Raw genomic sequence first — 132,826 nt, forward strand, 5'->3', positions numbered from 1 at the left:
CAGGCTGGGGCCACTGGGGCTGTCATCTTGTCCCGTCCTATGCAGGGGAGCCTCAGAGACCCCAACAGGCAGCTGTACTACCAGTGAGTGCTGGAGGTTTTTTGTTTTTGCTTTTTTTTATATATATTGTGGGGATGCTGGGGTGTGGGGGGCAGCGCTTGGGGGGCTGGGAGGGCTGGGGCAGGGATCAGGGACTTGATGGGCCCAGGCAGGGAAGGGATCGGGGGAACTCAGGGGACAGGTGAGGGGTGGGGCCGGGCAGGGCAGGGATCTGGGGGAGCAGGCAGCAGTCTCCCCATGGTCCCTTTCCCCTTCCTCCAGCCCCCCCAGTGCCCTACTTACCTGTACTGGAGCCCAGGTCCAGCTCCCTGCAGGCAATGTGCTTCAGCACCAGGGCAAGGGCCAACCACAGAGATGCTCTGGCTGCTACCAGAGCATCTCTGTGGAGGACCCAGCCTCCAGTTGCCTAAGGACATGGTCCGGGACCATGCCATCCCCCACTTTTTTTCCCTTTGTTGTTTTTTTTTTTTTTAACCCAGGGGTCTTATTTTGCTCTGGTGCTGCAAACTTGCAGCGGGGGGAACCTTTTCTCATTCCCGTACGTGCCTCTTGCAGCATCTGAAAGGGGTTTGAGATGCTGCAAGAGGCACATGTGGGCTCATCTGGACATGCCCTTGGTGTCTACATATGCACCCTTATTAGGACTCATAAAATCAATTCTGCAGCAGGGTAGGAAAATACAAGTACTACCCTGCTGCAGAGTTTTTTCATGTGCAGTAGTGCACATATAGATGCTGCCCTGGTTGGCTGGGGCACAGGATGCTTCAGCACAGGGCTAGCCAGCAGGCAGCTCCCATGCAGAAGTAGTGAGTGCCCCAACCAACTGCTGTGCAGCATATGGTGCCCCATCGGAGCAGCCAGCCCAGCTAGACCTGCACTAAAGTATCCTCATGTCTCAGTCAGCCCCTCCACCTCCTGAGGATCCCCATCACAGCAGCCCTGGGCTGCTCCAACCCGGCTCCATATGCTGTGCATGAATTAACTCCAGAGCAGTATGTTCTGGAATTTTTGCTCTCAGACACACATTTAAACAGCATGCCCAGGAACAAAAACTCCAGAGCAATAGGCTCCAGAATTTATTTGCGAGCATTAATCGTGTGTGTAGACATGCCCACAGTAAAGCTGCATCAGTAAGAACCTGTGAGGGAAGTCTCTTGTAAAACTACTGTAGAAGGAAACCCACACGTAGCCAGGTCCATACCACCTCAGTCTTGAAAAATCCATAGGACCAGTTATGTCAATGCCACTCTAAAGGCAACCACTGTTGAAAAATCAATGGGGAGTGAATAGGATCAGTCAGTCAAACCAATATAGAAATCAGTGGCTGCACTCCAAGCATATGGCAAGCTAAGGAAATGCTCTGCTATAAGCCCTGCAAAGAAGGAATTCAGTTTACTGAGCCATAGGGGGTCATATGAGCATGTACAGCTGTGACAAGGTCATTATGTGATATATAAAGCACAACCTAAGAAGACCATAGAACCAAAATAGTAGTTTTGCACCACACTTGGATTCCTTTGGAGAAGGATTCCCAAGTGAATCACCTCAACAGGCAAAAGACAAAAAGCAACCTTCCCATTCATGCTCGTGGCTTATAACCAGCAGCTAAACTTCCATTTCCTCAGACTTAAGGACAAAATAGCACAGGTGCATCCAGCCAACACTATAGCAATGCTGCAGGACATGGACCAAATTTTCAGGTTGAATGGGCAAGAGATGCACAGCTGGGTCTCCTCTGTGCACAAATACTACTCTGCCCTGTGTTTAAAAGTAGTCTCACCAAGCAGCTTATCACTCTACCTTCCAGCACATGGGAAATAGAAAGGATGCTTACAGGATCTTGCATTTCAGATAGTCATTCATCATTTGTTCATCACCACTGAGAGCCTCCCATCATCTACACCAGAGCGGAACAACTGCCAAGCAGTTCTAGACTCCCCTGCAATGTTCCTTGATTCCCAAATCAAAGAATCCCTAATGCATTAGTATTAGCATTTATTTTTAAGTAAATTGCAATCACAATTTTTTAACAAGTGAGCACATTACTCTACCAAAGCTACTCTGTCAGTAACAGACAAAAATAGCAGTGAAGAGAAGAGGCTTATTCTGCACTGAAAGTTGTAAGAGAAACAGGAGGACCTTGCCTGCTGCTGTCAAACACATTACGTGCGTGTGTCCACGTGCACAGAGTTTCTAATATCTATTAGATTCACCAAAATTAAAGTTGTGGTAGATAGGATAAAAAACTTAAAATGCAAACAATGGTAGATAATTAGAATTGACTTTGTGGCGAGTATCAGTGAGATGGCAGCTGTCACTGGGAAACAACTAAGGCTCTAATGACAACGGGGAGGTATTTAAGCAATGGACAGTAGCCATCTAAAAAGTCTCCTTGCTGGAGCCAGTCCTGGAGCTGTTGTGCAGCTGGAATTTCCATCAGGGTCTAGCAGAGCCGCCTCTTCTGAGAACCAGAATTTATCACATATCACATACTAAGTAAGGGAATACACACGGGAGCGAAGACAGTGGCAGAAGCTGGGCTTCACTAAGGTGTTAAAACTAATCACTTCAGCTTTCCTTTGATTTTTAAAGGGTGGATGGAAGGGGAACAATGAGATTGTGTATCAAATACTGAGCCAAATCCTATCCTGTGCTGCACAAGCGTGCAAGAGTTGCATGGGGCGTGGTCCCTTTCTTAGCATCCCCTGCAAAAAAGTTAAGAATAAACTTCTGCTTCGTATTTAGAAGAGCTCTAGTAGCAAGGATCAGCTCCTGCACCAGAGCCTCTACAGAGTCTGGCCCAGAGGTGCGAGTGGGCAGCTCTGTACCCTGAACAGCAGCACTGCACGGGGCGGCAGCTGCAATCAGGCTGCTGCTGGTGGCATGGAGGCTGGAAAGCAGCAGTGGCTACTATTTTTGCATTCCCCCTAAGTCAACAACCAGGGCTGATACCCCAGTCTCTCTGCTTAGTTACACTGCTGGTGCGGTCTCCCTGGTGGGATAGCCACATCTCAGCCCGACAGAAAGGAGACCACAGCTTTTTACTGAAGTAATAGTTTATTTGGCACAGAAACTCTCAGAAGCTTTCTGCCCATTTGCCTGGCTTTTCAATCAACTATTTGACTAAAGCGGCTGCCCTCTCCTCATAAGCCCCTCACATTTCCATCACAAGCTGCGATGGTCCAGGCAGGGAATATGTGAGAAGTCAGGTGTGTTTGGCAATATCTTTCACTGGACCAGCTTTACAACTGGGAGATATCAGACAAGCTTTCAGACACAAGGTGCCCATCCTCAGGCCTGTAAAAGCAGCAGATACAGCCTAAACTAAACACTGTATTTACTTGAATCTAAGATGACCTCCCCACCCACTTGCAGCATGAAGAAACAAGCCCCTGATGTTAGATTTGTGTACAAAGTGTGCATGTGGGAGGAGAGGGGCAGTAGCTGCTGCAACTCTGAGACTGGCCCTGAGCCCAGATCAGTCAGAGGCACAGTAGCCTCCTGCCCCCCGCCCCCCTTGAACTCTGCGGCTGCACGGCCAAGAAAGGGCTGAGCTTCCAGGAGGAAACATCCTGAGAAGCGTCTGGCAGTAAGCAGGGGCAGAGGTAGAGACTGAGGAGCAGCAGGGCAGTGGCAAGAGGCAGAGATGAGGGGAGAGGAGGGAAGGGCAGAGGATCTGGGGGTAGGGGTGTTCACGTGACAGGGAGGCAGGAAGGCTGCAGAGGGAAGAAGTAGGGGGGCAAGGAGCCACCTGACCTCCCCAGCCGCTGCTTTCCCTGCTGTAGTAGTTGGGGGCAGGGGATGGCAAATTCAAGACAACCCTCAAATAGTTAGATTCAATACTTTGGAAAATTATAACAAAGTTATACTTTTTCCATGCATAGAATCTAATTAATGAGAGGGTTGTCTTAAACTCAGGGTTGTCTTAGATACAAATCAATATGGTATCAATCAGGAAGAAAAAATCTTTTAACTTTTTATTATTATTTATTCAGGGTAGAGAAACAAGACTCCAAAACCTTGGAGTGACAAATAGAGACTTCGTGAGGTTCAAGTTATTACATATTTACAAAAGAAATAATATACTACTCATAACTTTCCATCTGTACTATCAATATAATGTTATGTTTTTCCTTGTCGAATTCATAGAGCCATAGAGAAGTACGGCTGGAAGGGACCTTCATAGGTCATCTAGTTCAACCCCTTGCCCATTCCCCCTTCCATTTTTATTTGCATCTCCCTCATACTGTTATTCAGTCCTACTCAAATCTTCTTGAATACTCCTAGCTTTGTGACTTCTCTCAGGCTCCTTGTCCTTGTTTTTGGCATCTTCTTGGCCATGGGATTAAGAGTCTGCCATTCCCCATTATGGTGTTGCTTCTTGCTTTGTATCAGCATCAGTCTCAGGCTGAGAATCCAGGATGGTTTCCATTAAGTTTGATTTCTCAAGCATTTTAAGACCCTTTTTACTAAGAACAATTACTTTTAACCATATCCTGTAAATGAAAGCAATCATATTTAAAAAGGGAAATGGACAATAAACCTCTCGAACAAAGAAATTATCAGAAGCACTATAGGCCAACGAAATACCAATTGAAATAGCCAAGGACTGAGCCAGGAACCCTGGAGTTGTTAGCCTATCCCTGACCTACCTCCCTCTGTGCTTTTTGACAAGTTATGTTGTCTTGATTCAAAGTATTTTAGCATACACACTCAGGCTCTCTCATCGTCATGCAGCTCTGTATAAACAGGACACTGAGGCTCATACCAACATCACCAGCAAGGCACTTACGTGCTTAACAAGCAATGCTGTGCATACGCTCAATATTAAGTGTGTGCTTAAGCACTTTTCCTGAATTGGGGCCTTACATATGTGCCTTGGCTTCTCCATTCATAACAGGGGGTGAGGATATTTACCTCCCTGGCAAAGGTATAGTGAGCTTCAATTAGGTAACGCTCATAATTTGCTTTGAAGATGAAAGTGCCATTAGTTTCCAAAAGTCTGAATTTCCTCACTTTAATTTTAATTGGTTTAGATCATAACCTCCAATGTTCTTTCCCTGGAGACGGAGAGCGCCTGCGTGGCGTGCGTGTAATTTCTTTGTAGGTGAAATCAAAACGCATCACGAAAGTTCATGAATAACAAAACGCACCACTCCAGCCTCCCCAGCCGAGTGCAGCTTAATTAAATTCCCATGCCCACTCCTGCTTCAGTGACGCTTCTCGAGGCTCCCACTCACAGCTGCAGCTAAGTGGGCATAGCATAAGGTGACAGATTGAAAAATATATAGCTCTGCGTTTCTCCTTTATTTTCCCCCTCCCACTCACTGATGTAAAAAATTCACACATTTGCTCCCCACATGAAATCCTGATAAACATGGAGACGTTATTTAAAACAAAAATATTGATCTCCTCTGTCATCCTCTCACTTACAGAGCCCACATTCAACAGCTCTTCCCCCTCCAGGTCACGATCTGACAAAATATTGGTTTAATTATAGCAATTGTTTCCTTTTGACCATTCCTTTGTGTCCCTCCCCCACCCAAACAATAGCGGTCACTGTACAGCTGTTTTCAGAGCCAGGTCTCGGCTAACTTGCCTGCTGAACCGAAATCCTCAAGATGCAAATGACAGAACGTCCTAGCAATTCTTCTTCTGCAGTACTGAGCAGAAACTATTTTGCCTAATCCATTTTTACCCAAGACATTTACTGTTGTCCCTGGCTTTAAACCACGGACATTCAGAGCAGCAGAAGTGGAACCACCATCAAGCAAAATCCAACACCAAATTTCCTCAGCTATTGATTTGAGTGTTCAAAGGTGCCTGCCTCAAGCATGTGTGCGCTTTGTGTTCACATTCAAGGAGCATTTGTTACTTAAAATGCATACTCACAGAAAGGGATTCTCAAAGTTGCACGTATATTTGCAGAAACTGGATTTTATAGTTGTCACAAATACTAAATACCAAAAGTAAATTATTTTTGATCCATCCAGAGATATTTTTCAATTGCACAAAAAACTGAATGCTCTTGAGCTATAATCCAAGGAAATCCCCACTTGATCATAGGGGTTTTTTGTGGGGTGATGCTGAACTCCTTAGGCAAATTATGCATTGCTAAGTATTTGCCTAGGTGTGGAAAAAACTTACGATCTTCCTGCTCCAAAAGCCCCAAGTCTTGGACTAAGTGAGAGGTTTCCTTTAGATGCTGGCTACATGCAAACTATCACACAGGTGAGCAGATATGGTCTGATACAGAAGAGATTATACATTTGTATACAGGCTGGTTAATTAAAATGTCAGTACAAAGTCTAATAAAAGATTATTAATGAGACCTAAGCAGCTGAACAGAAAGTGTATGGTTTTTGTTTTGGTTTTTTGTTTTGGCTGGGGGGGGAGAAAAGGGGGAATCTTTGTGCTTTTGAACTGTTCACTTTATTATAGTTCAAACACAGGTTTTGTTTTTTAAAAGCCTGTTGATCAATATAAAGGTAGAAAATTCCACTCTAAAAATACTGAGATATTCAGACCCTTAAAATATCTCCCTTTTGAGTTTGCTTCTTATAGTTCTTAGTTTAAAATGGAACTGCACAGTTTTGTGACCTGGCTCTCTGCAGTCAATGAAAAGACTCCCATTGATTTCCGTGGGAGTTAGAATGAGCTTTTTCTTTGGGCTCTATTTAAGCTCAAGTCCTGTACTACGTGACATTATTGGTTAAGTCATCTCCTATAGAAATAGATTACTTTCTAAAATATAAATCCTAAGAAAACGCTAGATGAAATAAATGCAGGTGGACATTTTTTACAAATACCTACAAAAACTAACAGCAGTATTTTAACATCGGCTTGCAGCTCTCAAGGTGATACACGTTCAAGCCTTCGAACTGAAGGCTTGCATTTGGGTTTTGTTGTTGCTTTGGCTCAGCTGGGGAAGGCATCACGGAGCTGGGGGTTTTGTTTTTGTTTCTTGTTTGGGAGGAATTTTAGAACGCTCCAAATGTTTGAATAAAATGCTATTTACACAACCGGCCTAAACAAAAATGGGTTAGCATTCATGCGCTCTTTTTTCTTCTCTTGCGTGACTTGACCAATAAAATGATAATTCTCATCTGAAAGTGCACGAATGCCATTTTAATCATTCTTTGAGCAACTAACGGAATATAAGGGAAAAAAGAGATAGATGAAATGGACTTTTTGTGGCTGCAGAGACCGATATCATTATTCAAAGGTAGAAGCATGTGAAAGGGTGAGGGAGGGGTTTAAAGAGATACGCTTTTGTTGTACTTAACACTGATAAATGACATACAAGTCATGATAACGGGGCAGAGCTCCCGTCATGGAGACAATGATAAATGCGGAGGCTGGGACAGAAAGGTCCACTAAACAGAAATCTGTTTATGACACCTTGCTCAGCTGATAGACTCATCTGCATGCTCTGACTAATTCACAAAGCTTTCCCCCTTCTATCGACTTCTGGCTCTCGAGTCCATCATGCAGTTATTCGGTGCAAGTTTGTTTCTCTGTTTGCACATGGCAGATCAGATCTATTCCCTTTCATAGGTGCAACACATAAGGCTAAAACCAGTGAAAAACTGTCCCTGTGCAAACATAACTGAGCTCTATTTCAAGTGAATTGCCATCTAAAATGAAACAAAAACTAGCTAGCCCTTACTTATTATTACTGCTAGCTGAAAAATCTTTCTGAAAATAACCTACCCCAGCCTGTTGCTCAATTTAACAGAAAAATCCCCAATTATACTTTCCTCATGAACAAAACAGAGCATCTGTGATTTGTGCATTAAAACTGCATACATTCCATGCTCTTGCCCACCATGACCTATGCTTCTTAGACACTCTCAACCCAAAAGAGGAAGAAGGAGGAATGGAGACAGCCATAAAAGGCATTCCCCTCTTCAAGGAGCAAATTATAGCAGTTCACAAAGAAAAAATTTCTAAGAATACACTCATGTAACATTTGCTGAACCCTCTTAACAGATGACTAACTCTTGTACTTTCAATAGGGGAAATGTGTCTGAAAGGATAAGTGTGATATCAGGTATGAGCATAAAGGAAGATTGAATCAAAGTAGCTCTACAAGATTGGAGGGACATTAGAGGCTGATGATCAGTCCAGTTTGGAGGCATTAAGATTTCGTTTAAAGATCCCATACTGCTCTTTTTAAAATGTAAAGGCGCTGTTATTTTATAGACTTCCAGTCCCACCAAGTCAGGGCTTAAAACCCATTGCATGGAATTCTTACATTATTTGTACAAGTGCTTTAGGCATTAAGTAGCTGTGCACTTCCTAGTGTATCAGTGTAATCTTTGAGGTTAAAACATTGTTCAAGGGTGCACTCTGTGGCTTGTGGTATAGAGGAAAGAGGGGCCTTAGTCTTGTGGATCTAACAGCCAAACCCAGGACCAGATCCAGGTCAATGCCTGTGACTGCAGGGGGCTGGAGTCACTGACCCAAGGCTTCCTTACAGTCCAGCGTTCCTGTCGGACAATAGCTAGCGCGTGCACCGAGCATAATGACGGATGAGTCCAAGGTACAAGACCAAGCTGAGAGGAAATCAGGCGAATTGGAGCTGCGTCTTCCTGCATCAGCCTGATGAGTGTAGCGACAGAAAACATACATGCTGACTATGTATAAACTTTCTGTTGAAAACTCCTTCGTCACAAGGTTAGTGGAAAGTGTCAGAAATGGCAAGCGGTGGGACTGCCAAAAGCTGAAGCTGGTTGAAACACAGGGCCTCCATACATTTGTCTCTGGCTTCCCTCCATACCCACCATACGTGGGAATAGGTCTCAAACTCCTCACAACAAATGAAGAGGTTCTGCACAAGGGGGTTACTAGTGACCTGCACCCTCTCCGGTAAGGAGGACCCAAGTGAATGGATTTTAATGCAATGATGGCCCTGTGCTGCATATGTTTAAGTTGTGAGCTTAGCCATTGGCATACGCCAGGTAGGTTGATGTCTGTAGGCTGTAATGCAAGTTGCAGACTCTACAGAGGAACTCCCACATGTTTTTAAAAGGATCTTAGCATCTTATAATGTAGAGCTCTCTACGTGTATTCAAGGATTCCTGGACCCACTCTTTCGTGCTTGCAATTTTTAACATTACAATGACAGCTTATAATATGAGCCTAACACAATAGTCACATACTATACATTCATCTCCTTGTGTCCCCTTGGTTCTGATATGTACCCAGTATATTAGAAACAGTAGGAAAAATTATCAGCACTTACATTTAATGTGACAGTCTTCGTATATGAAGCAACTTTCCTACTACAGTTCACTAGCAAAAGCTTCTATAAAGAAAAAAGCAGGTTGGTTGAATTGTGTTTGTATATATGCCCCCGGCAGATACCAGCACAGCAATAAGCAATGCATACCTTCACCAGATAGCTTACAAAATGCCCAAGCCATAGATACAGGACACCCATTTCTCTAATGTTGGGAAAAGTACTGTAACCCTGAGGTAAAACTACTATAAACAGACTGAGCAGGAAGAAAAGAGTAAGTTATCCCAATTGTACAGGTTTCTGATTAATATGTTTTTTTTCTCTGTGTCTGAATAGTAAAATGATTCTCTTAGTATCAAACGGCTCATTAAAAGAATACAGAATTCTCGATATGGGAATTTTTTTTGTCTGATGCTAGTTTCCCATATTAATAATATCCTTCTCTGACTGAGATCAGCAGGAGTTTTGACACTGATTTTAATCAAAGCAGGATCTGGCCCTGTAGAACACCAGGAATGAGAAATATGTTGAAAAAGATGAAACCATGTAGCATTTCTGTTTCGTAGTGCTAGTAAATTAATAAAAAGGAATATCATTTGTTAAACAATAGCTCATTGTTATTTTTATGTTGGTTTATCTTAGCTTCTTCCTGTAATTGTCACCAAAAAATGAAGCACTGAAATAAACCCTAGAGGGATTTTTCTTAAAGAAAAATCTATTCAAGTAGTAATGTAAAATGCAGATTAAATATTTGTTCAGTCTTTTAGTCATTCCTCAGAGATTAAAAAAATTTCTTCATCATGACCTCTGCGTTGACATTCACATCAAATTAGAAACTTTTAGCTCTTAAGTGGAACCATGTGCACTGTCCCTAAAAGCAATTGTAAAGCAGAAATTAATATTTTACAGCAATTACAATTTGGTTCAAGGATCTGTATTCATTTTGTGAAATATCTGCTCACTGAAGACTACAGTTTACCTTTGTACAATTTCATTTAATGATCTGACATTTGAGACATTTCCTAATTAATTCTGTCTCTGCCTAAACCAGCTGTGATAAATATAACATGTGCATACCAGATTACAATATCGGTTTTGGAAAATATATCTAATAGGAAAAGGTGAGACTCACATGAAAGGAAGTTCAAATCAACCATGTTGTAAAGTATAAAACCCTATATTGTTGATAACAGACAGCTTCTTTACCAAGTACGGAGAGTGAAATGCTGTACCATCTAGCAGTTTTGTTTAAAATACGTTCTGCTGAATATTAAATACAAAATGTTTCCTACTACTAACAATAGTTGCCTCAGTTGATGAATCAATTCTTATCTTTTTTTGTCAGAGATACAACTATAATTAGGCCTCCTCCAGCATATCTAGCTAGTAAACAAGAGAAAAGAAAAGTGTATTAAAACAGGAGAGAAGCTAAAACTTTCTTAAAACAGGTATTGCTTTGGTTGCTATTTCAAGGATGCTTATTAGTAGAAAGTATGCTAATAAAATATTTTGGATATCAAACATTTCAAATTCAAGAGGTCAGTTCTAAGGAAGTCTGGCAGGAAGGAATGAAATATTTATCACCTCCTTTGTAAATCAGAATTTGCAGTATTGGACAAAAGCAGAGTAGGGGTCATACCGTGCCACTGGTTCAAATGGGGAATCTAGATAAAAGTGACTGCAGAAAAAATGATCCTCTGTGATTTAAAGAGTTCTGTCAAAAACACAGACACTTAAAAAAAAAAAAATACTGGCTGAGACAGCAATCGGATGGAGTGAGTTTGGGCTCATGAAAGCTTATGCTATGCATCTGATTTAGTTAATCTAGAAGGTGCGTATCTACCCTGCTTCCAAGACAATCAATTGTCACTTGTGATGAATATAGATCAGGGCAATAAATGCCCTTAACATAAGCATCTACATTAGCAGGTACACTAAAATTAGGATCTTATAAACAAACAGAAAAACTATTAAAAAAAACTCTAAAAAAAAACCTTTTCCTGTTGCTGCCCCAAGTTATAATGCACAATGAAACATGTTCGGTATTTAATATTTTCCCCTGTATTTTTGTTTTCATGCAACTATCATAAGCTGAGTTGGCTGTTCCAGAAAAAAAAGTTAAGCATGGGAAGGGACAGGAGGCTGAGTAAGGCATGCTTTCATACTACAAGAGATGTGTTATCTTTTGCCTCTTAAAAAATAAAAACATTTAGAGAAAATCTAATGTCTTCAGGTAGTCATTAGTTGATATATTACCAAGCGCATGCTGGAAGAAATGTTAAGTGTTCAAAAAACAAAAACAAACAAACAAAAAAAAAGCAGCTGCACAGTTTCCAAATTCTGTGGGTGACTTGTACAAACATTAATTTTCATACAGATTCTGCTACTCGAAACATGGCAATTTTCAGCATCTGTTTCAAGGAGCAATAGAACCATCTTTGCTCTGGGATATGTTTTAGATGCACTTGGTGTGTTGTCTTCATGTTACCAGTTCTGGGGTGATCACGGTGTTTGAACTGCAAGGCACTTGAAACCATGCCAAGGAATATCATTGTCTCTGTTTGGGTAGGAAAGTCATAATTTGTCGAATGTGGTCCTGCAACGATGTGAGCAGGGTTGATGGTGGAGAAGGCGGTGAGATTCTGTGGCAAGGAATGAATGGTAACATGTGACACTTTCTGCTTTGCTGGTGGCGCCTCTTACCTTCTGCCAGACCAACATATATCAGTGTGAAAAGCAGCCTGGTTATCAAAGCTGACATGTTTGCCTAACTGTATCCCTTTACTGTAAACTACATGTCTCTAGTTGCTGAACACCCAATCTCACAATCTTTACTCAGGTGAGCAGTGCTTTCACGTGCATATACTAGTGTAGCAAGTAATAATTCTTGATTAGAGTCTCCAGCGTCAGTCATATAACACTGCTCCAATCACAAGCAACGAGGAAGCCCTCCTTTTGCTTCTTTCTTCCCCGCCTGTGGATATTGGACTAATGACGTTGGGTCATGTTGGGCCCGTGATGTTTTAACTACGACTCATTTGTATAAAGCCTTCCATTTGCATGCGTGTCTGTGTGCATCTGTCTTGCATTGGATGCAACTGCTTTTAGTTTTGTAGTGAAGGTGTCCCTCCAGTGGCTTCTTAAAAAATTGCATCATAAAAAATGCAGCTGATATTTTATCTTATTGAATGAAATAAAGTGCAAGGCTAATCAAATTCATTGTTGCTTTAAAGAAATTAACAGCAGCAGGATGAATGTAGAAGCAAAGAGGTGTAAACATTCACTTTTGCTAATGAAATTCTAAAACCAAAGGCCGAGGAGAAATGTAGGCACATTGCTCTATTTTTTTAAGTGAAAAGTAATATCCCCCTCCTTTATTATTACATTATTTGTTCTCATTACTGTACTTCATGGAAGCTGTCATCATAGACTGAATGCAATTTGTGCTAGGGACTATATACAAAAAAGAACAGAGGCCGGTTGTAACCTTGTTGGGGCAGAAACTGAGACAAGAATCAGCAGATGGATACGGGCTGGGGAGAAGGACAGAGAAACAGTGAGATTGGTATCAGTCAGTATGATGTGCACAACGACCGCCTAAGCGTGGTCAATTAGTTTTGCTGTGTTAAGGAGAGGAGGGTGATGAGGTAGTTTTGAGGTAGGGACTATAGGAGGAGGCACAAAGGTACTTCCTTGAAAAGTTAACAAGTGGGCAATGAGGTTGGCTTTACTGACTGGTCAGAAGCAGAAGCGGACCTCCAGAAGAAACTGCATGGTGGGACTAGGCTGTGAAGGACCTTGAACATTAAGATTTTCACAGTTTGTATGATGCATTAGGAAGAGGAAACCAGAACAGGAATGGAAAGACAGGGTTGACACTGTGAGAACAACAAGCTGGGAGAAATGAGCTCTGGTTCAGCATTGTGGATGGCCACAAGAAGGACAAGATTGCATCGACTGACCCAGGAGAAAGGAATGAAGTAGTTAGTAGGACATGGGGTGACAAGAACCTGGGGGAGAGTTTTAACTGTGGGGTGAACAGGAAAGGCCACAACTTAGAGACATTACACAGGAGGAGTCTGTAAGATATAGACACAGTCTGATATGAAGGCTTAGGAAAAAAGTCCAAATCAAAGATAACACCCAGGTCATGGGTCTGAATGACAGGCCATATGCTGGTGGTCCAAAATGATCAAGGAATATGGCAGGACAGCTTGTAAAGAAGGATGTCACATCCTGCTTTAGCCAGTTGAGCTAGCGTTCATGGCATCCACAAGAAGACGGCACAGAGACAAGCCGAGATTTTCATTTGGGCTACAGGAATCGGATAACTCTGAGCTGCCAGCAGATAGTGCTAGATTGGTTTCTCTGGAAAATAGCATGTTTGTTTATCCTTAGATTAATCCAAGTATAGGTGGGTGAAAGATGAGCTTCTTCACGTCCCTACCATCACACCTCTAAAAGAGGAGGGAATTTCTGGCCCAGCTTTGCAAAGTACATATATGTAGCTTCCAGGAAGTGAGTAGCCCCATTAGTGTCCAGGAAACTGTTCACACTCTCATATGCACTTAAACCCTTTGCACCAATATGAGCCAAAGTTACATACTTTGAGGAAATCGGAGCAAAAAGGCTCCCAGTCACTCTTCTTTACTCAAATAAAATATAAATTTAACATTAAATACTACAGGATATATTTTTGCCTGTGCTTTTACTTTCCCGTATTCAGTTGCTCAAGATAAAGCAGGGGATTAAGTGTCACTTACCCTGAATATGAGCCAACGAATCTGAGAAACTTTTTGGGTCCGGTCTTCCTTCCCGCTCTGAAGTTCAGACCACAACACGTCACAATAGTCCATGTTCCTACTGTTGCTGGGCTAACAGGAACTTTTCTTTTTCCCCTCACATATGAAGAGGATTTGGTGTATCTCGTAGTCGCGTTTGAGAAATTCTTTAAATACCTGAGAGGTTACTTAAGAGAAACGTTTGTTTTTCAGTTCACAATCAAGGTCAGTTGGCTACATTCACATCCCACTGGCTTCACTGGGAAGTGGCCAGGCCTAGCATGATCCAAGTAGTGCATAAATGACTGCAAAAAGCTTGACTATGAGGATTCAAGGCATGGTATGACTCACTAATAAAATATTAGCTTGTCTGCGGAATGAGAAAGGGAGGAGGTGCAGACTGATGTAGGAAACTGATTTAAAGCTCAGCATAAGCCTGGGCACTTGTAGAGCCAGCGAACTGTGGAACACCGAACACGATGGAGAGAGTCCCTTCCAGCCATTTCCCTGGACGCGGGACTTCACACTGAAAACCCAAGCAAAATAAGCAACCAGGTGACTTGGCATCACCTCAAAATACAAAAGCATTTAAAAAGAAGGAATTCAAACATTTTTAGCTAGACAAAACATTTTGTGTATTAGCTACAATCCAAAACATAATCCAAGAATTGCTTTACGTTGGGTCAAATATGCCATTAAAAGTATTGAGCGAGTCTTTTTTCCCAAAAGCATTTGCTAAAAATAGGCACAACATAATTCTCTCGCCCAATGCAGTAACAGCATAGCAAGGAGCTTAATGATGGCAAACATGGGTAAAAATGATTGGCAAGGCTGTATATTTTAACACTGGTTATCACTGCATGATACAATATAAAAGCATAACCAAGGAAAAAGGGGCACAAATCTAAACCAAAAGCGTGTTTACTGAAATATTCACACAAAGACAAATAAGCATTACACCCTCATTTAAAAAAAAACAATCCTCTTCCCCCCACCCCGCAAATCAAGCATCACTTAATAAGCTTCCAAATAGAAAGTGCAGATATGTCTAAATTAGTACAAAAACCTGAATTGCGAAAACTATGGCTAAAATAGATTTGCTGTAAATGCCTCAGAATCCTCATATGGTGACAACAGATAGAGCAGAAAAAAATTGTAAATATGCTCCAACACCTAGGGTATCTGTTAGGAGAATACCATATTAAGACAGTAATTAATCAACACCAGTGGCATAACAGAGCTGGCACCTGGGGCAAACCCTACAGGAGAGCAGGGAGAGAGGAGGATTGGCACACAGCTCTGAGAGCAGGGCCCAGAAGGCAGCAGGGAGCCCACAGCCTGACTCACGCTGGGATTCCTACACAGTCCCGCCTGAACTGCTGCTGCTGCTGTGCATGCTCTGCCCATACTGGCTGTTGCTGCTTTAAAAGCAGTAGCAGCTGGGAGCTGTTGGAGAGTTTTTGGCATGGCAATCCTGCCAGGGTGCAGACTCCACAGGAGTGGGGGGCAATTCTGGCACCCCTACCTTGCCGTGCATCTACTACTGGTCAACCTCAATGGTAATTCCACCATTATAGTTTCATAGCTGGTAGGGTTGGAAGGGACCTGAGCAGGTCATCAAGTCGGACCCCCTGCCATGGCAGGAAAAAGTACTGAGGTCAAATGACCCCAGCAAAGTGATTGTCTAGCCATTTAAATATCCTATTTTCCTTAAAGTCCATTTTTCTTAAGTTCTGAATATATAAAATTGGGAGTCATTACAAAAGGGGTGTGTCGACATGAGGCTGTAATTGCACAGTAGCCTAATAACACAGCCCAGTAGTGTGCCAAGCAAAAACCACGCTAATACACTACTGTACAGTAGTATTAGTCTACTGCACAGTAAGTGTCACTAAAAACCTGTGCGTTGGTGTTACCGTGCAGCAGTGTGAGTTACTACCCATTGATTCAGTCCTTTGTTAACCAAGTACTAAACTTAATGCGCATTAATGAACATTTAGACTCGCTCAAGAAGAACCTAAATCCAACAGATGGGCATTGACTTGTCCACCCTCTTGTGGCTTCAGCCAGCGCATCTCCTTCAGGCATTAGGTCACCTTCCTCTGTCTGTCCTGAGGGGGAATTCCCCCAAGTCCCTAATTTTTAAGCCAGACTCCAATGGGTACATCTCCCTACATATGAATCACTATCACTCACCAAGCCTCAACTGGGTTAGGCTTCAAGTGTTCTCTTTGATTGTGGTTCAACCAAGTGACCTAAATCTGTGGTTTCAAAATAAATCACTGCGCAATCTTAACAGCTGGAACACAGCAGTGAAAAGTATTTTCACACAATAGAAGGGCGACATACACATCTATTTTACCCATAAAATCAACATTTTAGCCTAGACCTAAATCAATCATACCATCCTCATATTCCAATCTCTGGAGTCAGTTTTCACTTTAGCTGAAAACCCCTGTCCCCACCATTTCAGGAACACTTCTTTATAAATCTAGCTAAAATCTTTGTTCTGGCCTGTGTTTCTAGAGCCTGGATAAACTAATTTTGGGTTTGTCCCTGTGAGAAAATTATTGCAAAACAAGGTAAAGCATGAAAGTAAAGAACTAAACGCACCTGTTAGACATGTTTGTGGTGAATCTTAATCCTAATCTAGATTAAGCGTAGTGGATAATGTTATAGATAAAATGCACAAAGGCACTCCTAGTGAAGACTAAGCACATCCACATGGACCATTAATGGACAGTGGTTATTCACAAAACTATTCTAGGCTATTCCCTGGTGTAGGTGACTCACCACAGAATCAGAGGCAGATTTCAAAGGAATTGGTTTTCTATACTGCCTCTCTGTCTACAGAGCAGCTGTTGTCAGGATCCTTTGTCTACTCCTTACCCCTGTTGAATTAAGCCCTTGTGCATATATAGTAAGTAGAACAACAAATAGATGGAAGACATAATATTCATAAAACAACACAGTAAGCCCCACGTCCTTTGCAACTGGGTTAATTAAGTCTATAGCTTTTAATGAGCGATCAGAGTATGGGCATGCATTGTTCCAGGTTAATTAAATTGAGCTATAAAACAATATTCTCCAGTACAATTAAGAGCACAAAAGCTAAATTCCCCACTAAGCAAATTTTTTTCTCTATCACAAGGACACATTTTGGAAAGTGAAGTCATATGACTTGGACTGTGAGCCAGTAACTTCAAATAAAAGTTGCAGTAAACAAATGGTTTAAATGAATGTCATTTGCAATCAGTTCTGCTCCTGAAATACTTCAACTAGCGATGGAAGAACTCTCGAGGGAGCGGAAGAAACCGTAGGAGATTTGGTAGTTTCCAAGAAGCAGCGTAGCTCAAAGATGACATTCGAGTCAGGAATTTTAGCAACCTCATCTGGTGTAACTACTGAGTGAAGCATGAAGTCTAGATCAATAACAGCCATGCATAAGACTTGAATTCATGGTCTATGGCAGTGGGGGCCAACCTTTTTGGCAGGCATACCACAAATTAAGCCCTGCACCCCCCCTGAGTGCTAGTCCAACGCCCTCCCTCTCTCCCATCTGCTTTCTGCTCCCTGATCTTCTGTTCTGCTTTCTGGCCCCTATCCTGTGCTCCCTGCCTGATCTAATCTTCTGCCTTCTGCCCCCTGCAATATCTGCAGATGTTTTCCTTGCTCTCTTCCCAGTCTGCCACATACCCAACACAGAGGCTGCCCATGCTACAGGTTGGGCAACCTTGGTCTATACTTTTCTGTTCACTGCACATTTTGTCTGTGTCTCATTGAGAACGATATGACAGGTCGATACAAACCATACAGGCAGCACTGACAGACTGCTGACAGTTTGGGGTAGCATCCAAGGACCCAGCCATATAGAACAATTGGGAAATGGCAGTTTTCAGTAGGTTGTAATCCCCAAAACTACGAATGGGTTTTAATGAAGCCAATGTTCCTGACCTTAGGAACGTTCTGCTAAATCTCACATTTGGCTGCAAACCAGGGAGTTACAACCTCTCTTCGAAGCCACAGCTGGGGAAAAATATTATAACAGCTAGTGTTAGGCAACTTGAATAGAGAGGTTACTCTCACCTGCATTATTAAGAAAACACACATATATATTTACAAAATGATTACAAACCACTTGAAAGTTCATTTCAAAACTTGTCTTTAGTATCAGCCAGAATCAAACATACAAAACCGAATCTGAAAAGCTATGACTCAGTATGGAAAATAAACTAAATATGGTACTACACCTTACAGTCATCCTCCGTTGCACAAAGTAGATCAGCATGGCCATTGCATAACACCTAAAAACATGAACTGCACATGCTGAAGCCAATTCACTTAGGTAGAAGGCCAGTATTGAGGTTAAGGCACTGGCCCAGCACCCTAAGGAGCTGGGTAAATTGCTGGTTCTGGTACTTATTACCTGTGTGTTACTTAGATTTACAGAGACCATTGGTACCCTGCTACCTAAAGGAAGGCACAGGCCCAACTCAGGAACTAAGAGTCACAATATGGCACAAGGGGAGAGGCAGGCACCTAAAAAATGAGGTCCACAAAAGCCAGAAAGTGATCTTAAGTAGGTCCTTAGTCAGCCAGTAGGAAATGGCAAGGAGAGGGACCAAAGTACCCCTCCCACTGGGGCTTCAGATGATCAGGAATAAACTCTCTTCTGGTTAGTTCTCCTTCAAGCCCAACTTTTACCCATTAGCCAAATCAGAGACCTCAGCAAGGGGTTCAGGATCCCCCCTGGGAATTCTGAGGACGTTGTTTCAATCACGTCTGTTGAAGTCGTGCCACATTGCGATTCACCTGAGCAGGGACCAGAACTGAAATCTTTCTTTGAGTGAGTGAGTGCCCAGGACCTTCTCAAATGCTTTTCTTGCATCTCTTTGGATAAATTAGTATTTCATCATTCCATGGAAAGTAGGCCATTTTCACTGGAGACATCGAGTGCCACACTCCATAGATACTTTATAACCTAGAGCTTAGGGCATCATTTTAGAGGTGACTAAGGTGAATCTCAAGAAGGCTTACCCATGAGTGAGGTTGCTCTGTACTTTGTTGAATATACGCACTTCAGTTTTTCTACCTTATGTACTCTAGGTGGCAGAAACTTAGGAGCCTAGGGAATTTAGGCACCTTCATCATGGGGAGACTATGTTAGGAGTGGTTGGAAGAGCTAGGTTTTTGATTTACGGACCTAATGTGGCACAACGGTGCCAGATTTCCATTGTGGATCTGGCCTGTAATTTATGCCACGCTTATAAAATAGGAATAAAATATGTCCTTACTCATAAAAGACGTGCAAGAATAAGTCCATAAAAATAGAGAGGCAATTATAGCTTGGTGATCAAAGATGGACAGATTGTATTACTTCAAAATCAGCAGAATCTGAAACTGTAGCACAGGGAGGGCTTATTTTAATAGACTGAAATTAACAATTTTACAAGGGTGGCCGCAAAAAGACGTAGGAGACCGACATTGAGATAATGCTAGCTATACAGGGAGAAAAGTCTGATGCAGGGCTGGGAATTCACAGACTCAGCCTGGAAATGCTCTGTGGTGCTAATTTGAATTTGATCAAGATTTATCTACCCCAACCCAATCATGAACTGACCTGCTGCAATTTATTAATTGGCCTTTTGAAATAGAATCTTGCTCTGGGTAGGATTAAACCAGAAAAATTGCTGGAATGGGAGAAGGAATCTCTGGATGGATATACTTTCCTAGCATACAACTATGTTTATGTAATGTATGCACATAGATTTACATGACATACATGTGACAATGCTCTCATGGCTATGCTTAGATACACTTATTATGCCCTAAAGCTTCTGGAAATTCAAAAAACAGTCTTCAACTATTTTGAAAAGAGAATCTTTGGTCAGAGGCAATGAAGGTGGAGCGCACAATGAAGCAGAGTAACAGGCTGCAGCCTGCACCTCCTTGCAATTCCATTGCCTTTCTTTGGAGGAAGATTACTCGATACAAGGCATCACATGAAGTTTTATTTGAGTTATGCCCAAATTCAGTATCAGGCATCTCCTATATGGCATTCCCAAGCCTAGTGATAGCCTTGATAAGTAAAGATGGCCAGCAGGGAGAAAAAATATAGGCCTTCTCTAGTTGACTCTCATAGCAAATGCAGGCACAAGAGTTCTTCAGAGTGGAACCAAGGCCATGCGTTTCTGAGGTCAGTTTTCTGTTCTGCTTGGGGTGCTCCTAGCAAAAGATTTTATCGTGATAAACCACTGAACCACTGTCTTCAGTGACAGTGGTTGCCATGCCAAGCACCTGCCCTTGGCCAATTAAATCCAGTAATTGTTAGATATTCAGTAAGTCACATGAAGTAGAGGAAATCTGCAGCTGTTCTGCTTAATATGGAGGAGATGACATGCATCAGCATGCAATGCTCCATTTTATAGGGAGAAGAATGTGTAGAAAGTATAAAATAAGGTATAACCCCTAAATTAAGTGGTACTATAGGCAGTAGTTGCTCTGTTGTGCTTCCAAATTCAGAGGTGCTGTCTTCTAAGTCTGTCTTCACAGACATCTAGTGCAGACTTCCATTTAGGTTATCATATTAAAGAGAGCAGACCTATAACCGACAACGCTGGTGGTCCCAAAACAGAGCTTGGTCCCATCTGGAAGCTCTTACCTTAGGGATTGCACATACATATATCTTTTTTTCCTTCCAATCTTTATTGCACCTGGAAATGAAAAACACTTTCTGTGCAACTCGCTGTAACAAACTGGTACACATATGTTCCAGTAGGAGATTGCCTAATCCTCTTCTTGCTTGAGTGGTCTCTCCAATTTCTGCTGTATAGCTGACAAGTCCCTTTGGTTTCATGGAGAGTTTTTTTGCTTTACTGATTTCTTCTCAAGGGAAATCACCGAGATCAGCCTTTTCCACAAGACATAACTTTTTCTTACTTATTTAGATAAGCTAAGTAATTCCATTAAACGTTGCTGCCGTTAGGTTCCTTCTACTCAAGATTTCTTTTATCATCTTTACAGCACAAGTTGGCTTGATCAGCTTGGGCTGTATTAGGTTCGAACCTAAATAGGTAAAGTAAACTGATCTTATATGGGAGGGTTATGGAGTCCCAGCAACATACAGTGTTTATTAGGTGCAGCTAGAAAGGCCTATAAGAATGCTATTTATAGTGCCCCAGGCTAGCTCCTGAAAAAGTTCAGCTTCAAACCTATTTCAAATCATCATGCTAGAAGCTAAGAATTCTTGAAAGACATCAGCACCCCAGCACCAGGACTCGTCCCCCACGACCTGACTGAAGGGGAACGATCTGTGCCAAACACAGCATTTAGCACACGTGGGGATATCACCAGCTGCTTGGTTCCACCAGCTTTACAGTCCTCTTCTCTGCCACTGCATCACAGGAGTGAATCTAGCCCAACACGTGTGACAGACACATACGTGTTTCAGCTTCTGTTGACTGAATGATGGATACAGCAGAGAGACAAGCAAGGAGAGACCAAAGAGGTATTGGTGGAAAGATGGAAGCATTTCAGAAGTCTTTCTTCTCTTCGTACATGCTGTGCTTTTAAAGGCGTCTGTACTCGCCTTAAGTAGGTTACAGCACCGCTGAGTGCTCCCATAGTCAAGAGGGGGAAAAATTCTGTTTCTGTCATGGGTGAACAAAAGATTCAGCACTATCCTATAGGACAAAATCCTACGGCCGTGACCTCCAGACTGAATTATTGAAACACAGCATTGAGGCAACACAGATTAAGAAAGCTCCAACTGGTAGGTCTCTGATGTAGCTTGAATATCAGCTCTCCCTTTAAAACTGTAACTTCTTAGAACAGCTACTGAACCAAAATTAGAAACAAAATTGTCAATGAGCAAGGGCAAGCTTATGAGCGCAGGCAACGTGCCTTTCACAGGAGCTGGGCTTCATTCCTTGCAAGGGTTGTGGAGCAAAGGCGACTGGTAGGGGGGGCACATGCCCTCCCCCCGACAGGGACATCTCTGCTGCCAACACCGCCAGCAGCTTCTGCAGGTGCTCACCAGCCCCATCCCTGCTGCTAGCAGCTTCTGTGGGTGCCCCCGCAGACTCAGGAGACACCAGTCGCCCATGTTGTGGAGGATTCTCCATAACTAGATGGAGACTGGATATCCTCCTAAAAACCAATGCTATTTCCTCCCAAAAGTGTGGCTTTGGTGTAGAAATTGTTAAGTAAAGTCTTTGGCCATGCTGTGCAGAAGTGCAGAGCAAAGAAAGGTTAATTTCAGGCTTTAAAGCTAAGTTGAATATTTCATACTATACACTAATTAAGCTGTCCCCTTAGCAGCTTCACTGCCTAATTTCTGAGGAAGAGCAGGTGGAAAGGGCTGTGCTTCTCAGGGGTGCATTTAGGATACAATAGAAACATCTCCCAAGTGACCTAAAGCTCACAAGGTCAGGGCAGAGCTAGAAATGAAACCAAATTCTTTTATGTCCTGATCCAATCTTTAAGATGACCCTTGAAAATTGTAAACTTCTGTTTAAGAATGCATTCCTTAACATGGCACTAAAGCCATCACAGGAAACCACTTAATGCCTCCAAACTGCTCAAAGTTCAATACATGTCTTACTTTGAACTTCAGGTCTATGAAGGGCTGATCCCTTGAGCAAAAACTGCACTCTAGAATAATAAGTTCCACAGCGCTAAACCATTAGAAAATGCAGAAGACTCAAAGTTCAAAAAAAAAAAGAAAAAAAGAACGACCCTATTCTGACAGATGCATTAGCAAGGCTGATATGTGAGGGCTAAAGCAACAACAGTATTATGCACCCATATCACAATTAGAGTCCCAGGTATCACTGAACCTGACAAGTTCTTGGCTGGTGCCAAGAAGAAAGTTTCAGCCTCCATAACAATATAACCTGGAATATGGTGCCATCTTCCTGAAGGCAAAGCAGAGTGCTGCTTTACTTATGATCTCAAAAATCCTAATGGAAGTACATTAAATTCAGTGGAGCAAACAAAGCTCTTTCTAGGCTCATGGCAGCAGGACTCTTGCTTTTACTAAGTCAGTGTTTTAGTTAACTAAACACGGTAATAAGATCTACATTTTGAGGCAATACAAATTGGTTTGAGAAGCCTGGTTTAACTTAATGTGGGCTGACAGGATTTCTTAACCACTGCACTTTGAAGGAAGTTCATGATTTAATTTACTGGATACGACTACATAATGGCAGAAGTAGCACAGGGACTGTCAGATTGGAATTAGGATCTGGCTAGTTTCACTGCCAAAAAGCACTGTTATTTAAAATGGAAGATTTTAGTAAGATCTTTCACGTTGGCTGTACCCATAACATAACCAGGGCATGCTCAGAGGCTTTGACATGATCTTGGTACGGTAATACAATATCTTTGTTACCTAGGAGTACTGTTTACTCTGTCAGATGAAAACACCACCACCACCAATGTCATCTGTTCACATTACGCATGAGATCTTGAATATAAACAACAATTGTACCTCTAATGAACTAGACAGTGGCTAACAGGGCAGCTCTGTGCCCTGGACAGTGCTGGCAGCCATGCCACCAGCTGTGTTGGCAGCTAATTTTTTTGTCCTGTCCCCTGCCCAAAGGAGGCATCTGGAGATGCTGCCCCAGTCACCTACCTTCAGTTATGCTACTGCTGTTATAGTTAAAGCATTACAGCTGCATCTATACATGGGTTACACTATAAATAGGCTTATACTCAGGAGTATAAAGCTGAATTTTAAAGCAGCAGGGCACTATACCAGCAGCAGGCTGAGCACACAGAAATACGTCAGTGATGTTACCTAAGCAACCTAGCTGTGAACACCACCCTTAATGGAAATGCATTGTGCATACAGTGTAAAATCCTGCATGTAAGAAATGCCTGATCTGGAATATTTTTATTATTATTTCTATTTCTGAATTATTATTATTTCTATTTCATGCTGAACTGAAGCCCCATCCTGGATTTCAAGTGAGGGAGAAACACTCCAGGACCCTTCAGCAGCGCTAAATTCCTGCTTATACAACAATATAGCCTATTCCTGTAAATTTAGGGGAATAAGTTATACTAGTACCATCCCCTTCATTATGGTATAACTGCACCAACGGAGTTGCACCAATTGATCTACACTGGTTACAACAAAATCACACAAACAGATATGGTTTTTATACCAATGTAACTATGTATAGGCCAGAACAGAGACTACTTCACCAGCCTCCTGCATGCTGACCCTGCTCTTGATGTGAAAAAGAACAGAGACTATAAAGGCTAGCTAGCCAGATCAGCCACAAGAAACTTCCCACCCCCAGCGCTAGATCACACTGGGGATGGAAGGCAGCCCAGCTGGGCTGCCTCCCACCCCCAGTGCAATGTAGCATGGAGGGGGGAACAGAGAAGTAGCCCAGCTGGGCTGCCTCACTGTCCCCTTCCGATTCTCGCGCAGGGGATGAGACGTCAGCCCAGCTGGAATGAGTTCCCATCCCCAGCCTATGGTCAAAACGTTTAGACTTTCAAAACATTTTGACCAGCCTCATTTTATTTCAAAGCTATTTCAAGGGCCTTTGTTTCATTCTGATTTTGCTGTTTCCACCTCAAAATTAGTCAAAACAGTGTCGGAACAAAACGGCTGGTGAAATTTTACACAGCCCTAATACACACAGACACACCACCTAGCCCTAGAAGGGATTTTCATTGTAGAGAGAATGGCTGATCCAATGGTTAGGACACTAGTCTGGAATTAGAACAATGAGAATAATTGATTAGTTCATTTAATGGGGGAAACTGAAAAATAAAATTAGAAAAGGTACAATTAAAAAGGTTTCTTTGCACTTAGTTAATACAAGCACAGAAGGAAGAAATGTTTTCATGATTCACTTAATCTTTGCACTCTACAGAGGTAAGGCCTTCATTTAAAAACTGAGAAGCCAGGGTTCAAAACCCCTTTCTGCCCCTTTTGGAACACAGAATTTAACCTAGGTCTCATAACCCTAAGGAGACTAGCCCGACTGGAGGGTTACTGAGTATTCTGGGTTAAGTTTCTTGTTCTCCTGATTTTTTCCCCCCATTTTGCGTGAAGTAAAATACTCAGTGGAAGAGGAACTATACCCTGGGGTCTCACCTCCCACATAAGTCCCCAGACTACTAAGCTAAAGAATCAGTCAGTCTGACTCACACGAGCACAAACCTATAATTTATGCTTTACCTATGACACACCCCAGAATAGTTTAAAACCCAGTGGTTAGGGAACTCCCATCAGGCAGGAGGACCTGCTGTAATAACTGGGGCCTGGCAAGGCTACTTCAGTTGTAAACACAAGCAATTAAAAACTTAGATGTTCTGGTCACTTGTACCAACAAACATTGACTGGGTCCCAAAGAGTATCAAAGCTTGAATCAACCCAAATAAATACCTACTAATGTAGTTGTGGGGCAGTGGCAAGACTGTGTCAAGTAAACAAGAAATAATATAGGACTAAAAAAAATAATAATCAACAGACCAAAAATTGATGCACTGGGAATTAAGTCTAACTGATGAATGAATTGAGAGGATATGTTGTTCTGTCCATTGCTCACCTCTAAAAAGAGAGACACTGTAGGTGAGAAATTACAAGCTGGAGAAAGCTTGAAAAGAAGAAAAAGGCCATCAGCCTCTACCTCACACCAGGGATGTTCTCTTTTAGTTGCAAGCCTCAATGATCTCCCTTCTTCATTGCACTAACCTCAGCACACCATTGGGAATGCCTATCATACCTAAACCAGCAAGGACCCCAGCCCAAGACATACAAGACCCTGCTTAGTCTTTCTTTTCTCCTGTGCAGTCCTTTCTGTGCTCTATTACCTTCCCCTCCCACCCCCTTTTTTTTTAATATTTTCCTCTAACCCAAGGCCAACTATTCAGCACTAGAAAGATGCGAAGAGGCAACCTATGCAACTTCTCTCTGCTCAAGAGAGAAGTAAAGGAGAGGGATCTGACCACAACATCTAACATGACTGGGGAAGCGAGTTGAGCCCAAGGAACAACAATTGTGGCCAACCTGCAAGCCCTGTGTATCACTGAGAGCCACTTCGCACAGGCCTAGTATTCACTTTGGATTCCAGCGATTCGAGTCCCTCGAAGCCCCAAGGCCACTGTAGGAGCAATGAGTCCTGGGGTTTTTCTCATTTTTTTTCTTTAAGGGCCAGAGCTAGGGTGGGTGGGGTAGCCATGAGAGGGCTGGTGGAATGAGGAGGGGCGGTCGGGGGGCTCGATTGCCCCTCACCCAGCAGCACTTGGTGAGCCTAGGCTATTTTTAAAGCACCAGGAGCTGGGGTGGGCGGAGCAGCCATTGCGGGGGTTGGGGGAGCAGGCAGGAGTCCCCCCATAGTCCCCTTCCCCCCTCCAGCCCTCCCTCCCCCATCCCTATTTACCTGCTCCAAGTCCAGCTCCAGCTCTCTGCTGCAGCCACTGGGGACCGTCCAAATCACTGAAGATCTCCAAATCTTTTCCAAAGATTCGGACAGCTTCAAATCACTTCAGACCTTTTCATTGGTCCCCTGATTCAATTCAGATTCAGAGATTTGGCCACTGAATTGGGCTGAATCTCCTCTGAATTGAATCACCACCCAGAGCTTTGCACAGCCCTAATAACTGACTAGCCAGCTTGCTTCCTGAGAACATGATGAGACCAGTATATTTTTTCTACCACTACCACACTTGCTTTTCACCACCTTGCATCTCTTTTCTGACCAAGGCAGGGGAAAGGACTATCATTTACAACTGACCAGAATGAGTCTTTACTCCACACTAAGAAGATGGAATAAGATAAGGATAAAAAAGATGGTTTAGCAGAAAATGAGACTTGAACATATATCTTGTTTCCAAATAAAGGATTTGGATAACTCTCAAGGTCCATTTATTTCATCACCATTAACACAACAGCCATGGGATCAAGTCCTCCTCCAAAATAGGCCAAGGAGTAGTTTGAACCTGTATCTTCCATTTTGTAGGTGAGCACCGTGAATGCTTCTTGGCAACTGTCAATTTTCTGGAGCATGGTGGATGCATTTACAAAAGACATCTACTGCAGATCTAACTGATTAGCTCCACAGTAAATGTCTCAGCATAAATACAAGTACTACCCTGCTGTGGAGTTTTTTCACATGCAGCAGTGCACATGTCAACACTGAGCTGGTTGGCTGGGGCATGACAGCGCTTCAGTGTGGGGGCTGCCTGCTGGCTAGTCCTATGCTGAAGTATCCTCATGCCCCAGCCAGCCTCTCCGCAGCACATTGAGCCTGGTCAGAGCAGCCCTACGCAGCAGGCTGACTCTCAGGGCTGCTCCGACTGGGCTCCATGTGCTGCACAGGAATAAACTCCAGACATGATTGCTCTGGATTTAATTGCTCCCAGGCACACTTTCAAATGGTATGCTCAGGAGCCATCTCAGCTTTAGTAGACCCTTATTTATAGGAGTTACCCCGCCACAAGTAGCCCCACCACATTGCCACCAAGCCCTCCAGGCTGTTGCAGTTTCCGGTCATACCCAGGTGGGCAGCATTCAAGAAGCCTACTCATAGCACCAGTACTACCTTCTCCACTTCAACCCAAGTCCCCCTGTGATGGGGGATGCCATTCACAAAAATCAAACCCTTTTATTTTGCAACCAAATAATGAACCATTCTGACATTTCCTTTTTGTTTTGGCCAAAGTTTTTTGCCAAATTTGGCCAAATGTGCAAATTTCAGCCAACCCCATTTTGGGTAGAAGGGACAGGCCCCAAACTATTTGCTCAGTTCTGCAGAGAAGAACTAGATTTAATTCCCTGATCAGTCATAGACCTCCAGCCTGATTCTGGCCATTCTTTAGGCCTCGGTTTCTTATCCATGAAATGGGGGAAGACAACACTATCCTCCTCACAGGAGTGTTGAGAATTCAAAAATGGATTGAGCAGCTCTGGGAAAGTAGCTGCAAAATAACAGAGATACATCCCAAAGCTCTTTGCAAAAGGAGTCAAGATATCATTGTCCCCATTTTACAGGTGAACTGACCTACCCCAAGGTCATCAGGAGGACCTTGACAAAGCTGGAAAAAGAATTCATATCACCAGAGTCCTAGGGCAATGATTCAGCAGTATTGACCTCAGCAGTATTCAGGGCCAAATCTGAGCATTATTCCACAGGCCAGGGAAGATCTGTGAGAGACTTCTCAAGGGCAGACCCAAACAGTGCCCTTTCAGCCCTGTCATTTTTTTTTAACCTTCATTGAAATCATTGTATTAAGTTAGCCCTCAACCCTACAGTGTACAGTATATAATATATGGGCTCCAGGATTTTCTACTCTGAGCATTCAAAAAGTCATAAGTCAGGGATCAAAGCATCATAAAATTAGTGGATAGATGACATGACACTTCACAGTTTTATTTGCCCACTGGGTTTTAAATTGTTACAATTCATGTGTTTTAACTTTTTTACTTTAACCAGGAGGGCTAGAAATTTGCTTCAAATGAAAGCTGGGAATCTCATCAAAAATCACTCACAACAGCTTTAAGATAAAAATAGAAAGAGTTAGCAATGCCTCAGCTTTGGTTTTTTGTTTTTTGATTGGAAAAATTCAGATTTCTGGCACCTACATCCTCTCACCAGGGATTTTAAAAGCTTGTGGACCAAACCCATAGCTGGTGTGAATTAGCAATACTCCACTGATGCCAAGGGAGTTATGCTGATTTACAGCAGCTTTTAGAGGTACTCTGGGGACACGCGCTTTAATTAGAGCAGCTCCGAGAGCTGCTCTAAGTAAAGCACTACCGTGTCTTTTGCATCAGCCTTCTCCATACTTAACATATCTCAGTGGGTGCGCTTAAACTAAAGCTCATTTGATGAGCTTCAGTTCAAGTGACCCTGTTGCCATTTTTAAGTGCGGGGCCACTGATACACGAGATACCGGAGGCTGCTGGAGCGCAGCAATTGCCATGCTCCAGCCGAGTCAAGTAATAAAGTCTGCTCCAACACGCTGGATTTGCAGCACATTGGAGCAGCCTCTGCACTCATGTGTAAGCACCCACAAGTTTTAGAGAAGTGGCTTGTGCAGTGGGTGCTGCAAGCAGATAGATTTGAGGAACTGCCTTTCTTTGTTCACCAATGGGCATGACCCCTTCCTGCCACAGGACTGGAATTTCGTTCTCACACAAAACTCATGGGGTCCTTTATCTTCACATCTGGCAGACACTGGTCTGTAATCTCTCGGAAAGGATGTCATTCCTGCTACAACTTCTACCCCAAGAATTGGGAAGATCCATACCAATTCAGGCAGTTTAATTTACAAGCACGTGGACACATCTCCCACACCTCAGGCTTAACTCCGGCCATTAGAGAAGTCTCAAAGCTGTTCAGAGTCTCCTGCCTTTATATCAAACTATTGTGTCTTGTGCTCTCCTTCTTGCACTTTGCTTCACCACAGAACTAACCACACTCCATTCAGGACCAAGCCCTTAACTCTACAGGTGTATGTTTTTATTTCAATCATTTAAAAACTGGTTAATCAAAACCAGCCACGATACAAAAATGTTATTTTTCTACTGTGCTCAACAACCGTGTCTCTATCTTCAAAGGTAAACCCCTCATTTCAGGGAAGCCTGTACTGTGACTGAGACACAGATGACCACTGATCATGGCTCTCATCAATCAGGTTTACTTTCTGAAAAATAGGAAGGTTCATCGTTTTCTACCAAACAGTGTCAATGGGTAAAAGGCTCCAATTAAAGCAACAGAAATTTTTGTAACATAAAAGCAGAATCAAGTTTGTTCACTGGGTGGGATTAATGCTATCGATCAGTGGAAAAACCTGTAAAAGCAAGAGCCAAAAGCAAAAGGAATTAAGCAACAATGTATACAATGTCAACATTTCCATTATTCAGCCTCCTCTTAGTAGCTTGCACAGGGATGTATACCTTGCTGTAAACCCTCTCCTTCCACAGGGCTACAAAGAGTTAATGGACTAAACTTTTCATTTTTGAGGAGGGAAGTTGAAACTATAGCATGAAAGCCACCTACAAGGTCCCATCCTGATCTTTATGTATTGATGCTGGAGCATTTGGCTCAACTGGCAGTTCCTGCTTCAAGAAGCTCAGCTGTAAAGTTTAAGCAGGGAAGGGAAGAAAATCTCCTGTAAGGTTAGTGATAGTGTTGAGGAAGGAGAAGCTTACATTACAGGTACCTGCATTTCATCCATCTTGAGGCGTTTCTGATTCCTTTACAGCATTCACCCACCATTCAGAATAATAAAGACGGTAACAAGGACCTGTTGGCTGAATTTCACCACCTTCCTAAATCATCAGTTTAATATCTGACATATATCCCCATATATTCAATACAACAGTGTGCCTGCATCCTTCTTTTTCACCGCCGTCCCTCTGAGCACTACAGCCAGCAGCAATAAAATGCAAAACATACTTACGAAGTTGTTCTTTTGCCTGAGCTCCTATTGCTTTCTGAACCAGAACACAAGATACTGGCCCAGCTTCAATTTTTGTGTAGCTCCTTTGATGCCATGAATTTAACCAAATATTTCAAAGGTCTTTAAAAATTTAGGCACACAGAAAGACATGCATGTATGGAGTTGTGTGTGGGACATGACATTTGGAACAGAACAGTAAGAATGTGCATTTTTTCTTAGGGACAAATTCTGCTCGTTTTAATCTATACTATAGCAGGATTGCTTTCTGCCACTTCCACTGGCAATAAAACTGAGGTAATCTTACCAACTGAGGTAATCTTACCAACTGCAAGTGGACACAGTTTTAACTTGCATCCAAGGAAAGATGAATTCTTGCTGGCTAGTACCCTAGACCAGAGATGGGCGAAATGGCAGATCACGCTGATGGCTGGACTCCATTTCCCAGCATCCCCTGCCTGCATCACTGTGGCCAGTTCCAACGGAGACCTCAAGAGCCGTGGCACCATGACAGTGCGGGGCCAGGGTTTCCATGGAGACCAGCCCCAGCAGTGCTGGCAGGGGGAGGAGCTGCTCTGGGGCCAGGGCTGGGATTCTGAAGTGGTGACAGCATGGTCCAGAGCCGAGGCAGAACCACAATCTACTTCCTGCATGCCCCTGCCTGAGGCATGAGGGCAGCAGATCATAGCCCTGCCCTGGCCCCAGACCACACTGTCACCACTGCAAGATCCCACTCCCGGAGCAGACCCCCCATCAGCACTGCTGGGGCTGGTCTCCATGGAAACCCTGGCCACGTTATGGTCCCATGGCTCCTGGGATCTCCATGGAAACCAGCTGCAGCCATATGGGCAGGGACTGCTGGGAAACGGAGTCCGCCATGGGTCCAATCTGGCCCACGGGCCAGATTTTGCCCACCTCTGCTTTAGACTTACACATCTGGGAAAAGGATACGTGGCAGAACCTTGCTCACAGCTTATTCAAAAGATTGCTTAAGCAGAAAACAAAGAGATTCTCTCAACAACATAGGAAATACCAAGTAATCTTCACATAAACCAGCATTTGGTGCCTAACTCCAGTTGGCAGAAATACTGGCATTTATTCGACTTTCTCAGCTGATGCACCATAATAAAACATGATACCAAATGACTCATTAGCATCATGTTCTATCCCATCCCACCCTTTAATGCAACATGACAGGCACATTCTACTCCAGCTGAATAATACTTTCCTAAATAGTCCTGTTCAAGGGAGCCATTGTTTTAAGAACATCATTTTGCTGATTTAAAAATGAACAATCTTGAGATCATTTAGAGAGACAGAGCTTGGGTTTAGGTAAAAATTAATAAAACTTCATCCCAGGTGCTCAATTTCACCATCCTACATATTGTAAAACAGTATTTACAGTAGAACATGCATTATAAAAAGAACCCTGCGGCATCAGCCTACACCAGAATTGAAGCCCCATTAGCCAAAACTATGGATGAACCAGAGATAGAGATGAATCACGTCAGAGTCAAATATCCGCTGAACTTCGCTGAACCCTGAAATCATTTTGTAAGCAAAATCAAAACCAAGCTTGTCAAGCTTGATTCTGTGATTCAAGAATGGATGTCAGATTCAGGGCTAGGGTACATCCCTTTCCCTCTTGAAGATTCTTCTCATTTCTAAGGCTAGGGACAGACATTCAGAAAGCCTAAGCTTGAATTGATTCAATCTTTGCAGGTTAGTCTAACCTGGCTACGTTACATCACTTTGTAACAGCACAGACATCTCAGACATGCAGGCACATGCCTGCAGTGGCTCAGGCTAGCAGCTCTGGGGTGCTAGAGCAGCCCTTCTTCCCTTGCACAGCACTGAGCTGAGGAGGGTGGATGGTGGCCAGGCCCTGGCAAGATGCTCTGATTATCCAAGCAGGGAATTAATAATATTATCACCCCCATTAAGAAAGCAGAGGGACATTACCAGCTACCTGTCGATTCAGCACAGCACATAGTCTGCTAGCTAATAGCAAACACCTCTCAGCAAAGCAGAGGGGAGGGGAGGAATTCCATCTTAGCAGTGCGTGGGGGGAGCTCCATGCTCTTCCAGGGAAGGACATTAAGCTACCTGTTGATTAGCTCCACATGCTGTGCCTGCAAGTCTCTGCCGAGCTGCAGCCAGGGATGAGAGAGGAGGGGCCAGCCCTGCTGTGGAGCAGAGAGCCCCATCCGTCCCAGAGAGCATGACAAGATGCTGGGGGTGGTTTATCTTAAACCAGCAAGGGGTCTGGGACAGACATTGCATAAACTGGTTTAGGCCAATTCAGTTAAGTTGGATACTATATTCAACCAGGTTTCTCTCAAACCTATTTCAGCCAAGTTCAAACTGGCACCGAACATCTGTTCAGTTACAGGTTTAAACGAGTTTCTGATCACTTAAACTGTTTTGTGTGTAATGTCTGTCCCTAGGCTAAGAGACTAGCTCTGCCGTATTGCTACTCCAACCACATGCTGTTCAGGAGCTGCCAGGCTAAGCTGGCCATATTGACAAATCAGCAAGGTAATAGCAAACACAAAACCTCCCCTTCAATCAAAAACTCTCAAACTAGTGAAGCAAGGAACAGCAAAGTCTAAAAAGTAACTAGGAGTTACCAACAGCCATGTGTGCACCTGATAAAAGAAGCTGGGTTGCTTTGATATTCCTTGAAAAGATGACACTGGCCTTAGCTCAGCAGAAATGTGGACAGCAGTGGAAGGCCGACTAGCAGACGTTGCTAAGTGTCTCCTGCATCTGTGTCAGCTCTCAAGGTAAACAAGGAGATGCCGGATCATGATTTGGATGAGAGATATTTAAGGTCCATTAGACACACAAGGAAATGGTGAGTCAGATCGACTCTGAATCCTTCCACAAGAAACATCCTACAAGCAAGTTTGGGGAGTAGGGGAGCCATGGGGTGTCCTTTCGTACATAGTCTTTGCAGAACCCAGGGCACCACAAGAGTCTAGGCTCCATTTTGTAGCTTCATTCTTTTTCTCCTGAGCCTTACTATTTCAGTTAGACACAGCAGTCTCCTTTTCCCATCCTAAATTGATATGTAATATTTGTGTGCTGTTAAAAAACGTTGCTTGCAGTCACTTGGACAGCCTCTTAAATGTCAGCTATTGGAGTGATGAATACTATGCAACAAGCGTACCAAAATGGCACAAATAGCTTGCAATGACAATAAATGGTTTGGTGCTGGTAACATTCCTGGTTTGGCGCTGGACTTGCCAACAGCTAACATGGACAATACAAGACTCCAGTAAGCCTGCTTTTACTGCCAGATTTCCCGATCTCTATACCTGGCTCACAGCCAGATCCAGGTATTTGCACATTTTGGAGCATCTACATAAGACCTTTACAGTGAATTAGTTGCCTAATTAGCTGTACAGGAAATGTCTCAGTGTCTACACATGTAGCCCTATTAAGCCACAGTAAACTACTAAACTCTGCAGCAGGTTCGTATTTGAAAATACTAGTACTATCCTACTTCAGAGTTTGGGGGGTTTTTTTGGGTTTTTTTTATGTGCAGCAACACATGTAGATGCTGACCCAGATGGCTGGGGCAGAAGGATGCTTCAGCGCGGAGGCTTCCTGCCAGCTAGCCCTGCACTGAAGCACCCTTGTGCCTGAGCCAGCCCCTCTGCTGCACGTGGAGCTGGGTTGTAGCAGCCCCAGACTGACAGGCTGACCCCTGGGACTGACAGGCCCTGCCAGCCAGGGCTGCTCCAACCTGGCTCAACATGCTGCAGTTCAAACAGCACTCCCAGAAACTATCAACTCTGGTGCAATAAGTTCTGGAGTTCACTGCCTCATGCTAATAGCATGTGTAGATGAGCCCAGTGACTACCAGATCCCTGATAGTCCTCTACTGCACTGTGATTTCCACCCTCTCTGAGCTATGTGAGCTGACCATGAATGGAGCTATAAATTTAACTATGCAATACATTTTGGTATGCTGCCAGCAATGCCAACCTTAAAGCATTCAAGAAATAGGTGTCAAGACCCTCAGCGCTCATTAGATTATTTAAAACCAGACTCCACACTCCACTTAAGTTTTAATTCAATAAATTTGAGACTCATGTAACCATGCCCCTAGGAGCAGAAGCGACATCTCCCCCACACATGACTTTCAACAAAACTTGCAGTAATAGTCAATACTATGCTACCTTAAACTTCAACCCAGCACAACTTCAAAAGTGGCTGATGCTGTAACTAAAGTGTGAAGGTTAATCAAAATGGGGCATGAGGGATTCATGCCATAGGGATTCATGCCATTGTTCTTGTAGAAATGGGCATGTGTTTTGTTTAAGGCAACAAAAGATTCAGAGCACTGCTGTCTAGTCAGGGCTCTCTTACAGGCTGGTACGCGTTACAAGTCATATACACATGTACAAATAATCTCCTTTACACACACGTGCAACCCTCCAAATTCTGGCAGAGTACGTATACAAGTGCCACCCTGGGTCAGAGCTCTGGTCCACCTAGCCAAGTATCCTGTTAAAGGGAAAAGTATTTATGCAGAGCCTATCCAGACTGATCTGAACCCAGTCCTTCCTCCCATACTCAGAGACCTGTGTCTTAACTATTTTGAACTGCACCAAACATCTGATAAAAACTAGCTGCTTATCAAGAACTGCTAAATTAAAGGTCTACACCTTGCTGAAAAGTACCATGTGGAGGACAGCTTACACTAGTCCTACATACTCCCCTTAGACTGGGGCTGGCAAAATACAGCCTGCCAGGCCATTCTATCTGGCCCACGAGGCCCCCCCCTAAAAAACAATTACCAAACTGCAGGTGCCCCTCTGAAAGCCAGTGGGAGGCGGGCTTTCAGAAGTTGCATGCCTTGGGACCAGGCAGCCACAGTACCTCCACTTCCGTGGGGCTCCTGGTACTCCAGCTGGGAGCCCCACGTGGAGGTACGGAGCATAATGGCATGCGACTAGACAGCTGGTGAGCAGGGAGGGGAGCTCCTGCCTGCAGCACTGAAGCTGCACACGGTGGCACAGAACTCACCCAGCCCACTGGCGCGTATGCGGGTGGGTGTTGGGAGTATTTGTCCATGCACAGTATGTGTGGGTGACTGTGATGTTTGTGGAGTGGCCCCCCCCACCCTCCCCATAGCACACAGCCCCTGCTGCCAGCCTCAGCAGCAGGCGGCTGGGCTCTTGGGGCGCTCATGGCCTGCAGCAGGCAGAGCACCCCAGCAGTGCGCGACTGTGGCCGAGTCCCAGGAGCTGCACATGACACAGAGTTGGCTTGGCCCAGCCCATTGGCACACACCTTCAAAATAAATCGGTCTGGCTCTGTGCCAGCATGTGGGACTCCTGGCACTGCAGGCAGAAGCTGTGCACCAACAGGCCAGGTAAGGCCAGATTTGTGCCTCCACATGGGGCTTCCAGCACTCCAGTGGGGAGCTGAATGTAGAGGCGTGGATCCAGTCTGGCCCAGCTCAGTGATGCAAACTCCCAGCCGCACTGCTGACAGCCCCACATGCTGGCACAGAGCCTGTCTGGTTGGGCTGCTGGCATGCACTCCTGGCTATAACACCAGAAGTCGCACGTCAGAGCATGAAGCCTGGCCAGTGCAATGGTGCATGTACCAGGAGCCATGCACCATCAGGCCAGGCCACCAAGTGCAGCTTTCTGCTGGAGTGCCGGAAGACCCACATGCTGGCATGGGGCCAGCCTGGTTTGAGGTGAGGGTGGGTGCCAGTGGCCTGGCCCAGGCAGGCTCTATACTGCCACATGCAGCTTTCAGGACTCAGCTGGAGGTCCGCACCACCAGGAGACTCTGCCTGTCATGGGCATGACACCCTGAGGGCTGCTGCTGTCACCACTGGCAGAGGCTGTGTACCATGGAGGGGGGGGTGGAGTGGACGGGCCCAAACCCAACCCACACTCCTACACCCACGCAAAGGCTTCCCACAGCCCCACACACCCCTTTACAAACCCCTCCGGACTCCACACTCCTTCACAAACCCCCCCCCCCCAGCCACACCCCCCACATGCAATATACAAAAGAAAGATTTATTTTGAGCTATTATGAAATCACTTCTATGCAAATGCATGTAAATCAGGACAATTTTTAAAAGAAATAAAACTGAATATTTATACTAAAAATCAAACACCTACTATACGATTGGTTTTTTTCCAAGTTCTAAGATGGCAAACCCCCCTCCCAAAAGGAGAACTTCCAAGGGCAGGGGGAAGGGACCTCCAGTGGCAAAAGTCAGGGGTTAGTAGGACTTCCAGTCCAAAGATGGCAATTGGGGGTGGGGGGCGGACTACCCTTGCAGCCCTAGACAGCTCACCAAGAGTCATTAAGTGGCCTTCCAGCTGAAATAATTGCCCACCCCTGCCCTAGACTATGTAGCAAGGTCCTCATTTCCATTGCTATGGCAGCCTGAAACGTCAGCATTATCTTCATTTAAGGATTAAGGCTGTTTTTGAACTGAATAGAATAAACACACTCAGAATAGGAGCCCACAGATGTGTTTGTTTTATTTTAGCCACATTTTCAGTTTTGGGCACAGTCCAATTTTTGTACAGACTGGCTGCACCCCCAGCATAGAAGTTAGCTTGAAGGAAGTGGAATGGGTCAAAGGTTGGTAGCTGCTTAGGACGGCTGAAGCTCTTGGCAGCCAGAAAGATGTAAGAGGCAGTTTGGGATGAGCATAACGGGTAGGGAACTCTACGCAAGGATCATCAGTGAGAACAGGAAGTCTTGTGATTAGCCAAGTTCCACTCAAGGCAATTTACAAATACTTTTAGGCTGTCAATATTAAGTGTAGAGCCCATCATAAAAGAAACTGAGGACCAGGGGGTACCTTACACATTTGCTATTTACAAACAAAACAGACATGCCATGGAGCAAAGGCTAGATCAGGTAAGAAAAAAAAAAGGTTCACACAGGACAACTGCATTTACTACACTTTCCAATTTGGGTGCCTGTTTGTAAGGCAGTCAAATACAAAGCTAAGGTAAGGAAAGGAAACTTTCAACAGTGATCCCAAAAATTACATAGCCAGGAAGCATACTGCAATCCTCAGGGCACTGGAATAAGAGCGAGACTCGAGCTCTGCCATTAAAGCAGTGAGAAGCTTAGACCGTCACACAATCATATCTCTCTCACCTTGTTAGTAATGAGATAGCTAGAATGATCCAATCCTGTACATTGTTTTTTCCTGCCCCAAGAGCAGAAATGGGCAGGGCCCATTTTCCCTCCATACAGGGTAAGTGGCAGGAAATAAGGAGGAGTGGAAAGGGGAGATAGAAGTTGCATGTGGAACAAAGGAAAGGAACCAAGATTTGAAATGCAGCAATGGAACAGATAGAAACAGCATCATACTGGGGAATGACTATGGCATTAGACATGCAAAAAGATATTGAGGGACAGTAAAACACTGAAATAAATAATGCAAGTCTAACCACTAGGTATCCTAAAATCCATGCTGGAAGGCAGGTGAGTCTCAGAAGAGATGGATTTAAGACAGCTTGTAAAACAATCCCGTTTCAACCAGTAAGGTGTGCAACCAGTTGGAACAGGTTTGTTGTATGCTTTCCAGGCATTTGATTATTCCCCAAAGACGGTCTTTCAGATGAAAAGAAGTGCAAGTGGCATTTCTACAGACACACACAGTACATGCTAAATTTGTGTAAAAGGTCAAACACTTCCTGCAAGAGGAAAGCCTCTGCAGGGGTTTTAAAGGTGACAAAATACTTTTGACTTTGAACTTCAGCACAAGTCTGAGACTGCTGAGCCACTTCAAACAGAGCTCAGTGCTGAGCTACAGACAGCAGCCACTGATCACCGAACGCTGGAAGTTAGTTTGAGAAATGTATCCTCCCTCAACCCAACTCCACCCCAGCTGGTGGAGGTTTTCAAAGGGCTGCAGTGGTTGCAGTGAGTTTCTTCTATTGTATTCACCATAAGTTTCCACCTGGCACTCAGGTCATCTATAACCAATTTTACACAGGTATTGAATTAAACCACCCCGTAGTTTAGCTGCAGCGTTACCATTTTGCACTTATTCAGACTGCAACATGTTTTCTGCCCAGCTATTAGGCCAGACTTCAAGCATGGCTATAATCAGATCCAAGAAGGTGATTTACCAGAAGTCTTTAGTTGAAAGCTAAGTGTACATATCTCACTTCAAACAAAAGAACAATCGTGACTGTGCAGTGGTGGAAGCAGTAATATTATAAAAGCTCTCTACATCTGTAGGGTTTGCCCCAAGGCCGTGAGAAGTACGACTACCCTTATTCTTCTGAGGCATTGTGGAGATGAGCTAATTTTGGCCAGCCCAAAATAGTGGAACCCAGGTGTGCCAAGACACACGCTCAGACCAGAATGCAGCTGCAGAGGAAGGAGGTGGCAACTCCTACTGAGGGTGAACACCACATTCGGTACACATTTTCCCAAAAAAGAAAAATTGAAAATTGAAGGAAAACTCAATTGGGCAAGACTTGGAAAGTTAAATTCTAGATGAAAGAAATCCACAAAGAGGAAAGTCTGCAGTGTGGAAAGAAAAGGCAATGGCTGTGAATCAGGAGACTTTAAAGTGGCCTCCCTTTAACAAAAGGGAGAGAACCAAAACAGAAAAGTCCTGGAAGATGCCTCCTGGGTTACTATGCCTGCCCCAGGATAGCCCAGGAACAATAAGCAGCACATCCTGCCACCAGCACCAGAGCCTCAAAAACAGACTGCATGGCTTGGCTTGGCTCCAAGCCTTGAGGTCACACCAAAGCAGAGAGCCTAAAACGAGCTCTGGACACCGGCTACATTTTTGGGCACCAGAAGACAGGATTTGCCCCTCAGCAATGCTCTAGGGCTTGCCATGAAGGCCGTGTAGTGACAGTTCTAGGGCATTGGAAGCAACCACTTAATATAATCCCTTCCAGTAACCAACCACACTGCCATGAGAACACTCGGTTGGTTTCTGACCCATACTCCTCTTAGTGGGAAGGCATTCCAGACCTTCACTCTTCTGATAGAAACTTTCCAACTTCCAGCCTAACTTTATGAAGCAACACATTGTTGTGGTACCAGTATTGCCTTTAGTTGAATAACTCTGCTAGTGTTTGCTTCCCTAATTTATAAATAAAGCTAAATGACATACCTTCTCCTAGCCTTCTTTATATCCATTGTCTGAGCTCCTTTACGGTCCTTTTCTAAGATTGGATGAAGAATCCATCACCGACCTAAGCCCTCTTCTGCACTTGTTGCCTTTTCATTCATTTTTATTTAATATGGGTGATCATTCCACTCCACTCAGCAGGATCATACATGCAACTAGGCAGTAATTACTACAGTATTAAAGTCATGACAGAAATGTGGATTCAATGGAGAGAAATGTTTCCCAGAAATGTTCCACAATTCCATCCTGAAAGGGGTTAAGCAAGAATGACCTTTATTTAAAAAAAGGAATATTAATTAGTTCAAGTGGTAAAAATGGTAACATGGAAGTTTATACTACTGGCAAACTGAAACCGTAGTATATGTAAGAGATGGGATACCTGTAAATTCACCCTTCATGGTGTAGACTTCCATAAATTCCAGGATACCAATAGGAAGGGAATACAGGGCAGAAACCCACAACGTGTGATGCTTCCATGCAGATTATAAAACAAAGAGCAAAGTAACCTTAGCCAACTAAGCAGCAGCATCTCTGATGCAAGCTAATATTGAGGCAGAAGTGAAAATATTCAGACACTACAATGATGCTTGGCTCAGTTTAGAATACAAATTAACTTGAACTGGTATCTAAGAAATGAGTAAGTTTAGTCTGACTGGAGGACAGATCAAAAAAAGTGCCCCTATATTACTCACTAGTTCTAGTTTGCTATTGTAAAATGGCCAGCATGGATTGGGACAGTTTTATAGCCTGTTTAGACCATGCTTTGCATGATTATGCACCTGAAGTTAGGACACAAAAATCTAATTTAAGACATGCCAGGTTCAACCACTGCAAAACAGCTCCTTTTCTCTAAACAATGTTTAGGATTGAATTCAAAAGCTTCTTGCTTCTATGCACAGGCACTGGTTTTTCAAGAAATCTGGTACCTTCAAAAATGTCAATCACCTTTACAGTTTGCTTGTACAAGGAGCCACATTTTCTGATTAATTTACTTAGCTAAAAGAATAATTAAAAGTATTTGTGAATGTATTATGAACGCAGAACCTGCATTTGCTTTAGTCCAATTTAGGCAGGAACAGCTGGTGCAGGCAACCAGTCCATTTTACAGTCAAAAAATGACAAAAGTATACAGGAGAACTCTCTTTATTTTTAATTAACAACACTGCGCAATTAAATAGTACTTGAATGACAGAAAAAAATACTGGGTTTTATTTGAGATAAACCATCATTTAAATACCTTAACATACGTTGCATAATGTTATGCTTGCGTAAGGTTACATTTTCATAGAGTAAGCATTAGAAACTAAACCAATCCAAATACTGTAGACACCACAATTCTCAGAGTATTCTACAACAGCAAGTTTTATTTTTCGGTTTAGCTTCTTCATGTCATTGTGTTCATTGCTACATTTTTGCATTTAAAAGATGAGTGAAATTCTCCAGGAAACTTGGGTTTCCAACATTGCCAGGTTTAAGTCCTGTTATATCAACATGTTGGCAAAAGGAAAAACAAAAGAACAAAAACAAAACAGCCGATTATTCCTATATGTAGGTTAAAGAGAAAAAGCAACATACCGACAAGGAACATGCAGGAAGTAGTTACAGGGATAGAGAGATTCTATTTAGTAATCAATACCAATTAAGAGGTTAAGAGAAGCAATTTATCATGCAAATTAAGCTATTATGGGAAGCAAGGAAGTAATCTTGCCAGACTCAAAAATATTTCTTTTAAAGTAAAGACACTTTTTTTCCAAGCTAAAAAATGTGTCCTGAAATAAAACAGGTGTAAGTATACTTTCCTCACGTAGAAGTGACATCCTATATGTAAATGCTCTGCAGAAAAAAAAAAAAAAAAAAAAGTCTTAGCAGAATCTTCTATGGATATTGAAACAAAGTCATGATCTATAATCCACTCAGCAGAAACTGCCCAAATTTCAAAGTAGCATTTAGATCATTTGTCTCTAGGCTATAAAAAGATAAAAACACAAGGAATGATTTCACCAAATGATTCATAGGGAGTCTATGATGAATCTGTATGAATGCGCACAGGAGACCAGAATCTTACAGACTTTCTTAAAAATGAAAGAAAGTTACTCCTTCATGATACAATCTAGATTACCTCATTATGGCATTAGGAACAAACATTTTCTTCCCAAGTTTGGAAAAAAGAAAGAGCGCAGAAGGGAATTATAAGTTTACATAAACTGCTATATCCAAGAGTTTCAATATCCTACTCCCAGTGAAATCAAAGGGGAATAGAAGCAAGGTTTAACCTCTTATTTCAACATGCCCGATTATTCTAGAACATAAACAGACATTGTTACAACCCCTTAAATCCTAGAAGAACACACTAGACTACTACAGTAGTTTTAGCCCCAAGGAAGGTAGAGGTAAGAGATTCTGTAACATTTTCCCAATCTTCAAATAAAATGCACTTCTAACCACATCAGCCTACTTTGAAGTCTTTAACCCGACTAGCAAGAAAGCCATCCTGTGATGATGAAAAGTAACATAGTGCAATTTTAGTATAGTTTAAAACATGAGACATCTTCACAAAGTGTGCACAAACAAAATGTATTCACAAATGTGTGCTCAAAAAAAGAATATGTTGCCATCATTATAAAGGTATGAGAGTATCGGAGGAGTCCGTTTTAAAAATTCCCTTTGGTTGACTTCTTCTTCTTCTGCTCATCTCTCTGCTTCTGCTTCCTCCTCTTGCTGCCTTCTTTGTATCCTGAGGAGACATGGCTTGTAAAACACTATTCATAATATTAAACTGACTTTTCCTTTATAAAAATGAATGTGTTCTCCAAATGGGGTGGGGTGGGGGGAAATGAGACATCTTTGAAGTTTTGGATGTCTTGAACCTTCCCAAGCACCTCAAAGCCATTCAAGGAGAGCATCAAAACAGCTTATAAAAATGGAAGTAATAAATAAGTCCATAACATATACAGCAAGTGCCATTTAAATACTGCTTACAGTAGTTGAAGTTACCACAGTATTTACAGTTTGTATGCCCATTCTAAGGATAAGGCATATTATGATTCCTGAGTAAATAAAGCAGCTAAATATTGACATTTAATGGTGTCCATTTTGTTCTTAAATAACATAATAGAACATGAATAGAACATAAATAGAACATAAGCTTGCTCATGCTCAACTAGCAAAGGCGATTTAACTTTTTATTGAAGTCTTATGCTACACACATTTTTACAAAGCTAAGCTACTTTAAACGCTAGCAATTATTTATCTTCACTGGAAAGAAAATAGGCAATTAAGCTACTGCCTCCGCACCTCATATCCATTCCCCTTGGTTTTTCTAAAGCGCATGCAATCCCCTTAGCAAACTGTCCCATGCATTAACCACCAGGCACAAATGAAAGCCAGATAACATATCCATTCCATCTCTTACAAACTTTGAGGAAAATGGAACATGCCAGTAGGCTTTGTATTGTAAAAATCAGCCATGCAAAACCAAAAAAGAAGAAAAACTCTGCTCAGAATTTAAATCTGAAATTAAGCCAGAAAAAAAATTAGATCTCAATAATCGATACTGTATCCTCAAAGACGAGTCATACAAGGCTTTAAAAAACAGGACATGCTCTTAAGCTCAGCAATACTTGGTCAGAAGACATGGCAGAACCAAAGCTAATAGTTTTCTACAGCATCTCTCAAGTTCTCAGTTGAGGACAGCGCCGACCTCGGAGGCTCGAAAAGGATTCTGTTCCCAATTCTATCAGTAACCGCCCATATGAACTTGGGCAGGTTAACTTAGTGCCTGTTCCTCCTTCCATGCAATGTCCATAGTGGTTCTTCCCCATCTTTACATGCTTTGAAATCTATGTAGTAAGGAATTATTTAAGGGCTAAATATTCACCATGGTGTCATAACTGTGTCCTCCAACAAACTGAATTCCTCCGTAAAACATGAATTAAACAAAATGTTTTGCAAAAATCTTGTTGGTCTAATAAAAGACATCACCCCTACCATGAACCCAGATTGCTTTTTCCTCTAGGCCAATACGGCTACAACCTGGATACCTACCTAAAACATTGGGAGTTTCACCTGCATTGGAATTACAGCATTTAACTTTCTCTATGAGGTCAGAAGAACCATAAGATTCGAGAAACAAGTTCACTTCTGCATAAGCAAACAACCTTTGTACTTGTCCGAATGCTTCCATTTGTGACAGCAGTGAATTTGTTCCTGGATGCCTGCCAGCTATTCCGCTGGATTAGCAGCATTAATTCATACTATATAATGAGTTACCACAGGATTTAAGATATTGGACTACTTATTAGTTCTGCCATGTGCTATTAGTATCTGAAAAGTTAGCTTGGAAACTAGCTTATAATGCTTAAGGAAAAATATATGGTGTTATTCTGACACTAATTTGTAGAACTGCTGACAGAGCTTTTCCTCCTGAACACTTCATACCACCCTGGGATTCAGAGATGCACTTCCTACCAGGACTGAAGTATTTCCCCATTATAAGATTTCACTCCATGTATCTGAGAAGTTCACCCTGAAGGGGAACCCCCTGGGCCACTTGCACTTAACCAACACAGGGAAATACCCCTTGGTCTGCCGTGTACCCAGAAGAGGCTGGAGGAAACTAGCAAGGTGATTTAACTTTTTATTGTAGTCTTGTGCTACACACGTTTTTACAGAGCTAAGCTACTTTAAACTCTAGCAATTATTTGTCTTCACTGGAAAGAAAATAGGCAAATAAGCTACTGTCTCTGTATCTATAGCATATGGGTCCCTTGAAAAAGCAGAGAGAAAACGTTCCCCAGAAGAAGGCTGGGTGGAACATCACCTAGAAATAAGATACGAAAGCTAGAAATTCTCTAAATTTGAAGGATTTGCCCCTTTAGCAAGAAATTTGACCATACACAGTCAAAATGGGTCAATTTAACAACAATATAAAACATTAATAAGGATGTTCCTAAAGGAACTTGTAGAGGCCACTAATTTGCACCTCTGTAACTTCCTAAATTTGTCTTCTTAAAACACTAAGTTTTGAAGGGCTTTTGATGGCATAGTGCTTTTTAAAATCAAGTATCCAAAAAAAAAAAACTCTATACCATTTAAAAGGGCCTTAAAAAGTCTAAAATAAACTAACATGAATGTGAACCCACCATATTTCATTGCAAAAATAACGCAAAATATTTTAATAAGGAGGGACTAAGGTAGAGACATCCGATAGCAAGATCCCTTCCCAGCCTCTGGAATGGTCAAGGGACAAAATGGAAACCCAGCAATAGGCAGACTGGCCAAAACATGAGTGAATATACAGTTATGAACATTCCTGTATAATCCACTGACATTGGTTTCATTATATTGACTGGTGCTAGCAGACAGCCTGACTGGCAGCTCCACCGCGGTGCTTGCCACTTGGAGTGCTTGTGCAGGCTGCAGAGGAGCCTGCACGGGGAGTAGCAGAGAGACACTCCCCACCTCCCTGGAAGGATTTTAAGGGGGAGTTGTGTGGCACCACACCTGTGGGTGCTTGCCACTTCAAGGGCCTAAGCAGCCTGCAGGTGACTGCAGAGCTGATCAGGCAGTCACATGACAGCCAGCAGGCTGCCTGATTGGAGCAGGGCTGCACAACCGCAGCATAAGAACAGGCCCTGAGGAGCAGAGCCAGCAGGGGTTGCTGGGACACAGTGGCAACCCCAGTGCACCCCTGATGGCCATAGTCACTGCTTAGGCGACAGGCGGGGGGGGGCAGGCAGGAGCACCAGCGCTCCCCTTGCAAGTGCCGGCTGGGGAGCAGGGCTGCCAGGTGAAGCGGCTGCGCTCTGAGGTGGTGCATGAGTGCCAGCTGGGGAACGGGGCCACCAGCAAAAGTGGCCATGGCCACTTCAAAAAGCACCTGCGGTGAGATCAGCTATGGGGGTTTCCCCTTCAGTCATTGATTGGTCACTGGGGGGCAGGGCAGGGCACATGCCCCGCCCCCGAGGCACCAATCGCCCATGCTGGGACCCTGCCAGAGCAGAATTTCCTGGCTAGAGTAGTGCTTCTCCCAGGAACATTCTGGAGGTCTAGGGTAGGAATTATGGGGGTGGAGGTTTTTAGGGACATGGGGGGGGGGGGGGTCCCAAGCCCTGAGGAAAAGGCTTTGGACCTAGGGAAGAGTGAGTGAAGCCAGCCTTGCAAAAGGGGCTCAGAGCTGTGGGCCTACACAGGGGCTAGGCAAGCCCCTCATTAGAACTGGCAGGGGTGAGGCCAGGGGCTCGAGTGAGCCCAGTTAAGTGAAGGGCTGCCTCACATAAGATCTCAGAGGCTCTAAGCCAGCCCAGCTTGTGGTGATGGTATTATGGTAGGACCCAGGGAGACCCCTCTGGAGCAGGAAGGTCAGCCGTTGCCAGGCTGATTTTCTGACCCCTCAACTGGTCACTGCAAGGTGGCTAGGGCTGAAAGGCTGATGAGCAATCGAGCCTACCACAAGCTGTGGCCAGAGCTGTGTAGAGCTACCAGACTGGCCTGGAGGCAGGGCCAGAGCCTAGAAGAGGCTGAATGTCCCCTCTTAGGAGGTGACATCACAGGCAAAAAACAGGTAGGAGTCAGCCAACATGCAGGCTGCTATGAAGGAGGCTGAAGCTCAGCCTCTGGATGGGAGTCATCCTTGACTTGAAACCTCCTGAGCGAGTTGGGCAAGGGACTGACAACGAGTGTTGAGATGGAGGCTGCAACAGTGTGTCCAGGAGTAGCTCAGTAGGGAGAAGGACCAGGGCAGGTAGGCCTGTGCTGGTCCTAGGGAATGCCCTAAAAACTACACTCTGCTGGGAAGCATGGCGTGGTGGGGTTGCCAGTGGCAGGGCAGTCCTCAGGAAGTGCCACACCAGTGCCTCTGTAGCAAACAGCAAAAATGTGGTGCTGGAAAGCCTCAGCCCTGGCTGCCTTGTGTGCGACCCTGTGGAAGGAAAATGCCAGGGCAACAACATGGAAGCCCAGAGGGCCTGTTGTCCAAGGTCTTTAGAGCAAGACTTGGGCAACAATGCAGGTGCCAGAAGGATCTGAGGCCTGAGGGAGAGTGCTGAAAAACACCTCCCTCACATGAGGATCAAAGGGAGCAGGAGAGCACACAAGCCTCCACGGCTCACCAAAAGCATCCGGGAATGTCTCCTTGCTAAAAAGAAGGTGTATACCCAATGGAAAGAAGGGGTCATCACCTGGGATGACTATTCTGCAGTCGCTCGGGGATGTAGGGAGGCACTTAGGAAGGCCAAAGCAAAGATGGAATTAGGACTAGCTTCTCAGATTAAAGACAATAAGAAGTCCTTTTTTAAATACATAAGGGGCAAAAAGAAGGTCCCGGGTAACGTGGGGCCCTTGCAGGACGTGTTGGGAAATTTGGTCGTCACACCAGACGACAAAGCTAACATGTTTAACGATTTCTTTGCCTCTGTCTTCCTAAGTAGGGACCAGACCAGCCACCTCCCTGCTGGCCCCCGCCTCGGGCCCCAGGGGAGGCACACCTGGGTCAAAGGTTAGTGAGGAACTAGTTAGGGAGCTTCTGGAGGGGCTGGACATATTCAAGTCAGCTGGCCCAGACGTTCTCCACCCTAGAGTCCTAAAGGAATTGGCCGAGGTCATTGCAGGACTCCTGGCATGGCTTTATGAGCACTCGTGGTGCTCTGGTGTGGTCCCAGAGGACTGGAAGAGAGCCAGCGTGGTTCCCATCTTCAAAAAGGGGAGGAAGGAGGAACCAGGAAACTATAGGCCAGTTAGTCTTACCTCAATCCTAGGCAAGCTGTTTGAGAAAATTATGCTGGCACACATCCATGAGGGGCCAGCAGGGGACTGCATGCTTAGGGGCAACCAACATGGGTTCATCAGTGGAAGGTCCTGTCAGACCAACCTGGTGGCCTTTTACGATCAGATCACCAGATCATTAGATGCAGGGGTAGCAGTGGATATAGTCTTCCTGGACTTCCGGAAGGCTTTCAACACTGTCTCACCCCATTCTCATTAAGAAACTGGGGGGCTGTGGTGTTGACACCCACACAGTCAAATGGGTCGCCAACTGGCTGGAGGGCCGCACCCAGAAGGTGGTAGTGGATGGGTCCTTCTCAACCTGGAAGGACGTGGGCAGTGGGGTTCCACAGGGCTCGGTCCTCGGGCCCGAACTGTTCAACATCTTCATCAGCGATTTGGATGTGGGGGTAAAAAGCACCCTGTTCAAATTTGCTGATGACACTAAGATGTGGGGGGATGTGGGCACACTAGAAGGAAGCATCAGGCTACAATCAGACCTAGACAGGCTACAAGGGAGGGCGGATGTGAATAGGATGGGATTCAACACAGACAAGTACAAGGTGATGCACCTGGGGAGGAACAACCAGCACCATACCTATAGGTTGGGGAACTCCCCTCTTGTCAGCATGGAGGCGGAAATAATTGACTCCAAGATGAACACGGGGATGCAGTCACAAGGCCAACCGTACCTTGTCATGCATCCGCAGATGCATCTCAAGCAGGTCCAAAGAAGTGATCCTCCCTCTCTGTGCAGCGCTGGTCAGGCCGCAGCTGGAGTACTACGTCCAGTTCTGGGCGCCGCACTTCAAGAGGGATGTGGACAGCATCGAGAGGGTCCAGAGGAGGCCACTCGCTTGATCAGGGGACAGCAGGGCAGGCCCTGAGGGGAGTCTATGGGACCTGAACCTGTTCAGCCTCCACAAGAGAAGGCTGAGGGGGGATCTAGTGGCCTGTTATAAACTAGTCAGGAGTCGCTATTCCCCCATGCACTGCCAGGAGTGACCAGGAATAACGGTCATAAGCTGGCAGAAGACAGCTTTAGGCTAGATATCAGGAAGCTCTACTTCACGGCCAGGGCAGCTAGGATCTGGAACCAACTTCCAAGAGAAGTGGTGTTGGCTCCTACCCTGGGGGGTTTTAAGAGGAGGTTGGATGAATATCTTGCTGGGGTCGTTTGACCCCAGTATTATTTCCTGCCATGGCGGGGGGTCAGACTAGATGATCTACTCAGGTCCCTTCCAACCCTAGAAACTATGAAACTAGGAAACCTGAGGCCTGAGCAGGTCATAGGCCAAGAGTGGGGTCCAGGCATGTCAACAGACAACTGAGGCCCATGGGATGTAGGCCCCCATAGCCCCAGGGAGGGGGTGGAGTAGTGACCCCAGTAAAGAGGTAGAGTGAGATGGACTAGAAGCCTAATGAGAAGCAGGAAGCTCCAGTGAGGAGACATGTGACCAAGGTAAGTCTCCAGATGCCAGAGGCCGAGTATGGCCCAGCAATGGGGCTAGGGGAGTAACAGTGGATAGTTTGGACCAGTGGCCTAGTGTGGGCCAGCAATAGGGCTGGGGGAGTTAGAAGCGATTTGGATGCCATCTGCAAGGCATGGGACACATTAAAAGGGAAGCTGGAGCCATAGGCCTAGGCACCGGGGCATTAAATAAGCAGTGTCCTGCATTTCTACATCCAGTTTTAATACATCATAGCGTGGTGAGCAAATCAGGGAGGACTGCCCTATACAGGTAGGCGAGCTGATACTGCGTCTGGCCCTAGGATGGCCCCCATCACACTGAATTGATTAAGTTGCATGATTTCTTAAAAGGTGCCCAGTCCTCCAGCTCTTTCTTTATCTGAGCAGCTGCTTAAATTTGAAGTGTACGATCTGTCTTCAAGATTGTCCCCAAGGTCACTGGAGAACCAGATCTGAATTGCCAAGCAGCTGCTCCACTAGAATTAACTTTAAATGAATTTGCAATAGCTCTTCTCTGGAGAGTCAGTGGTGCAGTCCATGGTCAACAATGTGAGGCAGCTAGCTGAGAAATCACATAGTCAAGTTTTGGTGAAACTGGCTCTGGGTTTGCTTGTGGGAAGGGTTATTCAAATGTTCACATTCATCAGAGACTGACACTTTCTGTGTGTTGAATATTCCAACTCAACTTCCAGGTTTTTGCTTTTGTCAACTATCATGAACAGGAATGGGTGACGCAGTACAGAAAAACAGCCATCTGTAGTAATTCACCATTCCTAGAACCAAGATAATCTTTGTATATATTATATACTACTAACTCCCCACCAGCCCTTGGCTTCTAGCTCATAAGAAACCTAAAAACCATTCTCTCCTTAAAGTAATTTTAAAACTGAAGCAAACGCCATCAAACAGCACTCATCAGTACAGCAAGAACAAGTCTGGAAACCTCCTTCCTAGGATTTAAGCCATCTTCAATTTAGTCCTTACAACGCTCCTGATAATCCATAATCGAGTTCCAAAGTATTTTGCATGTTCTTGAGTCTTCAGAGATAAGAGATGTATTCAGCCTAGAGCTTCAGAGCAAACCAATGCCTCCGGAAGCAACTGAAGGAGTATATATGCAAAGATAGTAGCACTCTGCAGGAAACGCTACTCTCCATCCCTTTCATCCTCTTGATAGGGCTTTCTCCTTTGCTTGAAGTTGGAGTTACTAAACTCTCCATGCTGCCAGGATGGTGAGAACAGTCTTGTTCCCTTACTTCTTCTTTTGACTGGCAGAGAAGAATAGGAAGAAGCAGGCTGGCAGACAGGAGTGGGGAACAAATGAACCAGTTCAACAGACTGGTTTCACTGCTTTTAATTAGCACACAGCATCCTTCTCTGCTCCCCTCTGGACCTGCTTTCCAACCCAACAGAGTCAGTAGCAGAAGCCAGATGCTGATCTTTTAACTCAGAGGACTGCAGAGAAGTAGGGAAGAAATGGATGCATCTTCTTCCCACTCCGGGTCAGAAAGCTTTGCTCTTTGGCTGCTACTACTGCCTTCATGTGGTATGGCAGCAGGTGCACTTTAAACATGGTGGGGGCATTGAAACTGGCAACAGATTCATGGTCATTGGCACATTGCCTTCTGGGTCTCATCTCAGAGAAGGCTGTGTTTAAGCTCCATTTGCTGACTGTCTAGACTGTAGCTATTCCTTGCACAGTAGTCCTTAAAAAGCAGAAGCAACGGTTCAGTTCTGCACACAGGGCTTCCCAGCAACAGTGGGAAGGCAGGAGTTTGTCCTGCAGAAAACGGTATGTGCTACCCTGTCTGGTTTAACATGCATCTGATTATATTATGTCCAAACATTAACAGCTATATGAAACTTGAAATTAAAAATCTCCCTTCTAAATAATACATGCAGTTATACAACTAAGATCATTCATAGCTTCCTAAATCCTACACTGAAATAACTATTTCACAATAAGATTTATTCAGTCATACATTTTAAGATCAGGAGATTATCACATTGTGATAATATAGCCTGATTTGTAGCATGCCACAATTCCAGAGCTTCTGCTTGAGCTCTAACATGCCCCACAAGGCCAACCAGCCTTAGATTTTAAAACCTTAAACTATGAAAAATCCACCTCTCTTCTAGGCAGGTTGTTTCCACTGTTAACTGGCCTCACTGTTACATTCAGATCAGATAAAAGGAGCATAATTTTATCAGCTCCACTTGCCTACCCTATATAAAAAGCACCTTCACTTCAATTAACTTAGAACAGATTTTTATGGAACAGAATAACTTTGGCAAGCTTTCCCCTTTAGCTTGCACACCAAGCTATTTCTATAGCTACCTGCTTTGACAACCTAGCAGAGGTGTTAAAAAAAAGTAAACCAACCCAGACAATCTACTTACCTGCCCTTAAACATGATAACTAAACAATTAGCAAGTTTTTTAGGCCCCTTGGTCAAGCAAAAGCTCATAAGTCTATGCAGCTCAGAAAGCCCTGCCACTGTAACTGAGCCATCACTGTTGCCATTTGTGAGAGAACAATCTTCTGCAAGGGGATGCCACCCTCATGAGAGGCTAAGCCAGGAGGCAGCAAGCCAGACTAACTCCCACCCTCTGCCCAGAAAGTGATGCAGCTTCTACCGTATCCCACCCAAGCCAGGCCAGTGGTGATCTGGAGTACAATTAGGATTTATTCATGTCCATTCCTCCTTATACTGTTTCTTGCCTATTAATCTACATTAGAAAAAAATCCAGCACTGCTTTAAATTTTGCCAACCAAATATGAATTGAAATGTGTGTGTAAGGTATAGGGTAATAAATTAAAGATAAGCAACAGTGATTTTACTAAGGTTAGTAAATGTTCAACTCATGAAGCCATGTATTTGTAAAGAAAAGACCGCATCCCAGATATGATACACTTCTAGTGTCATGACTTCCTAATGGAGTAGTCCATGGCAGAAACAGATCAAGATTAGTTAAACTAGATGTTCAGATGATTTCCTTTTTCAATGATGCCAGCAAATGAAAATGTACCAAGTAACAAATGAATTATTAGTATTAAGTTACAGGTTAATACAGGGTAATACTTGATATCATTCAAGGGGGAAAACAAACCTTGTAGTTCAAACTTCTGACAAACCTACAGTCTGTCTACAGCCCAAGTAACAAGTGATCTTGGGCTGGTTACAAAACTGCTTGAGGTTAAGTGTGGTTTCAGAACACACAAAGGGATCTTTAAATATTCTTGAAGACCATTAAGGCTACTAAAAATTATCAGTAAAAAAAGCCTGCTAAAGTATAAGTAACAGGAGACTATACAGTTTCTATGGGAAGGCAACAAAAAACTGAAGATGTTGAAACAAACACCTGTATCTATACTGAATTGTATATGGTTTGTGTAACAAATTTTCCCTCACTGAACCAGAAACCACACTTAATCCAGAATTTACAAAATTTCTTGTAGACAATCTTGCACAATAACCACACATTTACACTAACTTTTTAATATAAATATTAAAAAGTTTTAATATTTACATGTCTATGATGTAAATATTTAGAACAGCCTATTTTACAATGGGTAATTTAATTAGATAGTTTACTTCACTGATTCCATTTTAGGTGTTTGGCTAGAAGAGGAACTCAAAATAGCATGCATATATTACTGGCGGCCCATGGGCATGTACTGATGACAGAGATAGCTTCTCCTTATATCCATCTACAGTTTATTCTTTATTGCTATAAGGGGCTCTCTAGAGAAATTATTGCTACATCCTATTTTTCTTAGTAAAGGCTTAATCCTACAGTCCCAATTCAGGCAAAATGTCTCCCACTTGTGCCCTATTCTAGTTCTCTTCCTCTTTTCTCTGGCAGTTGGCTAGCTTCAGCACTGCTGTGAAGGGCCCTTTATTTTGAACACTAGCTCTGCCAGCTTTCTTGGATAAGACCCCAGTTGGCTTATAAGGCGGTTTGGCACATTTCAGGACTGCTGGACCGGGGTTTCTGAATGACCATAGATACTGGGTTCAAACTAATTGAAGCTAAGAAGTTTGTTACCCAAGTACATTGCAAGCAGGGAGAACATAAAGGGAACTAGTCACTGAGCTTGAAATGATTTTGACCATTTACCTGAGTCATGAAGTGACCATAATAATGGTTGAACTTCTTTGTTTACCTCCAGGCTTTTAAACAGACTAAAGAAAACCATACCAAATGATCATGCAAAATCCATGCAAAGCACAATAGTGCTCAAGAAATTCCAGCTTCCAGAAAACTGTATTAAAATTTCTGGAGATTGGGCTTATGCTCACTTGGGTCAGGAAAGCCAAGCGCTGTTTTGATAAATGAATGTGCAAAAGCATCATTACTAGTTAAGGACTTAGAATTCTTTAAAAGGCCTTCAAATTTTAGATGCAAAAGACACTTTAACTGCATTCTTGTTTTTAGTCTTACTGGGTCTCACACAACTTTTGAGTACATGCCCAGGACATCTGTGAATCAAGATGAAGTTGCACAGCACAGCTAATTAAGACAAAGCACACAAGTTGGATTACTGCTTGTATGCCAGCATTAAGTCAGTATACAACAATGTTTTCCTGTTCGGGATTTGGGGTTCTTTGGGGGACTGTCTGGAGAGTCAGCTTTGACATATGCCTCATTAATATTTCTGTGCACACCTGATGAATGAAAAGGGGTCTCCAAGCTGCTTGTAACCCGAGTTCTATCTTGCTCTTCCACCTCATCACTATTATAATGATAGGCATATTTGGGGGAACTGGCAGGCCTGTGGGACTTCGGAAGGCGGGGATTGGCAGGCTGGGAAGGTAGGGCATGTTGTCCTCTACGTCTGCACTCCTCAGCAAATGCTTCTTCATCTGCCACACCTGAAAAAGCAGACAATTCAAAAGAAAAAAAAAAAAAAAAGTGAGCAGGACACAAAATGCTTTTGTTTAACCTGCAACAACTGGAACCTGGGCTGGAAGCTGGGAACCACCAAGTTACAGCCCTAATACTAGCAGGTTTTTTGTTTTTTTTGTTTATATCCATTACCTTAAACAAATCACTTAAAAATTGTGCCTCAGTTTCTCCATTTGTAAGCCCATTAAACTACCAACCAGACATGCATACTTCTGCCCTCACATGAGACCTGGGACTAACACCAACTGTTAAAATGCATGCACAGGCAGGTGCTTTGAGCAGCTTCTCACTACTCCATTGCAGCAGCTGAGCTGCAAGATCATGAAGTGCATTCCTACTTGGTGGAAATGCAGTAGCTGTCAGCAGAAGAAAGGGTTCTGCCACCAGAGAGGTTTGAATGTCCACACATGCATCCCAGATCCGTCAGAACTCTGCATGTAGAAGAAAACCGAATCTATCCCGAAAACCACCACCCCAGATTCCACCATGATGGTAAGGCTCCTGGTGCCCAGTTTCATCTTCCCAACAGACAGAGTGAGAGGGCTCAGCTCTGCACAACTGATCAAGTATTTCCCAATTTCCCCAGCTGCTGCTGACAACCAAAGCAATGGTGAGATGGCTGAAGACTTCTTGCTGAAGTCACTCCTGCTGTAAGGGGGAACATGCCTAGTGGCAAAAGGGAAAGTCCCTTGAAAGCTGAAGGAGGTTTGGAGATCATGAACCTGGTTTTAAGGAGGCAAAGCAGAAATTGGAGAAGCCTAAAATGGGGCATGCCAGTGTGGGGGAAGATTTAAAAGGAAACAGGTGAGGGGAGAAAGCAGGATTTGAGAAGTCAAAAAATGGAATATGCAGCACACAAGAGAAGAGAGTGAAAAATCAAATTAAATGTTGGGAAAAGCTGTATTAAATAGTACAATCTCTATGCACATTCAGAGAAATTGCCTAGCTGTAGCAATAGCAAGGTGCTAACGGGGAGAACACAGGTACCAAAACATGGCAAAGCACACTGAAAGGGAAACAGTCTTGGGGAGAAGAAAGAACTTGAACAAGGGACAAGTGGAGGAGGAAGGCACAGGAGCCAACATCTAAACCAGGAACATAAAAAAGCAGCTACTCACTGGGAAAATGTTGAAGGAAAAGGAAGATAAAGATAGGTCACAAAAGGTGCTTTTCAAAGAGTCTTAGTAATGCAATTACTTAACCACTTTTAATTGAGCTCATGACACACAGCATCATTTTATATGCATCAGAAGTTGGCATGTCACATGTTGGAATTTTTTTCCACAGTGCATCAGGCATCAGCTGAGTTGGGATGGGTGTGTTACACTGGCTAATGTCTGAAAAGTGCTTTGCAGATGGAAGAGCACTATGCGTGCATGAAGTAATGACAGAAGCAACAGAAGGCCAATTGTTATCCAGTGACCTAAGCAAGTCTCATGTGGTTTCAATTCCTTTGATGCTATCATACAAAGATTTTTACTAGTTGCTGGGTAGTAAGCATTTCCCTGAAGTCCCCAAAATGTGTTCTATTTTACTGAACAATTCCACACAGTCATGTAAAGTTATTAATAAATACAAATGGCATACCTGTTTATCCTGCTTACATTTAAGTGAATTCAGCTTGAAAAGCAATTCTGAACACAGATCACTGGCAGGCACATTACAGAAGTAAAAGAACCAGCGTACATGCTGCACTAAGATGCAATTAGGCCTATGTTACCTGCATATGTTTTTTCAGTCCATTCCAAAAGCACAAGCAACAAGGGAAAGACAGGCAGAGGGCAAAAAACCCAAACAAACAAACAAAAAAATCATGAAAAAAAAAATCAAAGACAATTTCTGCATTAGGTGCAACCTGCCTATGTGATAATTGTATCAACTCTGAGAAAGCAATGGGTGAGCTGTCGTCTAAGCATTAGTATGCTGTCCACAGCAGAGAGCCTGCAGCATGGCTGCATCTGACAAACTCAATAACCTTGATCTGATGAGGAGAGCATGTTCAGCTGCTACTAATACCAAAGGCACCACAAGGAGCTCAGCACACTGCAGGATTGGGACCAATGAACATCATTTAAATCTCAACTTGCTGCAAGTGAATCAAGTCCTTAAGGATTAAATAACCTCATTATCATTCAAGATGCTGTGAGCACAGAACAAATAGCACAAGGGGTGCTTATTACAGGTCTAATTATACCAAGCCTATTATGAGCCCCCCTTTAAAATAGTAAGAACAAAAATCACTCAGGAAGGAAGTGAAGTGTGCCAATTAAGCAGACATGGGAGGGGGGCTTATTTCCCTACCAGTTAATTTGCAAGGGTAGGAGGAGATTCTTCTCTAGGACACAGGCAGCACAGCTCTCCTTTAAATGTACAGGTTCTATCTTCCCCATGCACACTTGAATTCATACTGGCAAGCAGATGCACATATTGGAAACTTTAGCTATTACTGAAACATTGGGATTTTTCTATGTATTCCCTACAGAAAGCTGAACCTACCTATACTCCACACAGATACACACAGATTTCAACTAAGTTCTTTCCATCTATGTCAGATGAAGAACCCTTCTTTTATTCAGTCAACAGGAACAGAGCAGTTTCAAATGCAAGGAATTCAGAGAAATTGTATCACGAAGCTGGCACCACACATTGGCACCGCCCTTACTGTAGATGTTCCTCTTGCACCTAACCCCAGCCAACCCCTCTAAGCAGACATTCATATAGATAAGCTGCTTTTGACTAGGTCCAGATATTCAAATGGACCCAAAGAAAAACAGATCCAATCTATGCGGGCTTCTCTAAGCTGCATATATTAGATCAGGAGTGAATGAAGCACATTTGCACTTTTGGGAGAGGGGTGGGGAACATAGATGTCTCCCCTGGCTGAAGCCAAAAGGGGTGGGGGGGGTGCTTCCACATGACTCGGCCTCTCCCTAGCCACCGCCCCTCCCAGCAGTCAGCTGGCAGCGGGCAAGCAGGACAGGGGAGCAGAAATTGAATAAATCAGATTAACCTAAACCAATTAAGTCTGATACTACATCCATTCAGGCCTAATTTAGACCAGGTTCTGCCATTTTTAAACTGGTCTAGACAGAACTTCTGTCCTGTTACAGGTTTAGATCAGTTTCCAATCGCACCTGGGTTTAATTCCTGGCTGTCACAGACTTTTGTCTCACAAAACATTTTCTCTGTATTACCATTTTTCATCTGTAAATAAAAATAATATTCTTCTCACTCTTCAGCTGTTTCATCCAAACAAGTTAAGGCAAAGGCTGACTGATTTAAAAAAAAAAAAAAAAAAAAATACCCTACCTAGACTAGGAGCCCATATTTTGATTAATTCCTCAAAGGTGTTACTCTGACAGGAAAGCAAACAGGCAATTCTTCTATCACCAGATTTAGACCAATGAAAGCTTACTTCTACTGCAGTTTAAAAAAAAATGTGGAATCAACATTTGGAGGTAAGCCTCTGGCTACCTGGTCATGCCAAAGGTATGCAAGTGGACTTACACAAGCTATGCCTTTACTTCTGTCCTATTTCTGGGAAACTCCAGCACTCCTCACCTTCCCCCGCAGCAAGATTACCTCAAGTTTCATGAGAAGTCAACCCATTAGACATTTTCCTTCCTTGGTTCTAATAAGATACTTGAATCCAATTGACCATTAGTTCCCTCACAATTAGTTATATGCAATACCATCTCTGCAGAACTTCAGGTACTAATTATGCTTCTACACTATGGTGTACTGGATTATCAATACTTATTATTGATAGTCTTGGTTGGCAGGGCTAACCACACCTTGTCGTGCATCCACAGGTGCATCTCAAGTAGAGCCAAAGAGGTGATCCTCCCCCTCTATGTGACGCTGGTCAGGCCACAGCTGGAGTACTGCGTCCAGTTCTGTGCGCCGCACTTTAAGAGGGATGTGGACAACATTGAAAGGGTCCAGAGGAGGCCACCTGCATGACCCGAGGACTACAGGGCAGACCCTACATTGAAAGACTGCAGGACCTAAACCTGTTCAGCCTTCACAAGAGAAGGCTGAGGGGGGACCTGGTGACTGTCTATAAACTCACTAGGGGGGACCAGAAGGGTTTAGGGGAGACACTGTTTCCCCTAGCATGACAAGGAACAATGGACACAAGTTATTAGAGAGTAGATTTAGATTAGACAGCCGCAAGATCTACTTCACAGTTAGGGCGGCTAGGAGCTGGAACCAACTTCCAAGGGAAGTGGTGCTGGCTCCTACCCTGGGGGTCTTTAAGAAGAGGCTTGATGACTACCTGGCTGGACTCATCTGAGTCCAGTCTTTTTCTCCCGCCCAGGCGGGAGGTCAGGCGTGAAGATCTACGAGGTCCCTTCCGACCCGACTTCCATGATTCTATGAGTCTTATCTTTGTTATACCGTGGAAAAACAACATAGATTGAAACTTACTATAACTATGTGTGTGCATATATACATGTACACTTAATATACACATCTACTTTGATATTTTTCTGGAAAATTCAGACAAAACAGCAAATATCAAAATAAATACACACTAGCAAATATACTTCAAAATCTATTTTCAAACAGTATGCGGTGTAAAACCACTACTGGAGGACATTACTAGGAAAGCCGATATTAAAAAAATAGAGAGAGACACAACCGTTGTCAACTATAGCATTTGTACTAAATAAAAAGATATAGCATTAGGAAGAGTGTTTGTGGGGAATGAGGAAAAAATACTCATACTTACCTGATGAAAACTGGAATGCCTGCTCAAATAAAATTAAATATAAACTTGTAATCAAAATCTTAAATATTTATTGTCAGGCTTACATTAAGCAAGAGGGGCTGGGACCAAGGCTGAGAGAGGGACCAAGATACAGATGTATTTTCTTGTCAGTACGAAGGGTTAGATTGGGTATTTATTCTTCTCCCGCTGAGCTGCTTAACTAGTATTTTAAAATACCAATAGACTGATTTTCATAAGTGCCAAATGTTCACAACTCAAAACTCCTGTTGCTTAGTATTTCTTAAAAATATCTGAACCATAGTAATGTACTAAAATACGATATTCTACAAACGCATTGTAGAGAAAACTGCCCTATATTTTGTTCTGCCAAGTTTCTGTGATCTAGGAAGGTAAAGCCTTATGCTGCTATAAGCTCCTGTTAACCAGCAGAGGGCATTATTGCCTATCAAGAAGAAAAGTAATTTGTCAAAGTCACTGTCAAGTCTTTATTAAAAGCAAGTCTATTTTAAGTGTTTAATACCTAAAGAGTACAATCTGATTCTTTAGTTAGACAGACTCTTTAAGTGGAAATTCCAACAAGGCATAAGCCTCATTTGCTCTTGGGAAAGGGAAGGAAAGTTATACATTAGGTACCATGTTACATGAGCTGAGGCACTACGCATTGGCAATGTCATTTTAAGTAATTGAAAAAGTAAATAAATCAATTCATATGATCTAGAAAAAAGCCTTGACAAATAAGCATATGTTACTGAGTGCTTCATTGACAAATGAGTGATAATGAAGGAGACTAGAATATTGCACGTTTGTCCACACTTTAATGAATCATTATTTAGGAGCCATGGCTTAGTATTATGTGCCTCCAATCACTAGATTATTCTACCATATGATAGGGAGCCAGGAGGTTTGGGCTTAGATCTGATGGAGGTGTCTTTCTTCCTCCTGGATAAGTCACTTAAATCAGAGAGGGCCAATCTTCTTGGGAGGCATGCCATAAATTAAGCCCAGTACCCACCCTGAGTGTCATTCCAATCTACTTCTTCTACCTAATCTGGTTTCTTCTAGCTGTCCTGTGCTCCTGATCTGCTGCTCTGCTCCCTGTCTTGTGCCTAATCTGATTCTCCATTTTTTGCTCCCTCTCTGCAGCTGTGTTCCTTGCTCCCTTCCTAATCTTCCACATGTCACACAGAGGCTGCCTCTACCACTTGTGGCATACATTCGTCTGGCCACCCCTGATTTAAATATCATGCCTCCACTCCCCATCTGTAAAATGGGGATAGTGGTAGTATGTTACTCTGCAAAGCATATGAAAAAAAACTAAACTCATGTTCAAATTGCTCTTCTCTGGTGCCCTCCATCCTATATGCTATGCATTTTATTGACATTTATTCTGCCCTATGGATTGCAGGGTAGTGTAGCTCCTGAATAAGCGCTACTTCTAAACAGAGGGTACACACATAAGTGGCATTTGTGGCACAATCAGGCCTTTGAAAGCGCTCTAAAGCCATGCCTAAACAGAAGAGCACAGCTGCAGAGCGCTCCGATTGTGACACAAATTAACCCTCTTTGTATGAGGGTTGAAATGAAGATGCTCCTCCAAAGCAGAGCATGTTAATTAATTTGTCTGCTCCAGACACTGCGCTGCTGCAGCAGAACCTGGCCCCGGCTGCTGTTGCTGGATGGGAGGGGGGAAGAAGGCAGGCGAGGAAGGTCCATTCTTGGGGGGGGTGGGAGGGTGGATTGCAGCCCCTTACCTCGCAGTGAGGGGCTCCAATCCATGCTTCCTGCCCCCCCAAACCCAGGACAGCTGGGAAAACCCAGAACCAACCTTCCTCTCCTGCCTTCCTTCCCTTTCTCATCCAGAGACAGCAGTGGAGCTGCTAGAGTGGGCAGAGATAAGAAAAAGAGGCTGCACACACAGCCTCCCTGTGATCATCCACCCTCCTGATCCAACAGCTAACACCTGTTGGGTTGGGAGGATTGGTCCAACTCATGGCACTTTCTATGAATTGCCATGAGTTAGACCTGGGAGTTGCACTTCTGTCTGCACCCAGAGTAGCAATCCATTTAAATTGGTGATAACATACTACGTAAAATATATCATTTTGAAACAGCACGCTTGATCATACTGAGTGCTCATGCATCAAAATGATTCTCTTAAAAACAGGAAGGTTAAATTCTCTGGTATTTCCCAATATTTAAAAGAGGCACAGTTAATATAGGCACTGGCTAAGCAGGAATTAAGCTCAGTCATGGAATGAAGCACTTTACTTGCTGGGTGTATTAAGTGACACAAAGATGCAAGACCAAATGGAGGATGGGGGAGGAACCATCTTGAAAATACTGCACTGTTTCCTGTTCCATAGAAAGTGTGGGGAAATTGTGCAAGTTGGGAAAAAAATTACTGTACCAGTATAGCACAGGTACAGCATGCATATTTTTTTTTTTTTGTTACTAGTAAGATAGTGCTGTTTCACCCTGTATTGAGTAACACCAGGATACAAACTAGCCTTCCAGGAAGGAAAATACTTTCTGAACATATTGGAACATCATGCCTTACTTGAGAGTAGTATCTGGAATAGTTGCCATTTACGGTATGTGGGAGCACACTGCAGTAAATTCTTATTTAAGATTGTTCTGAAATTACAACACATGAACTATCATAAAAACCCGTCTCAAACCAAAAAATTAGAGATTCCTCTCCACACATACGCATACTTTATTGTTCACTGATGCTTATCACCACGTCTGAATGCTTCTGTGGTATCTAAGCTTTTTTGTTAGCTCAGGTTACAAGCGTTCAAGGATTCTTGACACAAGATAACAAAATAAGCTTCAAGTTGTGCAAGATCAACTCTGCCCCTAGAACTGTTTTTACACATGGACCAAAGCTCACATCATTGGGCATCAGATACTGCCCAAAGAAAACTCAATGCAGATGACCCCTGGTTGAGTGACCAATGACATTTAGACCCTTAGTTGAGTGACCAAAGATTTAGTTGTGCTTATCTATGTATATTTTTCCTCCCTTCCTAGGGCTGGGATTTAAGATTTCCCATGTTCCAGAAGAGTAAGACAAAACACAGCAGCTCCTGCTAATGCAGGGGCTGCAAATGATGGAGCAAGCAAAATGTCCTCACTAAAACACAACGTCCAATCCAAAGCTTTCTGATTTGCTGACGATCTTTATATGTAGGTCACAGTGGTGAAGAGGGGTGGAGTGGGGGGAGGAGGGCATTCACAGTAACTAACCTTTCTTTGTTAATCACTTTTAATGATTTTTTTTTGGATTAATTACACTGCTGAGATTTAAAGTCAACAGAACTGACCCCCCCCCCCACCCTATGGTCAGAATGTCAAATAGCATAAAGCGTCTAAAACAGGGTGGGCAAAATGGCAGATCTGGCCAGAGGTCAGACTCCATTTCCAAACAGCCTCAACCCACGTGGCTGGGGCCAGCTTCCATGGAGACCCCAGCAGCAGCTGGACTGCGATAGCACAGGGCCAAGGTTTCAGTGGAAACCAGCCCCAGCAGTGCTAGCAGGGCATACGGCAGGACAGGAAGCTGTTCTGGGACCAGGCTGGGATCTTGCAGCGATGACGGAGTGGTTCAGAGCCAGGGCAGAGCCACGATATTCAGTCTGCACGCTCCAGCCAGGGGTCAGCAGGCAGCAGATTGAAGCTCTGCCCCGGCTCTGGACCATGCTGTCACTGCTGCAAGATCCCAGCCTGGCCCAGGAGCAGCTCCCCACCCTGCCAGCACTGCTGGGGCCTGTCTCCACAGAAACCCTGGCCCCATGCTATCATAGCACAGCTGCTGCTGGGGTTTCCATGGAAACAAGCCCCAGACACATAGGCTGTCCACTGCTGGCCAGATCCAGCCCATGAGCCAGACTTTGCCTGCCCCTAATCTAAAACCTTCAGACCCTGACTGACCAACTCCTGTTTTGTCAGGCTATTGCAGAACTCAGCTATATGAAGTTTAGACACCAAAATACTGCCCAATAAAAAAACCTGTTCTAGGAAACACCAACTTGAAATGTGGGGCCTTCAGTTTTGCCCAACAAGCATTAAATTCTCATTCACTTCCCAAATAAACCATTTTTCCTTTTTTTTTTTTTTTTTTTTTTTTATACAGTCATTAATAAGAATGGCACAGACAATTGCATTTTTTCCTGTTAGTTGTTCACAGAACAGCGTTTCTGGACGGACCACAAACTGCACCGCACTTTAAGAAATCCCTTCCAAGAAATCTTAAGTGACTATTTTAAAAAGCTGAACTAGTTTGAGTAAATTTAAATTAAAACCAGATCATTAAACTTAAAGGCACCCAAAATGCAGTCCTATACAGAGATTTTTCAGCAGATGAATTAGCTGTTTACTTTGCTCTCCAAAAACTACTTGAGAAACCATGCATCAGGTTGCAACAGAAGTAGGAAAACCAGGAGAAAAGTGCAGTTGCTGAAAACACTAAAAACCCAAGCATATAGTGATTATTGATTTTGAACCTTATTTTTGCAAGCTGCAAAGCAATCAGCTTTAAGTTAACGCTTTAAGTGTTGACTGGAGTTTGGGATGCAACTCCCATTTGTCACAGCAGGCAGTTAAACTGCACTATAACAACAGTATACCGTCATTAATAAAAATTGTCTGTCCCCCACACACCTAATTTCAAGCAATCCTGAAAATTTTAAAATCAGGAAAAAAATCAAAATAAATGCCTAACACTAAATAATATCATCCATTGAAATTATTAAAAATAAACATTGAAGTCTGCCAAGCCTCATTATAATATCTGTTTTTAACCACAGTTGGATGGTAACTACATTTAAATGAAGTGTTTTTTGGGGGTTTTTTTGTTTGTTTGTTTTTTTAGAAAAAATATTGCTGTGTTAGGCTGGCAGCAAGAGTCTATAATCATGACTCTTGGTATTTGATATGATGTTTATGTGAAATCAACAGACATTTTAAAATCTACTGATAAAAGTGTAATTACCTCCTTTGCCAAAAGAGACTGAAATAATCCAAAAGCTATCCATGGAATGTCAGAGCAGCTGCCAGCTCTGCACCAGCGTTTCTAATGGTAGAGTTCTCACAACACACAAGGGGACTATATTTCAACCCGTTCAGCTAATAAATACACACTGAAACCATGAACTTTTGAGTGGTTTCAGCTGTAAACCAGTCACTTCGATGAACTTCATGTCTGTCATTTTCCCTTTGGTAACAGTTAATGCTCAACTGCATTCATTTTTACCACTATATTCAAGAATTTAGAGAATTAAAAAACAAACAAACAAACAAAAACAAAACTTGTTTGCGAGAGCAGTAGAATAAACTTTCCTGAGCTCCCCAGATTGGCAGGTCACTCAATCCTGAATCTGGAGGGTATTTCGTATAGCACAAGTATCACCACTGAAATACTTCATGTATACCAGATACTGTATTTAAAGACATTTGGTAGCACATTTGTCTGGGAAAGCTATCCAAAAAAGTTGAACATACTCATTTTCCAACCAATATTTTCTCAGGAAGCTTTCCCCGACAATTCACACCATCCTTTTTAGTAATACTGCAGTCAATTTGGTTCATGCCATCCTGCTGTTATGGCAAACTATTCCTATCTATGCCACACTTGATGCACAAAGAGAACAATTACTTCTAAATCTAATTCAAAACTTCTCCAAGATTACAACACTAAAGGCTTTGATCTGGGAGCCCTAGGCAAGGAGTCACCACACCAAGTCTTCACCTGTGTTGCAAAAATGTTGCCCAGACAACTCCCAATATTACCACTCGCTTACTCAGTGCTTCACAAATTCTGCTGTGTATGCAAATAATGGTGCATGCAAAACAGCCACGCCAGATGCTGGAACAAGTCTTTAGCAACTAAATAGAGACTAAGATAGAGAAAGAACAAGCAAAAAAGTACAAGCGACAGGACAGAGCATGGGGGAGATAAAGGAAGAAAACAACTAGGGGACAGCATTGAAAATTTGGGAAAATTGGAGGCGTACAGTTAATATGTCATGGAAGGGCCATGACCTCAGTACAGTTTTGTAGCTGGGAAGAACAGGGGTTGGTATGTTTTCTGCTCAACAGGAACATGGCAGTATTTTGCCCTTCTGGTTTAAATAGCTGGCAGTAAACTGGCTCTATCTCTGACCTCAGAGCTATTCCCATGCCAGCTCACTCTGTTCCTACACAGTTTGGACTGTCATAAATGGAAGGGAGGGGGAGTGTTATTTCCATTTTCACTTTTGCTGCCCTACTCTTAGGCAGAGAATGTAAACCCATTCTTCTTCGCTTCACAATATTCAGCTCCTGGATACTATGGTGACAGACTCTACAAAAGGAATAGATGACACCATAGATGCAGAAGGCATTTTGAGACTGGGCTCACTTTAAACACATGCACAGCATTTTCTGCACTTAAATGCTTCTTAAACTACAATACTGGCTCAGGACCTTAACATAAAACTTGTGCCAATATGAACATCAGTTTCATATGCAGAACAGAGTCATAAATGTTAGGGGCTGGAAGGGACCTTGCAGATCATCGGGTCCAGTTGCCCCGCTCTAGGCAGGAAAATAACTGGAGTCAAGTGACCCCAGCAAGGTGACTGTCCAGTCTCCTCTTGAAAAAAAAATGTATGTAAAAAAAAAAAAAAAAAAAAAAAAAAAACCTGTACAAGGAACTTGCTAAATGTCTTACACCTTTGCACTACGAAAACTAAATTAGCAGGCTGAGTATCTGTTGGGCAAGCAAATACTTGTAGGACAAGCAAGTGATTTTTACCTTACCTTTGTGTACATTTTCTCTCTCTCACACATGCACACAATTTACTTGAATCCAAGATGAGGTTCCTCCCCCAGCCAAAGGGGGGGGGGGCGCGCCTCGACTTAAATTTAAGTACTGGCATACACACACAGATTCACTGTCCCTTGAACAAGCACACAGTGAGCAAGGAGAATCCTAGGATGAAAACTACCCATTTGGTTTGTGTTCAGTAGATGTCAGGTAATGATGGTCAATGCTTATTTTACTGCATCTGGTAAAATTAAATTATTGCAACCTAAGGTACGAAGATGTAATCAGGTGAACAGCAGACTTCTAAATTTACCCTTTCATTGCCAAAATTTACTGATCAGGAAGTTTCTACTGAACCTTTTGTAAAGGAAGCATTCAAGTCTGCTGGCCTCAAGCAGTTCTCAAGCATAGCATCTTAAACACAGAAAAATCACTTGAACTTTTATCGCTGAAAGTTAAAGGGGTTAGTGATGATCAATACCAACAGATCTTCCAGAAGCTTGTGCTGCTTTGTTGCACCTAAAGCCCATCAAGACAGCTTCTGCAAAGAGACTGTTTTAGTTGTTATCTTCCAAAAAGAAGATTCCCAACACATGTCACAAGGAAGGAAGAAGAAATATAAATAATCTTCATGTTACTAGTAGACAGACCCGTCCCCTGACAATTTATGCATTACGTTATTTACGTGAAATGGGGGCAACGTTTTCCATTAGACTTTGTTCTTTTCGGAGACAAGCTGACGGACATTTCACAGGAAATGGAATGCAGTTAAAAGGTAGAATTGCATCTGCCAAGATCTGAAGTCCATTAACTGACCAGCCACTCAGACGCCCTTCAGAACAAGTAGCTCAAGTGACAAGACAGGGGGACTATACAAGCTCCCACTTCCCATTTTGCCCCCAACTTACCCTGATCTCTTCCACATATATCAGGTTGTCTCTCAGTAGCTATTAATAAAAAAAGAAATCTGTAAGCACAACTTTGAAACTTGTCAAATTCTATAAATCCATTTGGAAGACAAATCAGAAAGGTATCCCTATATTCCTGCTCATTTGCCTATTTTTAAAGGTTTTTCCAGCATTATACAAGCTGGAACATCAAACACTGGAACAGAGCTCCTTTCATACATCCGTTGATATGGTACCTTTTTCTTGTTGTTGTTCTAAATGCTAGTTCCGTCATTTCTAGACCTAGCTTAAAAATCTGTGATCTCCCAATTATTTCCAGACCTCCCGCTCAGCACAAAAAATGGTGTTCTACTTCTTTTCAGTGCATGCCTTCATACCAACTTGTTTGTTTTAAAATGTAAAAGACAGACTATCCGATGCCTAGAGTTGGCTTTGTCTACAGGAGCTGTTATATTCTCATTCCAAGTCAGTTTCATGCGAGTAACAATGTGCTACATAGAACGTTAAAGTTTTTTTACTTATTTGCTGGTTTTTAGATCAAAAGCAATCTTACAAAGGTTCATTTTAGAGCACCATTATTTTCAGGTGAGGACCACAGGTAAAAAGACATTCATCCAGTGGTAGTTAATTTAAATGAGAACCATTATTAGCCTTACACAAATGAATAATGTTGTTTATAGTCGTCTGTTTTACCAACACTGCAATAATAATTTGGCAAAGCGTATGAAGTTTTTATTTTGATCAAATGGCTGTTTGAGCTGCTGATCCCTCCTAGAGAGCTCAGAAAAGCAAAGAAAATTATAACTTCATGTTTTCAAATTTGGTATTGGCTCTGCTAAGTTTACAAGCCATCACTGTCAAGGTAACAGCTAAACATAATTTCACATTTTCCTCCTCTGTTCATTCAAATCTTAACCATAACTGTGCATTAACAGCTGATATAAAAAACAGAAGGTTAAAGTTTTTGTTCATTATCAAGTATGAAGAGATCTCCCTCAAGGGTCACCTACATTTAGTTCCTCCAGTCTCCATTTCAAACTACTCAAACTAGGGACAGGAAGCTAGCCCCAATACTGCTAATCAGCCAAGCAGACAGACCCTCTGATTCCCAAATAGTCTCTTTTCCTCAAATGCAAAATTGATCTCTAGGTTACCACTCCATCTGGCATTTCTTCCAACCATATAATGGGGGGAGGCAGGGGATCACCTGCAACTTTTCAGCCAACTTATTTTAATGCAAGACTATGGATACCAAGGCAGTTTACTATATGAACAGGAAGATTAAAGCTGCAGGAGCCTATCCACTGATGCAATTTTTACACAGCAAGTTTCCTTCCTGGAACGTTAATTACTAAGCTAAAGGAGGTAAAATTCTGGTCACAAGTTTCTTGGTTTGACTATTCCACTCGCTCAAACTTTTAGCAAGATGGAATATATTTCTTCTAAACCAAAAAATGAATTCTACAACTGGTTTTTCAACTGCTAGGAATGGAAACCCCCCCCCCAATGTATTTAAGACATCAAAAAGGGAACTAAATTCACTTAAAGTCCAATACATATTTAAGTTATTGAGTTCTATATGGTAACAATTTCAATAGGAATATTCAAAGCATATTTAAACCCCGATTTAAAACTTGATGGACTGATTGCCTACCAAAAAGATCATGTAAGTAAATTTGAAGCACCACTTAATAAACATAGATCATGCTAGATGGGAAGAAAATTAAGCATAATGAATTTGGTCTTAAGATCAGCTCAAAATGAAGTTCAAAAAGAATAAACATACTAGAAGCCACCCCTCATAACCACAATGCTGGAACTGTCTGCAGACAGAGATCACTTGCAGAGTAGAGACTCAGTGAAGCAAAGGTGCAAAAGTAAAAGGATGGTACAGACTTTACTTCATTGGTAATATTTGCACAGATAAAGTTGGCTGGCATTTGCATCAACACAGCTACACTAGCCTAACTAGGCTAGCGCATAAATTCTTACTATACTGTATTTACTTAAATATGAGATTTCACCCCCAGTCAGTATAGGGAAAAAGTCCCTCATCATACATACAAGGAAACCTCATTAAATACATTGTTCATCATTAAACTACTGCCAAAAGCAGCATGTGCTCAGTAATGGAACCAACTATGAAGCTGATGAAATGCAGCCAACACTGAACATGACTATAAAACCTATGGCCCATATCAGGTAACCAAACCGATGAAAACTGATGAAAAGGATGAATTAGTGCAGCCTGTCTGAATAAGATACATGGTAGTGCCCTTTATACTCATCCCCCCTCAGTGTGGACTCATTTTCACGTCATGGTGAGCTACTACATTGCATATATATTTTTTACTTCTTCACTCCCAACTGAACTGCACCTTTCCCCATTTCCAATGATTCCTGTTTCTTCACCAGCCTTAAATGTTAGGCAAATATCACCAAATGGTGTCCCAAACAGTTCACCCAGAATCCTTCTGCTGCCCCTCTCAGCCCATCATAGAATTATAGACAGTTAGGGCTCAAAGGGACCTCAGGAGGTCATCTAGTCCAACTCCCTTTTCATAGTAGGACCATCTCCAACTAGTTCATTCCAGCCACAGCTTTGTCAAGATGGGCCTTAAAACCCCCCAACGATGAAGATTCCACCATCTCTTTAAAGTAACTTGCTCCAGTGCTTCACCACCCTCCTAATGAGAAAGTGTTTCCTAATATTCAACCTAAACCTCCCTTGCTGCAGCTTGAGACCGTTGTTCTTTGTTCTGTCATCTGTCACCACTAAGAACAGTTTAGCTGCATCCTCTTTCAATTCCCCCATTCAGGTACTTAATTCAGGCTGCTATCAAATCCCCCCTCAGCCTTCTCTTCTCCAAAGTAAACCCAGTTCCCCCAGCCTCTTCTAAGAAGTCATGTCCCCCAGACCCCTAACCATTTTTGTTGCTCTCTGCTGGACTCTCCGACTAGTTCACATCCTTTCTGTAGTGGAAGCCCCAAAACCAGACAGTACTCAAGATGTCACCTCACCAGTGCCAAATAGTGAGAAATAATCACTTCCCTTGATCTGCTGGCAAAGTTCCTACTAATGCAGCCCAGCATGCCATTAGCCTTCTTTGCAACAAGGGCACACTACTGACTCATATCCAGCTTACTGTCCACTGTAACCCCCAGGTCCTTTTCTGCACAGCTGCAGTCAGTCCCCAGCGTGTAGTGATGCATAGGATTCTTTCATCCTAAGTGCAGGACTTTGCATTTGTCCTTGCTGAACTTAATGAAATCTCTTTTGGCCCAATCCTCCAATTTGTTTAGGTCTCTCCGAATCTTAGCCCTACCCTCCAGTGCATCTAGTACACCTCTCTCCCCCAGCTTGCTGTCATCCACAGATTTGCTGAGGGTGTATTCCATTCCATCTTCCAAGTCATTAATGAAGATATTGAACAAAACTGGCCCCAGAATCAACCCCTGTGGCACACCATGGCATTCCAACTGCCAAGTAGATATCGAGTCATTGATCACACTTACCTGTTGAGCCTGACAATCCAGCCACCTAGCTATCTACCTTACAATTGCATATGATTAGTGTGGCCCTGCTTTTCACAAAGTGGAGGTTGACTTGTGCATCACCTGCATATAAATTGTTGGAGGACACCAGGATTCATGACAAGAATATTTGTTTCTAGTCATGAGTGGGGGAGGCTAATTAGTGCATGCAACCTTTGTGAGGGGGAGGGTAATCTGGAGTACACATACATACTGAGCAATGGGGTCACCATGGCATGAAACTCTGTTCACTCTGCTGGGGCCCAGTCCAATGAACTATATGCCAAATCAAGAGCCTTTTGGATTTAGACTAATATCATGCATAGTTCATACTACATACGAGTAGGTGCAAAAGTACTGCTTAAAAAGTGTGTTTATGGCGTGCCTGTGCTAAAACTTGCAGCAGTTTAAAAAAAGGGTAAAATGCATCAATTCTGGGTGAACAAAGTCTATGGGTACCCATAGTAATTTGCCTATATACACATTACTTTAGGTATATTTATTTCCAAGTCAACACTTTCAAGTTTTCCTCAGTTCCATGTGCTCAGAGAGCAGGGCCTGACAGTAAGGGGAGGGGGAAAAGGGGATGCAGGAAGGAGAAGTTGGGGTGGGGAGCAGGGGTCACCTGACACCCCCAGATCTATTTTCCCTGCTATAGCAGTGTAAGGGGGATAAATTCAAGGCAAGCCTTCAATGATTAGATTTTATATGGAAAATTATATCAAGTTTTCCAGGGTCCATATACAGAATCTAATTATTGGGAGGTAGTCTTATTTTCAGGATCACTTTATATTCAAGTAAATACAGTAGTCAACACAGTTAAAACTGTTGCAATTACAGGCTATGAGATTTGTATGCTGCCCTTCCCAATAAAGGCTCAGGGGAGCTTACAGTAAGAAAACTGAGTAGTTTTTAAAACAGGAGAAGCGCAAGAGAGAAATGAGCAATGCAAACAAAAAAAGGGGAACTAAAATACCAACATAAAACAGGGACTCACTAAACAAGATCTCAGCAAGCTTTGGTCAGGCATTTAGCAAACAATTAGAAAGATCTTTAAAGTGCTTCTGAAAGATGTCTAGAGTCAGGTTCTGGTGGGCTTCAAGAGGGAGGGAGTTCCAGAACTGAAGAGCAGCTGCCAAGAATGACCTCCCACTTATTTTTGCCAATTATACATGAGATGCTGATGGTACTTACAGAATGCTGTTCTCTTAGGCATCTTAGGGATTGCAATAGGGCATAAGGTGGTCCCTTAGGTATGTACGATGCATACCTTTTAGGGCAGGGGTTGTCAATTGGGGGTATGCTTACCCATGGGGGTACTTGGGAAGGCTCCAGAGGGCATGCGATGGTAGCACGGAGAAGCGGGGTACTTGGGAAGCACGCGCTGCACACTGCTGCCTCCTGAAGCCAACGCCAGCACCCGTCCCTGCCTCATTGACCAGCTACTAGGGGATCCTCCTCCCCCTGCTCATCAACCAGATGCTCGGGGAACGCCCCCCTCCCTGCTCATCCAACGGGTACAGTCCAGGAGGGGTACCCACCAGAAGGTATACAGTCCTTAAGAAGTTGAAAACTTGTTTTAGGGCCTTAAAATTCAAAATCAGCACCATGAATTGCACCCAAAAAGCTATTAGGAGCCACTGCAGATGCTGGAGGACTGGAGTTATGTGCTCCCAGTGACTTCCCCCCTCTACCCCAACCCTTTGTTGGAAGATGGGCTGCTGCATTCTGCACCAACTTCAGCTTCCAGACTGTTTTCAAAAGCAGCACTGAGCAGAGTACAACAACATGAAGCTGTGGGGGACTCCAAAGGAAAGTTCCCAAGGGGGTGAGACAAGCACTTGCCCATCGCTACCCTCTGGGTCATTCCTGCTAGGTACTACATCTGATCCATTGTAGTTTGGGGTGGGGGGGGGGAAAAAATCGCATACGTTAAGGAAAATATATTTTCTCACATAAATATGCACCTCTCTCCAAAGGAAAAAATCAGCCCTCAAAATACCCTTCTTGGGGGGGGGAGTTATTAGGCAGGGAAACAAATGTTATGACCACAATAGATGGACCCCGATTTAATTCCTGTTCCACCATGCAGCAGCTGACAGAACCAATTGATTTAATGGATAATTGTCTTACCCCTGACGTAGTAATAACCATCTCCTTTTTAATGGTCTTGATGTTCCACTAATCAAGATGGCATTTCCTAGGGCCATTTTGCTGTCTGCTATCTTCTCCCAATTCCTCTACTCCTATTTCACAGCCTGGAAACTCGTAAAAATCACAGGTCCACCCATGGAGACCAGTCTCCAGAAAGAGCTAGGGTTTCATCCTTAAGTTAAGCAGAAAAGGGAGGATGGGTCTGCTGAATATCAGCTGTCTCTGATCCATGCAGCCATAACTTTGGAACCATCCGCATACTCCTCCACACTTTCATTCTGCCTTTAAGGCATGTATTATATTCTGGGGCACACTGTATACAACGAAATATGGTAGCTTCCCTGGCTATTCTGTGAGAAAATATAATAGTGTAAAAATTTGCATCACAGAGAGTAACAAGTCCTCTAATCTTTCCATAAGCAGGTGTTATTTGTTACAATTTTCAGCTAGGAGTTCAGGATGACTTCAAATTGCTGTATATGACAAAATTGTTTGTATAGGACAGCAAAAAGGAGTGGCATACATCATTAAATTTAAAACAACTTTTTCAAAACCTATTTTGATGTTGAAAATAGAAGCAGCAGCGCAGTTAACTTAGACATGTATCTTAGTTTAGTATAAAAATTGGGCACATTTGACTGTCTGCTGTTTAGTGTATGCTGAGATGTTTTTGTTCAGAGGTATTAAAATCATTAACGTGATAGTGGTCAGTCAAAGAAAAATATAGTTGGAAAATGCTGCCTTTATTTGCCTTCATGATTTCACACAAACATTAGTTTTCACAAAATTCTGAGCATAACCTTGAACATGTTTATACCTGAACATCTTCAGTGGAAAAACTGTATGTAGAAAAGTAGTATTCTTGCCTTACAACAGGGGTAGGCAACGTTTCATAGTTGGTAGGGCTGGAAGGGACATGAGCAGATCATCAAGTCCAACCGCCTGCCATGGGCAGGAAAGAGTACTGGGGTCAAATGACCCTGGCAAGGTGTTCATCCAGCCTCCTCTTAAAGACCCCTAGGGTAGAAGCCAGCACCACTTCTCTTGGAAGTTCCTTTTAGATCCTAGCCACCCTGACAGTGAAGTAGCACCTCCTGATGTCTAGTCTGAACCTACCCTCTACCAGCTTGTCACCATTATTTCTCGTCACTCCTGGTAGTGCTCGGGAGAACAGGGACTCCCCCAGTGCCTGCTGGGCATCTAGTTTGCAACAAGCCACTAGATGCCCCCTCAGCTTTCTCTTGTGGAGGCTGAACAGGTTCAGGTCCCGTAGCCTCTCCTCGTACAGGCCTGTCCTGCTGCCCTCCGATCATGCAGGTGGCCCTCCTCTGGACCCTCTCCATGTTGTCCACATCCCTCCTGAAGTGCGGTGCCCAGAACTGGATGCAGTAATCCAACTCCAGCCTGACCAGTGCTGCACAGAGGGGGAGTATCACCTCCTCAGACCTGCTCGAGATGCATCTGTGGATGCATGACAAAGTATGGTTAGGCTTCCTGCCCACGTCCCCACACTGTCAGCCCATGTTAATTTTGGCATCAATAATGACTCGAAAATCCTTTTCTGCCTCTGCACTGACGAGAAGGGAGTTCCCCAGCCTGTAGGTATGGTCGTTTTTTGGTCAGAGCACCAAAAACCTCCACAATGCCAACCTTGGAAGGTGCCAGAGGGCCGGCATGCCAGAAAAACAAAATGAGGACAGGGGGTATGTGGCAGGATGCCTTGCACGTGTCCCTTGCCCCCCAGCCCTGCTGCCCCGTGCCCACCAGCCCAGGATCTGTGGCTGGCCCCAGCTCTGAAAAGCTGCTGCCAGCTGCAGCCAGGAGGCTCCAAACAGCTGTGCTGGGGTCTGGAGCCCGGGCATCAGCTCCGTACCGGCATGTGCACCCGCACATTACAGCAGGTGGTGGGGGAGAGGCCTGAGGCAGTGTAGCCCATCTTTCTCCTGCTCTCATGCCAGAGATGGTGACTGGGCTCCAGAGCCCAGTGCAGCTGTCTGTAGCCAGCCTGGGCTCTGGGCAGCTGCAGCAAGCAGCAGGCAGACTGCAGACAGCTGTGCCAGGCTGTATAATCAAAGTTTATATAGAACCATTCAAGCCTCAGAAACATCCAAGCCAGTAGATCAAGCAGTACTTATCTCCTTGATCTACAGCACAGCATATTAAAAGAATGCCATGTCATTCTCAAGAGAAAACTAGAGATATGGAAAGAACAAATGTATAATGATACGTCAGAAGCCTTTTGACTCTGCACTTCTCTGGTCAAAGGTTTATCAGTTTCTGACTTACAGTACTGATAGAACTTCGGCTCCTACTCTGTGTCAACAAGGGACACTTGCAATACACCAAGCAATTCTTGGTTCCTTTTTTATCTGACAGTGCTGATACGAAGGAAAGCAGCATAACTGAACACGAACAGCCCACAGACCTCTTTCAAGCAGACTTGACAGTTCAGTCCAGACTGAACAGTTTATTTAGTCATAATGTCCAGAAAGGTCATCCAGGCCTCCCACGTTCCATCTTTTCTAAAGTTTACTTTTTTCAGCTGTCTCCGAAACTTTCAAAGTTGATAGCGCCTCCTCCAGCACTTAATATTGTAACAGGGCTAGAGTGGGAAGGATAAAAGGACACTGAAGGCAGCCTCAAGAGGCTGCACCTGGCCAGGGAACAGGCTGCCTGGAGCTACCAGGGGTTAAGCAGGCACCAGGTGACCCTGGAGCAGGGCTCTTCTGTTTGTTTGCTTGATCATTTGCTTTGTTGAACAAGCCTGCAGGCTCTGCAAAACCTCTGAAAGGTAAGAGGCAAATCAGGAAGTGAAGCCTGGATGAACCACTGGAAGATAGTTAAGTGTTAACTTACTGGTTTAACTTCTTTTGGGGTTTTTTGCATCGCTACCAGGCCTGGGTGGCCTCTGAGTATTATCTACCAGTCTGGCTGCAGCAGAGGCAAGGGAACTGAACAGTGGGTCCCTGGCCAAAGCTAGCAGCAAAAGTAAAACTGGTCAGCTCAACTAGCATGACCAAACATACCCTGCTGTGATCTGCCCAGGCTCTGCCCATAGCAGCCTACAGATATCAATATTCAATATTATCAATATCAATAATTCCTTCAGTTTTCCTTCCAACAGAAATATTATGTTCTTGCAATCAACTACTGTAATCCAAGCAAAACAAGTTCTTGGACATTTTCCATGGTCTAGCAACAGATCCAGGAGCTCTATTACGTGCCTTCAGATCTGGACAAGTATTTTATCCCAATCCCTTCCACATCAATGATTTATGAAGTTAAAATTCGAGCACTGGTCTATATCATCTCTCCTAAACTACTCTTGCACCTTGTGAAGCATGTATTGCCAGGCCAGGGAGAAACAAGCAAGAACAAATACTCCCACACAGGATTGATGGTAGCCAGTACACTTGGATTCTAGGTCAAAGTAGTGGCAACTGCACTGCACGCTTCCTTGCCTTTTAACCATCGTCTCTTCTTACCAGCCAGTAACCACTTTTATAGCATCTAGCACAAGAGACATGATCACAATCAATCTCTTGGGGATACATTGCAATATCTTTGGCTATCCTTTGATACAAGGATGTTGTCATCTGCCAGGAAAAGGGGGACAGAATTGGTGAGTTTTAAGATGGTTGAAGAGTCCAATCCATGCTCTGCAGGTTTTTCCACAGATATGACTGGGGGGCGGGAGGGGAAGGAGGAAAGGCACAGCTGTTGGCCAGGATGTTGTGCACTTTCCTTTCTCCTCTGCCATTTCTCAGCTTCCTCAGCAAAACTGTTCTCTTCGAAGTGGGTTGTAGCCTGATATATCGTGCAGAGACCTGTTATCAGCCAGCACTGACTGGAAGAGGTGGCTGTCAAGGTATGGGAAATGCTCAACACTTCCCAAGGGTTCTCCACCAATGATTAAGTTGTTGAGGGAGGGAGGCACCTTTTGCTGGGGCAGGCTGATGGAGCACCTTTGTTTTCCCAAAATTAAGGGAAAGTCCCAAGCTATGACAGGCACCTGAAAAAAGGTTAAGGGTGGACTGCCGATCAGTCCTAGTATGCACAAGATAAACACTGTCAGAGTACTAAAGGTTGGTGATGCCACTCTTGGTAAACTTTTGTTTTGCTGCAAAGGTGCCACAGGTTAAAAAAGCTGACTATCCTTTTGATATTCAACCCCAAGTTGTGAGGAAAGTGGTCATGGATAAAAATCAAAATCACAACAAGGTAGATGGAGAAAAGGGGCTGGGGAGATGACACAGCCTTGCTTGACACCAGTACGGATGGTAAATGGGTCTCTGTCTCTGATCCACTGCAAAGGAATGTAGCGGTCATGCCACCGTGAAGTAGCCCGAGGACACTGATGAACTTCATGGGACAACCAAACCCAGCCAGTACCTTCCATAAGGCCTCACAATTGATGGAGTCAAAAGCCTTGGTTAGGTCAATGCCATAAACAGCTCCTGGCGTTGGTGCTCTCTACACTTTGCCTTGATCTGTCGTGCAGCAAAAATCATGTTGGTGGTACGCTGTGATGGTCTAAAGCCACAATGAGATTTTTGAAGGGCATTGTCAGAAGGGAAGGGAAGGGATGATTCAGAAAGAGCTAAGAATCTTCCAGGCAAAGGAGAGGAGGGCAATGTCTTGGTAGTTCCCACACATTGACTTGTTCCCTTTCTTGAAGATGGTGACAATGTTGGCATTCTTTAAGTCAGGTGGAACTTCCTCATTAACCTGTATTTTGACAAGAAGTTGGTGAAGTTTTTGCACTAGTGCTGTTTCACCAGCTTTGCAGACTTCTGCAGGAATACCATTTGGTCATGGTACCTTATTGTTCTTGGTCTGAGTGAAGGCATGTCAGACTTCCTTGAAGGATGGGGGATCAGCAAGAGATTCTATTATTGGGTGTTGAGGGATGGACTCGATGGCAGCAGCTGAGACCTCAGATTCACAGTTGAGTAGAATCTTGAAGTGCTCCTTCCAGCATTGTTTGATGGACAGACTATCCATGAGAAGGGTGGAGCCATCCTGGGATTGCAAGGAGGTTGGGCCATTGGAACATGGCAAGTATATGGCTTTTATTGCTTGAAAGAAGTTTCTCATACAGTGTTGATCAGCAAAATTCTGGATCTCCATGGCCTTCACTTGCCACCACTGGTTCTTGTAGTTCAGAGGAGGCTACAGGACAACAGCTTTAAGCTGCTGGTAAGCCTGTCATTTTTTGCTGGTTGGAGGGCTCATTTTGCCAAATGCAGAACATGGTTCTCTTCTGATGGATAAGTGTTAGGATTTCCTCATTATTCTCATCGAGCCAATCTTGGTGACTGCAATATAATTACTAGCAGAGCACCACGAGACTAACATTTACTTCACCTGAGTGACACTACGTGAAAAGGACATACACCAAATAGCCATTCACATCAATCAAGTGAGGAAATTAAATGAAAGTGATGGAGCCTATATGTTGAGACATTTCCAAGAAAGGATACCTGAAGTTGGACTCCTAAATCCATACTTAGGCATCTAAATACACGTTTCATTTAAATTCCTGCTTCAGTGCAGGCTCTGATAATGCACAAGCATGGCAAAATAAAATAACTACAGACAGTATCTACAGATAGTGACAATCATATTTGTAAAGTTTAAATAATAAACACTAGAATGACTTTCTAAACCAAGGTTTGGTAATGTTTTTGAACAATGCCAAAAACACCAGCAACTGACTTGCAACATGTTGGCATGCCAGGGGTAGACAGCAAGAGAACTGCAAGGGGCCCGATCCTTGTTATGGCACTGCAGCCCCAGCCCCTTCCCCAAGGCATAAGTGCCAAGCAAAATGCCTTCACGTCACGTTCTGGCACATGTGCTGGCGGTGGCCTACCCCGTCCTAAACCCTCTTACTCAAATAAGTATTTGTTAATAGATAATAAAACTAGGCCCAGTGCTTGAGGGGGAAAGTGCAGAGCAAGTCAATGAAATAGTTTCTAACGAAGCTTCATCTGTGTATAAGAGCCAAAGACTGTAACATTTTCTGGAAAAAAATTAGCATTGAGAAGATTCCAGAATAATCTGCAAATCCCCCCCAATGATAACAGAAATGTATGCCAATGGTTTTACTACACTGAAAACATCAAATTCTTTGTCAAATAATGAAACCTAAATCACAAGGTAGCTTTCTATTCAAGTTTGACATGATGATTTGCCAGCATCTGATGAAGTGAGCTTCAGCTCATGGGAACTTATGCTGTAGTGTACACACGCACCCTTTAGTTAGTCTATGAAGTACACATCTACCCTGCCTTCTAATACTCACTGTTAAACACTAACTGTGATAAAAGTATATTTACACAAGCTATTATACATGAAACTGCACTATGTGCTATGTATCATATAATGCATTATACGTAAATATATAAATATAAAATAATCCACAAAATATAGTACATGATATTTAAGTTGTACAACACAACTTGCTCAGTAGATGATCCCATAGCTTTTAATTTCTAGTTAGGCGACAATTAGCCTGGAGTTTACTTACATAACAAGTATTTTCAAACCCAAATAGACAGTCAAATTCTATCACGAATTTTTATGAATTGAATATATTGGTAAATTTAAACCCTAAAAACAGAAGAGTAAATGACAAATACTTCCATCTCAACCTCAGTAAGATATCTTAGACTCTTTGGTGTTGAGAAACTAGCCAGAACAATTGAAACAATGAATATAAACCAAAAGAGGCTTTCATTAGATGTCCATCACCTACCTTATATAAAAGGTGGTATTTTGAGTCACTCAGTATGGATACCTGCCATAAACAGGTCCATACCTGACACCCAAGACAGCAACAATTTGGGGAATTTTCCTTCCTGTAGCCAAATACTAACAGCAAGTTAAATGGTAGGCTTCAACTGTCTGTAGCTAAGAGACAAAACCAACAATACCCAACACGGCCCTTTACAGTAGGAAACTATTTTGTTCAGAACAGAACAGGCACACAATACATTACACATTTGTGCACCCAGCTATAGTGATTTATAACAAAAGTTACTCTCAACTGAGTTGACATCTTATGTAAACTTTCCATGGACAAAGATGTGGAAACAGAATAACTGTTCATGGAGTTAAGCGTGTGTAAACGTTTATTTTGTTATTTAAGAAAAAAGGGTAGACCAATATGGTCATGTTTAGAAAAAAACAATCCCAGCCCTAACTTTAATCTTTTATTTTGAACAATATTAAAAACAACCATAAAGATGCACGATGTCTGGAGAAAACATTTAATAAGTTTTGCCTCTCTTTCTGCTGCTGTGTGAAAGTCATTTTTGTAGGAGAGAAGAAATATGGAAAAATGTTTCAGAGAGATCATAAAAAGTATTATTCATAGTAACTAGTTCCAACTCCTACTGAAATAGGATGATATTCAGGCTTCAATGATTTCTTGATTACCATGTTCTCTCATATAGAACATGCCCTGGAAAAAGATGCATATCATGGGTGTTTATAGACATGCCCCAGGAAGTGGCGGTGGGGGGAGGAGGGGTTAATTATCACAGCTCCAAGAGCCACACTAATTAAAAGTGCTCAAAGCATCACATTATCAGCATCCCCATGCTGAAAAAAAAGGTTCAAATGAGCTTTAGTTCAAAGCACCCAGCTGCCATTTATCAGCTCAAAATTAATTTTACTAAAGCCAGGTGCTTTGAACTAAATTTTACTAAAGGTTCAAATGAGCTTTAGTTTACATTTAGTAAAGGTTCAACCTTTTTGAAACATGCACATCACCTTCCAACGTTTACTAAAGCAGGCTTTAGTGCTTATACTAACATATCTACCTTTTAAAGCAACAGTGGTACAAACTGCAAATCAAACTTACCACAAATGCACTACTTTTAAGGCCAGAAGAAACCATTTAGTGCAGGCTCCTGCATATTGGAGGCCATTAAATACTAATCATTTCCACCTATACTGATCCAATAATTCTCATTTGGTTAGACATCTTTTTAGAAATATATCAGTCTTAATCTGAGACTGAGAAATCCAGCACTCCCCTTTGTAGGTTATTCTGATAGACTCCTGAAATGCTAACTGTGTGTCTAATTTCTGCTGAATTCAGTTTCAGTTTGCAGCCACTAGATTTTATTCAATGTCACTCTTTTTTTGTTAGAATAGGAACATCAACATTAAGCCTCTGTCCACTCTTCTGAGATGGAGGCATTTACCCATGCTTCAACAACATCTCATGAGAAGCTTGCCTGGTGAGAGATGGGACAAGTTGATATGAATAGGTCAATTATGTCGCCAACAGCTATATACAGTAGCTGTCAAAGAACCTGACTCTCTTTGCAGAAGCTACTTCCCAACTGTGAAAAGATGTGCTGTCAAGTGCATCAAAGCAATAGAAGAGATAATAAAGCATCTGTGGTGGGCCTCTGTTTCTCCCTCCATGGCAATGGTGTTCTTCCTACGGTAGTACGGAGCAAGGAAAAGAAGATCAAAGCTGGTTTGAAATTTGGCTTATTTTCTCTTCAGGCCTGAGGTGTTCAAACCTAAGTAACACAAAGTAGCTTAGAGTCCTTTAATGAGTAGACAACTTCATTACTTTGGAGCTGAAAAGTGTCTACAGGGCAACCTGGCATCAGTGCAACCCTTAGGAGGTACTTTGAGAGAGACTGGAAGGAAGACTAAGCCATACCCAAGCCCCTCTTCTCTACATTTCAAGACACTTCTTTCATGGAGGAAAGAAAGTTGTAGGCAGGCATCCCTAGCATTCTGAGTCAGTTTGGAACAAGAGGGGCAGATGGACCTATAGTCAGGATATACCTTTTTTCTAAAGAACGAAAGTGTAGTACTTGTTGCTAACTGACGAAAAGATCAGGAAATCCAAATCCTGAAGGGAAGAAATTTGGCTTCTCACAATTATAGCTTATGTCCCATTCTTGGGAGAGGGGTCAGAGGCCTCCAAGCATGCTATGTATGAAAGAGATTACTAAGAGATTATTTTTTTAAACCAGAGCAAGATAAGAGTTAACCACCTCCTATTTAATAATCTCACTGCATTCAAGAGATACAAGCACACAACTGAAAAGGTTCCGTCTCCCCATCATCCTTGTAGTTCATTATGTCCTCAAAATGGGAGAGGGAGTTTCAACTTGGGCGCACACACAGAGCCCTGAAAAACTATTCAGAAGAATTCGAAATTGCACATATCCAAAGTGAATGAACACCAGGACTAGAAGTCAGGTAGACAGCTCCTTCACCTGTTTGATTCCCACCCCCACTTTCTTTACTGACCCCACCATTCTTGGATTGCTTTTCATGAGACAGTTCACAAAGCAGGCTAGAGAAAAAAAAATGATTTTAAAAAACAACAAAATAAAAATATAATTTAAAACAATGAAACCACATTATTCCAAACTTAAGTTTTAAATGACAAAGCTTGAGTTCACCTTGAAAAACAGGATCTCTTTCCTTTGATTTTTCCCGTATTATTTAAAAGATGCTTCTTTTAATTTTGAGGTGGGTTCATGATTGCAGCATCTCAGATTAATACCAGATAGAGTTATTTCGTAGGTTACAAAATGTCACGCAAGTGCTGCATTTGGGGACAGCATTAGAATTTCTTGTTTCCAAAGCTCAAGAGCTTTCAATCTGTGCAAAAAGACAAACTTTTGGTCTCAATTTGCCTTAGTTACTTTTGGTATCAATTTGCACAGCAGCTACAGATGTAATATTGCTATCTGAACCAACTCATTTAAAGTTGATAAGCCAACCTGAATTTGGAAAAAAAAAATAAAACAGCTGAAAATTTGCTTTCCATTTCCAAGCTATGTCTAGAACAAGATGGGAAGAATGACATTTACTAAGTCTAAAAATGTGAAGACACATGGATACAGATTTTTTATTAGTTCTTAGGAAAACAACCTGCATTAGGCATCTAAATTTGTTATTTTTCAGTTGAAGTGTCAGAATTTTATACATGTAATGGATTTCCAACTTTCATCCAAATGCAGCACAATACAAAAATCAGACTAAAAAGGCCTGATTAGTATCTAAGTCATTGTCTAAACAAAAAAGAGTTAGTTCATATATACTTAAGCCATTGTGCTAGACATTCTATGGTTAGCAATGAGAAATATCACGGTTAGCATGAAGACTGTGTTTGTCAGCAAAGCTATGGTAGCCTAGCAATTTCTACAGGCTTAGTCTGCATTGTAAAGTAACTAGAAAGAATAAACACGAAACAGTTTTAAAATCACTTCCCGATTTAAAAAGTACAGATTTTAAATCAATTATAAATTAAATCAAACCATCTTCCTACAAAGCTCCTAATCTCATTTAGATTTCACCTAAAGAGCCCATCCCACCCACATCATTTAGGTCAGGGATGTCCACAGTGGATCCAGTCTACAGAAACCTACTATCCAGCCCCCAGCGCTGCCTGCGAGTCTCAGGTAACAGGCAAACGTGCAGGGTGCACTGGATGGCCCCACGCACTGTGCAGTGCCAACTCCAGCACATCAGATCCATGCCAGATCTAGCAGCCTGGACCCAGAACAGTTGCCATGGCCCTGGAGACAGCGTTTAGGGCTGGTCTGTGGGTCCAATCTGAGCTGTAGACCCACACCTCAAAGGCCAGATGAGTTTTGACAACCCTGATTTAGATGAGTCTTTTTTTTTCTTCATCAGTTTTATGCATCTTCTGAACAGTTATGTTCTTTTCCCCAACTTTTGCCTTTTGGAACTGTTATCACTTCAGTATTAAAAACACTAAACCTCCTCGTGTTTGGAAGAGATCCAAATACAATGAACATCACAGCATGAAAAGGGATATGTAGGGGCCTACCTAATACACAGCAGTTGCCCCCGACTTCATGGCCTGAGTGTGGCATAAAATATCTATTGCATCTCTGGCTGGTCTCCCCAACTGTGTCATTGCATACCCTTCTTGTCGCAGAATATGGTGGGCCCCCCAACACTTCTTATTGGCCAAGGGGCCCTGGATATCCCTCCCATCCCCAAATTAATAAATGGCCATCTATCAGTCTCTGGGGAGGGGCAGGACTTCCGAGGTCCATTGGCCCGAGGCATGGGAGGGCCTGTCACACTACCATTAAAATCCCATCCCACCCCCCGCCCCCAGAGCTTCAGGACGCCAGGGCTTTCCGCTCTCGTTTTTGCAGCTCTTCTCTCTCATGCTTGTTGCTGATCCTGCGCTTTTTTCACAGGAGACCTTCCAAATTCATTTTCTGCAAAAATTATGACATTGTGAATTTGGTAGCTCCCCTGGGATAGGAGACTGTTCTTCCTGTATAGTATTATGTAAAGTTTCACAAGCTGAGTGAAGACAGTTCACTGAAGCAATCTGAACCATCAGTCCACTTTTTATTAAATCAGATTTTTAACTAAACAGAAGATCCCACCAGAAAAGGAAGCATGAAGAGTTTATATCGGATCTTCACTATTACAAGTAACAGTGCAATCATAGTTTTTCTTTGCTTTACTGGAAACATAATAACTCTATATTTGTTACCAATCCTTTAAGAAACCCAAGTTAAAACATATGTAAAGAAGGGTTGCGAGCTTTTAACCCTATTCTGTCCTGAACCACCATTTCAAACATAGTGGTAAAGGAGATAATTAATGCAGTTTCCTTAAAATAACGCTTAAATCATGGTATATCCACTTTACATGGATGCAATGTTAAAAGGAGGTATTACTGATCCTGTTACAGATGAAGGAACTGAGGCAAAGTTGTGAAAAACTCAAGAGCCCCAACAAATCTAAGGAGATTCAGTTACAGAACCCAGGTCTCCAAAACTTCCACCCCCTCTAACCACTGGGAAAGTCCATTTTTTTTGGCAGACAATCTCAAAACACAGAAGCACAGGTATACACACTGCAGACAAATGCCACTTTCACATAAAAACATGCTTGGCCAGGCAGACAGACAACAAGAAAACACAATATGACTATGACTATATGGGGAAGCATCAAACTTCTGACCTTCATTTTGAAAGCATTTTGGCTTGTTCTGCAATCATTTTTTGTTAAATAAATGGCAAATAACTCTCAATATATTAATCTTTGACAAGCTGCAGCAGAGAATTTTGAAACATGCATGAAATCAATCCCAACGTGGCAACAGTAAGTCAACTAGACACGGAGACAAGTTAAATGTAGTGTACCTGTTAATATTAGTACTTGCACTGTTGTATGCAGAGCAGCTGTCATTAGGTACCACAAAGGCTGTTCTGCTTGTGATTCACTATGAATTATATATTTTAAAAGCAAATATTCCATTAACCAACATTTCAAGCATGAACAAGAAAAAAAGGGGGTTTTAACTCTATTGTTTTAATGCAAATAACACACACTTAAAGAACTTCTGTAACTGACTCAGTGAGGGAGGGAGAAACTGCATAAGCTTAAGAAAGCATATTATGGCATGCAATTGTAGGGAACAGTCAAGATCAGGTTGTACCAAGCAAAAGCATTACAAAAAAAGTTTATTGTACAATAAATCACTACATTTTTGAAAACTAAATACAAAACAGCAAAGCTGCTGGTTGCAAACCCCACCTTATTCTTCCAAGCCACAGGAAGGAAGCTTCATTTTTAGCTAAGCTCTGTCTCTACCTGAACATGCAATTTATTTCCTGCCTACATAAAGTTTCTCAAAACTAGGAGAATGTTTCCATTCATCCTTTTATATTGTATATTTGATACCTGCAAGACGTACCATTATTGGTTCAAACTGGAAATTTTTGTCAGTTAACAGATATTTTTTCTATTAACTGGGCATAAATGAAAATGATAAGCAACGCTTTAAAATGGTGTCTAACATCAGCCTTTATACCTTTTGTCAGTTCTCTATTTCCATGGCAAAAATGTATTAGTAAGAAGCAATACAAAGGTCTTGAATGCAACATAAGAGGTTTCCCTACTCCCCCTCCCAAATATAATAGAAAAAATACATTTCTGCATCATAATTAGTAAGACTTCCAACAAACGAAGGATATCAAGGGTAACCAAAATCAGACATGTCTAACTCTGATCTATGGCATCTCTGTGACTACCATGTATTTGCAAAAATAAGTTTCACATCCAAAAAGTAAACAGCAAATAGAGTAAGATGAGTAGCAGGTATGAATTCATTCTCAAATAACCTCATTCTGAATGTCTGAAACATAAAACCTTCAACTTATGACAATTACATTTGGAACTCGCATCTGCATTCCCAGCCTTGGATACTGAGACCAAATCAGGTTAATCCCCAGCTCTAGGGGCTATACAAGTTTTAACATGTATGTTAGTTTTTCTTTAATAGTGCGGAAGTCTTTTCAAACTAATGGATTAGTTTGCAGTCCGAATAGTCATATAATTCCTTGTGGCTGCTAATCCCTTGCCTATTTCTATGTGAAAAATGTAATGCTGCCCACAAGCAAAAGGTACAGTGGGCTTCAGCACTGACTAAAGTTACAATAAGACTCTGAAAGTAAAGAAGGCATTTGTCCATGTTACTGGATCCTCTTTCAGCAAAGTCACCACATAAAAACTCTTATTACATGTCCTCCGAATGAATGCTCTGCACCAAAAAACTAAATGAACTATTCACAATAAAGTAGGAGTTAGAAACTTTAAAAAGCATATGTTTGGGTATACACATTTCTGTATTGCTGCTCTGCCAGAAGAGGCGTATTCTTCTGCTCGTTAGAGGTAACTTTTCAAGTTAAACGCACGGAAAAAGAGAAGGCAGATTAACATGAGCTGCTAACCCAATGCTGCTAAGCTGTTGAGCCTGAATTAACAACTTAAGTTCAACTCCATGTTGCTTTACTGTCACTATTTTTACTTGAGTTGGCCAACACTTTTTGCAATGCGATCATACACTAGGAAAGGGAGGGTCCTTTGACTCTCTAATCAAAAAGTTGACATGACAGACACCAACAAGAAAAGAATATGGTTTCAAGATTACTTTTACAAAAGTCTATACCAGAACATAAAAGATGTCAATTACAATAAAAGTTGTAGACTAAAAATCAGTACATACCTTTTGGTTCTCCCAAACTTGAAATACAATTTTAGTAATTTATTTCTTCCCCACCCTGACTGCTTGGTTCTAGGGAACTGAAGTAACAGGGAGGAGGGAATTTGATTTGATAACCTTACCACATGTTTAATCTATTGAAGCAGCTCATTAGATTATTTGTTCTTGGTTTAAGTTGAATCAGTTATCTGAACAAAAACATGGTGAATTATTCTCCACTTAATAAGCTTTAAATCAATGTATTTGTTAGTGCAACAGTGTAGGTGACATTCAGCAGAGAGAGAATCAAACCATCATTTCAGACCACATACATTAAAAAATCCCCACACATTTTATGTAAACTTTAAATGTTAAGCAGGCATCAAGAGGTCACTGAAGGCCAGATATTCAAAGCTAGGTGAAAGGCATAAAAAAAAAATCACACATGCATGACTTGTGCATAGCGCCTGGCAAGTATTTTCATGCACAAATGCTTATTTGTGTGCATTCATCATGTATCTTCTGCCTAAAGCAGCATAAAGAAACAAGAGCAACTTCTTGTGTTTAACTTTGAAAATCTGGACCAATATATATATATTAGCTATTCATAATTAACACTGCCTCATACCCCGCCCTCTACTGACATTAGGCATATTTTGCTTTTTGTATAAATTAATGATAGTTAAGAATATGTAGCCGACAACCACACTAGGTGACATATTTTGAAGATGCTGAAACTTATCAGAATTACTCTTTTTATCTCTCTGCAAGATCATGAAATTCTTGCCAGATAAAATGTTTTGGTCTGGCCCTCTACTATCATTTTTATAAAAAACCCTACCTAAAATGGGCATGTCTGCCTTTTATCTGAAGGAAAGCCCTTTCATTCAGGAAGAGTTAGTGTAGATTTTTCTTATTTATTTATGCCCATGTTAAATTTCTGACACAGTCATAAGACTGAAGTTAAGCAGCATCCAATAATACCGAAAGTTACTTTTGGAGAAGCTCAAGTTTATACAGTGGGGCAAAAAAAGAAAAAGTTGGCCAGTCAACCCTGTGGATACTCTCATTTTAGATTCGCATTTAGATCTGGAAGTGAAACAAGCTACATTTTCAGTCACACTGAAGAAAACATCTGCAAAAGAGAAAATACCCTCATCCTTAAGATTGAAGAAACAGTTGAAAAGCAGAGTAGTTTTCCCCAGTTGCCCAAATCACACACAGACACAAGAAGGCTTCAAATGCCATTCATGAAAGAATGCACCACAAACATCAGCATTTATTCATTTTTGAAGTTTTTTTTGCAAATGACAAAAGACCCAGCTTACCAGCTTTACTTTTGTTTACCTAGACTTACATTACATAAACATTTGTCAAAACTTACTAAACCGTTGGCATTCATGCACAACTAGAAAACATCCTTAATTTATTTAAACCAGAAATGTATTACCAGTAACGTTTAACATCTTGCACTACTAAATATTAAAAAAAATGTTGAAATTATTAAAAAGTTTGTCCTGGAAATGTTAACTTCACAGCAGACTTTACTAGTTGGCTCACATTTCAAACAAAATGGAAAAGCAAGAGTCATGCTAGTGTTAGCATACATTTTGCCCTAGCACTACTGAAGGATCACGGTTCACCTTGGATCATATATAAGAAAAAGAAAAGTGCATACAGAAGTTTACAACAATTTTAAGGACAAAAAAATGGTCCTACTGATGTGGTCCCAACAATTAACTCAAAAGTCTATGACAAATACGAGCTCCGATGAGCTGTTTATAAATACTTTAGATTAGGTAGATATACTGAAAGAATAGTTCGTTTGAAATCTTCAAAAAAAATGTTCCTGTCAATCCTCAAATGGTGCTGTTATAGCTTAAAATTTCTGTTAAATGCGTGCGTTGAATTACTTGTTATCCAAGCGTAGCAGCTGCTCCTTACCATTTATTGTTAATGACTTTAACTGGCCATCTTCTTCAACTTCTACTCTCTCTTGTCCATTCTCAACAATTCTGCAGGACAAAAACCATTTAAACATTTCAAGGCATTTTTAACTTAAGTGAAAGTAAGCAGCACCTTTAGCTATGGAGCAAATGAAATATACTGCTGGCATAACTAGGTGTGGTTGGTTAAATTACAGTAAGCAGGATTTTGATTCAACCCAGCAGAAACCAGACTATTTACTTTCCCCTACCAAAATGTCACTTTCTAGAAGACCCAAGCCACTGGTATACTACACTATGCTGTAGACAGCTACAGCCATTATCTTCCATATATTTTCACATCTGTTGCTGGTGATGACACTGGCCACACTGGCTGATGATGACTACATGCACTATACTCATATTTTCACAATTTGGTTGTGGTCCTTTTCAGACTTAAAACACTTTCTTCTTTCTTTCCCATTCCTATGCCCTCTGAAAGCAAATAATTCAATTTTTGATTTAAATACAGAAGTTATATCATCCAGGAAAGGCAGAAATTAAAGTTGCAACCAACCAGTCCATTAGGTACAAGGTGACAAAATACACAACTATGTTTGTTTAACTAAGTTTTAGTAGTAAAGCTACACAACACATATCCATCATGCCATGACGTTCGAAAGTGGTTAAAACTTGTCTAAACAAAAAATAATATCAATCTCATTTAGTATTTATCCAGTCCAACCATAACATGTATATGTTGGGTCTGGGAAACAGCCTACTTCTCTAGTTGCTGGTCACTAGATTTTAACTGCTTTGTTCAGAGAGCAGGTATAAGCCAAATTAAAGGGTCAGTCTGTAGATGACAATTTCCAAAGCAATATATATTGGAAGGACAGAAATATCAAGCAGCTTCCTACTTTATAAGTCAGTGCTAGCTCCAATTTGATGGCCAGACATGGAAGTCACTCAAAACTACTGAGACAAAAGGGCTTTTTGCAAGAGTTGGCAGAGATTGTATTAGCTAGCTCCAAGAACAATGTGACTGTTCTTTGTCTATGAGACTTTGACTTGGGTCTAAAACAGAGGCCAGGCAATTATTTGAGGTGGAGGGCTGCTTAACAAGGTTTGGTGAGCTTTTATAGGCTGCATGGGTAGCCCCACCCCTTGACAGTTGCCCCACTGCCTGGTTGCCACACTGGAACTAGAAGTGCCAACCCTAACTCCTGACCTCTGCCACCAGAAGTCCCTCTCACTGCCCCCCCTCAAAAAGCTCCATTTAGGAGGGGAGACTGCCATCTTAGATCCAGAAAAAAACCAAATCATACACTAGAAGTTAAACATCTACTATAGCTTATTTAAATTTTATTACAAAAAATATTTTGTCATGGTTTGCGTTTGCATACTGTAAGCAGAGATGACTGCATAACTCAAAAAAATCTTAGTCATGTATAGTGTGCATGTAGGGTGTGGCTAGGGATGTGAGCGCATGTATGGTTGCGTGTAGGTATGTGTATATGGTGGGGTGTGGCTGTATGTGGGGGAATTGTATGCACAAGGTATGTGCGGGGGGCAGGGTATGTGTGTAGCATTTATGTGGTGGGGGGGCGTTGGAGACCCCACCCCCACCCTATGGGGAGGCAGCAGTAGGCAGGGGCGCTCAGGGTGCTGGTGCCTGGTGGTATGCCACTCTTGCCAGCACTGAATATTGTGGCGAGGAGGCAGCTGGCTCCAGTGCATGGGGCTTCCCTCCTATGCTTTGCGAGTGCAGGGGTTGAACGTGAGCAGTGGGGAGCACCGGCGATAGAGACATCCCGCTGGGGGCTGCACTCCTCACAGCAATGCGCAGCACTGGCCAAAGCCACATGCCACCGGGCAACAGCACCCTGAGCAACCCCACCTGCTGCTGCTGCCTGCTGGGACTGAATGTCATGGGGGTCCCCACATCCCCCCCCCACACCTTCCCTCACACCCACACACTGTTGACATGGGCTCTGCACTGCCATTAGCCCAGCACAACCCCACCCTCTGCACTCCCACCCAGCTGCAACTCTACCCCCACCGCTTCCCTACCTGCTGCCTGGAGCAAGGGGGACACCAGGGAAGCTGAGCAGGCCCCTGGTGGTTGCAGCAGCAGCCCTATGTAGAAGCTGCCTTCTGGCCAAGCCAGGCCCTTGTGCCCACGAGGGTGGGAGTGAGGTGCATGTTGGGCGGGGGGGGGGGAAGGTGTATAAATGGGCACCTTGCTTCCACCTCTGTGGGCAGAAGGGCTCTCAGTGTGATGCAATTTGTTGGTGGGCACTGTGGGCTGGATACGGTTCATGAGACGTAGTCTGCCTGCCCCTAATTCTTCTGTGGATGCCTCTCTGCAAAGCACATCCAAGCTGCATACTACTATGATTTCTTGTGTACTTTGCAGTGCAATTTAAGCAGCAATTTTTTCTAGATAGATAAGGATATGGCACACCTAGTGCTTTATTTACCTTGCTGTGTAAAGTTTTTTAAATATGTTGATGGCTTGGTTATCTCTAAACGTGTGCTGAATTATGGCATTTAAAAGTTTTATTAACCAGGCTGTCAGTTAACAGCATTTTTCTTCCTTGGTTAAGAGCTGTGTGCCTGTAACACTTTTTCACTCTACCGTTAGGCCTTTCTTAACCATGTCAGCTAATTCATTTGACTTCTCCTAACCAAGTATCTGGGCAATAGAGAATTATGGTACACTGGCCCTGCTCTTCTGTCTGGGCTATTGATTCCCTAATAAGCTAACTGTCTACATATTTTCCAGAATGCACCTGTACTGCTGTTTTGGATATTTATTCAGAAAGAGTCCACGCTGCTATGTGAACCCAAACTGTGTTATAACAAGTTAGGATAACTGTACCTCTTAATTGCTCACAAAAATCACAACTGAAGATATAACAGATGGACTTCAAGAGAGCCTCTTGGGCAACAGCAGAGGCTTCTCAATTAGTAGTCCACAGAAATCATAGAATAGTAGGGCTGGGAGTGACCACAGAAGACCATCTAGTCCAACTCCCTGCTGAAGCCAGTATCACCTTTGACTAAAGCATCCCAGTCAAGTGTTTGTCTAATTTGCTCTTAAAGACATCCAAGGATTGATGTTCTACAACTTGTTTAGTTGGCTTGCTCCAATGCTCAGCCTCCCTCATAGTGACAAAATTCTTCCTCATCTCCACCCTTATTTCCCTGGCTGCAATTTAAGACTATTGCTCCTTATCCTGTTTCCTGTGGTCACAAAGGGTTGTCCATCTCCATCCTGTCAAATGCTGCAAGCTGATGAAGGGTACTGGAGGAAGGTATTTAGCTAGAACCTTCCATTAAGAAGTACACCAGGGCTTTTCTTGGTGGAATGTCCTACCTACTCTTAAGAATTTACCCAACAGAAGACAAAACCATTTGCTCTTTAAATCAAGATGGGCAACTGCAGTACTGAAAAAATGTTAATTTCACTTCAAAAGCTGGTTGGGAAAGCCTAAGTGGAAAAAGTACATGACTAACAAACTGGAGAAAGTAGCAAATACGACCCATTATATTCCACCTGCCTTAAAATCAGAAGGTTAGCATTGCTGAGTAAACTAACAAGAGTCTCCTCATCTCCAGTTAATAGCCTCACAGGAAATGAAGAGGACACTGTACTTCTCTTGCAGGAAGCAAGGCTCTAAATTCAAGTACTGACTAGCCAGAGGCCAAAAAAATAAATATAAGATGGTTCATCCAGAAAAAGTTCCAAAAACAGCAACCCAGAAGTAGTCCCATTACTTGATCCCTTCCTAGCAGCTGACAGTAGTGCCCCGATTAAAACACCTGACACCTGTTTGGAGCTTCCTCACTTTGACTCAACCCTTATCCATCAGGTATCCAGGTAAGCCTGCCTGTTTACATATATACATGGTAGGAACTATCCTGTAATGGAAGAGACAGATAACCCAAACAAGATCCTTTGTTTCTATAAATTATAGATACTAACAAAAATACAGTATGGAAATCAACATAAGGGGGGAAAAGGTGCTACTGGCTTTGACAAATTCATTAGAACATGTGTATTACTTATAAATCTCCATTACCTCTTTGTAGTGATTTTTCTGCCGTTAACTATTTTAGTAGAAGTTGATACCGATTTGAAGTTACCCATCCCACTGCCACCAAATGACGCTGAGGAGAATGAAGTAAGGCCCCCATGGCCCAATGAACCAAATGAAGTAAAACCTGTTGGGAATAAAGTTGACATGAAAGTTATTGACCAAATTAGTTTAAAAAGACACCGCTTACTTTCAGTAGGCAAAAGCTTCATATTGCAGTTTTCAACAATGAGTCAAAAAAGCCAATTATTTCCTCTTCCACAGATTATTAGGATACTTTCTTAAAACTGGTTGGCTGGAGACTGTTTTAATTTTAACGAAATTAGCTCCCCTTCTAAAATTTGGGTCACTGGTGCCTGAAAAGTTAAGTACTGGCTACTCACTGAATTCAATTTAAAGCATCAAAACTAAGCAGTAATGCTTAAGCTGGGCACTCAAGAATACACCCATTTAGAAATTAAGTATGTTGTGAAAATGAACCACACTGTTAAGGTGGGTAGATAAATAACTATTTTTAGTATCTCAGTTTCTGTAAAGAATAACACACAAATCAATTTTTCATTTCCATAACTGCGCTCTAACACTTTTCATGATTTTTTGTATGCATCTAATATTACTTTAACCTTACAACTCCGTTTACAGCAGAAGTTAGACCCTTTTGGCACCAGTACAACTTTCAACTTAAAGTCTGCTTTAAATATTTACCTGTATCAAAAGAAGGAAAGCCACTTCCAAATGCAGGAAAACCACTAAATGTAGAAAAAAATGATCCACCACCTCGGTTTCTGCTTCCGCGTGGACCTCTTCTGTTCCCAAAGAAGTCCTCAAAAGGATCTTCTATAAACAAAAAAAAAAAATAAGTCTTAGATTTTTTTTTTTTCAAAGGATCTTCATTGTTTCTGTAGCAACTATATTTAAAAATAAAAATTTCCTTTAAAGATATTTCCTGTTTAGAGAGGGGTTCCCAGTGAAGCATATGGTTGTGACTCGTCAGAAAAAAACTACTCGAGTAAAAGAAATATTACAGGGGTGCTCACCGCTAGCCTGCAGGCCAAATGCAGCCTGCAGAGCTCCCCACATGTCATAAAATCTGGCAGCAGGGGAATAGTGACAATACTGCCACCCTTCCCCACTGCCAAAATCTCAAGTCCTGCAGGACAGGTAAGAACTGGATCACAACCATCCCCCAGCACAGCCAGATCAGGACCAAGCCATGCCCCCCTTCTCCAACTGAGGCTGAGTTGGCACTGAGTTAAGTGCCCGTGTCACTGTGGGGCTAGACAAATGATCACCACATCAAAATTTGTACCTAGCAGTAATTCTCCACAGCAAAACATACTGTTAGCATACTGATACATTAAAAAAAACCCTGAAAATTCAGAATTACCATTTCTATTATAATAGATTTTTACAAAACTATTATATACGACTGACAATATTTTACAACATGGGTTAGTTACACAAAGACAATAATTTTGGACATGCTGGGGTGGTGATCTGTTGAGCAGTGTTGAAAGTACTGTGTTGCAAAACTGCCTTATTCTTCAACACATGGTTTTCCAACATGTTTGTGATGGCCCTCATTTTGGGTTTGTTTTTTTAATTCTGCAACTAAAACAGTCTGAAACCCACCCTCCATCTTAATTAAAACATAAAGAGTTCAGAGTAAAACTCCCTTGTGCACCTTACAGCATCTCCAAAGTGAGGAAGAACCAGACTTGCATACCTAATTGTTTTAAAACACATATGATTTTCTTCATCAAGATCTTTTCAGAATTTTCCACCAAGTCTCAAAAAAGGTACAACATCAATTTACCAAAAATAAATCATTATAGGGACTCTTTAATGCAGAAGGCACATTAGCAAATCTACTAACCAATTTGTGTCATGGACGTGACAAAGTGAATTCACAACTAGAACTAAATTTTTGCAAGAAAGCATTATACAAAGAGTAGAGCATGAGACTCCACTTTTCAGTTTGGCACATTAAACTAGCAAGCAAAGCCATTCCAGTTAGCAGGATAGTCCAATATATTCCTGCTAGTTCCAGAATGACTCATGAGTGAGTTATGAAGGTCATTGACTCATGTGTAGAAGCAATCTATATTATATTACTGCCCACTGTTATGCTTTCTATTTATAGTCCATTTTTTCTTTAGTTACCTGGTGTTAAAAATAAAACAAAAATTATGCATAACCTAGCTCTGACCTTATAATCCACTGCAATAATTGCCGGTACAAATTGCCTGTGCCGGGGTCAAAACCCCCTACCTCTACCACAACAGTAACCATAGTTTAGAGACACTCAATTGAGTGGGGAATACAAAGCTCCCAGGCCCTCAAGGAGCCTTCAGTCTCCCAGAGTCACTTCTCAAATGATACTGCTCAATAATAATGAGATCGTCATTGCACAGTTAAAGACTCCATGAGTTTTATAACTGAACACCTCACCATTCCTACACACACAAAACCTTGTCCCAAATTTCAAGTGCTTTAAGTCTGGAGCATCCTTTATGGTTGGGACAACAGTCAGTGTTTCATTTCAACTTCAGCAGGAAGGCCTACACTTTGCAGTGAGAACAGGTAAATGTGCAAATAATCTATCTTCCAAAACTCCCCATACAATTCCCCTTTAATTCTCCTGAAATCAATACAACCAAACGGGAAAGAATCCTTTAGCCTCTCCATAGAGAATCATGGAAAACATCTCCTTAGACACCTAGACAAGTACGGGAATAATAAGAGAGTGGTTATGTGGCCAGAGCTTTGGGCTGGGGGTGCACACTCACCCACCCACCCACCCACACAGTTCAACCAACCAGGTTCACTGGGAAGTGAACGCATGGCACAAACCTCTATTTCTTCTGGACCTACTGTCTTCCATTCCACCTCCCCTCGGCCACTACAGCAACCCTACTGGACATACAGCCTCTTTTCCAAGTGAGTCAGGAGTTGTAGCCAATGGCAAAAAGGTTTCAGATGAAGAAGGCCACATCAAAATAAATCTCTCTTTATATCTACATAAAAAAACACTGTTCATAAAGGAGCCATGAGTCTTAAATTCAGAGAACATTTTAGTATTGTGTGGAAAGACTTAAAAGGCTCTAGGAAGGGAACCAATATACTCCATAGAAATGTGGGTAAAGGGTAAATTAAATGAGTCTTATTCTAAAAAAGTAAGTTCTGCAAGACTAATGTGCCTCTAGACCTTAAAAAGGCCTGGAATAAAATCTATGCTGGTCATATCTGTATTAAGTGTTTTCAGGGATGAAAGCAAGGAAAGCTAAATACAACTCCGGATGCTATCCCAACACCAATATGACAAACATCATCAGAACTAGTTGCAAATTGTTAGTTAACATACCAAATCTAAACCCATGTCTGTTCTAGGAATTTTTATAGTTTCATAGTTTCTAGGGTCGGAAGGGACCCGAGTAGATCATCTAGTCCGACCCCCCGCCATGGCAGGAAATAATACTGGGGTCCAAAGAGCCCAGCAAGATGTTCATCCAACCTCCTCTTAAAAACCCCCAGGGTAGAAGCCAGCACCACTTCTCTTGGAAGTTGGTTCCAGATCCTAGCCGCCCTGACCGTGAAGTAGCACCTCCTGATATCTAGCCTAAAGCTGTCTTCTGCCAGCTTGTGACCGTTATTCCTGGTCACTCCTGGCAGTGCACGGGGGAATAGTGACTCCCCCAATGCCTGCTGATCCCCCCTGACTAGTTACATTTTGCTTTTATCAGTACAGGTCACCTGAAGGCTCAGCCTCATTTCTTCCATCAATTCCCTGGACCTTGAAGTACAGCAGACTTATCACACTACCAGTCATGTATACCAGTGGCACCCAACCTTCTGGCCCTGCCACACTCCAATACAATCTTACACACAGGGCCATTTAATCAGCCTGCAGGGCTCCCTTTGGGTCTAAAAATTTGGCAGCAGGGGAGTGGCAATTAATGCTGCTACCACTCCCCCACCACCAAATTTCCAGATCCTTGGAGAGCCCCACAGATCAGGTGGTATAGCTCCATAGGCCACATCTGGCCTGCAGCAGGCCACAGGTTGAACACTCTTGGCTTACATGATCAATCAAGTTGGTAGCTCATTTTTAGATTAATAATTAGCTAACCATTTTATTTTCCACAGATTAATGTGCCAAATCTCACAGAATTATCATGGTCTTTGAAATGTTTTCTGGTGGCATAATACCAACCACAACCCTACAAATCTCGCTAAATGATGCCTTTTCCTGCCTAATAAGGATATTTAAACCTCCACCATTTCAAAACCTGAAAGATCTTCACTTTTTACATAAACTGTTTACAAGCCAGATTAACTGTATTAGCAAATTAAAGTGCTCTCCCTCTCACTCGCTCATCTGAAGGAGAGCTAAACGCTTTAAATGACTGAAAATAAAGTTTAATTTTCCAAACTAACAAACAATCCTCTACACAAACTCTTCATGCAGGCTCTTTCTCAGCCTCCACTTCCTAAGATTCTCTACTACCTTCCTCCTCCAAATCCTCTGATCTTTTGCTAGACTCTACTATCCACTCTTATGATACCATGCTCAAGTCATTTTCTAGTATTCCCCGAGATTCTTCCTCCAGATCCTCTAACAATTCTCCAGTACAGTATTCCTCCAGCTCTTCTTCTAATTCCACTGATTTGTCACTGTATTCTTCCTCCAACTCCTCCTCTATTTCCGCTGCTGACTCTCCACTGGACTGGCCCTCCAGTGCCTCCTCTAATGATCCTCCACTGGATTTTTACTTCCAACTTCTCCACAAACCCCACCTCTGACTCTGTATCAGAAGAATCCTCAGGCAGCCAACTGATGACCAGTGAGTATGAATCTAAAGACAGACCTCTACTGTAATGAATCCAACTCATAAATATTAATTGCTTCTCATTTATCTGCATATGGTAATATCAATAATAGTGTTACAGATCTTAAAAAAATAAGAGTATATACAGATCACAGTTAATCTTATTTCTATAAATGTAAATGCCCAACTAAAAAAAGAGACCCAGAAAACTTTTATACTCCAGCAGTTTAGTAACAGCAACCAGAGTTTTATGTTTTTACACTGAAGTGGAACAGCCTGACTGCTGGGGTGGTACACAGTCTGGTTTTTAGGCGCTTTATTCCATATTCCCAGTAGTTCAGACAAATCCATATCTCCATCAAAAGGTAGCATTATTTTAGTGTCTCTTTTATAAATATCTGTTTGGCAGCCCTTATACAGCTCCCCTTCAGCTTGACACCCTTCAGTGGAAGGGAGTGTTTTTCTACCTGGAGTTGACACAGGAAAAAAAAAAAAAAAAATCTACTGAGCAACTCAAGGGTGCTAACTTGTGAACAGAAAGTTAAGACAACCAACTCTTCCTCCCTCTCACAAGCCCTCTTTTCTCCTTCAGGTCAGCAAGGCTCATATACAAACTAATCAGAATTTGTGCTTTCAGTATGAACATTTGGGAAGCATCAGAAACCCAGCTTCCACTTTTCCTAGGATTCATTCACCTTCCCTCTTTTAAATCACTTTCCAATGAAGTAGGAGAGAAAAATGGGCTGCAGTTAAAAGTTGTAAAAGAAAGATGTTAGGTACACATTTTTTCCTACAGAAAATGTTCCAGCTCTTGAAGCAAATTCATGAAATCAATCTCCCATACCTTTGAACAGCCTTACAACAAAGCAGGTTTTTTGCTCTTATGTGAGATATGAGCATTTGGGAGCTGGTTCCTCCCACCTCCTTCTCCCTTTCATCTTCCTCTTACTCCAAATCATGTTACAAGAACCTTGAAAGACACAAGGAACTCATGTATCTTGCCCATTCTAAGGATACATTGCAGATCATAAGAGCCTTTTATGAGTTGGTCATAGCATCAATACCTCTTCAGATATATGACGTGAACAGAAAGCTTCTCTTATTTCTTGTCTTTTTTTTTTAGTTGCAACTATTTCTAGAGTTTTTAGAAAGCTTCAAAAGGTAAAAGGCCTGAATATAAGATGCTTTCCTTTCTTATGGGGTCTGAAAGCAGCTGTACTAGCACAAATTTTGCAGTAATTTTCTATACTGCCATTCAGCAGGCAGAATCACAAGCCAGCAGCTCATTACCACAAGTGCAAATGTTTTTTATACCCTTTTGCTGGACAAATTGTTTTCTTTAGCTTCATTATGGCCACAGGCTGTGGGAGTTGATTAAAATTGTGCTCATTTCTCTTTCTTTTGCCGGTTAGATAGCATCAGATTTAGAGAAGCAGAGTCTAAACCTCATACACTGTAGCTTATATTTAGCTACAATAACAGTTCTCTGTACAATACAAACTTTCAGTGTGGAAGGAATTTCAAAAAAATCCTGCCCTATTCCAGAAGACCTCAAAACCATTAATAAACACTCATTGCTAGAGATAACAAGGTCAGCAGCAGATTAAGTTCAGAGCAGAGACAGAATTTTAATATCTGCAGCTTGATTTTCATCCCCTGTTTTATACAACATATGCAAACCTTGCTATGCTTTTTTTGGAAAACAAAAAAGACTTCAAGAAAGAGTAAAAGCTGGCAAACAAAACCTATTATACAAGAGCAAAAGCAAAGGGGAAGGGGCACAAGTAAAAAGTAGATACATTTTAAAATGTACCCAGGACAGCAAAGGTCTATTACAGAGCTCCACACTCCAGTGAAAAGTCAAATACTTTTAACTGGTTATATAAAAGCAGTTTTAGTGATTACTTTAGTACTTACACACAGTTAAAAAGCAGTTGACCACTCACCAAAAAAATCAAATGAAAACGGGTCCCTTCCACCAAAAAACTCCCTAAAGACATCTTCTGGGTTACGGAATGTAAATCCAAATTCAAATGGATTTTCAAAATGACTTCCACCTGAAGGAAAAAAAAAGAGTAACATTATTTCAGAACATCTCGTACTAAGCACTGAATTTGCATGCCTATCTTGTAATATTGCTCCTATGTTTTTTAAAAACAATCCAATTCAAGTTTGTATCTCTCTATTTTAAATGCCTCACAGGACAAATTCTTAAATATATTTAACGTAAGTAATTGACGCAAAATATCCTGCAATTTATAAATGCACTATTGTAACTATAATTATTCTATTTTTCCCTTCTTGGAAGACAATTATCCAACAATCAAACTCTACAAGCAGAAAAATAGTTTCAACATCTTTTTATGGTCTCAGATGTCCCCATAATTGAACTGTTAAAGTAGTTTCCAGACCATTATGTATTGGCTTATAAACTATTATATCCCTAATAGTGAGATAATGGATATAAAAGGCACACACTGATACTTTTAGTATAACCCTGTCCCCACATATGTTTAAATTTTATTTTAAAATAATTTTAGTCCTTATGGTGCAAAATATTTCAAATGCTTGCCTTAAAAGGAGCTGCCTTACATAACAGTTGTTTGCTTAAATACAAACAAAGAATTTGCCTACATACCTCCACCTCCATTTATTAAGCCTTCTTTTCCATACTTGTCATAGATCTCACGTTTTTTAGCTACAAAGAGAAAGTTACATAGTTGAGTTACATATTGTATTTCTACTACTTCCAAATATAGCACAAATATAGCACTGTTGTTCTCGACTGAATTCCATCCCAAAGTTAATTTCACTTCGTATAAAATGAAGTATTTTGAAAGACCAAGGCAGAACAAATGCAACAAGAATCCCTAAATCTCAAGTTAAATGTCTGATTTAGTCATAGTAGAAACAAGCAGCAGTCCAGTTCATCCTGCTTTTCATAGGGCAATTCTCATGTTGAAATGCAAACTTTGTTTTTTAATTAAGTAGAAAGGAAGCCAAGGTTTTCACATTTACACCTTTAACAAGATAGCAAAACAAGTAAAACTGTATCAGTGTTTTATAATCAGACTAAAAAGAGACCTTCCCATAGGTTAAGCAGTTATTGCTAGAAGTAGGGTTGGGGCAGTAGGGTGGGACAATTAGTGAAAAACAGATTAGTTCTGCAATAAGCAGCTGATACAAATCAGTGGCTTCCTCAAATTTTATGCGTCAATGAATATTGGGCATGCAACTTCATTGTTTGTAGACCCTCTCATCCCCAAAACAGGGTTTGGTTGGAATGACAAGCAATGCACATTACAGACATTCAGACAAAACTGTAGTTAAGATAATCAACCTGACCAGTTCTGCAAGGCCTCATTCCTCACTCAGCTCATAGATACTACACTTTGGAAGTACAAGCAAATCTCTGGCTTGAGAAGCTGATCGATCAAATACTTTTTAGTCTGATCCAATGTCCGCTGGAATCTTTCCATCAGACTCAACAGCAGATGGACTGAAACTTTAAGACCATGCTTAAGACCACTGCTTATTCTTTTTCCTAAAGAATGAGCAATCATCTTCAACAGTTAACATTTAGGTACTCCAATTTAAAGAAACTGGATGTTTTTTCTATGTACATGCAACATTTAGAAACTTCATTTGATTAAGACAAGTTTTGTCTGACGAGTTCTGTTACCTCCTCCGTTTAAGTACTTCATAAATTAATATATTGCCTTTCTAAGGGCCAGTGAAACATGGTGAACTGTTGGTAAATAAGACAGCAGGCAAGAGTGAAGAGTCCTGCAGGTCAGATGGCAGAACAGAAAAGTCTATTTTGAGAATTTAATGTTCCTGAACTACAGGGAAACAGTGTCCTATGACTATACAAGTCAATCATTCTTTGCATAAATAATGTTCCACACAGCTATTCTTTTGCCAAAAATCCACCCAGCCTGTTACCAAATTCCCAGCTGTAGAGCCCTGTTGGGGATATGTGCTGGTGACAGGGGGTAGGCAATGGCTGTGTTAACCACCACAGTACCACAACCACTCGCCCCTGGCAAGACTGACACCCCTGTATTGCATCTCCAGCCAGTGTCTGGAACTAAGCTAGCCACTTTGAATTAAACTACCTGACCTGACAATCCAGTGTCATAATACAATCTGGATGTGGGAATAAAGTCTCACTGAAGATGCATTACACTAAAACAGCAACTATCATACGATACAGACCAAAAGTCCATTAGTCCGATGCACCTGGGCATCTTGCACTTTCCTTGGAAGCATTAGAAACTGGGCAAGAACAATTATAGAATAAACTGCCCATAAATAAAATTTCTACCTTAACTGAAGACACCAAAAGACACGAAAGGGTGAATAAGCTTGCTGCCTGCCAAACCAGCCCAAATTTTGAAAATATACGGCAGTGAGAATACCTGGAGAATGTGGCAGAGTACGATTTTTCCTGGTCGCTCAGCTCAAGTGAACTTCAAAGACATTTCCAAAGTGAAAAGGGGGTGTTCATTAGGGCTGTGCTTTGGCAGCCAGTCTGATTTGGAGGAGATTCGGCCTGATTCAGTGACTAAATCTCCAAATCAGAATTGAACTGGGAGACCTACTAAAACAGAATCGAATCAGAAGCCAATGAATCAATTTGGAAAAGATTTGGTGCCACTTTGGAGATTCGCCCATAGACAAAACAGGCAGCAGTCCTCACCATGCTGGATACAGCTGCCTGTGGTGGGTGGAGAAAAGGTGCATTGAAGAGGCAGGGATTGGGCCTGGGGTGAGCTGCCCAGCTGGGGTGGGAGGATTGGGGGTAGGGGGAAGAAGTGGGAAGCCATGGGATGCAGGTGTGGCAGCAGGACTATGCTAGCAGGGGAGGTAAGGGGAAGCATGATGCAGGCGTGGCTCGTTCTGGGCAGAAGGGAACACGTGACAGCAGGGCACAGCCCGCCACTTTCCCAGCTGGAGTGGGGTGCAGGTGCTGCTGCCGCTTGCAGAGCTGGGGCAGGCAGGGGGGTGGGATGCAGGCACAACAGTACTGGGAACGGGGGATATGCCATGCTGCCACTTGCCCCCTTCTGCCCGGAATGAGCCATGCCTGCATTGCTCTGCCGCCACTTCCCAGGGGCAGAGGGGGTGATGCAGGCGTGGCTAACTCCAGGAGGAAGGGGGCAAATGACTGCAGAGTATAGCCCCTGCTCCCAGCACTGAATCGAATCTCTGTGCCTCTGAATTGGATGAATCCAAAGTCAGTACTTGCTGCATATGGGATGATAATGTAATGTTGCCAAGAGGAATTAACTTCTTACAACCAGACCAAGTGTGGCAAGTATTTCTGGCATCGTTGATGTATACAGCAAGACAGAAACATTCAATTGCATGGGACTTATCTTTTGAGGTAAGAGGAAGGAAAAGGCAGACTATGTCAAAGGATGAACACCCTTCTAGTGAACAGATTTTGAACATGAGAGATGGTGATATTGTCCCTTTAAGTCTTTGTTGATCTACGCACCAGAAATAGCAGAGACAGCTGCAGCCAATTAGAGAATAAACTTTTAAAACTGTTTGTTTGATAGTTCATATAAGCAGTTGCCAAGGCTCTGGCAAAAGGGATGCTTCTTTCAAAGTCAAAAAGTTGCACAGAAGGGATACTAAACAATTCTACACTACCAGCTACTATATGCCACTTTATTTCTGGACACACACGTCATTAAATTGTATCCCCTACAGAAGGCACAGATCAAAGCGTTACAATTCTCTCAGCTAGGTCTCCTAACCCGTTAAAAACAGTTTTAGGATAAGTCCAAGTGTGGGAAACAGGACCAGTGAACATAATTGTTCAGGTTGCTCAAGCTGGGAAAACGTAACTCAAAATCTTTCTAGGTCCCCACAGGCTACATTGTTTCCAACCTTTTTTCATTTGCAGACTAAAAAATTTCAAATGCAGGTGCAGACCCCTTGAATTGTAAGTGTGGTTTATTCACAATCATCTTCTGCAGATCCCTTAGACAGAGCCAGTGGATCCCCAGGGGTCCAGACTGCAGGCTGAAAACCACTGCATGGATTCCAATGCATTCCTCGCCACACCAAAAAGGATGTTTGCAGCACCTATTTAAATTATTACCTCAAAACATACCTCCTCTCCAAATTTTGTGAACTGCAATATATTCAGAGAGGGCAGCACCCCACTGACGACTCAATTTCCTGCATTACAGTTCATATATCTTTGGTTTGACCAGTATGAAGGGAATATTTGCTGTTAAAACCCAACAGCTCTATACAGCTAGCCAAAAAAAAAATTTTTTGGACCAGTAAGAACAGAAAAGCTAGCAAGAAAAGTTTTTTTTTAAAAAATTTTCAGAAGTAATAAAACAAGCTAAAACACTCAAGTCCAAGTTCTCACAATTTTATTAAGAAAGAATCTACACAAGTTGATAGGGACAAGGCTCTGTGGACATTAACTTGTATATTTAGGTTACCTATTAATTCAGGATTATGACTGAAAAAACCAAACCATGAGATTTATTGTTTCAGTTTCTTTGCATTCCCCATACCTGAGATATAGGAGTTTAGCTTTTTTGTAATGGGAAACAGTTGTGCCCAAGCAACACATTTATTTCCTGTGGACCAGCTTCAAAATAACCCTTTAAACACATAAGCAATATACCCTTGCTTCTTCAGTCCCTCCCATAAAAAAAACCTCAAACCTTCAGTGTCAGATCCCTTTCAAAGTACTTACCATCTGACAAAACCTCATAGGCTTCAGCTACTTGTTTGAATTGCCTCTCAGCTTCTTCTTTGTTTTCTGGATTTTTATCAGGGTGCCATTTTAATGCTAGTTTACGGTACCTGAAAGGAAGGGGGGGGGGGGGGGGGAGAAATCATGCTGCATTTTAATTAGATGCACACAAACATTAGGCAGCTATATATAAGATGAATACTTAAAAAATAGGAAGTACTTGACTACGATGTTTACTAACTCCACAACACCTAATGCCATTTATAGACCTATGCCAAGAGAAGCTTTGCTGGCAGAAAAAAAGTGACAATTTACCAGGAAATCAATTACTGATAGGCACTCCCACGTACATAGCTTGCAACTAAGCTCCTTCCACAGATTCCATTACTTTAAGTAAGCTGCCTTCATTAAATGAGCCAGTGAGCAACAGTTCTTCAGAAGGAAATCTAGCAAGAGAAATTTGTTCTGCCTACCCCTTTTCCACACACAAATTCACAGAACTACACTGATGCATGGGGAAAGGGAGAAGGAGGGCGGGACAGCAGACCGCCAATCAGGAGGCAGTTGTTTCAGAGAATCATAGAAAATTAGGGTTGGAAAGGACCTCAAGAGGTCATCTACTCCAATGGTAAACAAAGAAGGTGGAGAACAAGTGGGACCTGGTACACAGATAGCCAGTTCCAACCCAGTAGATAGTTTAAGTAGAAAACAGTCCTCCAGCCCTGCGGGTGCCTCTGTTTCCCAACCCAAGTGTGTGGGGCAGGAGGTGGGTGAGTGAGAGGCAGCGAGTGGGTGCATGTGGGGCAGGCGGGGGCCCAAGCAGCCCCTCACAGCCTGGAACTCTGCCAGACTGCAAGGGAATACCCATGATTTCCCATGTTTTTCTCATTTAAAAAAAGAATCCATTTTTAAAGCTTTTTCATGACCCGTTCACATATTCTTGCAACCCTCTTTTGGGGCATTACCCACAGGTTGAGAAACGCTGATCTAGACCAGCCTCCTGCTCAAAGAAGGACCATCTCCAACTACAACATCCCACCCAAGGCTCTGTCTAGTCAGGTCTTAAAAACCTCCATGGATGGACATTCCACAACCTCTCAAGATAACCTGTTCCAGTACTTTACTACCCTCCTATTAGGAAGAACTGTCTCAATATCTAACCTAAAACTTCCCTGGCTGCAACTTGAGACCGGCATCTGCCACCACTGAGAACTGTCTAGCTCCATCTCTTTGGAACCTCCCTTCAGGTAGCTAAAGGGGAATATTAAATCCCCTCTGTCTTCTCTTCTGCAAACTAAATAAGCCCAGCAGCCTCAGCCTCTCAGAAGTCATGTGCTCCAGCCCCCTAACCATTTTTAGTGCCCTCCACTGAAGTCTCTCCAATTTGTCTACATCCTTTTGTACTAAGGGGTCCAAAACTAGACACAGGACTCCAGATGTGGCCTCACCAGTGCTCAATAGAATAATCGCTTCCCTCGATCTGCTGGCAACACTTCTAATACAGCCCAGTATGCCACTTGACATGAACTTTTTTGGCAATAGGAGCATGCTGTTGGCTCATATGCAGTTTGTTGTCCACTATAACCCCCAGATCCTTTTCTGCAGAGCTGCTGCCCAGCTATTCAACCCCCAGCCTGTATTGGTGCATGGAATTCTTCTGTCTTAAGTGCAGGACTTGGGACTTGCTCTTGTCAAACCTCATAAGATTTCTTTTGGCCTAATCCTCCAATTTGTCTAGGTCTCTCCGAGTCCTACCCCTACCTTCTGGCATACCTACTACTCCCCCAAGCTTGGTGTCATCTGCAAACTTGCTGAGGGTACTTCCTTTGTAGAATTAAATTTTGTCTAGATATTTTTGGAGCTCCATCATAAAGTAAATTAATAAAGAGGCAAGACATCTTTTTGATGGCAAACTTGTATGGACAGCATGGACCTGAGGGATCAATATTGTTCAACAAGGGGAGCAGAGTATCACCAACAAGTTTGCTCTGTGGAATGGTACTCTTCCTTCCTCAGATTCAACTGTTGCTGACACGATTTGGAAGCTACATGCAATTCACAATTCCCATCACTGGGAAAATTCTTTAGAACAGGGGCTGCAACATTCTGTCAGTGCAGACCACCCTTTGAGACCTACCCCACAGTAACAGGCTGCAAATATCTGCCCCCATGAAGGGAGCAGCCAATGCCTACCCTAAATTGCCTGTGCTTACCTTCCTTCCCTCACCACTAATCCTCAGCCCCTCTAGAGCAAAAGGTAAGTATAGATGCAGTGGGCTCCACAGCAAAAGGGATGGATGGCAGAACACAGCTCCATGCCACTGATCACCCAATCTGGGCCAGAATGCTTTGTAGGCAAAAAAAAAAAAAAAAAAAAAAAAAAAAATCAGCCTGTGCACCATCGGTTTCCAATCTCTGCTCTCAGAAAACTGGGTTTTACATTCCTGATCCCAAGCAGCAGCTATTCAAGTAGCTGTCCTTACAAGCATGTCCAGAAGAAAAACAAGAGAAGGTGATTTAGATTTTTTTATACACCAAAGTATGATTAGCCTAAGCCTCCGATGCCCCAAATGAAGCAGGAGAATAATATTTACAGATCAGTGAAAACAAGAATTTGGCTGCCAAATGTTTCACAACTTGCAAGAAAGCTCTTCTACAGACAGCAAGCTTTTCAAAGACTCCAGTCAGTCTTTAACAGGAAGAGGGGGAGAAGTTGGTTGCAACTGGCCATTTTAAGCAACTGGGGACAGAGTGGCTGGAGGGAAGGGCAGACAAGGTTCTTTGAGGGATTCTGACATCTTTTATTAGACCAACCTAAATAGTTGGGAGGAAAAAAATGTTTAGCAAGCTTTCAGGTTTAAAAACCCTTCACCGGGCTTGCTTATGTGACTCATACTCATGACAAAGGGTTTTTAAACCCAAAAGCCTGCTAAAAAGAATTTCCAACTATTTGAATTGGTATAATAAAAGATATCAGATTCACCTGAAGAGCCATGTCTGCCTATGTCCTTAGACCAACACAGCTACAACCTACCCCACCTGCACCTGTAACATGTAGGGAGGGGGGAAGGAACAGAGGAGCTTTAAATTAGGAGGGTTTACAGAACTTTAATATTGCTTGTAATTTTAACTTGCATTCACCTGTTTACAATACCAGAGGTTCAGTCCACACAGTGGAAACATGGAAGCCAGATCATATTTAAAATGAAGAGCTAGTTTTCAAGAAAGCAGGTATTTTATATACATTTTCCTTTTCTCCTAAAAAGGATAGTCTTAGAAAAAATTAAATTGGAAAGAGTTACATGATAGTGAAAGCACTTAGCATAGTGCTTTTTAAAGCAAAGTAAATTAACTCCTTGAAAAAGTGGTCAAGCTAACAACTAGAACATGCAGTACCACAACTTGTGCCTCATGTTTTGTCATGGTACATCTGTGTGGCAGGCAGTAAACTTCCATGAGAATTAACTTTAATGAACTTCAGTTAACTGAGATATACACAGCATTGTCCACAGTAAGTGTTACTACATTTTATCTTGCATATCTCCTAGGTACTTAAAGAAGGATAATGGATTAGTAAGTGTGCAGGAGGATCCCAGAACAAAAGGCTCTCCCAGGAGAAAGGTTTACACCAACAGCATTAACACTGAATAGGAGGAGGTACTGAGAAACATTCCATAGTTTAGAGTGTGAAAACTTAAAAGGAAACCAGTTATACAACTGTAAGTTAATATAATCTGAGTTTTCCAGAGCACTACTGACCTCTCAGAAATTTGGTTTCCAAGGTGTAAAATTTAATATTGGAAATACTGATATGAATATTAAGATCTAGAGACCAAGTGCACAAATTTACTCATGAAGATTTACAAGCAAAATTTTGCAAGCCAAGATAATAGTACTTACGCTTTTTTAATGTCATCTTGTGAGGCATGTTTCTGCACTCCTAAAACCATATAATAATCCACCATCTTTTAAGAATCGTCTTGTTTACAGCAACAAATTCAATTCCTGCAATTAAAAGAACGTTTAAACTAAACAATATCACAAAGTAATAGAAGATTATTCTTGGGCATCTCCCACTAACGGACTCTAAACTACCCACTTCAGTAGAATACCCCAATAGGCCAATCTTATGATGAAAAATAAGAGAAGTTACTAACTGTAACTTTGGGTTCAGGTGCTTTCAGTTCTCTCATCACAGAGTTGCTAAGCATTTCAACTGGCATTGAAACCAAAACGAGAATCAGAGACAGGCAATGGGCCTGCCAAACCATTTATTTTTTGCAAAAAGAATATCAATAAATGACTAAAGGAATAATTTTCCTCAAATGGGACCCCACCCCCAAAAAAACAAACAACTACTTCAAATTCTCTTAGTGACACTACAGTCACTTTTCTATTTCACATAAGCATAATAAAAAGCTTCACTATTATGAAACTTGGCTATTGTGTTTCCCTAGCACCTCCTTCACACCAGAATATCACTTCTATTGTCCTCCTCCATTCAAGGAGAATATCCAGAAGGTGCAACTGCCTCTAGAGCTTACAATTCTAGTTTCTCACAACTATAAAAAACTAGTTAAAAAAACTAATTTCTCACAACTATAAAAAAAACCCTCAGGAAGATACCTCCAGAATTTCTAGTAATTTGCATGATTAAGATCCTCAAAAAGCAAAGGAAACTGCATAACAATGCATTTAAGAAACTGTTCATAACTTATTTAAAAGCCTTATCCAAAAAAGTTAAATATCTTAAGACTGTATAGACTCAAATATGAGCATAAAGTTACAATGCTATAAAAGCACAACTGATTTGCTGGTTAGCTCCATCACTTTTTATACTAAATATACAGCCAGGCAAGGAGTACTTCATCACCTCTTAGAAAATCTATATCAGCAAGCAAGCCATTTTCAAACAAAGAAATATGTTTTTCTCAATGTAAACCCACCCAACAAAGGTATTTCTTTACAAGTGCCACTGTACTTAATCTGAAGTACCAATCTTGTCCCATTTAAAAAGTAGGTAATCTTTTGGTCAGTATTAAGTGATGGACAAAGGACGTGCACATAAGTTGCCATTTAAATGGAACAGTATCTGTAATGCCTAAAACACACTACAGATCTCAACTAACACTTCATCCTCTGCTACTATAGAGCTGGTTTGCTGTCTGTGACAGTAGCATTCTTCCATTACTATTTCCAATCACCTCCACTCTTCTGTATTTCTAGTACTAGAAATTTTTTTTCCCCCCAAGCTCCTGACCAGATAAAGGTTGGCTTCCTTCTCCATCTGTTAAGAATACTCCCCCCAAGCTCCTGACCAGATAAAGGTTGGCTTCCTTCTCCATCTGTTAAGAATACTAGAGTCATTGCAATTCAAGCACTTAAGACAACAGGTTAATCGAACAACAAGACTAAGTGAGTTTCCTAACAGTTCACTAAAATAAAGCTAGTTTTAGTTGCATTACTTCACAATTTGATTTTTGCATTGTTCAAACTGATATTAGCTAGTTTCACTTTTGACTTTTACATAAGAGCCACTGATTTATTATCTACTATACTTAACAGAGTTTGTGAAAATTTTCCCATTGCTCCTAACCTTCTCCTCCAAAGAACAGCAGTTAAACATGAGAGACTTGTTTATATTTGAGCCGAGTGGGAGACCTCATTTAAAATGTCGTCCTAATAAGCCACTGAGCTTTGTTTGTGCAACATAAGCTGTTCTCCCAATCTTAGAAATGTGTACTGCAGCCTCACTCTGAGGCTTCCTCTCCCAAGTTAAACTTTTATGTAATCTTTAAATGAAAAGGACAATTAAATGAAGCCATGGTATAGAATTTAATGTAAAAGTATGGCAAAGAATTGACCATTTAAAATCCATCATGAATGAAACCAGGACATGTAATCCAGGCCAAAAGAAGAAAAAAAATACTTGTTTCCTACATGTATAAAATACATTTTCATACTCCTTTGAACAGTGACTAAAGGTTGCCTGCTCAAAACAGCAGCCCAGATGTGACTATATATGCTATGCTGCCGGGCTATGCCATTGGAAGTCCTAACCGGAGAATAACTCAATCCTGCAAAACAACTCAAATAGAATTCAACTTGAGAGCGTCTCAAAACAGTTCTTTAATACAGAGGGTCTCAACCTTTTTTTGTACCAGGACCCATTTGTAAACATCCACGGCCAATCCCAACCCAGCACTCCTGACCCAGTACCCCCCACCTCCAGGCCCCAGCCCCCACAGAGGGGGGCAAGCAGCCTTTCACATGCTGGAACTCTGCCAGCCTGCAAGGGAAAAGCCAGTGTCCCACTTTTTTCTCCTTTAAAGAATAATCCATTCTTAAAGTCTGGTCATATATACCCTTTCACATATTCTTGCAACCCATTTTTAGGTCACAACCCATGGGTTGAGAAATGGTGCTCTAATACACAGTTTTGAGATCATACGATGATGGAGCAAGATGCACTAACTCCAGCAGTGGCATGAAGTTTAGAGCCCTAATGAATGCTACCTGTTATCATAATTACTAGAAACTATAAATTGCTGTGAACTATATCCACAGAACAAAAAAACATCTGTGCATCCCTTCAAGAATGATTCAACAGAATATCTTGTTAGTGAAGACTACATAAACTAGCATGGGAGTTGGAAAGCATGGCTTGCTTAAAAATAAGTTCTTGGGCCTCTGTCCATAAATTGAACTTCAGAAACAAACTGGACTAAAATATGACTTTGGCATATATTTCAGTAAAGTTTTGCAAACAAATGATACAAAGCAAGAAGTCAACTTCCATGTATTAAAATGGCAATACCTCTCCAACATGATCTGCTCCCTTTAAAACAGTTATTACTTGCTTATGATGGAATTTTTGCAAAGTTGTCCAGGATCTGTTAACTCCAAACATCATCCCATATTTGCCCTCTGAAAAGATTCAGAAAGCATTCTAGCACAGATCAGGCTAAATTTTGTTTCTAAACACACAGCAGAATATAAACTTGCCTTGTCTACATTTGCAACTAAAGAATGCTCAGCACCAGTTCTCTTGCAATTCATCATGGGATCATTTTCTCACATAACTCAGCTTCCTTAGAATAGCAATTTCTTCCAAAGTAGGTTGTTTTTGCACTTAAACCCCTACTCCACAAAATACTTCCAACAATACTGAATACATCTGTTGTTCTTTTAACTGAGCACTCATACAACCCAACATAACCATCATGACAGTAATATGCAACAATGCCAGTTTACAGAAGAGAAGGGAGGATCCTGCAAGACAATTTAGACAGATGGGAACTAGAAAGAAACTGGCAGTAAGGGTGGGATAATCTAGAAGGAGCAAGACTCTATTGCACAATAAATTACAGTAACATGCTCTGATCAGAAGCACTCCGAGACCAAATGTACAAAAGCTGGGCTTCTACCTCATATATGAATGGAAGAGCACACTCTGGCAGTACTGACACAGAGATAAAATAATGAAGTTAAAGTGCTAGTGCCAATTTGTGGTGCATTTGGAAGTCCTGCTATGACAATACCTTTTTCCTCTGCCTCAGCTCCCCACCAACCCTCCCCACCCCCAATCACTTTAATTTGGAAAATGCAGCACAAATAGCTACATTGACATTAAGGATGCAAGGTGAACTACCCAAAAAGCTATGCTAGTGTCATATGTTCAAGGGGGCAATGTTCAGAGGTACTGAAGAGGATTGAGGACTCATTAAGTATGCACCATATAAAATGTAAAAAACAAGTAGTCCCATGGGATCCCATACTATCACTTCCAGGTGTGTAGCCACATGTACAGTTCTACTACACATATATCCAAGTCATGTGGGTAGATCTAACAAATCATACAGCCCATGTAATAATCCACAGCTCATTAGATAGGAAACATACAACAGCAATAGTGGCAGTTTGATTACACAAGTGGTCCCACCTAAATTAACCTAACTGCTGAGCGCAAGTCAAATGACTACAGAATTGCATGCTGACTGTTCCTAACAAAGTTTAGTAAATGGGTGCTAAAAGTGAAATACTCACTTTCAAAACCTTATCAGAAAGTGGGTTATATCTTCTCTGCCACTGAATTTCAAGGGGACCCCCCCATAATTATAAAATGCTACAGATATAGATTTAGGGCTGTAGGTAAGGGGTGCTCCACCCCTGGCCCACAGGGCTTCATAACGGTCTGGAAATTTGACAAGGGAGTGGTAGAAGTATTAATTGCCACTGCCTTGCTGCCAAATTTCTAGGTTCATGGGTCATGAGGGAGTTCAGACTGGTGTGCAGCTGGATCTGGGCATGGAGGGGTTGCAACTATGGACCAACCCCATACACCACTCAATTAGCTTGCAGGGCAGGAAGGTAAGGCACCACTGCTGTAGATGACATGAAAGCACAGATATTTCAGTTAGCGACATCTTCATCATTTGGACTCAAGCCCTGTAGTCTCCAATTGATTTCCACCAAAAATTCAACAATCATCACTCCTCCATCATACTATCTCTTAAATACTTAAACACCAGAATTTCCTTTTTGGACACAATGATCAGGGCTGTCCCTAGAGGGGTGCAAATCAGGGTGACCGCCCCGGGCCCAGTGCTTCAGGAGGCCCCATGGTCAGTGTTATATGGGCCCCATCGCAGCCTCCATTCACTGCTGTTACCAAGCGCTGCTGGCGCTGCAGCTTGCCACTCCTGCTGCTCCGCTAGCTCTGGCCGCTTGCCGCCATCCCCCCCCTACCAGGCCCCACATGGGCTGATATGCCCCCAGGCCCCGCACACCCCTAGGGATGGCTCTGATCATGATCAATATCCAAAACGGTAAAAAGCAAACCACCACATACAAGAAACCCATGAACCAACATGCATATCTACACAGAACCAGTAGTGACCCTGAACACACCAAGCAAGTTCTAATACTAATTAGAAGAAACTAATACTAGGCAAGTGACAGTATAGGTTCTGTCCTGCTAGCTCCAGTGGCTGCTTAAGAGAAACCAAACACATTCAAAGTTGACTGTTTCTATTCTGCGTTAGAATATGGGCATCTAAGAAGTAGGATTTTTGCAATCATGCCAAGGTAACTAAGTTGATCAAACTAAAATATACCTTTTCTGCATTATAAGGAAGGGCTTGTGTGACAGAACATTACTAGAAATGCCATGGATTGTCTGAAACTATGGAAACAGAGGTAAACTAATACTGTGGTTAATGCTGAGCCAACTTGGATTAACCATAACATGCTGCCATTTTGTTTGGCATATGGAACTGTTTTCGGGGAATGGAGTGGGGGAGGGGGGCAGATGGAAGTTAATCAGGGAGTCATGAAAGGAGGTCTTTAGTATTGGCTGGGGAATAACATGCCCAACTTCATACAGTTACATTTTACTAGAAAGCTACCATCAAGAGAGGCCCTATGCAATTGTCAGTCCAGCTGGGTCTGCAATTTCCTGGACTGAAAGGTCATTTGCTCTGTAATTATTTTAATTATATTTAGAAGCAGTGGAGTGAGCTCTTTTGCAACACACTGCCTTGACCTGCTAGCTCACATGAATGCTAGCCTTTTCCCACTAGTTTTACATTAATTTAAGCAACCTCAAGAAAAGAACAAAGAAAGGGCCCTCTGAGATGATGCAGCTATGATAGCAAAAAACACCGGATGCTTTGCAGGATACTACAGGGCCTCTAGGATTCTCTATGAGAAGCTGAATAGTTCTGGGGGGCTGGGCACCAGCTTTGAGATGTCACTTCTACTTAAATGAGGGATGTGGGAATTTAAGTACTTCCAGGGGCCTCAGTCTAAGGTCAAGCTTCTAGCAATTAGCCCAGTAAAGCAGGTTTAATTGAAATACTGGCAAATTTAATGTTAGGAGCACTTCATTTCTTTTAAATATAGGCAAGAGATAAAGTAAAAACACTCAAGATCTCTGTTATAGTCATAGCTGCTAAGGACAACTCACAGCCCAGGTAATATATACCCCAATTTGCACAAAAGGTCTTCTCTCCCTTAGTTTAGCTTTTCGTCTGCTATGCTTCTTATTACTCCCAAACCAGCAAGTACACATTGCTAAAAACCAAGAGGCTGAGTTTAAAGCCTGGAAAACTTAATTATATTACAAAATAATAAACATCACTTGTTTCTGGGCTGTAAATTTCTTCATGCAATATTAACATAGCCAACAAGTCATAACTTGTGTGGAGAACCAAGTCTGACACTCCACAAGCAACAAGTCAAGCATACCACTCGTTCAAACCATTTCTAGTTTACCCCTCAATAGACATCTGTTATAAATGTCAACACCCATGAAATTAGTTAAGGCATCCAAGTCTTATTTGTATCATTGAAACACTGTCAGGATTTCAAGACTCTTTATTATACCTAGTATTACCTGCAGAGAATAGAGCCTAGGACATCTTAAAATCTTGGGAACGTTCAACATAACCCAAAGTCAACCTCACTATTGAACATGGAGACGCCACTTAGCATAGGCTAACACTTAATCTGAGCCCACAAGATGCCAAGATGCAAAACAGAGTTCCAGACTGAGATACAGTAACTTAGACTAATGATATATATTAAAAATATGTAAAAAAGTAAATGTAAAAAGCATGGAGGGTCACATGAAGACTGCAACTGTTACATAATAGTGTAATACTTGTCAACAAAGTTAATGCTAAAAGTTTATTTAACCTTTTATTTACGCAAAACTTCCTTCCCTAATAGAAGAAAAAAACAATTTAGGTAATGGCATTATTTCAAAAGAGGGCCCAAGTCACCAGAGATGGAAGTAACAAGGACTGCTAACCTTTCAATTCTACTTTTCTGAAGAATGCCACCTGTGCCTAATTTGCTCTGAGAGGAAGCAAGCTCTCAAAAGAAAGCGACTGGCAAGGTGCACCAGGCAGCAACTACAGGCTCCTGTCAACATAACGAGCGAGCATGGAGCAAACTCGTAAAAGGCAAAAGCCAAGACACGTAAAAGAAAACCAGCTTACAGATAAGAAAAGATGAGGACAGAAAAAACTGAAATCCATCTTCTTGAAAATAAATGGAGAATAACTGGGATAGAAACCAAGGGAACAGTGACAGTGAAAGGGATACAGAATCAAGGGAAAGAGATCTTTAACTTTTGTAACACAAAGCTTTTAATTAATATTAATGTCATGTATTGCCTCTTTTTTTTGTCTTTACAAGTGAGTCTGAGTAAAAACAAAACAAAACTGTGTCTATTAATTCTAAACTGGAAAGACACAGGGCTAAAATAATTTATACATCTAATAATGCAGATTAGATGCCAACTGGGACCATTAAAAACACCTAAAAAGTCAAGTATGTAGGTATCATTTAAAACCTAGCCAATATCAATTAGAAATAGGTTACTAACAGAAGTAATCTCTCTAATGAATGAGATTTGAATACAAAAAGTAATCAGGAAGAAGCATATCTAGAAATGAAAGATGCTTTTATTAAATAAAATATTTTAATGGTTTTATAGCTTTAAATTTCAATATCCATCCAAATGTTACTTCAAAAAAACCTAGTAAATAAAAAATATATCTTTCACTATTTTCTTTTCAATAAAACCACAAGTACAATTTATTTAAGAAATCAAATCCTTATACAAGTTAATGATAGTCTCTTGATTAGCAAACATATCAAGTTTAGTAGAAAGCTATATTTGGTATAAACTTAATATATTTTGAAATTTGAGACCAAGGACTTTTGGGGTGATCTTTTACTGAATTATATATCTTTTCTCCTTCAAATTAACAGCTACTCATCCAGTTTACAGGATTCCAAATTAGCCAGAGTATCAGAGGAAATGGATCTGTGCACCACAGCAGCCAACCTGGGGCAGCCTTCATTTAATGTAAAGAATGCAAAACAAGACCAAAAAAAAAAAAAAAAACCAAGGAAGGGGAAAAAATCTCTCACATACTTCAAATTATGATTAAAGGAAAAAAGCATTTTAAAGGTTTTGTTTAAATGAAGGCATCCTGAAACAAAATAAACTAGATCATTATATGGCATGAGCCAACAACTCTGTTTATAAAAGGAGAAAAGTACATCATTAATCTCTCAATCATTTTAGTACATCAGTAACATATTAGATGATGAACTGTCAATATAATTTAGACCCTCTTAAAGCTATGGATATAGTCTATGATAGCTTTCTAGATAAAGTAAGTAACTAGTGGCTAATAAGAGGTGAAGTATTATCATAGGATAAAGCTTGACAGGCACTTAAAAGGGAAAATTAAGCATATAATTTTCATAATGGCAAAAGGTTACCAGCTGGGCAACTTCAGGTTCCAAATTAACCAGGGGATTAATATATATCAGTTTGAAATATACTTACCTATTTATTACTTCACTTGCATACCACATGCATAAGCATCTTTTCCTCAAAAATTAGCCATCCAAAATTGGGGTGGGGGGGTCATGCATTAAGCAAGAAAGGCAAGTTTCACACTGGAATTGACGCACTGGGGTGCAAGAATGGCTGCTGGGGGCCATACGCCCCTTTGGCAGCATGCAGCAGGGGCAGAGTCCACTCTTCAGTGCCATTCACCCTCCTCTTGCTGCTGAGCCAAAAGCTGCTGCCTGTTTGGCAGCAGCTGTGACAGGGTTAAACCTCTACTTTTTGGCTGAGCAGCACAGGGAGAGCAAGTGACACAAGAGTGGACTCTGCCCCTGCCCACTGCCAGGAGTCAGATAAAATTCTGGAAAAAATAATTTCTTCATTCTGCCATCCCAAAAAAGTGTGCGCGTTTCATATAAGGGCACATGGTCTGCAAGAAAATATGGTACAGTACAAACTGCCAAGTAACAAAGATGGCAGATGAGAAGGTGGCTCAGTTCAAGACCAGTAAAGATTCTGAAGAGCTCTGAACAGACCTACACAAGCTAGGTGAATAAATAAAAAAACATAAACTGTAACACTAATGAACATTTTTTTCTTCCCCTTAATGTTTACAACTGTTCATCCAGTTCATAGTGTCCTAAATTAGCCAGAGCATCTCAGGAGAGGGACCTGTGCACCCCAGCAGACAATCATTTGATATACAGTATGGTCAAATAACAAAGAAGGAGTTAAAATGCACAGGAAATGGTATGGAGCAGAGTATGGAACTGTTTCATTTATATAAATAAATAATACAACATAATTTGCACTGCTGGCTGAATGGCATCTTAAAAAAAAGGAAAATGTGGGATTATAGGAGGTTCACAGGAGGGCTACAGGACAAAAAAAAGTCATTTAAAAAGGTGGTGGGGGAAGGGAAGAAAAGAGGAAAAAATTAGGATCATAGGGAAGTAGGTCTGAAAAGGCTCATGAAGTCTTCTTGTCCAGCTCCCTGCTTGAGGCAGATTCACCTTAGACTAAACCATCCCAGTCAAATGTTTGTTTAACCTGCTCTTGCAAAGTGTCCAGGGATGAAGATTCTGAAACCCAGGCAGCCTGTTCCAATGCCTGACCACTCTCATACTCATCAAGTTCTTCCTAATCCACAACCTGAATTTCCTCTGCTGCAGCCTGAGGTCATTGTTCTTAGTCCTGTCCCCTATGACCACAGAGAAAAGGCCAATCTCCATCCTCTTCATGAATAACCCTTCAGTTATTTGAAGATTTAATCAAATCTCCCCTCAGTCTTCTCCAGACTAAATGGCTTGTTTGCCTTAAAATAAGCAAATAGGAAAGCAGAGTAAACTGCAATCATAAGTAGCTTGAGAGCTTCAGTAGTCCCCCATCTTAACATGAGAACATGACATTCAATTAAATTAATGAGGTTGGAAATTCAGAACTAATGGAAATAAATACTTTTCCCCCGAGTATGTTTAGATTATGGAACTGTCATAAAAAGTTATCAAGGCTAAGAACGTAAAAAAAGAAGTTTTGAAAAGGGAAACATGTTTAAGGTATTAAAAACACTCATATTTACTATAACCAGCACTAAAAAAAAGAGTCTATAAAGGCTACACAAAGCATTAAACTTTAAGGTTCAAGACATTAGAGATAAAAATGATAGCTAACCATGTCATTCTTAGACTTTCTTCTGAACAGCTGGTAGTATGCGTTTAACAAACCTCTGGTCTAACGCAAAGTTTAGAATCCCGTGGTCCAAAATATGGACTACATGGATTACTATACAGTTTTACAAATACGTCCTATGCTCCTATTAATAAAAACAGCCAGGCTAGATATCAAAAAAAAAAAAAAAAAAAAAAGCAAACAGATACACTTTTTTTTAGAAGATACTAACACATATCTTAAGCATTTCAACAAGCAACCTGGCCTCAGATTGCAAACATTTAAGTCCTCAGTTTTGAAAGCTGTTCCAAATCCCACAGGTCAACTGTAGTATACCAACCTTAAATGGTTTTGTAAAAAAATCCCCTGACCCAAGTCTAAACATGTAAAGTTTCAAGAAGGAACAAGTTTTTTGTGGTAATTAAAAGGTAGACAATACATATCAGATACAGGTTCGCTGTACAGGAGCCATAGCGAACCCAGAAAACTGAATAGGAAACCAAAACAGCCCAAATGAGTCACTGTACCACAATCTACTTCCTTACTAATATTATTTTAAAAGTTGCTTATAGGGACTATCAGTTAGTACAGAAAGTTACTAAAAAAAAAATTATCTGTAAAAGAACTGCATAGTGAAACCAAGTTTATGGCTACACAAACAAGTTACAAGATTCCCTGCATGTTTGTAGCTACTTCAGGGCAACCGTCCATATGCGCACTCATCATACAGAAACATGAGGTTGCTTGCCCCTCAGTGACGGTAGGACATTTACCATAAAACGAGAGTGGACACATGGACAGTTATCATGGAGTGGATAATGCAGCAAGCACGCACCCTACCATACTACAAGATATCACACGTAGCTGCACCCTATCAAATAGAAAAGGTTAAAAGTTAGATGAAACCACAGTTATCTTACTTAACTTATTAAGTTATAACTTCAAAAGTTACTGTTGGCAAGAGCTGAATCAACCCTACAAGCTTATAGTTCAGGGGTGCTGTCCCTGGGTCTGATCCGACCTACAAGGCACACAGCACACGCCCATATTGAGACCCATCTGCAGGTCAGATCCAGCCCAAGTACCATCATCTTTCTCCTCCCCCAGCATACCTGATCTGGCAGCTGGGAGGGAGGGGAAAGGTATCCACGGGCAAAAGGAATTTGTTTCAACAAACAAGCAGTTCAAACAAACTGCTATAACTTGTTTCACTTTCAGTAAAATAAAGATATGCATGAATTCTGCTTTAAGTAAAAAAGGGTTACTAGTTACAGAATTAATGATAGGGGAGCTTCATAATTTCAACTAATCATACGAAAACATTTATGTAGGTTTTGTAGGTACAAGCTCTTCAGCATTTCTGCAATTATCTCTCTCTAGTAGTTTTATTAAGCATATGAACTTTAAAGGCGTAAACATTTTGGCCATACAACCTGTATAAACAGTTTTACAGATGTTTTGGGGGATATGATATAAAGTTCATTAGCATAAAGAAATTCAGGAAGAGGATAAAAACATCTTTATACTGACATGGTTTAACTGAAAATCTCTTGTCCCAGCCAAAAATGAGAAACCACAAAACCGCTGGCCTACAGTTAAGGTTGTACAACCACACTTTCTGCACATAACCATCTTCTGCCCGATGGTCCACTAGCAACCATTTTAAATCAGAGTAAAGTTCACTACAGTGCAGTTTCTCTACCGATTTATATCAGGCCAGTAGAGAGAAGGTATTTCCATTGTTGGACATAGTACTGCTGCCTCGTCAGGCATCTTTAGTGTGGAAGGTCTTCGAGGCAAGGTCAGCTTTCTGTTTTACTGGTACAACACCAAACTCAATTACATCTTGGTTCATGAAAATAGCTCACAGGCACTACAGTAAAAAAATAAAATAAAAGTCCCTCCTCCTCCTCCTCCCTGTACAAGCCACTAACTACTGGTTAATCTGCTGACTGAAATGAAAAGCTTAAAGACAAAGAGTTGCCTCTTCTTCTCACAAACATTTTAAGCACATGTATGGGAGCTAGAAAATAGCAGACAGTGACAGAGCAGAGTTACTAGTTTGCCACACTTTATGGTTCCTAGCAGGGACCCTCAGAAAGAAGATAGTTAAATGAAAAGCATAACATATCGCTTAAACCATGTTGAGCCACTGGCATTTTGCAAAACTGAAGTCCAGAGTCTGACAATCTGTATCAGTCTCAGAGACAAATCTTCTTAGAGTCCTGGGGGGAAGGCTGCTGCAGAGGACAGGGAGGACACTGCTCCCCTTGCAGTCTTTAAGGATGAACTGGGAATTAGGGAGGCAACAGATTAAAGGACTAGAAAGTCAGCACTGGAACACACAACAAATAGAAGTGGCATTTATTAGGCAGCGGAGCTGTGGCAACTACAAAGAAATATTTTAGTGTAGCGATGGCTGAAAATGTAAGGGGATTCCTCCAGTTAAGACTTCAAAGGAAGGGAAACAGTTTGGTTAAAAAATTCCTTTCCCCCCCTCAAAAATTAAAAAAATTAAGTTTGTTGGGGGGAAAAAAGCTTTAGTGTTGCTTCCTCCCCTTACTTATAGCAGAAAAATGAAATAGAAAACAAAACAGAAAATGTGAAACAGGGAATGGGAACTTTTGCCTTAATATAAAATAAAACTTTTAACGTTCACATATTCCATTAGTGTCAAAGCAACACAGTAGCCCTGATGGTCCAGAAGTGAAACCAGAAGCAAGCACTTCTTTGGGTAGTATCTTTTATGGAACCTCCTACGTCCCTAGGTTCAAGTCAGACAAGACTTCCACAGAATTTGACCTCAGGTCTCCAAATATACTTCAGGTCTTTTTCAGATCTCTGAAAAAACATCACCCTAAGAAATCCTTGCCTCTCCCATGTTGCACCAAACCATAAAAAAAAAATATTCGGTCAATTTTATCTTAATTTTTTTTTTTCCAAGTAACGCCTCCCCGCCCCCCTTCGGGTTTTTTTAGGGAACACTGCTACTTTACTTTGGTAGCTTTTTGTGCCCCAAGATACCAAGCTAACGCCGGACGCGGCAGCTTGCGCAGCTGTTCAGCTGCGAGCCAGGAGCGCTGCAGACAAAGGCGCCTCTCGCCCGGGAAGTGCCCTCGCTCGCAGCCCCCCCGGAAACCCCAGTGCGTGGGGCGCCGCGGTCCCTTCCCGAGGAACTGGAGTCACCGCAGCCGGCTCCCGGAAAGGAAACTCGCCCGGGCTTCGCGGGCCCCGACGCCGCAGCCTGCCTGAATCGCGGGTTTCGGCTGCGGTCGCGGCCTGCGCTGCTCCTCTGGCCCCGCGGGAGCCCGGCCGTTTCCCTCAGCCTCCGGGCGCCGCTCCCGCCACTGGAATACGCAAGCGGAACTGGGCCTCGCGGAGGCCTCGGTCCCCGCGCCCCGCCAGGCCGCGGCCGCCCGTTGCCACCAACACTGTTGCTAAGGGTCCGGCCCAGCCCGGCCGGACCCTGCCGCCGCCCACCCGCGGCATCGGGCCGCCCCGCGCGAAACCACCTCAGCGGCAGCTCCGCTCTGCGACGCGAAAGCAGCAGCAGCGATGTCGGGGCAACTCTATCGCCCCAAACAAACAGGAAACACGTCACCACGACCTCACCTCCGCTGGAATCAGCTGCTTCCGGAAGCTTCTCGAATTTCCTCCGTCAGCCCCTCCCTCGGCCCCCGGGAGGCGGGCGGCGGCGCCCCCGGGTGGCGGGCGGCGGCAACGATGTCGGGCGGGACCCTCAGGCTGCGGCGAGGCCAGCCCCCGGGGCTCATGCCCCTCACCCGCTGCACGCCGCTGGTAGGAGTTCCTAAAAGTCCCAGCTCCTGGAGTCACGGGGTTATGTGAAAAACGCAATGTGAACTAAAGCAGCTCCACCTAATTGCCTACTTTGGAGCCACAAAACCTGGAGTTTCCAAAGCCAGAAGGCTAGGACCACAATCCCTCTCATTATTTAAAATCTCATCGTTTATAACCCTGTTGATTTCCACTCTCTGCACCCTTCCCCCAGCGCTTAGCTTTTGTTCTACCTAAATAATGTCATTCAGAATGAATCTGATATCTTTTATTAGACCAATTTAAATTTTAGTTGGTCTAATAAAAGATATCAGATTTGCGCGCGCGCGCACACACAGTGGCATTAATGAGTGGATTGAACCTCTTTGCAACTAGTCATTATAACTGTTATCCTTCAGTTGAGATCATGATGGGACGTCATTGAGCTCCTTTACAGAAGCTTGCAGATGATGCCTCCAAATCAAAAACTATTTAAGTGAAGAGAAACGTACAGCAATGGAGAAGAAAGACTGGGAAGACAACCTGAAAAAGCCACAGGCAGTGTAATCCTGCGCCCAAAAGCTTGCAAAGAACTTTTTTCCAGCTGCTCAGTTGGTCTAAAACAGTGATCACCAGTGATCAACAGGTAGATCCCGGATCCTCTTTTGGTCAATCAGTCCTGGGCTGGGAGAGAGCTGGGCGAGAGCGCATGCACGCCCCCGCCCTCGCCCCCACAGTCCCAGCAGGTCAATCTGTGGGGAAGGGAAGGGGCGGGGGCTAGCTCAAGGCCCTTCAGTGAGACCCAGTCATGAGCAGGAAAAGGTAAGTAGGGCCCCTGCCCAGCCAGGTGGTGGCAGGATTGGAGCTTGTGGGGGCTTCTCCAGGGGCACGGGATGGGGGCTCTCCCCATCTCTGCAGGGGCAATGGCAGCAGAGGCTGCTGCTGCTACACCTCGAGTCCCACTGCAGCTGGCCACGTGCCAGCGTGGCTCAGTTCAGCAGCAGGGACTCGTGTGGGGGTGGGCCTGGCCCAGCCAGGGCTGGGAAGAGCTGGTCATCCAGGGGCACCACGTTCATCCAGCCATGGGGGGGGAGAGGGGTGTGGTAGATCCTGGGGTGCCATTTGCTTGCAAAAAGTGATCACCATAAAAAGGTTGGAGAACAGTGGTCTAATATAAAAGGTATCATTCTCAGGCATGGCAGCCACTCGTACCCGCAGGTGTCTTGGCATCGCTGAGACCTCCACCCAGACAGAGCTCATGGCCCCTGACTGCAGGGTACCGGAGCTGACAACTGTGCATAGGGGCACCGTGACTTGAGAGATATGCTCCCTGGTGGGGTCTCTGGAGGGCCGAGTGTGGGAGCTTGAGGGGGAGGTACGTCAGCTACACACCATCAGGGCCCACGAAGATTATATCGACAGCTACCACCAGGCCCTACTCCAGGAAAAAGAAGTAGAGAAGAAGAAGGTGGAGGAGAAGATGGCTACGGAGAAGGCTGGCCACAAAGATCCTCCGGAGTTACCTGGAAGACAGTAGTCTCCAGATCCAGAGCATGCAGAGCTAGGGCACACAGGAAAACTCCCACGTGGAGGACACTAAGATCACCATTTTTGAAAATGCTAATGGAGCAGTTCTCCCACAGCGTCTCAGGAAATCGAGGGTGTCAGTTGGGGGCCTTGGCTGCCTGCACACCAATGCCAGGAGCATGGGGAACTAGCAGGAGGAGCTAGCCCTCCTGCTCTCTAGTAGGCAGTATGACCTGGTAGGCGTCACGGAGACCTGGTGGGACTCCTTGTGTGACTGGAGCAGAGCTGTAGAGGGCTACACCCTGAACAGAAGGGACCAAGCAGGGAGGGAAGGCAGAGGGGTAGCTCTCTATGTGATGGAGCAGTACACCTCTCTGGAGGCTGACATTGCCTCCAAAAATAAGCAGCTTGAAACCCCCTGGGTCAAGCTTCAAGGCAGGGTGAGGTGAGAGAGACCTAACGGTGGGTGTTTACTACAGGCCACCGAACCAAGGAGAGGAACTGGATCTGGAGTTCTCTCAAGAACTGGCAGAGGCCGCGCTTGCAAGGGACTTGGCTGTCATGGGCGACTTCCATTACCTGGACATAGATTGGGAGGAACTCTCAGCTAGGTCGGATCGGTCATGTAGCTTCTTAACTGTAATCGAGGAGCTCTTTCTGACCCAAGAAGTGCCAACCAGAGGTACCACTTTCTTAGACTTGGTCTTGCCCAAAGGAGATGATGGAGTGTGTGTCTTAAGCATTGAGGGTAGCCTGAGCAACAGCGACCATCAAGTTCACTGTCTGCTGCAAGGCTGACAAATCAACTAGAGGACTGAAGTCCTGGACTTAAAAAATGCTAAATTCAACAGGCTCAGGGCATTAGTAGGGGAGGCAGTGCAAGACGAGAAAAGGAAGGCGAATAGGGTGCACAAAGAGTGGTCGTTCCTCAAGGAAACGATCCTTGAAGAACAAAAGAAAACCGTACCCATGAAGAAGAAAGGTAGCAGAAGAGCTGGCAAGCCCTCCTGGCTCAGTAGGGACATTGCAGTCCTCTTGAAAAAGAAAAAAGAGGCGTACACACAGTGGAAGCCAGGGACAGTCCTCAAGGAGAACTATACAACGGTGGTCCGCATTTGTAGGGAAATGATTAGGAAAGCTACGGCGGCAACTGAGTTTAAGTTAGCCAAGGGAGTCAAGGACAATAAGTCCTTCTTTAGGTATATAGGGAGCAGAAAGAAAACAAATGGAAGCATGTGGGGCCCCTGCTTAACACCTCGGATCAGCTGGTGACAGACACTCAGGAAAAAGCTGAACTCCTGACAGCCCACTTTGCTTTGGACCAATGGGAAAGACAAATGAGATAAGGATCACAGGGGGTGTGGTGGGAATGATAGCCTTTCCACTGGATGCTGAGCTGGTGCAAAACTAACTAGAAAAGCTAGACATTTATAAGTCAGCAAGACCAGATGGACTTTACCTGAGAGTGCTGAGAGAGCTGGCTGAGGTCCTTGTGGAACCCCTTTCAGAATTTGTGGCACACAGGGGAGATCCCTGAGGATTGGAAGAGGTTCAACATTGTGCCCATCTTCAAAAAGGGGAAGAGGGAAGACCTGGGCAACTATAGGCCAATCAGCCTAAGCTCCATCCCAGGGAAAATCCTGGAAAAATTCATTAAAGAATCTATGTGCAATACGCTTGTTGAGGGTAAGATTCTGAATAACAGTCAGCATGGCTTCGTCTTGGATATGTCTTGTCTTACCAATCTCATCTCCTTCTATGAACAGGTCTCCCACCACCTGGACATGGGAGAGAAGGTCAACGTTATATAACTAGACTTCCAAAAGGCTTTTGATCTAGTATCTCACAATATCCTTGTGGAAAATTTGGAAGATTGTGGGTTTAACTGCTCAACAGTTCAGTGGGTGGAAAACTGGCTGCGTGGTAGGACCCAGAGAGTTCTCATGAACTGATCTGTGTCATCCTGGTGAGAAGTGGCCAGTGGTGTTCCTCAGGGGTCCGTGCTTGGACCAGCGCTTTTCAAGATCTTTATCAATGATTTGGATGTGCGGGTGAAAAAGTTAGCTGGCCAAGTTTGTGGATGACACCAAGTTATGGGGGAGCGTGGCCATGCCAGAAGATAGGCTGCAGATACAAGCAGACCTGGACAGGCTGGAGTGTTGGGCGGACCAGAACCAGATTAAGTTCAACACTCAGAAATGTAAGGTGCTCCATCTGGGGGCAAACAATCCCCAACATACTTACAGGCTCAGTGGTGACAATTTAACTTGCACCACAGCCAGAAGGGACCTAGGGGTAGTGATCAACCATCACATGAACATGTGCTGAGGAGGACAAGGTGCATTTCTTGTAAACGATCAAGATTCCATCAAAAAATACCCATCTTCATTATCACCCAACTCCATCCCAAATTTCTCCTAACTAAAACAAGTGACAAGCCCCCAGCTGTTGGTGAATCACTTGGGTCCAGAGGAGGACCAATAGGTTATTCTGACTATTGTGGTTGCTGGTCTCAAATTATTCTATCTGAGCTATTCCTATGTTCAGAAAGTTTTACAGAGACAGGCTAGGATTCTTAAGAGTCCTTCAGGAGACATGCTCGATTTCCAGGGCGCCTAACTTCCTTAAGCCTTTTAGAAAACACCAGCCTCAGGATCCATTAATGTATTAATTTTAATTGCTTGAATATCAGATTTTCTATTAATTTAATGGCTTCAGAGCTCTGCAGCATAAAATTTTCTGATTATCCAGCAAAATAGGAACACCATGGGCAGGAGAGGGAGTTTCGTCTCAGCACTGTTCTAATGGAACTGTGCAAGCAAAACTGCAGCTCAGTCCCTGTCCATTTAGTTCTTCTGCGATTATAGTAGTAAAAAGCTTAATTTTTTTCTTAATTAGGACTTGCCTCGTGAGGGGTAGGTAAGGATATCTGTAGGTGATATCTTTTATTGAACCAACTAGATGGTTGGTATAGACTTATAAAAGTTTTCTAATGCATTTCCATTCAGATCTGGGGAAAAAGCAGTCACTCCTGCACAGCCTGTCACATTCCCAGCGCATGTGGCTCTTATGCAGTAAAACCTATGGGGAAAAAGAAGGGAAATGTGATTGTAAAATGAGTGGTTTTACAATGTAATTGCAACACCACAAAATTGGCAGGGGACCTAGTAACAGGTATAGTACCCGCAAGCATTCTTCTTTAGATCGTAAGATCTTGGGAGAAAGGGAAAGTCTCTTTGCTTCTTGTTTAGGCAGCATCTAGTACAGTGAAGCCCTGACTCCTGAATTCTTGTACTTAATAAGTACAACTACAATATCAACGAATAGCTGCAATACTTCACAATCACTTTTGGGAATAAATTAAGTTGTTATAAATTTAAAGCTGCAAACCCCTTTAAACATAACAGATCAGGTTCTCAGCTCCACTACAAACACACTGCTCACCTGTAGCTTCAGGCTCCACCTAATGGTAGGTCCTCAGTCCTTCAACTTGCCATCCTCTCTGGTAGGTGGTTTGACCCTCCAGTCCTTCCATGTGCCAAAATTTCCTTTGGCTTCAGTAGGAATTTTGCGTGTACATGAGATTTAACAGGATTAAGTAATTAATAATTTTCATTACTTGTACAAAAGGCCAGTAGAACTTAATGGGAAATGACAACCTTGCTATAATGTTTAAACCTTCCTGTAGAATGTAATAGATAATTACATCCCTGATATATAATTCTATAGGAAGGTTCAAACACATATAAAACTGTATTGTATAAAAAGGCATTGTATTAAAATGTACATTAAATACTTTAAAATTATATGTGGTTTTAGGATAATTTCTGTGGAACCTACAGCTTAACTCTTGTTATCTTTGTCTCTAGTATATTTGAGAGCTTCTCAGTAAGGGACTATGTGCAGGTTGTAAACAGAGTTTTAGGCTTCTGTAAAGGAACGTATCCTTCTTCAGGACAGTGCTCAGACACAGGATTAACTTCTACTGAAATTAGTTAGACCTAAGTATATAGTTGACATTCTTTTCTAAATATGGTCTTACCTGGGCATGGATAATAGTGACAGATTATCTTTTTAGAAGGGACCTGATATAGGAGCCACATCCTTTGAAGAGCAAAAAAGATGTGGGGTTATATGCTGTTAAATGCTGGATGTCAGGTCCTGGGAGATGAAGTGTGTATTCTTGCAGAGAGCCTCAAAAGGAATGGAGCTGGGGAACTGAATTCATAGTGACGTTCTGTAGTAGCTAGCCCATATCTGAGCCACACAGCACAGGATGAGAAAGGAGCAAAAGACGTAGTCAGCTGGTGCTCAACCTGCAGGGCTTGACATTAGTGGGGGCCCTACCCCAGCCTGCTCATAATCATGAACTCAGTTCCACGGTGGAGAGTTTCTATGAGCAGCTTTTCCATTTCCTGCTGCCTGTTTCCTTGTGCCATGGACACATGGCCTTTCTTTTCCTCTTCGTCTTCCATACAGCCATTGTGCCCCAGCGACATTAGGGTTGTACAATTAAGCCACCCTGAACATTTCTACATAAGGTAGAATATAAATATAATTATTAGTTATTTTTATCAGCAATCTGCCACTATGCTATGACAACATTTTGATGCATGGTCTTATTTTCCTACTTTGAATCAATGCCAGTGAAGAAATATCTATAACTTTTCCTTGCCTATACTTTGTGCCAGAGGGAAAAGTCTTCAAAAAGACACTGGACCCATGCTGGAATTTTTTAGCTTTTCATAGTTTGGCACTGATCTCTAAATATAACAAGTCTCTGCAATCTATTCTGCTGGAAGTGGCTGTAAGCTGGATGTTCTGAAGTCTGGGAAAAGAAGACTTCCCCAAATGTGTTGTTAGCTGAGAGAGCCTGAGACACTTGGGACAGTTCACTTCGGGGTTCAGTAGCTTTGGGAGGATAGAACAGGGTTGTTTTTAACCTATTATAATCCCTGGAAAATCCCTTTTGTATCAAGTAAGGAAGCCTTCCATTGAAGGGGAGGAGCAGATAAAAGGACCTGCAAGATTTCCATGTTACAATGAACTGAGCTTGCTGTGTTGGTTGGGGGCCTGAGGGCCAAACAGATATTCAGGGGATGGAAGTTGCCTCCATTTCCAAAATATGTACAGATCCAGGTTGGTGAACCTCCTTCGGCGGGCTTTAAACTAGGCTCGTCGGGGGAGGGGGAAGATGAGGGCGGAGGAGACGATGAACTACCAGGCCCAGCAACAGCCAGCAAGCCCAGACCAATGGTCAAAAGGGAGAAACAGGTAAGCGATGGGGGACGGGGCATTGCTGAGACTAGGGGGTCAGTGGGCACAACCGTTGAAGGCCTCAAATGCCTCTACACGAATGCTCGAAGTATGGGGAAGAAGCAGGAGGAACTCGCCCTCCTCCTAGCTGTCACCAGCCCTGACATAGTAGGGATCACAGAAACGTGGTGGGACTCATCGCATGACTGGGCGGTGAGTGTCAAGGGCTATAGGCTATACAGGAAAGACAGGATAGGAAGGAAAGGTGGAGGAGTAGCACTCTACATCAAGGAGGAATATACTTCCTCGTTAATTAGCAACGGGGTAGAGGGGGGGCACTCTGAGGTGCTCTGGGTTAGAGTAAAAGGCAGTCCAGGGGAGAGAGACTTAACGGTGGGAGTCTACTATAGACCTCCCAACCAGGGAGAAGAGCTCGACCAGGAATTCTTAGGTCAGCTTACAGAGGCAGTGAGGGCTAAGGATGTGGTCATCATGGGGGACCTGAACTTCCCAGACATCTGCTGGGAGGAGCAGTCAGCCAAGTCTGATCGCTCACGTCGGTTCTTAGCCAGAGTGCAGGACCTCCATCTAACCCAGGAGGTGCACAGTCCCACCAGGGGAGACGCCTTGTTGGACCTGGTGCTGGCCACAGGTGATGACCTGGTGAGGGGGCTGCGGGTGATGGGCCACCTGGGAGACAGTGATCATCGCTTGCTGGAATTCACCATCCAGCGTAAGGTGGCAAAGGGCTGCAGCAAGGCAACAGCCCTAGACTTTAGGAGGGCTGACTTCAACAAGCTAAGGAGGATCGTTGGGGAAGCGCTGAGGACCCAGAGGGGAAGGGAATCAGATGTCGAAGGTGAGTGGTTGCTCCTTAAGGAGACGATCCTCCATGCCCAAAGGGAGGTAATCCCAACAAGGGTCAAAGGGAGCAGGAGGGCACATAAACCCCCATGGCTCACTAAGAGCATCCGGGAATGTCTCCTTGCTAAAAGGGAGGCATACACCCAATGGAGAGATGGGGTCATCGCCAAGAAGGACTATGTTATAGTCGCCCGAGGATGTAGGGGGGCAGTCAGGAGGGCCAAGGCAGAGTTGGAGATAGGACTAGCTTCCCGGATTAAGGACAATAAGAAGTCCTTCTTCAAATACATAGGGGGTAAAAAGAGGGTCCCGGGTAATGTGGGGCCCCTGCAGGACACGATGGGCAACTTAGTCATCACGCCAGATGACAAAGCTAACATATTTAACGATTTCTTTGCCTCTGTCTTCCTAAGTAGGGACCAGTTCAGCCACCTCCCTGCTGGGCCCCCCTCGGGCCCCGAGAGAGACACGCCTGGGCCAAGGGTTAGCGAGGAGTTAGTTAGGGTACTTCTGGAGAGGCTGGACGTGTTCAAGTCCGCTGGTCCGGACGATCTTCACCCTAGGGTTCTACAGGAACTGGCTGAGGTCATTGCGGGACCCCTGGCACGGCTCTATGAGCACTCGTGGTGCTCTGGCGAGGTGCCGGAGGACTGGAAGAGGGCCAATGTGGTCCCTATCTTCAAAAAGGGAAAAAAAGAGGACCCGGGAAATTACAGGCCAGTTAGTCTGACCTCAATCCCGGGTAAGCTCTTTGAAAAAATTATCCTGGCACACATCCAGGAGGGCCTTGCGGGGGAATGCATGCTCAGGGGCAACCAACATGGGTTCATCAGCGGCAGGTCTTGTCAGACCAACCTGGTGGCCTTTTACGATCAGGTCACCAAATCATTAGACGCAGGGGTTGCTGTGGATGTAGTCTTTTTGGACTTCCGGAAGGCTTTCGACACTGTCTCTCACCCTGTCCTCATCAAAAAGCTGGGAGACTGTGGTGTCGATGCCCACACGGTCAAATGGGTCGCCAACTGGTTGGAGGGCCGCACCCAGAGGGTGGTAGTGGATGGGTTCTTCTCGACCTGGAAGGACGTGGGCAGTGGGGTTCCGCAGGGCTCGGTCCTCGGGCCTGCACTGTTCAACATCTTCATCAGTGACTTGGATGAGGGGGTAGAAAGCACCCTGTTCAAGTTTGCTGATGACACTAAGATGTGGGGGGATGTGGGTGCACTAGAAGGGTGCAATAGGCTACAAACTGACCTTGACAGGTTGCAACGGTGGGCGGATGAGAATAGGATGGGGTTTAACACTGATAAGTGCAAGGTGTTGCACATGGGGAGGAAGAACCGGCACCACACTTACGGGTTGGGGAACTCCGCTCTTGCCAGCACGGAGACGGAAAAGGATCTTGGAGTCGTCATTGACTCCGCGATGAACATGGGCCGGCAGTGTGGGGAGGCAGTCAAGAAGGCCAATCGTACCCTGTCATGCATCCACAGATGCATCTCGAGCAGGTCCAGGGAGGTCATCCTCCCCCTCTATGCGGCACTGGTCAGGCCGCAGCTGGAGTACTGCGTCCAGTTCTGGGCGCCACACTTCAAGAGGGACGTGGACAATATGGAAAGAGTTCAGAGGAGGGCCACTCGTATGATCAGGGGTCAGCAGGGCAGGCCTTACGAGGATAGGCTACGGGACCTGAACCTGTTTAGCCTCCACAAGAGAAGGTTAAGGGGGGACCTTGTGGCCTGCTACAAACTGGTCAGGGGGGATCAGCAGGTATTGGGGGAGTCCCTGTTCCCCCGTGCGCTGCCAGGAGTGACCAGGAATAACGGTCACAAACTGGCGGAGGGTAAGTTTAGATTAGATATTAGGAGGCGCTACTTCACAGTCAGGGCGGCTAGGGCCTGGAACCAGCTTCCAGGGGAAGTGGTGCAGGCTCCTAGCCTGGGGATTTTTAAAAGGAAGTTAGATGAGCACCTTGCCGGGGTCATCTGACCCCGGTGCTCTTTCCTGCTAAGGCAGGGGGTCGGACTAGATGATCTACCTAGGTCCCTTCCGACTCTAGCTACTATGAAACTATGAAACCTTCCTTCAACCACTTGGAGACCAAGTCCAGTCAATGTGGAACTAGATGATCAAGTCCGGCTCTTATTGCTGAAGCCAAAGACAACAGAGCCATCAATGATGTCACAGGATGATAGCAGCTCACAAATGACTGTAGAAGCCCTTCCTCCATGCTAGCTACTCCTCCAGGTTAGCTACTCAAGCATCAGGTGAAAGTATCCTTTCATCATAAGGCATAAACCCTTATTACTGTGGGATTAAACTTTTCTGGTGCAGGGCCTTCAGCTCTCACCTGAAACCAGAACAGGTGTTACCCTATGATGAAAATAGTGAGGAACCATTCAATGAAATAAGCTGTGCACATAGTTCCCAGCTTTGTGTATTAATTTTTATGATTTATGTAGGTCAATTATAGTTAAAGCCCAACAGACTCAAAGAAATGGAGCAAGGGGCTACATTAGAGAAGTATTAATATAATACCTCTGACATGGTAATGACTATTGCTTTTCTTGCATGCTGTTCTCGCCTACTGCTTAATGCTTCTAGTTTTTCTATTTACAGCAGTTATTTTTGGAATTAGCAGAGGATAGGAGACTATGTATATCAGAGATTGTTCTTACATCACTTAATTATAGTACAGCTGGCAAAAGTAATTCTGGAAAGTACCATTTAATTAAATACAAGCATTAACTTTTTGTTGATAGCTTATCAGAAACAATTAGATCTGAAATATGGGCAATGTCCTGAACACTTAAGACTCCAAATGGACTCTTAGCAGAAATATGCAAAGTGCAAAATTACCAACTCTCATTTGACAGTCTCCTGAGCCTCTCCACAATTTTTCTTCAAAGCTATCTTTGTTCAGACAGATCAGCAGCTCCTCTTGCATCCAGGTACTTATCCATCTATCCAAGTTCCTTTTGTGATTAGGAGTCTAGATGGAACAGATGCTTATGGAAGCAGCTGAAGTAACTAACGCCAGCCAGCAATGTCCTGTGTTGCACCAAGTCAGCATGGAGCAATGGCAGGGGCTCATCTGATCATGCCTGGCCTACAGACTGCAGCTGGGAAATCACTGCTGTGGATTATCTACAGATGCTGATGGGGACTACCATCTTATGGCAACTGCTCCTTATTCGAGCTATGGACAGCTTCATCAGCAATTATGCTGAAAATTCCATTTTCATTAATTTGATCTATGATTTGCTTTCTTTTCCATAGACCCAGGCCAGATATTAGTTAATTCTATATAGCTTTTGATTGATAGGTAGTATTACATGGAGCATTTGCAATATGTCCTGCAGGACTTTGCCTTCTGCATCAATCCTGATTATGAGCCAGGCTTGGAAATAACTGCAAGTTTCCTGTAATATGAGGTTTGTCAAGTCAATGTGGCCTCCTTTCATTTGGTCTCAGCACCTAGAGTGCCTAACTTTAGTGATGATGTACAGCTACATCAGCTGAGGGTCTGGCCCAATAGTTTTATTATGTATTCAATGTTTACTCCATTTTCCAGGATGTTTTTGGCTTCGGTGGAACTGATGTTTAACTATCCCGTCAGGTCAGAGCAAGAACTGCTGGATGGAGCCAAGCCAAACAGACTGGAGTTTCACTCTCACTCGGGTACCGCTTACTAGCAGAGAAACACAGGCACGCTGCCTCTTCAAAGGAAAAGTGCAGGCAAAGGTGAAGATGGGAAACCATAAGGAAGTCTAGTCCTGTGAGCCTGAGAGCACAACCAGGAAGC

At 42.7% G+C, this 132,826-nt stretch overlaps 1 protein-coding gene across 7 annotated transcripts; it reads right to left on the reverse strand.

Annotated features, from left to right (window-relative positions):
* Nucleotides 1-40,800: 40,800 nt before the first annotated feature.
* Nucleotides 40,801-121,215, reverse strand: DNAJB6 (DnaJ heat shock protein family (Hsp40) member B6). 7 transcript variants are annotated; one of them, XM_090047604.1, is made up of 11 exons: nt 121,116-121,215; nt 107,466-107,570; nt 103,566-103,675; nt 99,474-99,533; nt 98,782-98,892; nt 92,712-92,840; nt 91,992-92,133; nt 87,923-87,993; nt 66,268-66,306; nt 53,576-53,782; nt 40,801-41,506 (listed from the first exon to the last, which is right to left on the reverse strand). In XM_090047604.1, the coding sequence occupies exons 2-11, from the start codon at nt 107,528-107,530 to the stop codon at nt 41,355-41,357; spliced, it is 1,086 nt and encodes a 361-aa protein (XP_089903730.1). In that variant the 5' UTR covers nt 107,531-107,570; nt 121,116-121,215; the 3' UTR covers nt 40,801-41,354. The 7 variants fall into 7 exon arrangements, with proteins under 7 accessions (XP_089903730.1, XP_089903727.1, XP_089903728.1 ...); XM_090047601.1 differs by having other exon boundaries at nt 92,712-92,843; XM_090047602.1 differs by lacking the exon at nt 121,116-121,215 and adding an exon at nt 120,852-121,024 and having other exon boundaries at nt 92,712-92,843.
* Between the last annotated feature and the right edge of the window lie 11,611 nt (nt 121,216-132,826).

Source organism: Crocodylus siamensis, chromosome 5 (genome assembly GCF_052110815.1).
Source record: "Crocodylus siamensis isolate JL-2025a chromosome 5, ASM5211081v1, whole genome shotgun sequence".
Taxonomy (NCBI): Eukaryota; Metazoa; Chordata; order Crocodylia; family Crocodylidae; genus Crocodylus; species Crocodylus siamensis.

Bases quoted from the DNA above. Each gene is read 5' to 3' on its own strand.
- DNAJB6 (XM_090047601.1), bottom strand. From the start codon at position 107,530: ATGGTGGATTATTATATGGTTTTAGGAGTGCAGAAACATGCCTCACAA. The intron at 99,534-103,565 runs GTAAGTACTTTG...TTCTCTTTGTAG, and splicing joins CTATGAGGTTTTGTCAGATG to CTAAAAAACGTGAGATCTAT. The intron at 98,893-99,473 runs GTATGTAGGCAA...TTTTTCCTTCAG, and splicing joins CTTAATAAATGGAGGTGGAG to GTGGAAGTCATTTTGAAAAT.